This window comes from Osmia bicornis, chromosome 10, assembly GCF_907164935.1.
Source record: "Osmia bicornis bicornis chromosome 10, iOsmBic2.1, whole genome shotgun sequence".
NCBI lineage: Eukaryota > Metazoa > Arthropoda > Insecta > Hymenoptera > Megachilidae > Osmia > Osmia bicornis.
In genome coordinates, this window is record NC_060225.1 from 1,551,804 (window position 1) to 1,695,982 (window position 144,179).

A 144,179-nucleotide genomic window follows, 5' to 3' on the forward strand; every position below is an offset into this window, starting at 1 on the left:
AATAAATGTACTTCATCATATGAAGATGAAATTAATCTTGCAATTATGAAAATGACATGTAAAACGAATGGAAAAATGGTTCTTATCAAAGATCTTATCAACGTTGCAAGTATAAGTTGAGTTAGTGGTCAATACAGACAAATCAAAAAACTTAAATAAAAAATTTCATCGGGATAATTAAAACAACTATACACTATAATACATCGTTGAATTCGTAATAAATAGGCGCTTTTATTGATTGAAAAAAAAGTAAAATTTTTCAAAACGGAGGGGGAGGGGCAATTCAATTTTGCAAAAAGGATGATTTAAAAAAAAAACTTGCAAGCAATCTTATAGACCTCAAGAAACGGTATAACTTTTATTTCAACTATTTTTTGATATCTTTTGTTGTTTACGATTTATAAGCACGTATATAGAAAGGGCGGTTCGGATAAAAGGGTTGATATCTCCCTCAAAGTGAAAAACGGGCACCAACGAATTACAGTTATTTTCATAAACAGGTCTAATAAATATTTATGCAAAGTTTCATCAAAATCGGAGTGTACCAATCCCCGATGTTCCCTTGTGAGTCCCATCGAAGTTGTCGCAGTGAAGTTGGCTACAAATTCACTAACGCATTCACGCCGCGTCGGTGAGTGAATGCGTGGCCAACTTCACTGCGACAACTTCGATGGGACTCATTGTCAGTGTACATTGTTGAAATAATTGCTCTCGGATGGTAATCGCCATGGTGGAGATTTCAGATAGCATTAAATTTCCAACAATATTCCATATAACGAAAATCTCAAAATTCTGTTCAAACCAAAATTTGTAAAAGTTTCGAGCAGATGCAAGAAAATTCAGGTCATTTTGTGAGACAAATTGAGATAAGTTTCAATCGAAATTGAGAATATCTGGAGGCGGAAAAGAATGTTCAACTTGTTGATCATAGTTTAATAAAAGTATTTACTATTTGTTGGTGAAATTCTCTAGAATCGTTTATTCAGTGGCGAAAATAGTTCGCCGCGCCGGTGCGTCGTTACCGATAGCGACAGCACCTCTTAGACACGCATTGTTCTAATCGCCCCCTCCCATCGCAGGAACCGGCACTTTAAGGTCGATTTATATTATCCGTTCAGACACGGGCCACGTCCGATCAGTTAGGTTCCGACAAATATTGTTCTGTGTTATTGAATACGAGTGTTTACATATACCGTGATGGATCGGTTCAGATGCGTTCCGTTTCAGACATAAGACGACTGACATTCTCGAAAAGAATAATTTGACTGAAGCGATACGTGACTGAAACAAACGAAATGCGACCGAACGGACGCTGTCGTATGATATGCATTTGGTTCAGACAAAATCTGACGATAGAACAGACGTGGTGTGAGCAATATATTATAATAATGCAGAACGAAAAGTTAATAGAGTTAGTGAGGTATTATACTTTTTTGTATAATCAAGAAGATAAAAATTATAGTGACAGTTATAAAAAAGATGTCCATTAATTGTCTAAATAACGTCCAATATTCTCCACTAATCTTTCTTATTTTTAACATTTTATGGGTGCCAAAACGTCGCTTTCTTTTCTTATTTTCTTCCTCTTCATCTAATAGTAAGGCTATGCAGCACAAATCTTTTAAAGATAAATGCGAAAACATTTTCGAACGATGGCGATTAACGTTCGCTGCCTGTCGTTGTCGGACGTGAACTGATGATATAAATACTACATCGTTTTTGTCGAAACCTAACTGATCGGAAACGGCCCGTGTCTGAACGGATAATATAAATCGACCTTTAGACGTCATTTACCGGTGTCTCACTTCTAGTTCGGACGCTCAAAAAGTGAACACATTGTTCTGATCTGTACACGCGAATTTCACGACTAAAGTCCAGTCCGCGCTATTTCTCTATAGTATTTGTCCACGCAGTGTCCTCGCAATTATCGTTTGTGTAATATTCTTTTGAACTCGCAATTATTGTAAACTCTGTTGTATATATTTCCTATCATTCGTGTGACTCGTCAACTCTCTTGAACTCTCTTGTATATATTCCATTTATAATTTCTGTGTTAATAAAAATTGTGAACGTTACAAGGAGCGTGCTTCCTTCTCAGACTTCTCCGAACTCGCAATTTCTCTAATACTATTACATCGAAAAGTTTCTCTTTGCGTAAATGTAGCGAGGATTAAATGGGCAGGTAACCTTATTGTTTCGATATTTTGCGAAACCGCGAGATCTCGTCCAACGATTTGTATCAAAGCAACCGAAAAACGGGAACGCGTGCGCGAGGTATCTCGTCCAAAGCATATCGTGAATGAAATCACGAGGGGAGATATCTTGTCGTCCGCTGCGAAGGGGTTAAGAGTCTTATTATGTCTTATTAAGTTGCTCACAAGTACCAGGTAAATGATAGAACTTGATAATTAGTATGTTGACAAGTATTAGGTTAATAGTTAGAATATTCTAATTATCTAAGAGTATTTTTGGCTGTTTGTTTTCATTATTTTCTTTACAATAATTTCACTATTATTTGTTTACTACTGAAACGTGGTTCGTGGCGATAATTAAATAATTAGTAGTATAATTATTCGAAGCACGAGTTCACCCTTTAACAATTAACACTCTGTTAACACTGGGAAATGGTTGGATGTCGAGTCAAGAAGTGGAAACTCGTTCACTTTAGAGTCTCGGTGGTAATTGGAATTAATAAAAGTCCGATACTGCTTCTATCGTAGGAAGGTTCGGTTCATGAGAAACAATTTGCCTAAGGTCTAAACAAACTTATTGTGCATTACAAGCAGCATTTTCAAATAAATAAGACAAAATCTTCTTGTTTATGTTAATGGTGTCCCAAACGATGTCGTTGTTCATCCAATTCTCCTCATTTTCAATATTTCCTTTGAATAGTTTTTATTACTTTCCTCTGACATCGATAGATCAAACTACTGAGACGTTTTTGTTCAAATATTTTTGATTAACTGCGTTAGTCATTGTCGTCATTGATGATCGATTTCCCAAATCAATCAACCATATTCTTAATAACACTCTAATTACACATGACCAGAGTTGGGCATTATTTCAAATAATTTTATAACTCAAATTTCGACTAAAATGAAAATATTCAAGCATAAGAAATGAATTAGGTAATTATTTAGAAGTTGGCCCTCCTCACCGATTTTCGTGACCTTGAAATATGTTGTCAAGGTCATCATTCTGAATAACTTGTCCCTATACATATTACCGCCACTCGGCCTTAGTTTCCGAGATATTCGTAAAAAACTGCAGTTATACTTATGTCACCAGTACACTGTATTCCGGGAAAAATGGAGACTGAATGGTGATTGAAAGAGTGATTGAAGTGGTTTAAGGTTAGGGTTAGGGTTAGGTTTAGGTTAGGTTTAGGTTTAGAGCGTACATGGCGTGATACGAGAGCTAATATTCCTAGTTATGGAACTCCTACGTCTCATTACGTGGGATATATAGCTGAGTTTTTATTCCGACGTCAACATGATGTTAATGAGTGCATAATGGCATTTTTCAACATGATGGGCGAAATGTTTCCGATTTCTGACAAAACACAAAATGAATAATAGGTATACAATATACATATAAAAGGTGAAACAAAGAGTAATTATAACGTGAAAAAATCAAAAACAAACCCTAACCCTAACCTTAAACCACTTCAATCACTCTTTCAATCACCATTCAATCTCCATTGTTCCCAGGATACAGTGTACTCATAATCTAAGTTTAACTAAAGATTTTTGCAAATATCTCGGAAACTAAGGCCGAGCGGCGGTATCATGTATAGGGAAAAGTTGTTCAGAATGATGACCTTGAAAACATATTTTAAGGTCACGAAAATCGGTGAGGAGGGCCAACTTCTAAATAATTACTATTAATTATTTATTCGAGTAATTAAAATAACAAATAATTAAAATTTCTATTAGTTATTTGAAAATAACAGAAAATATCAAACTTTATTTCAAATAAAAGTGTCTTTAAATTGGAAATTATTTGCTATTTGAAATAATTTGTTTTTATTCGAGATGTGTATTCAAAGGTCTATAAATTTTCATTTTTGATTCAAAATGTGTATCAGAAGGTTATTTGGAATAATATCCAACTCTGCACATGACCTTTTCCACTGCAGTAGTCAACTTGCTAATATAATTTCTAATCATGGAAAATAATTAAAATTTATTTAACATTAAATTCCCAAATAGTATAATGAACTCACTCGTGGTCTAATATTAATGAGCTTGAACGTCATTGTCTAGTTGAAAACAATTTCTAAACATCCCCTATCGATTGACGAAATTAGCCCCTGTGGTTTGGGGGATAGAATACAGCCATAGTATTCTCTGCCTGTCGTAAGAGGTGGCTAAAAGGGATCGAAGTTAGCCAGAACTTTCAGAAACTGTAATAATTATGAAAATTAACGAGATAGTTACACTAATGAATGAAACAAAAGTTGACCAAGATAATAAATAAAAATATCCTTCCATTGCCTCTCGTTTCACTTGGACCGTGAACTTTTGGGGGTGTCCCACTTGGACGTCGACCGATTGGACGCATCCCGATTGGACGGTCCCGATTGGACGCGTTCCTTTTGGACGCCGTGCCGATTGGACGCCGTGCCGATTGGACGCTTTCCTTTTGGACGCCGGACCGATTGGACGCGTTCCTTTTGGACGTCGTGCCGTTTGGACGCCGTGCAGTTTGGACGTCGTGCCATTTGGATTCGTGCCATTTGGACGCCATATTTTTATAATCATTGCCTTTGGAAATCGGCAGATGGTGGTATTGTTTGTCGATTTAAGGGGTAACACCACTGTAAATTTTTCGAAAAATCGATTTTTTTTTTATTGGCTTAAAAGATGCTTTGAACCTTCTAGAATATGGGGCAAAAGCGTTTTTACCTGAAAGAAATTTGTTTCCTTGAAATTTCGAGCTCTTTCCCAAGCGCGTCGGACTGCTTCGAAACGACTACTTGGTGTCAAATTAATCCCTGTTGGGAAGGTACAACCTAATGTCCTACCCTTTGATTTCTAACTTCTCTAATAAACAATGGATGTCTTCAGAAAATAGCAACGAAAGCTTTAATGCTACCGTTTGGAATTTGGCTCCAGAATCTTATTCAAGCGGCAAAAAAGTCTTGAAAATAGCGACTGATATTGCGGTGTGCAATTTTAATGATGGCCTGACAAACATTCTCCGAATTATGAAAGCTTTGGAGATGGATATTGGTGTCCAATCATACAATTTTTGTCTGGAAGCCGATGCTAAGCGGATCAACCACGCCGAGCGCTCCTTGACCGATGCGGCAAAAGAGGCACACTCTACCTTACAATCTTCGAGGAAAGAGAATGAGGAAGAATATTTAAACATGGAAGGGCAGCTTTATGTTCCTAGGATAGCAGATTAATGATAAAAAATTTAAAACAGTCGAATTTTTCATTTCTTCATGTTCATAACACATTTCAAAACTTTAAACGCGTTTTTCTTGAAACATGATTTTTCAAAACGGCACGCAGCATAACTCGAACAATTTTCATTCTTTTCATTCGAATTTTTAATAATATCTTTAAAATAACATTTCGAAGAGAAATACGTACGGGATTTTCGATAAGTTAATTTAAACATTACTTATTAACAAATGATTGCCCACTTTTTAGAGAAAATTGAACGCTTTTTATTCAAATACTCACCAATCACACAAAAATCAATATTTTTAAAATCCCCTACGTATTTCTCTAGCTATAAGCATGTAGATTAAGTGATATTTTTTTCTTTCTCATAGATTCAAATTTGCACCAGCTACACTGCGTGCCGCAGAGCGCTGAAAATTAAACATGCCTTGCTAGAATGGCTTCAGTGCCGCCATTTTTTAATATTTCTCAATTAAAATTTTTTTTTTAATACCTTAATATATTCCTAATAACTGCCCCCAATATTATTTTTCTATTACCTTTCCTTCCATCCAAGAAAAACTGCCATAAAAACGCTTTTTTTCGAGCTGTTACAGTGGTGTTACCCCTTAAATTCCTATGCTATTTGAATGCGTATGCATGCTAAAGTATATGATTACATATATCCACAGCCGACTCTAGTACTAGCCGTGCTGAAGTAAAAATGGCAACACCGCGGGAGTCCGGTCTGAATATATCAACATCTAACCCTACTCAATCTGCCTCCCGGACTCCCAGACTCCCAGCCAATCAACGTCGTCGGACTCTCGACTACTCTCTGGACTTCACATAACCTCTTTGGTTTCGTTCCAATAATTTCGCTTGTTTCAAGGTTTTTATTCACTTATATACACGTTTATCAATTCTTAAATGTTTCAATTTGATCCAAAGATGGTTTCATTTTGCTTCATACCTAAATTTTCTTGAAACCACTGTAAATATTTCAAATATCATGCTTCACAACACCAAACTACTTCGAGAGTACACAAAATTTATATCACATTTATAACAATTTTATACTACCACATCACTTCTACTTGCCATAGTTGCAACGTTTATGTATTGTTTATACATAACTAATACAAAATAGCGTATATTACTACAGCTTTTAATTAAAAAAGACGGTAATTACAATTCCGAGCACAGGACTCTGTTTTTGAAAATAGGACTCCCGATTGTCACGTGAGCGGTGTTGCCACGTTGTTCAGCATGGCTAGTACTAGAGTCGGCTGTGATATAGCTAACGATAAGGTCAAGTGGTTATGTGTAACGTTTGACAGATATAGGTTATAGTGAATAACATGTGGAAATTGAATGCAGTTACTTTCTTACAAGATATATCTGGAAGTATGTTTAAGGTAAAAGAAATATTAAACCTTACTTTCTTCAATACATTCTTTATGCCAAATTAATGTAGTTGAGTAATATGAATCAATATATAATAATATGATTTATTCTTCTTTATTTCCAGCATTTATTCAGACATTGATGAGGAAATTACAACCACAAAATTATGGAGTAGAGAATTTGAATAGATCCATTAAACAAATTAAACATTGTGGAATGAAATACTAGGATTAATAACAGAAACGTACTCCAAAAACAGATGCAATTACTTTCTCACAGGATATATCTGGAAATATGTTTAAGGTAAAAGAAATGTTAAACCATATTTTCATCAATACATTCTTTATTTGAAATTAATGTTTTTGAGTACAGCGTATCAATATTTAATAATATGATTTCTTTTTCTATATTTTGAGTATTTATTCAGACATTCATGAGGAAATTACAAGCATGAAATTATGGAGCAGAAAAGTTGAATAGATACATTAAAGATATTTTCCAGCCTGGAATGAAATACTTGGACAAATAACAAAAACATAATCTGAAGACAGATGCAATTACTCTCTTGCAAGATATATGTGGAAATATGTTTAAAGTAAAAGAAATATTAAATCTTATTTTTTTCAGTACATTCTTTATTCTAAATTAATGTTGTTGAGTATAATGTAACAATATGATTTCTTTTTCTTTATTTTCAGCATTTATTCAAACATTGATCAGGAAAAAAAAATATTGGAGTAGAGAATTTGAATAGATCCATTAAAGAAATTAAACAGTGTGGAATGATATACTAGGACGAAAAACAATATTGTACTCTGAAAACAGATGCAATTACTTTCTCGCAGGATATATCAGGAAATTTGTTTGAGGTAAAAGAAATATTAAACCATATTTTTTTCAATACATTCTTTATTATAAATTAATGTTGTTGAGTATAATGTAACAATATATAATAATATGATTTCTTCTTCTTTATTTTCAGCGTTTGATCAGACACAGAGGGGAAAATTGCAACAGAGATATTATGTAGTAGATGTATTAAATAGATACAGTGCAGAAATTATTCGAGCAAGAGCAGTATTAAATTAGATAAGTTTGTCTTGCACCTTATAGACTTTAAAAACAATGTAATACCAGCATATTTCAAATAAATAGTTTAATAAAAATAGATAAATCCCTTAAACTTTAACTTCCTATTCTAATTTCCTTAATATAGAATTTAAGTTACAATTCAGTGTTTTCTTCTACTTTCAAATAAATAGTTTTACCAAGTAATAATTCATAAAAAAAATAATTTGAAACAGAGTTTCTATTTCACTATTCACTTGTATCTTTTTTATAGCGCTTGTATTGTGTTTAGAAGTCTTGAATTTGTCTCAAACGAGTTGAACAGTTGTATTGAAATATTCCATTCTGAATAAATGCTGAAAATAAAGAAAAACAAATCATATTACAATATATTGATACATTGTACTCAAAATCATTAATTTGGAATAAAGAATGTATTGAAAAAAATAAGATTTAATATTTCTTTTACCTTAATCATATTTCCTTATATATCCTGCGAGAAAGTAATTGCATCTGTTTTCAGAGTACGTTTTTCTCATTTGTTGTAGTATTTCATTCCGCAGTGTTTAATTTCTTTAATGTAACTTTTCAACTTTTCTACTCCGTAGTTTGTTGGTTGTAATTTCCTCATCAATGTCTGAATAAATCCTGAAAATAAAGAAAAAGAAATCATATTATTATATATTGATACATTGTCCACAAAAACATGAATTTGGAATAAAGAATGTATTAAAGAAAATAAGCTTTAAAATTAGTTTTATCTTAAACATACTTCCAGATATATCTTGTAAAAAAGTAACTGCATTCAATTTCCACATGTTTTTCACTATAACCTATACCTGTCAAAACGATTTACAGATTTCTAAAAGCAATAATATTAAAACATATGGCGTCCAAAAGACACAGCATCCAAACGGCACGGCGTCCAATAGGAACGCGCCAGAAAGCGTCCAATCGGACCAGCGTCCAAAAGGAACACGTCAGAACCCGTCCAATCGGTATGGCGTCCAAAAGGAACGCATCCAATCGGCACGGGGTCCAAAAGAAACGCGCCAGAACGCGTCCAATCGGTTCGGCGTCCAAAAGGAACGTATCCAATCGGCACGGCGTCCAACAGTGAAGTACTGGAGATTATCAAGAAAAATAAATGTAAGGCTGGACTTCGTTTTGGGGGACCACAAATTTCTCGATGGAAAGTATCAAATCTTATAGTTTTTGACCTGAAACATTCGAAAATGCAAGTTAAATGTCCAGGAAACCAATAGTTTAAGAAATACAAGTGTATAAAAATGTACGTTTTTAGTGACGTTTGACAGGTTACAATGACGCCATGTTGCTTCTACCCATCTTCTGATTGGTCCGCAGGAAGGTTCGCGCATAAATTTGAAATCTGTTCATTTATTTCAGGTATCATTTGTTAACTCTATCAATTTTTTTATTCAACTGTTATATTCTTGGTAGCATTATTCTCACAATCAGTACCGTGTTTTATTGTTGCTGTGTTTTTTGTATGTTTTATTTATTTTTTGTGTGTTTTTTCTATTATTTATTTATTTTTTATATTTTTTGTGTTTTTTTTCGTTATTTATATATAACAATGAGTACCATAAAGTATAAATTATGCAGGTATTTGAATTTTATGTTATTTTCTTTATACATTTTAATGTTCTGCATATTTTGTATGTATTATCTGGGTTTTTGTGAATTTTATTTAATATGATTTATGCAGCTTGCCCGCTTCGAAGGAATCGGCGGTTTCATGGGCCAGGGAGAAGGGACTTCTTCGTACTACAAAGAATTGTAGTACCCATCGACGGCCCATGAGGCTTTATGCAGGCGGGGAACACGGACTTGGCCGTTTCCGATGCCCTGCTGGCCGCGGTAACTGCAAGCAGTACGCGGCCACAGTCGATTCCTTCTTTCAGGATGTCCGTCTGCCGTTGCATAAGGCAATAAAGTAAATTTTCATTTGAAATCATTTGATTATTAATTTCAATTAAATTTATAATCGTTTCTTATATATATATATTTTTTTTTTAAGGCTTATGTATTGCTTCACATCTGACTTCTCCTACGAGGTTACCGCAACGGAGGTATCCGACGTAGGAGAAGATCAGGAAGTTTTATCAACGGACAGGATTGCAGCGTGGTTCCGCTATTGTCGGGAGATGATAGTGGACCACGTTTGCAAAATGCAAGCGGGCAAGCCGAAATTAGGCGGGATCGATGAAGGAGGTTCTGCAATCGTTGTACAGGTAATTTTATACTGTTTTTAATTAATTTTGTTATTATTCCTGTCTTCTACTACTGCACTTTAAATATTATTTCAGATCGATGAGGCCAAATTCGGCAAGCGGAAGTACAACCGTGGCCGTATCATCGACGGCCACTGGGTACTTGGCATGGTCGACACATCGACCAACGATTGCAGAATGGTTGTCGTTGAAAACCGGGAAGCGGCAACCTTGATCCCCCTAATCAAAGCAAATGTTGCTGCAGGCAGTGAGATCTATACGGACTCATTTAGGAGTTACATGGGTCTCGCTGCTGAAGGATTCACCCATAAGATGGTGAATCATAGCGTCGAATTTGTTGGTAATTATTTCAGTTTGGTTAGGCCACATCAGAATTTCCGGCCGCCGTAAGGCGGCCGGTCACATCGGTGTGATAATAAATAAATGTTTTGTGTATCTTTTAATTACAGCGCCTGATGGAACTCATACGCAACAAATCGAAGCTAACTGGCGACCGGCAAAGGATTGGATGCGTGGAAGAAGCTGCTTCCACGACGAAGACTTTGCCGATCGCCTGTGTGAGTATTTGTGGAGGAAATTCTGCAAATCTCACACAATTCATCTTATGGATTCCTTGATCGCAGCAATCAAGGAGCAATACGTTTTCGAATAAGGTAAGTTGAACTTAGTCACTTAAACGAACCAATCAGATGATGGGTAGAAACAATATGGCGTCATTCTAACCTCTGAAATGTCACTAAATACGTACATTTTTAAACACTTGTATTTCTTAAACTATTGGTTTCCTGGACTTTTAACTTGGATTTTCTAAAACTTCAGGTCAAAAACTACAAAAAAAAGGACCCCTTAATTTGTGGTCCCCCAAAACGAAATTTTACTTCTATGTTTTCTCCATAAGTCTTCTTTGCTTCTAAATGTTTTAATCCTTTTTCTAATCAGCGTGAACAATGGAATATTACAGTTGGAATATTAAACATTGTACATATTCTTCAATACATCCTTTATTTCAAATTAATGTTGTTAAGTACAATATATCAATATGTAATAATATGATTTCTTTTTCTATATTTTCAGTCATTGATGGGGAAATTACAACCAAGAAATGATGGTGTATCAAAGTTGAATAGATACATTGAAGGTACTTTCCAGTGTAGAATGAAATACTAGGACGAACGACAAAGACGTACTCTGCAAACAGATGCAATTACTTTCTTGCATGATATATCTGGAAATATGTTTAAGGTAAAGAAATATTAAAGCTTATTTTCTTCAACACATTCTTTATTCCAAATTAATGTTGTTGAGTACAATGTATCAATATATAATAATATGATTTTTTTTTCTTTATTTTCAGTATTTATTCAGACATTCATGAGGAAATTACAAGCATAAAATTATGGAGCAGAAAAGTTGAATAGATTCATTACAGATATTTTCCAGCATGGAATTAAATACTAGGACATATAACAAAAACATACTACGCAAGCAGATGCAATTATTTTCTTGCAAGATATATGTGGAAATATGTTTAAGGTAAAAGAAATATTAAACCATATTTTCTTCAATACATTCTTTATTTCTAATTAATGTTTTTGAGTACAATGTATCAATATAATATGATTTCTTTTTGTTTATTTTCAGGATTCATTCAGACATTGATGAGGAATTTCCAACCAAAAAATGATGGAGTAGAAAAGTTGAATAATTTCTGCACTGTATCTATTTAATACTTCTACTCCATAATATCTCTGATGCAATTTTCCCCTCTGTTTACGATTTTATGACTGGCTGTTGCCGCAATATTATGCCGCTAGTGAGTCGGGTTTTTAAATAAATGTGCTGCACTTTTGAGTAGGACACAGCTTAATAAATATAAGAACCGCTTACCGCGGAGGTCGGTTTATTACAGATTACTGTTCGCGCAACACGTACAAACTTCAAAAAATCACTGTATTCGCTCGCCAAGGTTCGTCTATAATTGTTCTAAACGCCTTTGTTGTTCCGGCTGTTTTATAGATTCCGGTTGACACACGGATTTGTTTCACGGAGCTCCCGTGCGCCAATTAGGGGGCTCCGTGACCTTTTTATTTCCATATTTGGTAATATGCTTTCGCGGCTGTCTGTGTGTGAGGGCCTGACACTCTCCGTGCCGGGCCGGAGAGCGGGGCGCGGAGGCCGGGGTCAGGCCTTTTTTCGTCTCCGCATTCGACAGTTTTTTGCGGTTTAGCGCGAGACTATTCTAGGACGGTTTTTATTTCTTCCAATTTGTTGAAACGTGTTTTCCGGCTCTGTATTTTCTTGTTGTTATAATAAACGTTAAATTTAAATATTAATGATTTTTTGTAACGCTTTCTTTCGTAAACACCCTCCGTGTCTATTCAAACGCTGAAAATAAAGAAGAAGAAATCATATTATTATATATTGCTACATTATACTCAACAACATTAATTTAGAATGAAGAATGTATTTAAAAAAATAAGATTTAATATTTGTTTTTACTTTAAACATATTTCCACATATATCTTGCAAGAAAGTAATTGCATCTGTCTTCAGATTATGTTTTTGTTATTTGTCCAAGTATTTCATTCCAGGCTGGAAAATATCTTTAATGTATCTATTCAACTTTTCTGCTCCATAATTTCATGCTTGTAATTTCCTCATGAATGTCTGAATAAATACTCAAAATATAGAAAAAGAAATCATATTATTAAATATTGATACGCTGTACTCAAAAACATTAATTTCAAATAAAGAATGTATTGATGAAAATATGGTTTAACATTTCTTTTACCTTAAACATATTTCCAGATATATCCTGTGAGAAAGTAATTGCATCTGTTTTCGGAGTACGTTTCTGTTATTAATCCTAGTATTTCATTCCACAATGTTTAATTTGTTTAATGGATCTATTCAAATTCTCTACTCCATAATTTTGTGGTTGTAATTTCCTCATCAATGTCTGAATAAATGCTGAAAATAAAGAAAAAGAAATCATATTATTATATATTGATTCATATTACTCAACAACATTAATTTGGCATAAAGAATGTATTGAAGAAAGTAAGGTTTAATATTTCTTTTACCTTAAACATACTTCCAGATATATCTTGTAAGAAAGTAACTGCATTCGATTTCCACATGTTATTCACTATAACCTATATCTGTCAAACGTTACACATAACCACTTGACCTTATCGTTAGATATATGTAATCATATACTCAGTGACTATAGATAGTAGAAGACTGGACATGCCTTGATACCGAAGGGTGGTCATTTCTGGGGCGAGGACGCCCCAGTATGAAGAGCGGTTTCCACAGTCGGTATAACAGTCGTGCCTGTTTTGGCAGTTCTTCTGTTACCATACCTCACTGGTACAACTACCTTATCGATTACGGTAAGGTGAAGAGACGCACGCACATATAGCAGTGACTATAGATAGTAGAAGACTGGACATGCCTTTGTTCTCAAAGGCTCGTGAATTTGTGCTGTGGCGGCACCTACGTTCGGTGAGCCGTCTCGTCGGAGAGTTCATTTCCGACTACACGAGCGCAACCCTATAGTAAGGAAAAGCGGGAAAATGTTTTTCCTCCCCCGCGCCAAGTGTTGGCGTGGGTCATTCTGTCCGGAAATCTCGAAGCGGTTAGTTGGAGACGCTTATATAGAACATACTTCCATATTTTTATATTTTTATAATTTTATATTAATTTAAATTTATAAACTCAGTTATTTAGTTATAAGAGTTTAGTGTTAGCATCAGTTAGATGAATGACTTATTAGAGAAAATAAAGGACTTGTTTCATATGCATTACGGACAAAGAGTATTTAATTTATTCATTCTGTGTAACGGTTGATGATATGGTAGAGGCCTAATTTATCCTCACTCGTGAAGGCCCCTACAGTGCCTCGAGAACGAGCGCCATCTGCTCTATCCTAATATAAAAATGTGAAACACTTCGCACTACAACAGTCTAATACGCGTTGACGGTAACAGAAGATTGCTTCGGTACCCAGGATTGTACTCCTTTGCTTACAGCCTTCAGCTCAGCGTTGCCATATCTCAATGTAAAAAAAATTAATGTCTACAGAGGGATTTGAACCTGGTACAAAACCGTTAGACTGCCTTAGCACTCTGATACATTGCCTCAGGACTACATACTAACACTATCCAAAATATGTACTTACTTTAATTTCCTTAATTTCTATGCTCGTTTGTTGCATTTACAAATATTAAAGATTGCATAAAACACTTATTTGATAAAGAATGAAATTTCTGTATATATATATGTATTCTTATATCTTTTCTTAAAGACGTACGGATATAATATAAAATTTACATATTAAAAAAGAAAAATTCTCCTCCCTTTTGTTTAAATACTTCACAAATTAATAATTATCAAGCTTTCATTTTTATATGCTCTCTTAGAATTTACCCTTCCTATGTGCTGGCATTGTGATTGAAATTCAAGAATTGTCCTATACTATGAAATTCAAGCGATACACGAGACTGACGCGCCAAGATCACTGGAGAGGGGTACCGGGCGACTGAAGGTTTAATGCATTAACGTATATGGAAACTTTGACGGCTTTTTTCTAGGAGAAGGGTTGATTTCCGGCACATGGTTCCTTTCAGACTTTTTATCCCTTCGATGAGCACTATACGATAAGCCAATAAAAAAGTTTGACCTTGAAATTAGGAGTCAAGGTCAATTTTGCGGTCGCTTTCTTTGACAGATCTCCACCGATCCAGAGGTGTAGAATCACCCCATATAGGTCGCGACATTTAATTTTTTTACACCCTGTACATATATACAAATTTGTCCACTGCTTGACACAGTCTGCGACCTTTCAGAATATTCGGGGTCTGGTTTCTGTTATAAAGCCTTGCCATAAAACTTTGAAAAAGAAAGGACAGTCAATGATGGGCCATGATGGGGTATGTGCGGGCAATGACGCACTCAGAATTTGTTCTTGGAGGGAGCTAAGTTGAACGAATAAAAATATTTTTAATACAAAAAACAGTGTTATTAATATGTGACATAAACAGTAACATTAATTTAATTAGGAACAGATTTTGGAAAATTTTCTGTTGTTCTCCTTTCTTTTTCTTTGGGGGATGCTAGAGCCCCTTAGCCCCCCCCCCCCCCCCCAGTGCGCCAGTGTCAGCGCGGGGTATGCAAGGATGCGAACTTTCAAACGTTTGGGGCGTTCGACTCTGTTCACCACATGGCAGAATAAGGGAATACACTAAGCGCTTAGTATGTCATTCTCTGTTAAAAATGCCTACTTCCGCTACCTGTGAAAAAGGTAAAAATGTCCACCTGTTAACAGTCTGCTAAGAGACGAGTCTCTGTTAACAGTTAAATGATATTTTTCGTTTAAGAATCATTATTTTATAAATATAACAGTAATTTTCAAATTATTTTTTATTCAGTTCTTGCATTTCTTCAGAATGTTATATATCAAATATTCTTATTTTTCATATATTTATTTAGTATCGATTATTACAATAATTGTATTATTGTATTACAATAAGAATGTAATACAATTATAAGGTAAAATATAATTGTTTTCCAAGCAGCACCGACGAGATAATTATTGTACTGTGGCAAAGCTAAATCATCTCGTTGGTGGTATAACAGTTTTTTTCGGTGGTAGAATGGGTAATATCACTATTTTACATTATCCATCATTCCTATTTACCGATCGTACCCCAGGCCCACTGGGCCCACTTGGCGGGCCGAACTTTAACACAGGGGCTGGCAGTCTTTAACAGTATCTCGTCGATGGTATATATCATTTACGTAAGTTATATCAAGAGTAAAGATATCATTTGATATCTTGATATTTATTAGAAGATATTCCCCGATAAAGGTAATAAAAATAATAAATTTCAATAGATATAACAATAATTTAATTAACAAACAATTGTAAAATTGAAAATAGTAATTAAATAAATTTGAATAGAATAATCAAACAAAATTTTGCAATATACCCACGAGAAAATGTAAAGAAATAAACAATTTAAATAGATATAACAATAATTTGATTAATAAACAATTGTAAAATTAAAAATAGTAATTAAATAATTTTCAATAGAATAATTAAACAAAATTTTGCAATATACCCACGAGAAAATGTAAAGAAATAAACAATTTAAATAGATATAACAATAATTTGATTAATAAACAATTGTAAAATTAAAAATAGTAATTAAATAAATTTCAATAGAATAATTAAACAAAATTTTGCAATATACCCTGTAACGTGGTGACACCTGTGCCCCCCGTTACAATCGCTGCGCTTCTCCCACCTCAAATCCCACTTAAAAATGACCCTTAACCCTTCTAACACCTCACACCTTTTTCCCGCCCGCCGGTGTCGGGCCGATAGAGGCGACGGAAAAGAGACAACAGGGATCACCCGCAAAAAGGAGCTACGAGGCCGGCGACAGACCTTCAACCTTTCCAGAGAGGAAAAGCAACGTGGAACTTCGGAAAAAGAGACGAAGCGGCCCAGCAGCTGATACAAATGTCCACCCGGAGTCATCTGTCGCCGAGCCCGAAGACTCCAGTCCGCCCGCCACCGCAGGAGATCAGCCGGCCCCATCGATCCCGAACACCGGCCGATCGACAATCGATAACCAACCTATTCCGTTGCCAGAAAAGGCCCCCTTCCTATTCCCCATCCCCTCCCCAAAAATCATCCCGCGACGGTCCCGTCGTCGCGGCAGCGACGACGAGCCGTCATTGAGCCTAGGCTACCTAAATAGAGAACGTACCGTGAGAATTAAGAGAGCGAATATAGAGATTCTGAGAGCATCGAGAAGCGATTTGTGAGAGTGTGAAGTATTGTGGTGAGCCCTTAACACTATTATAGATTGTAAGAGTGTGAGTTTCGGCAACGGCGATCTCCGATTGCGAACTTGTGTGTCCGCGTATCGCGCCGGTTATCCCACGTTATATTTTCGAGACCTTTTCTGTCCAACCCCCAACATTCCCGTCTAAAAGCATCCTCACGCGTAACGTAGACGAACTTCCAGAAACCTTCCTCAACCTGAGATCTTCCCTAACCCTCGACAAATCCTCCTTGCGTGCTCCCCCGCGAGATTGTAAGGACGAAAGTGCCCGTGTCCCACCCCTTGTAACAACCCCCATTAAAGCCCTTTTTCCAAATTTTGATTGCCACCGCGAGTGGCTGGCGCCCAACGTTTATACGAAAGAAGTGTGTGAAGAGAGTATAGAGTGAACCCCCGAAGGGTCACAACCCACACGAAAATGTAAATAAATAAACAATTTAAATAGATATAACAATAATTTGATTAATAAACAATTGTAAAATATAAAATAATAATTAAACAAATATTAACAAATATCCGATAGAAATAGTTAAATGTAACTAGCCGCGGAATCGGCGAAGCGGAACGTCATGCTTGATTGGGCGCGCCGGTACCCCATTATCAACAGCTCAACGAAGCGCGACCTGGAGAGGGGGCGGCTCAAGTTTAGAATATGGGACACGTCCCCTGATGACGTCACCTATATATTTTTGTAGCTTATCACACAAGGTGTTCATATATGTAGACCATAAGTGCCACAAATTTTTTTTTAAGCGTCACAATACTTTTTTGTAAAAAGTAAAATTCCAGCTCTTTCTCATCTGTCTCGCTTAAGAGGGAGGCGCCTTGTATTGTAAACAATAGAGAGGGTCCTGGGGGACACATTGGTGGTGATTTCATTTGTAGGAGGCATGGGAGTCGGGAGTTATGGGAGGTCAAAGATCAGGACATTCAAAATTTGTGAATGAAGCATTGATCTTTTTTTTCAACATAATAAGCAACCTTCCTTACAACATTTTCACAACTCCCCCCTTTCTTTTTTTTTTTTGAGAGGGGGAAATGCCTTACGCACACCGGGCATGTGATGCTAAGTCCGGTGGGACTCACAGGAGAACCCGGTATACCCACTAAAACCCAACCTCTTATCATGTCCCCATTCGAATTCTCGAATGGGATACACAATTTTTATATCTCTCCACAATTATTCACAAGGATAATTGCGTTAGGTTAGGGTATAATCTATGAGGAGGGGGTGCAGGGGGAGGGGCGAAGTCCCTCCTCCGCCCACGCGTTTAGATCTTCAACTTCCTCAAAGGTAGTATTTACTTATGAAAAATACGTTTAATCACCTCATATCTATTTTGTAAGCTTCAACACCGTTTCGACATTGTTATCACAACAGAAATTGATCAATGCTTCATTCACAAATTTTGAATGTCCTGATCTTTGACCTCCCATAACTCCCGACTCCCACGCCTCCTACAAATGAAATCACCACCAATGTGTCCCCCAGGACCCTCTCTACTGTTTACAATACGAGGCACCCCCCTCTTAAGCGGGACAGATGAGAAAGGGCTGGAATTTTACTTTTTACAAAAAAGTATTGTGACGCTTAAAAAAAAATTTGTGGCACTTATGGTCTACATATATGAACACCTTGTGTGATAAGCTACAAAAATATATAGGTGACGTCATCAGGAGGCGTGTCCCATATTCTAAACTGCAGCCCTCGGGGTTTTCTTTTTTACGAAAAGCCTGTAAAGGAAAATTGAAAGAGGTGAGGCCGGCGTGACCCCCTGTGACGCCTCTGTGCCACAGGGAGGAGAGTTCCAATGGAAAGAAATAAAGAAGAAATACAAAAAAAAGAAGAATAGAAGTGTAAGTGAAGGAGATGGGTCTTGGAAGAAAAATAAGGCAGTTGAAGATAAAGTTTTAGATGTTGATTGTGAAGCGGAGTACCTAGAAGAAGATGCGGAGGCTAGGGAGTTTTTTGAAAAGTATAACCGTAGCATCGTACCGTTGAATATTACCAACACGAAGAATAAGGAAGTTTCTAGTAAAAGCATAGAGCAGCTAGTTTCCCTAGAGGTTCTCAAAGTAGGGTCGCCAATCCCTACTAGAGAGATGGTTGAGCCCCCTGCAAAGGTTGGCATTGATGACGCGCAAGTTTGTGAGGAGAAGGGCCCGGTGGCGTCCCAGTCTTCAAAGGACGTCGCTACAAGCAATAAGGTGTTGGACGAGAATAGAATGCTGAAGAGGACGTGGAAAATCTTGAAGAAGGTAATAAAAGGGACAAGAGAGATGATGGAAGTAGGAAGGACTCTAACAGTTTAAATCTAGGTAGTAAGGACCCAGTGTTAAACAACCAACAAGGTGAAGAAGCTTGCGAAAACGTGGCTTCAACGAGTGCAGCTTCAAAGACCCCTGTGAATAGAGAAGTGGACAAAGACGTATTGAAAGTGAGGAAAAATAGGAATCGAGGTGAGAACAAAGATATTTATATTGAAGAATTGAGAAGCAGAGAATACCTCGTTACAATGGTCTTGGGAAGGGAAAATACCAGCAAATTTAGAAGGAACAATATAGTTAAAATTTATAAGATTCTAAGTGGGAAATCACGCTTCATTAGAGGCCTTAAAATGATAGGTCTCAATAAAGCGGAAATTACTTTCAGTGACATGGCGGCAGCTAATGAAATTATCAAGATGGCGGATAGGCAAGGCGTTGGTTATGATGCCTTCCTCCCGGATCGCAAAAAAACGCGCAGAGGGGTCATCACGGAATGGGAGGACTCAATCGAGGATTTAATTGATTTCGTAACGCCAGGACAGGGGGAATTTAAATTTGAGAGGATGAGGAAGAAAATAACTAAGGACGGTAAAAAAGTTTGGACTGACGGAATTGCCATAATGGTCACTGTGAAGGGCGACCGACTCCCTACTTCAATTAAAATTGGAGAAGGTCATGTAGCCCTAAATGTGGTACCATATATTGACCCTGTAAAGCAATGCTATAAATGCTTTGCATACGGTCACATTCAAGACTCGTGTAAAGCGGTAAGGAAATGCCTTGTTTGCCTGGGAAACGAACACGGGAGATGTGAAAAATCGCCTATTTGCCTAAATTGTGGAGGGAATCATACCTCGCTGTCGAAAACCTGCTGGATGCACCAGAGGGAAAGGGCAATTAGAAAAGTTATGGCCTATAAAAATGTGGCCTATGCCACTGCAAAAAGTATTGTGGCTAAACAGCTTGGTGTAAATTGGGAATTTGAAGATCTGGGAAGAGAAGGTAGTAGTAGGGACTACCCAACGCTCCCTCTGAAAAAAACGGATTTTTGGGAACTAAAAAAGGTTCCCCTGGACGATGAATTGTTCGTGTTAAGAGAGGCAAAGAACAAATCTGATGCTGCCAATATGGCAGTAAGAAGATGGGAAAATGCATTGGGAAACGCTAGGAACAGTAATCTACAGAGTCTTGGAAGAGGAAGAGGAAGAGGGAGACTTCGCGAAGAAGAAAAAAAGAGGGAGATTTCCCAACTGGGGGCGCATCCAATCAATATTACCTTAGAAAATAGGTTTGAGGGCCTTCAAGAGGAGGAAGGTGCCTCGTCTCAGGAAACCCCTACCATTGAAGAAGGGGAATACCAATTTGGAAGAGGTTACCCAATGGAGAAGGCAATAAAAAAGATCAGTTTGGTGGAGCAGCGAGCGCATAATAAGTTGATTGAGCAGCTTAAAAAACAAAGGGAGGAGAATTTTTTAGCGGATTTGATGAAACTAATAGTAGACAAAGGTTACGAACAGAAGGTAGAAAAGATGCTATGTGAAAACAAAAAGGGGAATAGCACCTCAATAGAGGACGAGGACTACGACTACTGGAATACCATAAGGCAGGCATGGGCAGCTAGTAGTAAATTGAGCCGGAGCGCTCTCCGGCGCTCCGGAGCTTGTCGGCGAGCTCAAAGCGGAGCGTGAACCGAGCCGAGCGGCGGAGAAATATCCCCACTCCGTAGTATCTTTAGGGTACGCAGTCGAAGCATGCATGTGTGACGTTCTCTGTCGAACGCCACACGTTCGTATCATCTCACCGCCGCAGCTCGATTTCTCCTACAATGCTGCCCCACCACCTCGAAAGAGCGAATCAGTAGAGTAAGCGCGCTCCCAAAACAGTGTCGCTGTCAGACGCGCTCTTTGAGCCGGTTTCGTGCCCATGCCTGCCATAAGGCATAGGCCCAATTGGTCAGTTCCAATCCCAGAAAAGACTCAGGAGGAATTTAGAAGAAGAAGAGAACGATATGAAGCCCAAAAGGCGGCGAAGGAGGCGCAACAGGAAGAACTGGAAAACATTGCTCGGAATGCCCACCAGCAATATGGATGGACGCGAGAGAATATTAGGCAGGAGGATGAATATAAGAAGGGTAGAATCGAAGAATTAATGAAGAGGATAGAAGGAAGATTTACCTCTAATAAGGAAGTCACTAATGAAAATTAGATGTATGGACAATAAGGGATATGCGAGTTTTAGGTTGAGTGTGGTGTGGTCGTTTGTATTGATGCGTTTGTGGTTTTTTCTTTTACATCACTTAATCAGGGAAAAAGTAAATAATACCTTATTTCTGTTTTATTTTCTAAGTGCAAAACCTACCGTTGGCTTATTAGGCGTTTTTATTTTTTCTATATTATTTAGTCTGTTTAAAATTTTCTTGATATTAATACAATTTGAGTTTATTTATAGTTTAAGGAAAAAACTGCGTTGGGTCCTGGAATTATTTCTTAGTCTTCCAGTGACTAGGTCAAACCACCTTATACTCATTAAAGTGGGATTGTGTATTAAAAAGCATAAGATTGTATGTATTTCGAATCTATTATCTACTTCAATTATTGTGTTTGTCCTATTTTTGATATCTGTTTGTGAGACGGTGAAGGGTTGGGCCTCAATGAGCCATTCAGTAAGATATTATTGTGTCGTTTATATAAATACAGTTCATAATTTTGCTATATTTTGTAGGATTGAATTTATTATTGCCCCTCCTACTTGGATGCATGGAGGAAAGAAAAAAGAACTTGCTTCATGAGGGTAAGGAGCATATAAATTGGCTGGTAGAAGGGCGGGGTGATATGGCTCTCCTTCTTAAAAGAAGAAATGGCAACTCCTGATATTAATGGCAGGCTCTGTCTAGGAACCTGGAATGCGAGGAGTGTTAGAGGTAAACTAAGCGAAATCAAAGAATATATTGGTAATTTTAATATCATGGGTATCACAGAAACATGGCTTAAGAAAAAAGATAGATTTGTAATTCCGGGCTTTAACGTCATTAGACTCGATTTGAATGAGAATAGACAAGGGGGGAGGTTTGGCTTTTGTAATCGAGGAAGGTATTAGGTTTTCAATTAGGGAAGATATCTCTTGGAAAGGGGAGGGTAGGGAGATCATGGGCATCTCGATTGAGATTAACCAAACTAGGTGGGATTTGATTTTGGTTTATAGAAGGCCGGGGGGTAAGTGGGATAGAATGGACTGGGTGGACTTATTTAAAAACAAACGAATAGGTGTCGAAACCATTTTTATGGGCGACTTTAACGCTAGAAATAAAATTTGGAATTGCGTAGTGGACAGCAGAGAGGGCTCCTTACTGGAGGATGTAATTAGGGACAATAATATGTTTGTAATAAATCCCTATACTAATTCAAGGGTAGGTACGGGTGGGCGCCCCGCGTCCAACTTAGACTTATTTATTGGTTCTCACATGATTATGGAAAAGGCCATGGTCTTTGAAGAAAACGAGATATTAGGATCGGATCATCAGGTAGTCGGTTTGAGTTTTGACGAAGAGCATGTTGATAGGGTTTGTGCATCTGGGTTTTTGACAAAAAAGTTTAAGGTAAATAACACGAAATGGGATTTATTCCTAATTTCATCTGAGGACGAGGGATCTAAACTGTTAGATAATTGGAACATTGAGGGATGGGAAGAGGTCGATATAGATACTAGGGTGACTGAATTCACTGAAGCATTAGAAAGATCTATTATAAAGGCTGGAGGAGCTCCCCCGGGAACTAGTCCAAACAACCTTAGAATTAGGAAGAGAAATATTGGTAGGACCCCTCCCATCAAACAAATTTGGTGGGATGAGGAATGTAATGAATTAAAAAAAACTAGAAGAACTGCAGTTAGGAATTTTGTCAAAAGACCTAATCAGGAAAACTGGACAGCACTGAGGGAGGCGGGAAAAAATATGAAGAAGTTAATAGAGGGGAAAAAGAATAAGGCTTGGGACGACTTTGCTGAGTCAATTGACTGCTTTACAAGCTCAAAAGAAGCTTGGCAGAAAATCAAGCAAATCAAGAACGGAATTAATAAAACGGGGAGTAGGACTATTAATGAGGATGAGTTAAATAAGTTGGAGGAAGAGGAGATTAAAAAAATTTTTGATTTAGCCCAATTGAAAGAAAATGTAGTTTTTAGTAACCCTGGTAGTGTGGAGTTGGAATCCTTGCCGATTCAAGCTAGCAGCTCAACAAATGGGGATTATGACTGTTTTAGGGACAGGGACTTACAAAATGTTTTGGATAACGTCCGCCCCAATTCTGCACCTGGGGTGGATGAAAGGGAAATCCACTATTGATAATCTCGTTACCTTAGTAACTGATATAAAAGGGGGTTTTAAAAATAAACAGGATACATTAGCGATATTTCTAGACATAAAATCTGCATATGACCATGTGAACTATGGGAAACTAATTAAATTTTTGAAAATGAAGTCATGCCCGGAAAAGATTAGGAGTTTCATAGAGAATTGGTTAACGGATAGATCTGCTGTATGTCTTAGGAAATTCTCAGCGGAGGTTAAAGGGAATATTAATCGAGGGCTGCCACAGGGATCAGTTTTGAGCCCCCTACTTTACAATATATATACGGCTGAAATTAGTAAAAACACTGAACAGTGGGGTGTTAGAATTATGCTGTACGCTGACGATATTGTTATCTATATCACCGGCAAGGATCATAGAGATATGAGACATAGGTTAGAAGGCGAGGTGGATACACTTAAGGAGAACCTTAGGTTGTTAAGTTTGGACCTAGCAGAGGAAAAATCGAATGCTGTCCTTTTCTCTCGGGCGAGGAGCAGTAGTAGGACCTCTTATGGTATTAGAATAGGGGAAATACTAATTGATATAGAAAACCAAACAATGTTTTTGGGGATTATATTGGATCGTACATTGAACTTTGGTAAACATATAGAGTATGTTGTAGATAAGGTAAGGAAAAGACTAGATATCCTCAGATTTATTTCAGGAATTAAAAAGGGAGTCAAACCTAGTACCATGTTGATCTTCTTTAAAGGCTTGATTAGATCGGTCATTGAGTATGGGTTGTTTATTTTCTTTTGGGATAACAGCAAAGCTATTAATAAAATAATGAGGCTGCACAATGCGGGCATTCGTATGGCTATGGGCTATAGAATCTCTACTCCTATCAATGTTATGAACGTAGAGGCAGGTATAATGGACCTGGAGTCAAGGGCGGAAGCCCTCCTTGAAAGATTTATCCTAAAACAAAGAATTAAAGGGAAGGGTCTGGTCTTTGAGTCCCTGATGAGGACATTGGTTGTTAGAGATGAGGACCTCCCCGAGGACTCAGATCCTTGGGTTAGGGCATGGCGGAATACTGAAATCTTTGCAAATAGAACGTTGAGTTGTAATATAGGGAGGGAAGAAAGAAATAGATTGTGTGATTTGATAGAGGGGGGTGGTGTATTAGTTAATTGGGAGGTAGGAAAAAAAAGGAAAAAAGAAGAATTCCCAGATGAATGTCTGGTGGGGGAAATTAAGAAGGGTTTATGGGGGGAGGAAGGTCCCCATGAAGTCATTGAAATCTACACTGATGGCTCAAAAAGAGGCCTGTCGGAAGTAACTTGTGCAGGAATAGCTATTAAATCTCTTGAGGGGTCCTGGCAGGAAGAAAACTGGTCGCTCAACAAGGCGACGTCGGTTTTCTCGGCAGAGGCTTTTGCGATCCTTCAAGCAATTAAATCAGCTAGGGTCAATTGGCCCAACTGTAGGACTATTATATTTTCTGACTCTGCTAGTGTTTTAAAAAAGATTGAGTGTTTTAGTAGAAAACAGGGTAATAATCCCTGGATCCATGAAATAGTTAAAGAACTTTATAAATTAAATGAAGAGTATCCCAATGTTACGCTAGAGGAAGCTGAAGGTAGAGCCAAGTTTAGAATTGGTTTGGCTTGGGTTCCCAGCCATGTAGGGATCGAGGGTAATGAACGTGCTGATTTATAGGCGGGGGAGGCCACAGATGGTGATGAATCGTTTGAGTTTGGCCTAGTAGAATGGGATATTTCCAAATATATTATGGAATGTGCGTGGGAGAGGAACCATGAGAGGGCTAGAAGGATAGGTGAGGCGAAAGGGGCGAAATACTTTGCCATAGCAAATAACAATTCAGGTGCGAGGAAGCCCTGGTTTGACAGTATTAAAGGTATGAATAGAGGGGATTTGGTGAGATTGAGCAGAATTAGGGCTAATCACTATAACTTGGGTGAATCATTGTTTAGAAAAAACTTAACAGAGGATAGAAGTTGCACATGTGGGGCGGAAATCGAGTCTATTGACCATGTTATATGGAGTTGTGATAGATTTTATGAAAGCAGAAAAGAGCTTAACGAATACCTAATGAGAAGAGACGTTTCAGAGTTTATGGATGTTCAAACAATTCTAATGCTAGGTAATCTAGGAATCCTAAAACGTATATCCAGGTTCCTAGATAAACTGGGAAAAGTAATTTAACTTTCCTCTTTTCCGAGGAAGGAGTGGCAATAAGGAGTCTTAAAATTCTTAGCGAGGAATTTTTTCCTTTTTTCTTGTATTGTATGGTTTAGTATGGACGTGTGAGAGGAGACTTTAAATAAATGAACTAGTTTGTTCATGAATTTTGTATTTTGTATTTTAGCGCCAATAATGTATCGAGGCTATATAGGGGAATATTTCCCCTGAAACGCCATCTTGGGCTTGCCCAGGAAAACTAAAAATGTATGTATGTAAGGTCAATTTCCCTGGAGTGTGAGTGCGGGGAGGAAAATCACCATTTTTTCTGGGGGGTTTTTTCGTCGAGTGTGCGTTTCCGGGGAAGTTATTGAATAGTGAGATTCGTAGAAAGAGGCCATAGAGAAGTCCAATGAGGGGACTCCGCCCGACGACAGTTCGTCGAAGGGCGGAGAGGTGCCTGGAGAAGAAAATTTGAGGAAGATACCAGGAGATAGCAGAATAAAAGTGCTGAAAAGGAGTAAAATTAGAAGTGTGAGCGAGAGTTGTAGAAGAAGTAAAGTTCATAATGATGAGAATGAAGGGATATTAGAAGCTGAATTTCTTGACTCGGACGTTGCCGTTAAGGAATTCTTTGAATTCCTGGCAAGGGAGAGGGAGAATGCGAGAGAATCCAATAGAGGGAAAGATGAGGATGGGAGTTCCACGGTGGCAACCGTAGGGAACGGACGTGATTAGAAGTAGGAGGCCTTTAGGGAGTTTTTGATAGTGGTTTCGTTTGGTTTTAGAAGAAATTGTGGATCATCGACAAAGTGGTTTTACTAAGGGTAGATCTACTATGGATAATCTGGTCGCATTAACCATGGATATTAAAAGGGGTTTCAGGGAGAAAAAAGACACATGTGGAGCCTTTGTAGATGTTAAATCGGCCTATGATCATGTTAATCATGCAAAATTGATAGAACTCTTGAAGAAAAGAAAGTGCCCTATAATGTTAATCAATTTCTTATCTAATTGGTTGAAGGATAGATCAGCTTTGTGTAGTAGGATATATAGAGATGCGATACATGGACGGGTTAAGAGAGGACTTCCACAGGGCTCGGTATTGAGCCCTATACTATATAATATTTATACCTCGGAAATATGTAGAGGCATGGAACGGGAGGGGGTTAAGATCCTACTTTATGCGGACGATATCGTGGTTTACATAACAGGGGACAACATAAGTAATATGAAAGAAAAAATCGAAGTGGCAGTAGATATTTTATTAGATAATCTAAAAGAACTGGGTTTGAGTTTGGAAGAGGATAAATCAAAAGTAGTTATTTTTACAAGGACAAGGGATAAAAAGAGGAAGGAAGGAGAGTTTAGGATAGGCCGGGAATGGATAAAAAGCGAGGAACAAGCTACCTTTTTGGGAATGATTTTGGATAGGGCGCTAAATTACAGAAAACATATAGAGATGGTAAAAGATAGAGTTAGAAAAAAGTTGGATATTCTTAGATTCATAGCGGGTATTAAGAAAGGGGTTAAACCAGGAACAATGTTGATATTTTTTAAAGGCTTGATAAGATCGGTAATTGAATACGGTTTGTTTGTCTATTTTTGGGATAATACAAAGTCGCTGAAAAAGATTATGAGGTTACATAATGCGGGAATCCGCATTGCTATGGGATACAGAATAACTACACCGATAAATGTCATGAATATCGAGGCTGGTATAATGGACTTGGAGTCTAGAGCCGAGGCCCTATTAGAGAGATTTGTAATGAGGCAGCGAACTAAGGGAAAAGGGGTAGTCTATGAATCCCTTATGAGATCACTGGTTGTAAGGGACGAGGTAGGGACAGAGGAATGGGATCCATGGACGAAAGCGTGGTGCAAAGCAGAAGGAATAGCTGAAAGAATCTTGAAGGAAAGGGTAGATAGGGATTTGAGCAATAGGGAACGGGATTTCTTAGAAAACGGGGGAATGTTAGTGGATTGGGAATCAGGAAAGGATAGGAAAACATCTATTTTTTCAGACTCCCGTTTATCCGAAAAAGTTAAAGAAAGATTGTGGCCGGGAATAAACAACGAAGAGGTAATTGAAATATTTACGGACGGGTCAAAAAAGGACTTTAATGAGGTTGTCGGTGCAGGAATGGTATACCGAGTTGGGGATGGGGAATGGTATGAAGAGTCTTGGTCCTTAAACAAAATTACTGCGGTGTTTTCCGCGGAGGCTTTTGCAATTTTACAGGCGGTTAAAAAAGCAAGGGCGAATTGGGGTAGGAGCAGAGTAGTAATTTTAACGGACTCTGCCAGTGTTTTAAAAAAACTAAAGGGGTATACTAGAAGGGTGGGCAATAACCCGTGGATAAGGAAAATTGTAAATGAAATGATGAACTTGGAACTTGAGTATAAAAGAACGGAACAACAACATCCTGACCTACCTTGTACAGGCAACAGGCTAGGATTTGCATGGATCCCCAGCCACGAGGGCATTAAAGGGAATGAGAGAGCCGATATGATAGCGGGTGAGGCCACATGTGGGGAAGAGACGTATGAACATGGGGTAGTGGAAAGGGATGTCATGAACTATATAATGAACAGCGCGTGGATTAGAAATTTTGACAGAGCAAAAAGAAAAGGGGAATTTAAGGGAGTAAAGTATTTTAGGATGGAAAATAATAATGTAGGATCAAAAAAACCGTGGTTCGACGGGATAAATGGCCTAGGAAGGGGAGACTTACAAGGGGAGGCCACAACCTCCGTCCCACCGATTTTGATCGCCTTCAACATATAGGTTGGGGGTCACCCAAAAGTCACTTGTGTGAACGGGTTGAGGTCACTACGCCTTAGTTTTTTTTTTAAATCGAGGTCAAAGGTCATAACGCCAGATCGGTTTTAGACCTAGGTGGATCGGTAGATTGTTCAAAAGCAAGCAAATTTTATTAACCACTTGACATACAAATAAAATGCGCGTCGACGCGTCCGTAGAATACCAATTAATTTGGCCATTTAGGAACACTCATATATAAGCTCAGAAACAGGATGTTTTATTTTGAAATTTACATGCTTTATAACATTTAATAAGGTTGATAATTAATTAATACCATAAAATAATAATTTAATAGTTTTTTAACGTGTGATACTTCTCAAAGCATTTAGGAATATGTAGTGGAATAATGTTTTACACTGCCAAGTCGTTTCACTTCTTATATTGTGTTTCATACACACATGGCATCTTTTTGCAGGATGTTGCTTTTTATTTGTCGCAGGTATGTGTTCAGGAAAATGTGCCCAATATATAACTATTTCTGATTTTTACAAAATTCAGATGCGTGCGAGCTCACTGCTATACTGATTACCGTTTTCATTGCGATTTTTTATATTGACCTACTTGCCGATGCGATTTTGTTATCGGTACTGTTGAGAGGGGGAATGTATCTTCAACAATCTAAACAAAACAGCATCGATGCACGAACGAAACATCTAATCCAATAATATACTGTCCGGTTTTAGCCAAAAACAGTTCTTGACGTCTCGGAGACGTCAGAGTCTACAATGGCACATGAAATGGATGACGTCTCAGAGACGTCATTGTATGTCAAGTGGTTAATGTATACCCAGTCCGCAAATTAATAGTTTTCAAGTAATCGATGAATTAGTGATTTCAATGTGCGACTTATATACCTAAAGGTATAACGTTTGTTTCAACCGAAGCGGTGGCGTAGTGGTTGAGGCGGTTTCATGCGGAACCTAACGTTGCGCGTTCGAGTCCCCCTTTACGTACTATTTTTTTTTATTCAAACGAATAAATTAAAATACTTTTAACAATAAAACTTCAAGAAATATAAAATAATATTTGTATTTTTGATACTTACCGCGTTTTGCAGAACCACTCTTCAATTAATGTTCGATCTCTTCCCTTCTCTCTCTCTCTCTCGCTTTATTTCACTCACTCTCACTCACTGATTGTTGTAATTCGCCTTCACAATGCATCGGGTGATAATTGTCATAAAAACACTGAAAACAGATGAACTTCCTGCACCAAGCACATTGGATAAAAGCCACCTTGGCGCATAAGCACTTCTCCCGCACAATAATATTAGGAAAACAAATTTGATTGACGTTCATGAATACACGTCTCGACGTAATCAGTTTTGATGCATACCATGCGTAGGATAGCATCGCCTGGAATATTGGTGCCGACAACTGATTATGTATTAAACTATGAATTTTTATGGAATCAGTTCGGTTGTGAAGTTCTCGCTGTGTTTCGAGGAGTGTACTGCAATTTTGAAATTTTGAAATAAAGTTCTTTACTTGACGGAAAAAATAAACGTCACACGGTTGGCACAAGGGTGTGCATTTCGGCGGTATAATTTTTACCGTGCAAGTCGGTTGGTTCTGATCGTCTGTGAACATGGAGTCATAAATGGTCATGTCAGTCTGTCCGCCCCACGAATCAAATATTAAGCAGAATTTATTGTTTTCTACATAAGGTTTCAAAACATGTTGAAGATACAATTTGTAAATGCCAGTTGTTAATTTCCCGGATTTCGAACACGTAACATACAAGTTTTTATACATATTTGTTAGCTGATTTACTTCTTCCGCCACTCTAGGACCGAATTTATTGGTGACTTCCTGTAAACATAAAAATACTTTCGGCAACAATTTGCCAGAAGCCGTTATTGAATATTGGGCCGTGTATGAATGTGTCACTTTATTAACACTACCTACCGCAACAAGCGTCTTTTTTTCTCCCTTGTAGGACAAGGTACGTCGAATATTCATTCGATATTCACAACTTGTTTGATCCGTGTTGATCACATAATTAGGGTTAAATGCGCTGATAAGCGATGTGTTCGAACATTCCATTTTGGATGTTCTTTCGCCAAAGTTACCGCCTTTATTTTGATATCAAGAGGTGTACCTGCGCAAGCTAATTTTTTTTACGGCTCATAATTGTCGTCAGACAGCATTTCCATCTCTGAAACAGATACATCTATATCGGCGTCTTTTTCTTCTTCTTCTGCTTCATCTTCATGTTTTTCTTCTTCGTGCAACAAATGTGGTACATCAGCAAACATCATTTCATGTTGCATTTCCCAAAACCGTTGCAAGATGCACTCGCCCATCCATTTCGAACGTATTTCGCCCATCCATTTCAATGCGTTGACAAAAAAATGTACAGTATCGGTCACTTCTCTTTTTGTATCTTCTGTGAAAAACTCATTAAAATCTGCACACGCACCTGTTGAGGGGTGTTTCTCATCCGTGCTCACCGTGTCAATATTCATACTTTTAACACAAATATCACTCACTGAAGCTCACTATGGTAGCTGATAGCAAAACGTGCAGTATTCTACTAATGCCAAAGTATGCATATGTGAATAGAAGAATGCAGGAAGTTCATCTGTTTTCATTGTCAGTGTTTCTATGACAATTAATACCCGATGCATTGTGAAGGTGAATTACAACAATCAGTGAGTGAGAGTGAGTGAAATAAAGCGAGAGAGAGAGAGAGAGAGAGAAGGGAAGAGATCGAACATTTTATTTTTCTTGAAGTTTTATTGTTAAAAGTATTTTAATTTATTAGTTTGAATAAAAAAAAATAGTACGTAAAGGGGGACTCGAGCGCGCAACGTTAGGTTCTGCATGAAACCGCCTCAACCACTACGCCACCGCTTCGGTTGAAACAAATGTTATACCTTTAGGTATATAAGTCGCGCGTTGAAATCAGTAATTCATCAATTACTTGAAAACTATTAATTTGCGGACTGGGTATACATTAATAACATTTGCTTGCTTTTGAACAATCTACCAATCCCTCTAGGTCTAAAACCGATCCGGCGTTATGACCTTTGACCTCGATTTAAAAAAAAACTAAGGCGTAGTGACCTCAACCCTTTCACACAAGTGACTTTTGGGTGACCCCCAACCTATATGTTGAAGGCGATCAAAATCGGTGGGACGGAGGTTGTGGCCTCCCCTTGTTAGTTAAACTAAGCAGGATTAGGTCTAATCATTTTAATCTGGGAGAATCATTATTTAGGAAGAATCTGTCCAATACAAAGGGATGTATATGCGGTGCTATATTGGAGTCTATTGAACATGTCATATGGGAATGTGACAGGTTTTGGGAAAGCAGAGAGGAACTAGATAGTTTCCTGATATCAAAAGGCTTCTCGGTGGGATCAGATGTAATAGAAATGTTAATGGAGGGTGACCTTGGAGTAATTAAACGCATTACCAGGTTCCTAAACAAACTGGGGAAAATCATTTGAATACAAAGAGAAATATAATACAATAAAACAGTTGAGTATAATGACCTATGCAACAGGTATGACAGTAATGAGAAGACTATAATGTACAGGGTAGATGTATTATGATACAGGCCGAGTATGTAATTTTATTTTTAACTTATGGTATGGAATGAAGTGTATGATGTTTTGGACATTTATATTTGGCGCTTTTTGTAATTAGGCTATATAGGGCGCGTTGCCCCCTGAAACGCCATCTTGGGCAATGCCCAAGAAAACTTAAATACAATGCAATACAAGGGACAAAGGAAGTTAAAAGTTGTTGAATTCAGGAGAAGCAGAAAACGAGGCGCTGAGGAATCGGTAGAACAAGAGTCAGAAGGTAAAAAGAAGCATAAAAGAGATGTTGAAGACCTTTTAAATATTAATGTGGAAAATGCAGGGCACGTGGCAGGTGAAGAAGGAGCCATTACCGCTGCGAAGCCCACCATTGTAGAGAAAACCGTTGTTGAGGAAGGGAAGAAAGGCGATATAAGAAGAGGAAGAAGTGAAGGAGCAAACTACGTCGAAAAAAGACAAAACAGAGGTGAGAAAAAAGAATATTATAAGGAAGAGCTTAGTAGCAGAGAATACGTAGTAGCAATGCTACTTAAAAAAAAGAACACAAGCAAAGCTAAAAAACACAACATGATCAAAATATATAAATTGTTGGGTATGAAGGCGCGTTCCCTAAAAGGTTTTAGAATGGTGAATTACAGTAGGGCCGAAATTACTTTTAGTGAGATGGCGGCTGCTAACGTCATTTTGAGGATGGCGGAAGAGGATGCATCGACATTCCATGCTTTTGTGCCGGATAGGAAGAGGATCAGAAAGGGGATGATTTTTGAATGGGACCAGGCCAAGGAGAGTATACACTGAAGAGAATTAAGAAGAAAACGATTCGAAATGAGGAGGTGGAATGGGTGGAAGGAGCAGCTATAAGGATTGAATTTAAAGGGGATCGGTTGCCCACTGAGTTACTGTTAGGGGAGGGACATATAGGGTTGAAAATACACCCTTATATTGAAAAGGTTAAGCAGTGTTATAATTGCTATGCGTTCGGGCACTTCCAGAATCAGTGTAAGATGCTGGAAAAAAGATGCCTGGTGTGTTTGAGTAAGGAGCATGGGAGATGTGACAAATCCCCGAAGTGTTTAAATTGTGGTGGGGCGCACACCAGCTTGGCCAGAACATGCTGGATGTACCAGAGGGAGAGGGCGGTGAAAAAGGTGATGGCATATAAAAATGTCGATTACGTGACCGCCAGACAAACGGTGGCTAGACAGCTGGGAGAGGTATGGAATGAAGAGGAAATGAGGAGGGACGCAGGGAGTAGAGACTTCCCATCACTACCAAAGAGTAGAGTGGATTGCTGGGAGAGGAAGGAAGTTCCGCTGGAAGCGGAGCTGGCTTCTATCAAAGAATCAAGGGAAGAAGTAGACCCGACTATAATGGAAAAAAGAAGATGGGAAACTACCCTGAACAATATGAGAATAAACATGCTGAGTGGTAGGGGAAAAGGGAGAGGAAGAGGAAGGTTGTCGGAAGCGGACAGGGTAGAGACCCGTAGACCTTCGTCATCAGGTGAATTTTCTAGAGCCTCTCCAAGAACAGCTCCGGCGGCCGAGGCAGGGTTCATATCGGTGAACAGATATGGTGGCCTCCAAGAAGAAAAAGAGGATGTCGAGGAGGTGGTAGAAGAAGAGTACACTTTTGGGAACGGGCTGCCTGTGGAGAGAGCAGTCAAGAAGAGTAGCAGAATGAAGGAACGTGCCAATAGAGAGTTGGTGGAAAAACTCAGAAAGAAGAGGGAGGACGAGTTCCTAAACGACTTATTGAACTTGATAATAGAAAAGGGGTACGAAGATGAAATGGAAGCTATGTTAATTAATAATAAAAAAAGTAAGAATACCAGATCAGAAGAGGAAGAATTTGCGTACTGGAATACCATCCAGCACAGGCCGCACTGGGAGGTGCCAATCCCTGAGAAAACAAAAGAGAAGTTTAGGAGGAAAAGGGAAAGGGCACAACAGTTAGAGGAGGCAAGGATTGCGCAACAGGAAAAACTGGAGGAGATAGCCATACAAGTGAGACAGAAGGTGGCAAGGGAGGTTGAAGAGGAGTTCCATCAGGAGGAAGAGTATAGGAGAAGCAGAATTGAAGATCCCATGCAGAGAATTGAAGGAAGAGTAAGGGGCGGAAGGGGGGATAACAACTATGTGGGATAATCTTGAAGGGAGTGACTTTGTAGGGACTGTTAGGTGCTTTAGTTATAAAAAGAAGGTCGTTTATGAGGTGTGTGTCTCTAGATCTTTAGTAATAAGCCTTTGTATTGACGCTAAGTGCATTTTTGGGAGTTATTACATGAGTATCGGTACTGTTTTTGTTTATAAGAGCTGTATTTTTGCGGTTATGTTAATTTCGGAGGTATTGCGAATGTTAATTTACAGTTACAAATTAAATTCAAGGCAGAAGTGGTGGGGACATGAGCTGAAGCGAAGGGTTTTTGAAACTGGAAGAACTGACTCAACTGGTACTGATATATTGCGAAGGTTGCGTTATGTTAGGTGTGAGAGCCACAGTAAGTGGGAAACAAAGATTTACTATAGGTATGTTAGTTTATACACAGTAATGTACCCTATTAAGGGGAAAGATATTTTTGTGTTTGTTTTGTGGGTGAAGGGTATGTGGTGTGGTGCGTTTTGTTGTAATAATATTGAATCATCAAAATATATGATACGAAATGTAATATTTTGTAGATTGTTATCTCTTCCTGGAAACCTCTCATGGGAAGGGAAGAAAGGTGCCCCGATTATAAGAAGGATGGGTGGAGGACGAGGGGCGATTTTGATGGAGTGTTTTCAAAAAATTTACAAAAATGGCGATGGGAAATAGTAAGGGTAAGTGGTGTCTAGGAATTTGGAACGCTAGAAGCATCAGGGGAAAGATAGGTGAACTGAGAGAATACATCGGGAATTTTAGTGTATTTGGGGTAACAGAAACATGGCTGAACAAAGGGGATAGATGCAATACGTAAGGAAGTTAGGAAGGGCAAGAAGGGAGGGGGTTTAGCGATGTTAGTAAAAGAGGATATCAAATATAGAGTGATTGACAATGCGGTATGGAAGGGGGATGACAGAGAGATTTTGGGGGTATCTTTTGAGGTGGAAAATAAAACATGGGAGGTGTTTCTAATATATAGAAGTCCGAGGGGTGCATGGAATAAGGAGGATTGGAACGGGTTATTTAAAAATAAAAAAGATGGGGTGGAAACTTTGTTTATGGGAGACTTTAATGCTAGAAGCAAGTTGTGGAATTGTGGGGTGGATAGTAAGGAGGGTAGGCTCTTGGAGGAAGTAGTGAGGGAGAATGACATGTTTGTTATAAATAGTTTTACTAATTCGAGAATAGGAGTAGGAGGTAGGCCTGCGTTGAATATAGACTTGTTTATAGGAACGCATCAGATTGCGGATCTGGCGCAAGTGTTTGAAGAAAATGAGACGTTGGGCTCCGACCACCTGGTGATAGGTTCGCTCTTTGGAGACCTTGAAGTGGATAGGTTAGTAGAGAACCGTGGGAGCACTAGAAAGTATAGGGAAGATAGTATTAACTGGAACATTTTTACAATACTGTCGGCTGAAGAGGGAGGTGCTTTAAAAGAGAAATGGAATAGGGAGGGATGGGAGAACTGTGATGTAGATGTTAGGTGTAATGAACTAACGGAGGCTATAGCAAGAGTAATTGAAGGAGCTGGGGGTGGTAGAGAGAATGGGCGCAGCACAGGGAGAAGTAAAAGAAGGAATGGTACGGGGCTTGGGAAAAAGAAAAAGCTCGGACAAAAGAAACAAATATGGTGGGATCAGGAGTGTTATGATCTTAAAATAGAAAGAAGAAGGGCGGTTAGGAAATTTGTTAAAAGACCGACCCAAGAAAATTGGGAGGAGTTAAGGGAGGCGTGCAAAAAGATGAAGAATACAGTGGAGTTTAAGAAAGGGAAGGCTTGGGATGATTTCGCAAGCTCGATTGACTGCAACACGAGCTCGGGGAAGGCGTGGAAGAAGATAAAACAGATTAGACTCGGAATTGAGAAAAATGGGTGTAGGCTTTTGTCGGAGGGGGAAATTGAGGCCCTAGAGAACAAGGAAATTGGAAAAATCTTCTTTCAGTAACAAGAGGGAACCAATAGAGGGGGGGAGGAGGAGATTAATAGTGTCAGGGCAGAAAAGGTACAGGTGGGGGACTTTGAGCGTAGGGAGGAGAATGAAAGGGTAAATGTAGAGGAAAATTTTTTGGATAGGGATTTGCGTAGAGTGCTGGAGGAGGTGAGGAAATCCTCGGCCCCAGGTGAGGATGGAATACAGTATAATTTTATAAAAAAATTGGACAGGGAAATGTTAGGGTGTGTGTTGGTGTTCTTCAATTATATTTAGGAGAATGGGAGGGTACCCTGTAGATGGAAAAATGTTATAATTAAATTCCTGGATAAACCTGGGAAGAAAGCTCTGAGACCAATTTCTTTAATAAATTGTTTGGGGAAGCTAATGGAGAAATTGGTCAAGGATAGGTTAAATGAGTGGGTTGAAAGGGAAGGGATTGTAGACGATAGACAGAGTGGTTTTATGAAGGGTAGATCTACAATAGATAACTTAACTACGCTGATAATCGACATTAAGGAGGCGTTTAGGAGTAGAAAGGAGGTCTTGGCAACCTTTGTAGATGTCGAAGCGGCGCACAGTGGGACAAAACGGCTTTCGGCGATCAAAAGTCGATTTTCGTGAATTCGAAAATTGAAAAACTAATTACATACATCGATAGAGAATAAACTGTAGTTTAACGTAGTGTAATCCGTTTTTTCATATTTCCTTCCGTTTTGCCGTGGTTCGCACTCAAAGTCAGTAGAAATTCGTCAAGACGAAACGCTGATAATATTACCCATAACTTCAATGTACGATTCTAATAAATTTTACTCGGAAAGATAAAATTCAAATGAATTACAAAGTTTACTAGATTAGTATAGATTCTATTCAGTGCATAAAATAAGTTAAAATGTTAACAACTTTTTAAATAATAGGATCTGATTGAAACGAAGTACATTTAACTAAAATTTCAACTTTGCGTTTGATTTGAAAAAAATGTGCACACTTGTGCAGGGCGTGATTATTACTGTAGTAAGGAGTGAACCTTCCTCTATAAGAATCAGAAAAAAACGGCTGCCCTAACCTGTCACTGCTCAAAAAAATGGCGATTGAAATAAATTACACCAATCTTGGCCGCAGCGCACGAAGATAGAAAAGCAGTACCAGATACGATTATTATCCAGTTAACTGCATTGGACGTGTATATTCGTCATCCAAAACTTTATTTCGGCCTTGCAATATGCCATAATAAATTTTCATAATTGTCGTAACTATTTTCACGAATGATTTGGTATAAATCATAATAAATATAATAACACATGTCTTGTCATTTTTTAATTATTAAATCCGTTTTTATTATAGTTATTAACAGTTTTGAGTCAAATTTTTGTTAAATAACATAAAATATGTCTAACAAGTGAAGGATATTGAACGGGTTATACTTTATACGTGAATATTTTGACACCCTGTAGTTCAATATGATTCATATTGATACAACTTATGTCCTATAATGTAGGCAAAATCTTCCCAAAATTTCATTAAAATATTTCCAATAAAACCGAAGTTACAGAATTTTGATCGCCGAAAGCCGTTTTTGTCCCACTGTGCGGCGTACGACAATGTCAACTATGGAAAGTTGCTGGAAGGGTTAGAGAAAAGGAACTGTCCATGCAGGATTCGTAGGTTTTTATCGGATTGGCTCAGGGGTAGAAAGGCCACTGTATGTAGACGGTTTTCGGACAATGTTATGGGGAACATAAATAGGGGTTTACCACAGGGATCGGTGTTGAGCCCACTCCTGTATAATTGCTATACAACGCAGTTGGGGAGCGGGATTACTGATTGCGGGGTTAAAATATTAATGTATGCGGATGATTTGGTGGTATATGTAGAGGGGGAGGATTTTGCCGAAAATAAGTTACAAATGGAGAAGGCACTGGACGTGTTGATAGAAAATTTGGGGAAAATTAACTTAAACTTAGCTGGGGGCAAATCTAATGTAGTGAACTTTGCGAAAGGGAAGGTAAATACAGGGGCGTTAGGAGAAGTGAAAATCGGTGCAGAAGGGGTAAAGGTGGAAAAGTATGTAAGGTTTCTGGGCTTATTTTTGGATCAATCCTTAAATTTTAACAAGCAAATCGAAATGGTGGTAACTAAGGTTAAAAAAAGAATCAATATTCTAAGATTTATTGCGGGTATCAAGAAAGGGGTGAAACCGGAGACAATGTTGATGTTTTTTAAGGGGTTAGTGAGATCAGTAATGGAGTATGGTTTGTTCCTGTTCTTTTGGGATAACAAAAAGGCAAGGGACAAGCTGATGAAGTTACATAATGCAGGCATTAGGATAGCTATGGGTTATAGAATTACGACGCCCATAAATCTAATGAATGTAGAAGCGGGAATCATGGATTTGGAGTCAAGGGTGGAAGCCCTGTTGGAAAGATACATATTAAAACAAAGAATAAAGGGGAAGGGTTTAGTGTATGAGGGGTTGTTAAGAACCGTGGTAATTAGAGAGGAAGAGTTAGAGGAGCAGATGGATCCTTGGGCAAGAGCCTGGCCTAACACGGAGGGGCTGACCCATAAAGCACTTGTAGGGGATATGAGACGACATCAAAGAAATAGGATAGGAGATTTTTTAGAGGACAATAAGCTAAGGGTGGAGTGGGAGGTGGGGAAAAGAAGGAAAGGGTCTCAAATGGAGGATGAGGTTTTATTAAGGGAATTGAAGCAGTCCATATGGGAGGGGGAAGATCCGGGTCAAGTAGTTGAACTTTACACGGATGGATCTAAAGGCAACTTTTATGACCCAGTGGGAGCAGGGCTTGCTGTTAAAATGGGAAATGCCGACTGGAGGGAGGAGAGTTGGGCCCTTAATAGGGCTACGTCTGTTTTTTCCGCGGAGGCCTTCGCAATCCTGCAGGCGGTAAAACGGTGCCAGGAACTAGATGAGGGGCTAAAATTCTTGATCATTTCAGACTCAGCCAGTGTACTCAAAAAAATTGAGGGTTTGGGGAGGAAGATAGGTAACAATGCGTGGACCCATAAAATAATGGATGAGATCTTAATATTAGAGGAGGGAGATGCAAGGAGAGGTAGGGGATGGGACAAAGAGAAGAGCAGCTTTCGTCTGGCTTTCGCCTGGGTCCCGAGTCACGAGGGAATCGAGGGAAATGAAAGGGCGGACGCGTTAGCGGGGGAGGCCACGAGGGGAGAAGAGGGGTTTGAGTTTGGGATAGTGGAAAGGGATATCGTTAATTACATTATGGACTGTGCATGGTTGAGGAGCCATGAAAGAGCGAGAAGGATAGGAGACTACAAAGGGATTAAGTATTTTAAATCGGAGGATAACAATTTAGGGGCTAAAAAACCTTGGTTCGACAGCATTAAGGGAATGGATAGAGGGGACCTAGTAAGACTTAGTAGAATTAGATCGAATCATGTAAATTTGGGTGAGTCACTGTTCAGAAAAAATTTGACAATGGATCAAAATTGTAGGTGTGGTAGGGGTATCGAAAGTCTGGAACATGTTATATGGGAGTGTGATTTGTATTATGAAGATCGAACTAGGTTAAACGACTATCTGTTGGATAAGGGGTACGATGAGGGGAAGGACGTGCAGGGTATGGTATTGGGGGGGGGATCTGGGGGTGTTAAAAAAGATCTCCAGATTCCTAGACAAACTGAAAAAGGTAATTTAGTAGAAAAGAGAAGAATTATGTCGAGTGGCACCTGTCTTCCTGGACCGGGAAAGGGGTTCTATTGAGGCGAATCTAGGAGTAAGTGTTGTTTTTGAGTGCTAAGTTTAAATATTATAAATAAAAAAAAAAAAAAAATTTTTTAAATTAAAAAGTAGTAATAGGATAACGTAGGGAGGGGATAAATGTTGGATTGGAGAAGGATGTGGAGTGTGAAAAGCGGGGCGTGCGAATAAATCTACCGCTAGTTTTGCTACCGTTGTATTTTTGTATTGAATATTTGAATATTTGAACTGTATTGCGTATGTAAGTTAAGTTAAGATGCGGCAATATAGGGGGCGCCTCCCCTGATACGCCATCTTGGGCATAAGCCCAAGTAAATGTTAAAAATAAATAAATAAATAAGAAGTTTCTGATAAAATCAGAACCTACACAAGAAACAGTATTTAGAGGATTTGCCGGACAATCAGTAGTAATTGATCAAATTGCTCCAATTACGGTGAAGGTCCAAAATGTAGTTGCGAATGTAAATTCATTTGTTATTCCCGACGAGTATACAGCGCACGAGGTAATACTTGGAAGAGATTTTCTTCAACAAGATCATGTCATAATGTTTAAACAGGGAAAGCATTTAACATTCAACGATGTGAGAAATTGCAAGAAACCCCAGATAATTTCAGCGATGGATATTTTTGTTATGGAAACGAGTTTTAATTTAAATTTGGGTAACATCGGAAAGAAAGGACGAAAATTATACGTTGCGTTAATTGAAGAATTCCGCGATTGCGTATCGTCGTCGATGAGGGATCTCGGAAAGACGAATACGACGGCGATAGAGATCAAATGCTTCACGGAAGAACCGATTGCGTATCATCCATACCGTCTTGCAGAACCGGAGAAGAAAACCGTTCGAGACATGATTACAGACTTGCTAGAAAACGAGATAATTAGGGAATCGGAATCACCGTATGCAAGTCTGATTACGGTAGTGAAGAAGAAAACGGGAGACGTTAGAATGTGCGTAGATTATCGTAGATTAAACGCGATAACCATAAAGGACAGGTACCCGTTACCACTTATCGATGACCAGATAGATAGGTTAGAAGGAAATCGCTATTTCACGGGCTATTATCAAGTTCCAGTCGCCGAAAATTCAATAGCAAAGACAGCGTTTATTACACCGGAGGGACACTACGAGTTTTTAAGGTTGCCCTTTGGGTTAACGAACGCGCCAGCAGTTTTCCAACGGTTGATCAACAAAGTCCTTGGCCCTTTGAAAGGACCGACGGCATTTCCTTACCTGGACGACGTGATAATTCCGTCGAAGACCATTGAAAAGGGTATCGCTAGGCTTCGGGAAGTCTTGATAGCTTTTCGAACACATGGCTTAACGCTTAAGTTGGAGAAATGTTCTTTTTTCAAGGAGACCATTGATTATCTGGGACGGGAAATAAGTGAGAAAGGAGTGAGGCCGGGTCAACGGAAGATAGACGCCGTAAAAGAAATGCCACAGCCCGGAAATGTAAAACAGATACGCCAATTTCTGGGACTGGCTAGCTATTTCCGAAAATTCATAAAGAATTTCGCAACGCTTGTGTAGCCGTTGACACGTTTAACACGAAAAGATGTACCGTGGCAATGGAAAGAGGCACAAGAAGAAGCTTTTCAACAAGTAAAGGAAAAGTTAATTACGCGACCGGTGCTACGCATTTTTGATCCGATGAGACCAACTGAACTGCATACGGACGCTAGTTCATTAGGTGTTGGAGCGATGATTCTGCAGCACCAAGAAGATGGAAATATGGCAGTAATTGCATACTTCAGTAAACAGACGACAGCGGATCAGCGATGCTACCATTCGTACGAATTGGAGACAATGGCAGTTGTTTTCGCGCTACGCCATTTCAGGGTTTACTTGCTTGGGATAGAATTTAAGGTCGTAACGGATTGCAACGCGCTAAGGACGACCTTCTCGAAAAAAGATTTATTGCCACGCATAGGTCGGTGGTGGTTAGAGGTTCAGGAATTCACTTTTGAAATTCTGTATCGGCCAGAGTCGAGAATGGCACATGTGGACACACTCAGCCGAAACCCTCAGCCGACCACCCTCGAGGTTGCGTACGTTGACATCACGGAGGCCGATTGGATTACGGCGGCACAAATTCAAGACGAACAATTGGCACGCATCCGGACGGTCCTCGCCAACAAAGACAGATCGACGGAGACAAAACATTACTTCACGGAATATGTATTGAAGAAAGATAAGTTATACCGTCGCCTGCCAGACAATAAAACGGCTTGGGTTGTCCCGAAGAACGCGAGGCTACAGGTATGCAGACTGTGTCACGATGACGCCGGACACCTGAGCGCAGAAAAGACCTTAGAACGGATTCAACGAAAGTACTGGTTCGCAGGTATGCGGCGCTTCGCTGACAAATACGTGAAGGCGTGTTTGAGCTGTGCGTATTATAAGCACACCGCGGGTAAGAAACAATGCAAGTTGAACCCGATAGAAAAAATACCGACTACGTTCCACACGTTACATATTGATCACGTGGGACCGTTTGAGACGAGCCGAAGGGACAATAAATACTTGCTGGTAATGGTGGATGCCTTTACAAAATTCACTATCGTGGAGCCAGTAAAGGATACGAAGACGCGTCACACCGAAAAGGTTTTACTGAACCTTATGTATTTATTCGGTGTGCCGACGAGAATAATTAGCGATCGTGGAACGAGCTTCACATCGCGCAGATTCGCCACATTGTGCCAGGTATACGGCATTAAGCACGTATTAAATGCAGTGGCAACGCTAAGAGCAAACGGACAATGCGAGCGATATAACAAAACGATTGTTAACGCTCTCGCAACAAGTGCAGCAGGCCAAGACCCCCAGGACTGGGACATGCAGGTCAAGAAAGTGCAGAGTGCCATAAACACTATGCACAATAAAAGTATTAACACCACACCGATGAAGGCACTGATCGGTTGTGACACAAGGGCGATAGCGGAAGGAGTAATATTGAGCGCAGTACAAGAAGAAATGGACCAGCTAGATTTGACTGCCTTAAGGAGGGATATTAGTAAGCATATCTCCAAGGAACAAAAGGCACAGAAAGAGCGGTATGACCGGACGAGGAAGGAGGCTCGCAGGTATACTGTAGACGAGTTGGTGCTGGTACAGATTACCAGTGACCCATCAACAGGAAGTAGTAGAAAGCTACTACCGAAATTCAAGGGGCCGTTCCGTATTCGAGCGGTACTGCCAAACGACCGCTACGAGGTGGAAGACCTAAGAGAAGGGGTAAAACGACTACGAAAAGTCGTTGCAGCGGACAGAATCAAACCGTGGATTACGATCCAAGGGGACGACCACGACGTGTGATGACCCGTAGAAAAGTGTTATATCCTTTTTTTGATTAAAGTATCGTTAAGTAGAGTAGAAGCCAAGTTACATAATTGAATGATGTCTCACATTTATTGGACTATGTTACAGGAAGAGAAAGGAAAGGAAAAGCCCAAGGTGTAAGGCCTCGGTTTGCACGGCCTCGAACGCGAGGGAACGAGGTGGAGAGGGGACAGTTTACCCGGCGACCAGGTAAAGTCCGACCACCACCGAATCGGAGCAACGGCTCTGACGTGAGGGTAAAGGCCCTCATTTTACAAGGATGGGGAACCAACGGGTTTTCTTCAACCCAAAAGGGAAAGGACGCAACGTGCATCACGACACGACGTGTGTCTTCAGACACAAGTACAGGTGCAACGGTACCTTCAATAAAGTTAACATCGAACCAGACGGGCACAACGTGTGTCTCAGGTAGGGTGATGTTGATTAAAGGGTGCAAAGTGCGCTCCGAGTCGATAAGGGATACGATGGTGTCCACAGTCGATCGTAAACAGTACAACGGTATTGTGTTACGTTGGCAATTAAAATTTAGCTTCAACGACAAATTAAATGTAAAGTCTGAGGACAGACCATAGTCAGTATGGCCGAATGTTAGAAAATCACAGTAAGCGAGCGGCCGAGACGGGCCATATGCGTTGTGTCAATGCGCTACCCCCTCAAGGGAAAGTTCCTTGAGGGCAGGGGTGTCATAAACAAACGGTCATCCTGGCGAAGGCAACTTCCTCAGGCAAAAAGCTAAAACATTCTTGTAGCAACTATTGCCTTGAGCAGTCGAATGAAGCAGACGAAGTCTTATTTTAAAACGCTCACTTTTATTTTAATCTGACTCTTTCAATATATATGTTTTTTTTTTTATTGACCTTTAAATAATATTAATTTATTCAATTTATGTCGATCGCTTATTTCTGCATTTTGTATATAATGCGTTAATCTTGTTTTCGCATACAACTGTATAACAGTACGCAATAAATGATTACAGTGATTGTCGAAAAAATCTTGATCATTAATGTGGTCTCTTAATTCTAAAAATATATTCTTATCTACAAAGTAAATCATCATTTCGTATGTAAACTTATTCATATTAAATTGGTCCAGTGTTTTATTCATATGTATACATATAAACGGTTAATCCATTTTCAATTTGTTTGCAAATATATACAAGCGTTTCTGATGGGTATAGTAATGCCCCCCTGTTTTTAATATTTATTAAATTACAATTAACGTTTGTATTTTGTTTAATTAATACTTCAACAATGCAAAATTTTCCTCAGTTTTCTTAATATATAACCAGCTATGTATGTGATAACTTCATTTTTATATTCTGTAAAAAATGGATATTGAATATGTAAATTGTAATCGTGATCAGTTGGTGTTGTATCAAAAACATTAAGCCAATTTTGATGGGAATTTGCACTTGTACTTGCATTTATAATAGTAACAGGATCGCGTGTAGATGGTGTATGCAATATCGAAATAGATTTTAAAGGTATACAGTTACCAGTTCCTGTGTCTTTTATTTCTACATGTACACTGAGTTGCATTGAACTTGTCGCAGTGAAGTTGCCTACAAATTCACTAACGCATTCACGCAGCGTTGGTGAGCCGATTTGTAGTCAACTTCACTGCGACAAGTTCAATGCAACTCATTGTACTATTAATTTTCTGAAAATGGATTTAAACTGTTTAACAGTGGGATTATTATTATATCCTCCATGTATGCGTATATTACTAAATAATAATTCTCGCGTACCTGCATCTAAATATTGTAGTATGTCACTCTCTTCTGTTCTTAATAGATTCCTCTTCTGTAGATCTTTTAATACATTTTTTAGAGAAACCAGCTTTTTCTGCATTTTCTTTTGCTCATAACGACTTACAGATAGCTTCCTTTTCAAAGCAGTAATTTCATTTTTGTATAATTTTCGAATTCTAGACTTAGTTGGTGAATTCATAATCCTATCAGGTGATATACTGGTGGAACGATGTATCATTCGATGATTATATGAGCATGTATCATCTTCTTTCGTCACATCCATTTCTGGTAGGTTTACATCTTCTTTCATCACATCCATTTCTTGTATCTGTACTTCATTTTTTTCAGCTTCATTATTTATATTTTCTTCAACAGAGGTTGTGTTTTGGTGATCTATCGGAACATCTAAATGTATTTCTGCTTAAAGTAAGTATGGGATGACATCTTTTTTTAATTTACGTTGTGGATGATTCAATTCATAATCTGCTTCTTTAAAATGAGCACAACAAACTGCTGCTGTTTTTGTGGGAATATATTTTTCTAATTGTATAGCTTTAAGCCATTTACTACGCCTCAAGATACATTAAGGAAATCTAAAACAATATATTAAATATATGTATATATAATATTTGCATTATGAATACATTACATTAATAATTAATTATTATAAATTTTGAATCCAGGTAACCTAAAAATTGAATTTATATAACCTATAAGAAAAACATTTTACTTACAAGTGAAATGAAATTTTCTGTTCTGAACTATTTTCCAGTTCAATCTGTTGTATATTTTTTTTACTATGACGATTTTTACACCCATGCACGACACAAAAACTCATTTTTTTAAATGAAATTTATTAAGGTCACCGACGAGATACTGTTAAAGACTGCCAGCTGCTGCCAGCCAGCCCATGCCAGCCTTATGGGAGTTCGCGGCGGCGAAAAAAGTCGACGTTTTCGTACGCCCTCTAGAATATATTGCGGCCGCAGTAAGAAACAGAACCAGAATCAGTGAGTTTACCAACGACGAGGTTCGGTGCTGAACTGTATCATGAGACACGAGATGATATTTTATCTGGTCAATGCTATTATTATTTCTTGGGTGATTCGAGTTAAGTTCGTTTTACAAACCTTTCGGAGATACTTTTTAAGACGTAAAATATTTTAAAGGAGGTAACTTAATAACCCTCTTTAGTTCATTGGAAATTATTTTTTTAATATATGACGAACTCTAGTTCTAAGTTTAGGGTATGTGTTTTTAAGGTAAATAAATATTCATTTAGAAAAAATGATGAATAGAAAAAAAAATTAGGAAAAAATTATTTTCTTCTAATTTCATTTAGAAATCATTTAGAAATAAAAATGAATAAAAAATATTACATAGGTTCTGTAGGATATAATCAATAATAATAATAATGTAATAATCATAATAATCATAATAATATAATAAGTAACAGGTGTCGAAAAGAAGAGAAATGTATTTCAATAAAATCTTTTATTTAATAATAAGTAAAAGCTGGATAAGTGCAACAAAATATTGGCTGGATAAGTGCAACATAGCTATCCTCTCCACTTGGGGGGATCCCCCTAGGCGAACCGAGACGCTCGACTAGGAAGCCGTGTAATATGATCCGAACCGTAATATCGGTGTGACTAATCCTAATTCAACGATAAAACTTTTTTATTTTTAACTTTTTCTTAATGAAATTTTTACTATCGCATTGGTGAGATTTTTCTGATTAAAATGATATCAAACACGATATAGTTTGAATTATTTTTATTTATTTATTCAGAATATGCTGCGGTAATGCCACGAATGATCGGTAATGAGCAAGAGCCGTTATTCCATGTTTGATTGTGAGTCGAGCAACACACGGTGCGATTGATAGCAAAAATTGAAAAAGTAACTAAGTCGCGGTATTTTCAGTGTTAGATTTGTATTCCACGAAAAAATAAATATCTAAAATTACCACAATAGTACATATATACAAATTTGTCCACTGCTTGACACAGTCTGCGACCTTTCAGAATATTCGGGGTCTGTTTTCTGTTATAAAGTCTTGCCATAAAACCTTGAAAAAGAAAGGACAGTCAATGATGGGCCATGATGGGGTATGTGCAGGCAATGACGCACTCAGAATTTGTTCTTGAAGGGAGCTAAGTTGAACGAATAAAAATATTTTTAATACAAAAAACAGTGTTATTAATATGTGACATAAACAGTAACACTAATTTAATTAGGAACAGATTTTGGAAAATTTTCTGTTGTTCTCCTTTCTTTTTTTGGGGGGGATGCTAGAGCCCCTTAGCCTTGAGTGCGCCAGTGTCAGCGCGGGGTATGCAAGGATGCGAACTTTCAAACGTTTGGGGCGTTCGACTCTGTTCACCACATGGCAGAATAAGGGAATACACTAAGCGCTTAGTATGTCATTCTCTGTTAAAAATGCCTACTTCCGCTACCTGTGAAAAAGGTAAAAATACCCACCTGTTAACAGTCTGCTAAGAGACGAGTCTCTGTTAACAGTTAAATGATATCTTTCGTTTAAGAATCATTATTTTATAAATATAACAGTAATTTTCGAATTATTTTTTATTCAGTTCTTGTATTTCTTCAGAATGTTGTATATCAAATATTCCTATTTTTCATATATTTATTTAGTATCGATTATTACAATAATTGTATTATTGTATTAAAATAAGAATGTAATACAATTATAAGGTAAAATATAATTGTTTTCCAAGCAGCACCGACGAGATAATTATTGTACTGTGGCAAAACTAAATCATCTCGTTGGTGGTATAACAGTTTTTTTCGGTGGTACAATGGGTAATATCACTATTCTACATTATCCATCATTCCTATTTACCGATCGTACCCCAGGCCCACTGGGCCCACTTGGCGTGCCGACTCCTCCGAATCGATGTAAGCGCCATTGGAAAGAATCGGGCAATCGTGAAAACACATAATTGAGAAATTCGACATTTGACGGTGTGACATCTAACGTCATTATGCAGAATAAGAAACGAAAGTGAGGTGGCATAGTTGCCAAATCACATCATTTGAGAGTTCTATCGCGGTGTTGCCGCATCTGTGACCATCTAGCAAAATGAATTTGCTCGAGCCGAGCGAGATTTTGATTCCTGGCGGACATAGAAAAGGATAGCGCGAGAGAAAGAGAAGGAGTGTCATGAATGAAACAACGTAGGGCCGATCGGCGGAAATATAGTCACACGCTACGACAGATTCGATGAGACTCTGTAATACACATAATGTACGCGACTATAAAACTTATAGGAATAAAAATTATATGGCATTAATAATTTCAGGAAAGGAATGAAAAATAAAGCCATGTAAATTGATCTATAATATACAATATTTATTGATTGAAATATAATCAATAAATATAAACAATGCCTCTTCTTTCTCCGCGACGTCTACATCGTCGATTACCATGACAGCCACTCCAGCCACGTGTTACTGAAATTTTTTTCATCTGAAATGAATAATGAATTTTAATATAATTGTACCTGCATATACAGGGCGTCCCAGTCTAAGTGTGACAGAATTATATTAAAATTCATTATTCATTTCTTTATTTCTTATTCCCTTCTTGAAATTATTATGTCAGGTAGTTTTCATTCCTATAAGTCTTATGGTCGCGTACTTACGTTATGTGTATTATTTCATTCATTCCACCCCTACGAGCACCACGAATCCGTCGTTCCTTGATGTTTCCGAACATAGAAAAGGATAGCGCAAGAAGGATAAACAAGTAGAGAAAGACTCGCAAGCACAACTCCAATATTATGCTACTAAATGTTGATCGATTTATATTGTGTTTAGCTTCATTTTAATGAGAAAACTCTTCTCCACATGATAGTGAAATTTTTATTAACAAAAAGTATCAAATAAAAAACTTTATTCTGTGCATTAGTATGGTCACATTGACACGGGACATTTAAATGAAGGCAATAAATCCCGGTTTCAGTCCCTCTTTCGTCTTTAGCTACTGACTCTTTCTAATCAGTGTTTACTGACTAGGCAATCAAATTTAAAAAATGATTCTCCTATTCCATAACAGTTGCGGAGTGGACCGGCAATAGTTATGTACATTTATCGAGTTTTCACTGTATATGGTGCAAGTTTTATAATTCATTTTTCTGGCATACCACTTCAAGTATTCTATCTGTCATTTAATTAATAAAAAAACATGATTATAAATATGAATAAAAAAGTTTGATGGTTGCACACATTAGTACATGTATTGTTTCATTCTCGCACCTCTTTCTCTTTCGAGCGCCCTATTCTTCTCTATGTCTGGCAGGAATCAAAATCGGCTCGAGCCTGTTGCAATTGTAACAGATGTGGCAACAGCGTGACAGAAGTCTTAATACGTTGCGGCAACTATGCCATACTTGTGGCTATATTCGCGTAGCCGTTTGTGGTGTCAAATTAGAATTTACATTTATCGACTGATTTGTGTTTTTATCGACCCTGATGATAACGTAGTCAAATGTACCATCAATGCCTCTGGCGGAGAATCAGTGAACTATTCTTATGTCTATTTGACGTCTGATGCGTGCAAATCGTAGATTCCAGTTTACGTCTTCCAGAAGTGATAAATTGTGAAAAATCGAACTTCAGTGATATTGTGCTAGTTCAAGGAAAGTTGGTCAGCTCTGTTATCAGTAAAAAAAACGATTAAATCGTCCAATATTCGCTAAAATGTAGCCGAACGCAGCATTCGGCAGCCATGTTGTTTGCTTACAACAGCGTCTGTCTCAATCGTACAGTTTCGAAAATTCCATTTTTCTCAACGTATGGTGTTTATTAGCGTTAAAGCGGACCTGACCAACCTGTAGCGAAGTCTACCCGTGTGTGGTGCACCCGCGAAAATTTCATTTCTGCAATTATCGAGACGAAAAACGAAATCTACGAAATCGAGTGTCTCTCTCACGCATGGCGTATACGTGCATGCTTTTCGTTGATTGTGTGAGTGCACGCATACAGGTCAGGGCACAGACTCCTTGTGCCATGACCTGTATGCGTGCACTTACACAATCAACGAAAAGCATGCACGTATACGCCATGCGTGAGAGAGACACTCGATTTCGTAGATTTCGTTTTTCGTCTCGATAATTGCAGAAATGAAATTTTCGCGGGTACAGCACCCACGAGTAGACTTCACCACAGGGTGGTCTGGTCCGTTTCAACGCTAATAAACACCATACGTTGAGAAAAATGGTATTTTCGACACTGTACGATTGAGACAGACGCTGTTGTAAGCAAACAACATGGCTGCCGAATGCTGCGTTCGGCTACATTTTAGCGAATATTGGACGATTTAATCGTTTTTTTACTGATAACAGAGCTGACCAACTTTCCTTGAACTATCACAATATCACTGAAATTCGATTTTTCACAATTTATCACTTCTGGAAGACGTAAAATGGAATCTACGATTTGCACGCATCAGACGTCAAATAGACATAAGAATAGTTCACTGATTCTCCGCCAGAGGCATTGATGGTACATTTGACTACGTTATCATCAGGGTCGATAAAAACACAAATCAGTCGATAAATGTAAATTCGATAAATCAGACGATAAATGTAAGGCATAGTTGCCGTAACCACCGACGAGATACTGTTAAAGACTGCCAGCCCCTGTGTTAAAGTGCGGCCCGCCAAGTGGGCCCAGTGGGCCTGGGGTACGATCGGTAAATAGGAATGATGGATAATGTAGAATAGTGATATTACCCATTGTACCACCGAAAAAAACTGTTATACCACCAACGAGATGATTTAGCTTTGCCACAGTACAATAATTATCTCGTCGGTGCTGCTTGGAAAACAATTATATTTTACCTTATAATTGTATTGCATTTTTATTATAATATAATAAAACAATTATTGTAATAATGGATATTAAATAAATATATGAAAAATAAGAATATTTCATATGTAACATTCTGAAAAAAGACAACTGAATAAAAAATAATTCGAAAATTACTGTTATATTTATAAAACCACTCTAATCGTTATTTCATAATCGATACCACATGAATATATGAAAATTAAGAATATTTGGTACGTAACATTGTGAAAAAAATAGAAGAATTGAATAAAAAATAATTCGAAAATTACTGTTATATTTATGAAATAATGATTCTTAAACCAAAAATATCATTTAACTGTTAACAGAGTTTCGTCCCTTAGCGTACTGTTAATAGGTGGGGGCATTTTTACCTTTTTCACAGGTAGTAGAAGTAGGTATTTTTAATAGAGAATGACACATTAAGCGCTTAGTGTATTTCGCGACATCGTGGAAACAAGAACGCCTTTTTGAAAACGAAGTGTAGAAGTATAGAGAAGTGGGAAGTATAGAGTGTACTGATAGTAGAGCAGTACGAATCCTTAACAAATAAGGAAATAATTTTATTGCATTAACTTTTTTTCGAGTGTGCAGTAGAAGTGTTGAGCGTAGTGACAGTGGAGTAGAAAATAATTTCATTTCATTATTTAAAATTGACAGGAAAATGACGATGAAATTAACTCATAGCTCGACTTGTATTTATAAAAATTGTGGTATGAGAAGTAGGGACAATATATTAAATGTCAAATTTTATCGTTTACCTGTCACTAAGAGAGATAAATTAATAACGTGGTTAGTAAACAGTGGTTGCGATCATCTGGCAGGGGAATCAGATGCAGAATTAAAGAAATTCCGAATGTGTAGCCAACATTTTCCGGAAACTGCAATTTGTCCAAGTGGTAGATTAAAAGCGAGTGCGGAACCAATAATACATGATGTGGAATCCAATGATGATACCCCGGATTCCGTCGGTCAGGAAATATATATTTTAAAACAAAAGTTAGGACGTCAAGATGTTGCAATTCAAGCTTTGACAAACGAAAATAAGATACTAAAGCGGACGAATAAAATAAAGAATAAGACGATTGTACGTTTACAAAATAAGCTAAAAATAATGACGGGAGGTTGTTTATCTGATAAAACTCTTCTAAATGCCATACAACGTCGAGTACAAGGCTTTTTACTTACATTTATAAGGATGCAATTATTTCATTCGCCGCGATCTTCTTATACCGAAGAAGCGCAGCAATTAGTTAAAAAAATGCATTATACTTCACCAAGTTTGTACGCAAAAATGCGTGAAGAATTTAATTTTATATTACCTAGTAGGAGTATTATTAGCAGCTGGTTTAGCAGTATAGATTTATGGCCGGGAATTTGTAATATTTTGTTTCGGAAATTGCAAACGAAAGTTGATTGCATGGATAATAGTGAACGCAACTGTGTTTTGCTGTTTGATGAAATGCGAATAAAGAAATGTTTTGATTTCCATGTACGTCGACAGAAAGTTGAAGGTTTTGAAAATTTAGGGTCGCTAGGATGTAGTAACAAAGTAGCGACTAATGTATTAGTTTTTATGGTCAGAGGTTTGTTACATAATTGGAAACAACCTGTAGCTTACCTGTATCCTCAGGTCACCAGGTCCCTTACTCTGCCATGTGGTGAACAGAGTCGACCGTCCTAAACATCCCCCCCAAAAAAAGGAAAGATTGACTGGTCAGTACGTGTTGTTCAGGTAGCCCTAAAGAGTTTTGTTATAAATGTACCAGTCATCATATACACTGTTAGAACCATTTCACTGTAGGAATAAAAACATGATTGGAAAAACCAATTGCTAGGACCCTCTAACAGTCCTAATTGCCCTAGTAGTTCTAGTTTGAATCTAACCATTGATGAAATTTTCAGGTAGGTATAATAAAATGTTTTCGTACTAATGAAATGTATTCATTTTTATATTTGAATTGAAAACTGGTGTCACAATGGGCTGGAAAAGGATGCGGTGTAACCCCCTTTCAGGTAGGTGAGTCGTGCGTCGTGCGTTCCATTATTATGGTCAATTGTCTATATCGCTGGTCTGAAAGTAATACCAGCAGACCTCGTATACGACGAAGATAGAGGAAAGCAGAATTCGCTATGCTTATCCAGCTAGACCCTTTTGGACAATGCACAGTAATACAATTTTTTTGGCACGTGCTATTTACTGAATGCCTATTTCATTAATTGGATTTTTATAAGTTATGTTGAATATTATAAGACCTTCCATACTGCACAGAATGTTTGTTGAAATATTAACAATTTGTTCCAATTTTGTTTGTTAAATGTTTTTTTAAATGTTTGTTAAATTAGTTAATAATTATATGATAATAAACTGCAATTGAAAAACTTAGCAACAGATATTTTATTTAATAAAAAATTGCGGTAGATTAAATTTTTTTACCGAAATTGTAATTTTTTTTTTCATCAGTCGATGCATTTTTATATCCTCTTTTAAAAAGTATTAGGAGTCTTAGGTCGGAAATGGATTCATTTAGAAGTTATGAACACTGTGCGATGTTTTGAAGCAGGTAATATGCGTTTTGTCAGCACGTTTCCCCTTCTTAAGTAAAGGTCCTTCAAATCGGGGTGTTATAAATAGGACGAGCAGTCCAAGTCAAGGTCAGTTCCTTAACAGTCCTTGAAATCGTTACTTCGACTTTTGCTGAACGTTTTGAAAAAGCGAATGTAAGTACAGTGATTATTATTATTTCGTTGTTATTATTTTTTCTATAATCTTTCACAGAATATTGATCCTATATTTTAATAATCCTATATTAATTTATAACTTTCATTATACAAAATTAGAAAATGGGAAACAAAACAAGTAAACAACCCACGGTGGAGGAGCCCGGCAGAGGAACCCACGGTGGAGGAGCGCCCGGCGGAGGAACCCCCGGCGGAGAAATCCCCGGCCGTGGCCGATATTAAGGTACCATTATTGTTAAATATGTACAACTGTTAGTGACAAGTGTATAGTGCATGTATGTACTATGTACTTTTCCACATATTCCTTGAAATAGATTTCGTGTGTATGTGTGTGTAAATTACGAATGTTATAAATGTATTTCATAATAAACCTTTTTATGAATTTTAGAAAAATAAAGAGCAGCAAAGAAGGAGGAAGATGCGCAGTAATAAAAAACTGAAGAAGCGGTTAAAAGCAATGCCGCCAGCCGTCTCAAGATATCCGGGGGGGTATGTATACCACCCTCCCCCCCAACACACATCGCCGCCGCAACAGTACATATCGCCCCCGCCGCCGCAACATTACCCATCACCACCGCAGCCCGAGATGTACGCACATCCAATGTTGTGTATGTCCCAGCAGCCAGTTGTATACCACGGCCAGCAGCCTATTATATTCGTACCCCCGCAAACCCCACTGTATGTCCACCCGCAACCGGCAGTGTATGTACGGCAACCGACGACGCCGTACCAATATTATTAAATAAAAAATTTTATTACAATACATTTCTTTTCTTTTCGACACCTGTTACTGATTATATTATTATTATACATACCCTAAACTTAGAACTAGAGTTCGTCATTTATTAAAAAAATAATTGCCAATGAACTAAAGAGGGTTATTAAGTTACCTCCTTTAAAATATTTTACGTCTTAAAAAGTATCTCCGAAAGGTTTGTAAAACGAACTTAACTTGAATCACCGAAGAAATAATAATAGCATCGACCAGATAAAATATCATCTCATGTCTCATGATACAGTTCAGCACCGAACCTCGTCGTTGGTAAACTCACTGATTCTGGTTCTGTTTCTTACTGCAGCCGCAATATATTCTAGAGGGCGTACGAAAACGTCGACTTTTTTCGGTCCCGCGAACTCCCGTAAGGCTGGCAGTCTTTAACAGTATCTCGTCGGTGCCGTAACGTATTAAGACTTCTGTCACGCTGTTGCCACATCTGTTACAATTGTAACAGGCTCGAGCCGATTTTGATTCCTGCCAGACATAGAAAAGAATAGTGCGCTCGAGAGAAAGAGATCCGAGAATGAAACAATACATATACTAATGTGTGCAACCATAAAACTTTTTTATTCATATTTATAATCATGTTTTTTTATCAATGAAATTGCAGATAGAATACTTGAAATGATATGCCAGAAAAATGAATTATAAAACTTGCACCATATACAGTGAAAACTTGATAAATGTAACTATTGCCGGTCCACTTCACAACTGTTATGGAATAGGAGAATCATTTTTCGAATTTAATTGTCTAGTCAATAAACACTGATTAGAAACAGTCAGTAGCTAAAGACGAAAGAGAAACTGAAACCGGGATTTATTGCCTTAATTTAAATGCCCCATGTCAATGTGACCATACTAATGCACAGAATAAAGTTTTTTATTTTGTACTTTTTATTAATAAAAATTTCACTATCATGTGGAGAAGATTTTTCTGATTAAAATGAAGCTAAACACAATATAAATCGGTCAACATTTAGTAGCATAATTTTGGGTTAAATGTTATGCTTGCAAGTCTTTCTCTCCTTGTTTACCCTTCTTGCGTTATCCTTTTCTATGTTCGGAAACATCAAAGAACGACGGATTCGTGATGCTGGTAGGGGTAGAATGAATGAAATAATACACATAACGTAAGTACGCGACCATGAAACTTATAGGAATGAAAACTACATAACATAATAATTTCAAGAAGGGAATAAGAAATAAAGAAATGTAATGATTTATAATGTTTATTTATACATATATATATTTTTACTATATGTTAACAATAATAGGCCGCCCGCCGCCGTCACCTCCTACCGACCCTCTTTCCTCTTCTACCTCCACGGCGGTCACCGTATAGCATTTTTTTGCTTACTTTTTTCATCTGAAATATAATAATGAATTTTAATATAATTCTGTCACACAAACTAGGACACCCTGTATATGCAGGTACAATTATATTAAAATTCATTATTATATTTCAGATGAAAAAAATTTCAATAATACGTGGCTGGAGTGGCTGTCATGGTAACCGACGATGTAGACGTCGCGGAGAAAGAAGAGGCATTGTTTATATTTATTGATTATATTTCAATCAATAAATATTGTATATTATAGATCAATTTACATGTTCCTATAAGTTTTATAGTCGTTTACGTTATGTGTATTACAGAGTCTCATCGAATCTGTCGTAGCGTGTGACTATATTTCCGCCGATCGGCCCTACGTTGTTTCATTCATGATACTCCTTCTCTTTCTCTCGCGCTATCCTTTTCTATGTCCGCCAGGAATCAAAATCTCGCTCGGCTCAAGCAAATTCATTTTGCTAGATGGTCACAGATGCGGCGACACCGCGTTAGAACTCTCAAATGATGTGATTTGGCAACTATGCCACCATACTTTCGTTTCTTATTCTGCATAATGACGTTAGATGTCACACCGTCAAATGTCGAATTTCTCAATTATGTATTTTCACGATTGTCCGATTCTTTCTAATGGCGCTTACATCGATTCGGAGGAGGCCTCGAAGGAGTCTGTGCCCTTAACAGTATCTCGTCGGTGGCCAAGTTTAGACTAATTTACCTACAAATTCTGTTTTACCGACGGCGACTCCACTCATTGGACGGCAACAGGTTACAAGTCAATATGGCGTCGAAATAACCCGTGAAATACGCTAAAAACGCTGACTTTTACACGCGTATAACTTCTGAACCGATGGATTCCGCGCCTTAAAACTAGGATTGGGTGAACTTTACTTTACCAGACCCAAAATTTTGGACTTTTTTTTTTGAATCTATAGTTTTTGATGTGTAGAACCCAAAACTGCAAGTTAAACTTTAGGAATCAAATGGTTAAAAAGTTATGAGCGTGTAAAGTTTGACATTTTTAGTACAGTTCCTACGTTACTGTGACGCCATATTGACTTCTTGTCCAATGAACGGTGTCGCTAGCTGCAGGCACACGCATGTGGGTGCGTTATGACTCGCTCCATAACTCCAAATATATATAATCATTCAAATATTTATTACATCATTACAAATTCTTTTACTACTAAATTACAGTGTAAACATTATATTTAGAGTTTAATATAGAAGAAATGTTTATAGTTATGTAATGATCAAATGTTTTAAGTGAAGTTAAATTATTGCATTATATATATAAATTAATAACAACAATAAAATGTTTTTTATTAAAATTAAATCATGTTGTGTACTCAGTAAAATCGTCCATATATATACGTTTGTTTGCTTTTGGTGACAAGTCATCGCTTGCTCCATCTGGATTATTATTTATTAATTCTTGTAATACACGATTTCTGAGACGTTTTATATGTCGCAAACGCTCCAACCAATTAGAGGCATATGGATTGTGACTATTTTGTTCCAAAGATGAAGAAATCATCGAAGCAAGCTGTAGTAAAAATAAATTATTAATAATTAAAATTACATAAAAAGTATAATACTTACATTTGCATGATACAAAATGTAAAAATTGTGTATAAATAAATAAATAAAATACTTACATTTGCATGAAGAGCAAGCTGTCGAGACAGAATAGCTAAATTTTGATCAGAAATAATTTTAGGTTCATTATGTCGAATGTGTTTTGCTAATTCTTCTTTTACTTGAACTGTCACTTGGTTCGTACCATGATCTAAAGGTTGAATTACAACACATGCATAATTGAACTGACCCTAGGGAATAGGAAAATAATTATTACAATTGAATTATATTATCAAATATTATGATACATACTTTTACAGTTTGTATATTATAGGCTTCTCCTGATTCGTTATAAACGACAGTAACATAGTTATTTCCTATATGCTGTTTTTTAGATGTACACTTGGGGTCGCTTACTTTGGTTGGCATCAAAGTAGCTACATGAAAGGCTACCTGATAGGGTTGACATTTATTATTAAGTAATTCGAATTATATAGAAACATCAGTAGTTCGTATTAACCTGTGTAACGTCATCTTGCCAAATATATGCAAAGTTTCCATTTTCACCATTACGATCTAAACCTCCTAAAAATACACTTTCATCAATATCCTTTAGTCGAACCAATGTTCCCAGGCGTTGTAGAAATTCTGTGTATCGAAGGGATCCATGTTGGTTAGCCAAAATTTCAATCTCATTAGAAGCTTGCCCTGGACCAACATAAAGAACTCCAATTTTATGTGTTTCATAGGGTTGTATTCTATCTAAATTTGTTACTGCTCTTTGCACAGCTGTTGTTTGTGGAACCAGTAGAGGTTTTTCTGAAGGAGAACCGAAGTGTGCTGTGTGATACAACTGCAGAAATACAAAACTGTAACATATAATATAGATATAAAATATAAATTTAATAACAAAAATAATTGATATACTTAAAATTAAATTACCTAGGATTAATACCAGTTTTTGGAGTATCTTTTATTCGTGGTGAATTTCCTCTACGTATATTGTCCCATTCTCCACGCGATTTCTTTACAGGACTCATTACAGAAATTGTATGACCTCTGTCGCGGAACGGTAACGGCAGAGGAGGTAACATTGAAGGATCAGGTTTTTCTTCTTTCTAGAAAATGTGTACACAATTTTGGAACAAATAAAGACATAAACAATATGTAATACTTACAATTACATAACACAAAACACATAAAGTGTGCTACGCAAATATCTGCACAAATATTTATGATATTAAAAAAAGTAATGTGTAAAATTGGTGTGCTCACACCACATATTTTCAATAAACTTATTTTCTTAATTCAGATGAAGTTATACTTTTCGATGTTCAAATATTAGCTTATTTGAAAACAAAGAGCACCAAGCAAAATCATTCATTTGAATAAATATGGCTGAAGAAGTTAGTCAAATAAGTGTATGGACGCCGAGTTGACCATTGACTTTTTGGAGGCCAGTTTCTCAAAAACTATTATAGGTAGCGCCATACTCTCAACTGCATTTAGTAGACCTTGGACAGTAGTACTAATGCATATTTTTAGATTTGATCTATAATGCGCCTCTTTGACGGGTTTTCGGAAATGGTCATTTGGTCATGGGTCCTTTTTGGCCATGTCGGAGGGTTGAACCGGGCCAGTCTATATGACTAAAAGTACCTCTAGTTAATGCTTACAAATGAGGGAGTTTTGAAAAAAATCCCTTCGTCGGAACATGTCGCAAAATCACAAAGTATGTTTCAGAAAGATTTTGCAACAATTGAGTTCTATTCATTGATATCTACAATTTAACGCATTTTAATCCAAGTTTTTCAATGCAAAAAACTGTTTATTTTTGAAACGAAACATGCAAAAACTTGATTATAATGTAGGGAAATGGTACACAATGTTCAGCTCATTTCAAGAACGTCGCCCTTATCACCCTCTTCCACATCATCAGCGAGCTCCTCGTCGTCCATTTGATCGACATCCAGCTCCTCGGTCACGTCAACTTCGTCCACTGTTTTTCCTTATACTACATTTTCCACATATTATATTTCAATTTTGCGACATGTTCTGACGAGGTGATTTTTTTCAAAACTCCCTCATTTGTAAGCATTAACTAGAGGTACTTTTAGTCATATAGACTGGCCCGATTCAACCCTCCGGCATGGCCAAATAGGACCCATGACCAAATGACCATTTCCGAAAACCCGTCAAAGAGGCGCATTATAGATCAAATCTAAAAATATGCATTAGTACTACTGTCCAAGGTCTACTAAATGCAGTTGAGAGTGTGGCGCTACCTATAATAGTTTTTGAGAAAATGACCTTCAAAAAATCATAGGTCAACTCGGCGCCCATACACTTGTTTGACCAACTTCTTCAGCCATTTTTATTCAAATGGACCCCAATGAAGAATTATAACCATTCCTAAGCCCTAGGCCGAGGGGCCGGTACGCTATGATTTTCCTTGGTGCTCTTTAATGATTATAATTACCAAAGTCCTTTTAAGATTAAGGAAATACATTTTAAAAATTCGATAATTAATCTTAATATCGAATCTAACTCAAATAAAATAAAAAGAATAGAAAAATAAAGTGTTTTAATAGTTTTGATATAATAAAATAAAATAATTAAAATTTTATAATTGTGAAATGTTTTATACTTACTTTTCATATCTTCCCAATTAAAAAAATCAATTTATGAAAAAAATATGCCCCTTCCAAACTTCGCCTAATTAACTATTTCTGACTTTGAAGATATTTGTAACGATATTTATGTTGCACACTTTATGTTCCCATCCTATGCACACTTTAATACCTTATCTATAAGGTGATTTCTTCCAAGAAACGATTTATTTTCTACTCCTAATGAGTTTTGACTAGAATCAAAATTAGATAACCGAGAATAAATTTGTGTTGGTGATTGTGGAGGTTTCGCAGTGGTCATTTGTGTTGTGCGTCCTTGTATTCCCAAAAAGTTTCCTTGAACCTATAAAGGTACACACAACGTTTTTACAATATATTATTCCACACTATTATAAAATTTATATTACGCACCTGTGTGGTAGGTGATGGTGGTACAGTATTGCTAATAGTGGTAGCAATAATTTGAGTTATTTGTGTTGCACCTGGATAAGAGCGTTGAGATTTTAAAGCACTTGGATGATCTGATACATTTTCAGATGATGGGGGTGTTGTACTCATGCCAAACATTTCTTCTGGTATTGCTTCGCAACTAACCCTATTACAAACAAAATTTTCTTTTGTAATGCGGAATGTATGCATATATTATGTCATACATGTATACGTGGAAAAATTGTACAGCACCGAACAGGATAAGCTTCCCTAAAGAAAATATACATATATATTGGATTATGGGATTATATTAAATGAAAATTCTGTTTATTCTTTTCACTAATATTTTATTCTGAAGCTTGGAAGGAACGTCTTCACTTTGTCACGAAGGAACAAGGAATGAATCCTTCTGATAATGCACGCTGGAAAACTAGCGCCCACTTTCAAAAAGAAAATAACGGCCCCGGGCCTTCAATGTGTTTATTGCCCCAGACCCTTAGGTCTGGTACGGCTTGAAACCCATCGACTCTGGTGACAGAGCTAGGCCTTTGTTTAATACCAGTGACTCTCAACAGAGAGAATCATTTTTGTCTAAATCAAATAATATTATTCCAACACGCCTCCTCAAAAATGAATCGGCTGTATATAAATTTAAACAAATAAAGACGATCCTTCTTCGCCTTCCCTGGGAACTACATATGGCCCAACATTTGTTGCAAAGAATCTGGGAAACCCAGGAAAACCTGATTAGACCATTCAAAATACTTGACTATATATATATATATTTAAAAGTAAGAAAAATTATAATAATAATAATAATTTATATTTATAGTTTTATTTTAAGCCCATTCCATCTCTGAGCTGTTGAAATCTTATAACTGGTAGTGATTTGGTTAACATGTCAGCCAGCTGATAACCTGTTGGAACATATTTTAATTTAATTATATTATTTTCCACTTGTTCCCTGGAAAAATGATATTTAATATCAATATGTTTTGATCTTTTGTGGTTTGTTGGATTATTTGCGATACTGATACATCCATTATTATCCTCATATATCGTGATTGGTTCGGAAATATTTATCTGAATAGTTTTAGCTAATGAGCGTAACCACAATGCCTCTCTAACTGCCTCAAAAAGAGCCATATACTCGGCTTCCGTAGATGAAACAGCTACCGATGTTTGTCTCTTAGTAGACCAGCATATTGTACATCGTTCAAATAATTTAAACAAATAGCCTGTGGTACTCTTTCTATCATTACTATCACTTCCTCCCCAATCAGAATCAACATAACCATATAGAAGATCATTTATAATCACCTCTGATATAGGTCAATTTTATATGCATGGATCCTTTAAGATATCTAAGTACCCGCTTTAAACATTGCCAAAGTTCTTTATTATTTTTAGTTAGATATCTACTCAATATATTTACAGCTGTGCTCAGATCAGGTCTGGTGCACAGCATCACGTACATTAGACATCCGATAAGATTTCGACAAGGAGCCTCATATTTCTTATCAGAATTCAATACCGTATAATTTAATGTATTTTCGTGGGGCACACTAACTGCCTTACAATCTGACATATTAAACTTTTCTAAAATTGTTTCAATATAAGCTCTTTGATCTATATATATTTCATTTCCTTTTCTTTCAATTTTAATACCTAAGAAAAGTCTTATATCTTTTAAATCCTTCATACAAAATTTACTTTTCATATAGTTTTTGAAACTATTCATAACTTCAATATTAGCAGTAGCTATTACTAAGTCGTCTACATAAAGTACGACATATATGTTTCGAGATACATCTCCATTATCTAACATGTAGATGCATCTGTCAACAGAAGAATTTTTAAAACCCTTTTCTTTTAGCGCTTGTTCAAAAACCTCAAACCAGCACCTTGCTGCTTGTTTGAGTCCATACAACGCTTTATTTAACCTACATACTTCATTATTGCTACTTTTAATTACTTCAGGAACTCTCATATAAATTTCATCTTTCAACGTACCATTTAGAAAGGCTGTCTTTAGATCCATATGATGTACTAATAAATCAAACTGATTAGCAAATGCCAGAACAAATCTAAAACTTGAAATTCTTGCAACAGGTGCAAACGTTTCATTATAAACTATTAAATATTGTTGACTGAAACCTCGTGCAACAAGACGAGCTTTATATTTTAATGGGTTTCCGTATTCATCATTTTTAATAGTAAATACCCACTTACAATCAACAATATTTTTATTATCAGACTTTGGTACTATAGTCCATGTATTACTAATCAAAAGAGAATCAATTTCATCTTTAATAGCCTGTTGCCATTTAATTTTATCATCCCTATTTTCAATCTCATGATATGATTTAGGAATTTCGCAAACTGGATTGGGCAGACAAAAGATAATCATCTGCCATTTCACTTTGTTTGATCCTCTCATTCCTCCTTAATTCAGGAGACATTTGCCTTTTTCCATTATTATTATTGTTATTATTACTATTATTATTATTTTTGAAAGATTCATTGTATCTGTTTTTGTCACAGATTTATTAAGTTCAGGACTTAATTCAGCATTTTTATTAATTTCTATCACCTTTGATGTGGTTGTATCTAATTTATCACTATTAGATTTTTGAGAGTTTACTGATTTAGGTATATCAGTTTCAGATTGTACCATAACTGGTCTTAAAACTAAAAAATTAGTTTCATCTGTTATTACGTCTCTCCACACCTTGTAACCATTTGTTTCGTATCCAACTAATATGCCCTTCCAGGATTTATCTTCAAATTTAATTCTCTGGTTTTATTATGGACATATACAGTTGATCCGAAAACTCTTAAATATTTTAATTGAGGCTTTTTATTATGCCACATTTCAAATGGTGATTTAGATTCTTTCAAAGCTTTTGTTGGGGTTAAATTAATTAAATATGTAGCTGTTAGAACAGCTTCTCCCCAGAAAACTTTTTCTAAACTAGCCCAAGCTACCATAGCCCGAGCCCTTTCTGTTATTGTCCTTACCACACGTTCGGACACACTATTTAGTTGTGGAGTGCGTGGAACTGTTAAGTGGTAGCTTATACCTTTTTCAACACAATAATGTTTCATTTCATTCGACAAATACTCCCTACCATTATCGCAATATAAATGTACTATTTTCAAATTAAAACCAGCTTCACATTTTGCGACATAGTCTCGGAAAACACTAAATATATCAGATTTACGTGCTATTAAATAAGTTACACAATAATGAGTGTACTCATCAACAAAGAGTACAAAGTAATTTTTGTCATTAATTGTAGTAGGCGTGATTGGACCACAAACATCCGTATGAATTATAAATAATGGTCGTCTTACGTGACTTTTATCTTTAGCTTTTCTAAATGGTAGTCGCGCTTGTTTTCCATTGATACAAGCTTCACATAAACTATCATTTGCATTTGCTTTTTCTATTTGCTTTATGTCTATAAACATTTCTTTATTTTTCAATTCTAAAAACTTATTTTTACCAATATGTCCTAATCGCCTATGCCATAAATCATAGTCACATTGTTCAGCACTAACTGCTTGAACAATTTGTTTCTTTAAATTTGAATTTATTCTAAATTTTATGCCAGTTAAATTATTTATGGCCTTACCTGACATTATGATATTTTCGTTTCTACTTATCTTAACCCCTTGTTCATCGAATGTCATGGTCATGCCTGCCTGCTGAATCCGTCGGACAGATAGTAGATTGTACGAAACATCTGAGCAGTAATAAATGTCCTCCAGAATTCCTTGAACACCCATGTTCGTGATGACTCCTATATTACCCTTCTTTGTCGCCTGGATGTACGCACCGTTCTTCGCTACGGCGAGTTTAACAGGCACCTGTAGTTGTTTAAAATTTTCTGCAACATCCTTCCTGTTTGTAAGATGGTCCGATGCGCCAGAATCCAGGATAAACATTATCTTCTCTTGGTGGTTCATTTCCTCTTGATGATAGTCTCCCACCATAAATGCAAAACTAGAGGTATTGTAGTTACCATCAGACGTAGACGGTTGCACAAGTTCAACCGTTTGAACCGTTCTATTTTCTGCATTTAAATTTTTCTGCTGCCGTTTATAATAATAGCAGTCCTTTTTCAAGTGATTCGTTCTACCAAAATGATGGCATTTTTTCATATATGGTCCATTGACCTTTGATAATTGTCGCTTATTTTTATAATGGTATTGTTTGCCTTGCTTCGAAATTTTTGAATTATTTTTTTGCTTTTCCCTGCTTTTGTTTTCAACACGGGGAACTACCCAAGTATTACGCTCACTTATTAATGAAACTTTGCCACCTTGTAGAGCTCGTCGCCCTGAACACGCCTATATCCCCTTTTGGGGGCAGACGGCTAATTGTTTAAAAGATATTAACAATTAAAGTTAGTTACTCCTTACATTGAGAAGCATGACAAACTAATACATACAAATGCTTAGCTCCGCGGTAAAACGCTTGACTCGCAATCTAGTTGTCTACGGTTCAAGTCCATGATTCCCAACTTTTTTTTTCTTTTTTCTTTTGAATGATAATTTGTCTCTTTTTGAATAACTATTACAACTTTATTATAATCATTGCATTTATTAATAATTAATTACATGTGCTGAAATTTTTATAGAATTTAAGTTATCTTTTCTAACCAATACGTACATTAACACCCTTACCGCATTCACAATTTACACGCGTTTTTTTTTCGTTGTTTGATATGAATTAAAAAAGAATACTTTGTACTCAATAAATATGTCGAATTAGAAAAAATTCAAAAGTAATGTAAATGAGACTTACCCATTCGTCCGTAAATGATTCAGCTGATCTCCTGACGAGATCACTGAAGTCACTCAACCGCACGGTCACTATTACTTTTAATAGAATTTCACTACGTGGTCCGAAAGGATCCAATTTTTTCAAGTAAATAAACATTTGTATTCACTGTCACGTTGTTATTGCACTGCGCATAAATGAAAAACGTAATATGTACAGTAAAACCTGGATAAATGCAACGAAAGAATGCTTGGGTAAGTGCAACATCGCTATTCCCTCCACTTGGGGGGATCCCCCTAGGCGAACCGAGCCGCTCGACGAGGAAACCGTGTAATATGATCCGACCGTAATATCGGTGTGACTAATACTAATTGAACGATAAAACTTTTATATTTTTAGCTTTTTCTTAATGAAACTTTTACTAACGCATTTGTGAGATTTTTCTGATTAAAATGACACCAAACACGATATAGTTTGAATTATATTTATAAACAATAGTAATAGAATAAACAACATAGAATTGACACCACGACTGAATATAAATGATGTCGGCTGAATACAAAAGATGTGTACGGACACAGAATCGGCATGTCGGCTGAATACAAAACATGTGTACGGACGCAGAATCGACACCTCGCTTGGATAAATGCAACATTAAATGCCCAGAATAGCCACCATGCCTGGATAAATGAAACCTTTGAAACCAGAGCCGACACCGCGACTGGTTTTGATTTCGATCTCTGTTGCTTTTCGCCAACCTTTAACATCAATTTTAGCAAGTAATTATAATTGAAACTATATCGTGTTTGGTACCATTTTAATCAGAAAAATTTCACCAATGCGATAGTAAAAGTTTCAATAAAAAAAAGTCAAAAATAAAAAAGTTTCATACTTCAATTAGTATTAGTCACACCGATACGTTTCGGCTCTTTCATTGGATCATCGGACCTCTCTCTTTCCGTCACTGTCTGTCTCTTTCTACGTTCACGCTTGGCTGGTCGTCGCGTGTAACCCGAGATTCGACACCTTGCTTGGATGAATGCAACCACTGGGTCCCAATGTTGGTTGCATTTATCCAGGTTTTACTCTATTTCGCACTATTTCGTAACGTTTTCACGACGTTACTGGTCTTCCTTTCCAACTTCAAATGAGACTGCTAGCTTGAGCGTCCTTTTACCCAACGAATCCTATTACACCGATGTGATGCCGATGCACTTGATCACGACCACGGTTTGAACGCAGAGCATACCCAACACTCTCGCGGTTCGGTCCGCGCTAAAGGCGCGTTCTGATTGACCAGTGTTTTTTTTATATGAATCTGTTCATGTTACACCGAGTCGAGCCCGAGCTTCGGCTGTATGTCGGCCGTGCCCCGGCACCGAAATGTCCTGTTTCGCCGTCGCCGCTCCGTTCCTGGTTCGGTTCGGTACATGCACGGTGTAACATGAATGTACTTGCGAACGGGTCTGTTGCGGCGTAACGATGAAAATTCGTGAAAAAAAACGGTCTCGCCCTCTTTTCGCTCCGGCACGGTGTAGCATGCATAGTATGCCCGGACGATGCCCGACGACAACGGCTCGGTTCCGGCACTGTCCGTCTCGGGCACGGTGTAGCGTGAATCATCATTTAACCAACATTTAGGCAAAGGAAGAAGTTGTTTTGAATTACCTCAGCAATCATCCCCCTACTGGTCCTACCCCAGTTCTGGGACATCTTGTATGGATGTGTGAACAGGGACTACCATTTATCTCGCAACCCCCTGCGCGCGCAAACTGATGAAAATGGCAACAGCGCTAAAATTCGAGACGTGTAAAAATCCGTACAGTGAAGTTGGTAATTGATTCGGGATACGAGTGCATTGAGTTTCATCGAACTTGTCGCGGCGTGTGAAACTAACACATATTCACGTCGAAGAGCCGATTGGCGAGGGGCACGCAAAGGAGGGATAGCAGCAAATTGACTGCCGTCGTGAATATGTGTTAGAGTCACACGCCGCGACAAGTTCGATGAAACTCAATGTACTCGTATCCTGAATCGAATCTCGGATCACAGTTCAGTCGATTACCAACTTAACTGTACGGTTTTTACATCTCTCGAATTTTAGCGCTGTTGCCATTTTCATCAGTTTGCGCGCGCATGGGTTGCGAGATAAATGGTAGTCCCTGTATATGTATACAGGGTGAGGAAAAAGTCCGGGACCGGTGAAATATCTCGAAAACAAGACATTTTAGGAAAAAATATTTGATACATAAGCTGTAGGGTTTCAATAGATGCATCAAACGGTGGTACGTATTTGACCTTGAATGTAAATATGGAGGAGCTATCAAGGTCAAGTTAACAATTTTTAATGGAAACCCACACTTTTTATTTAATATTCTTGTAGCTGACATCGAGAGCTTTTCAAAACACTACCTATGAGCTTCTTTCGGTTGAGTACTTTTCGAGATATGAGTCGATAAAGTTCAAGTACCGTCGGCATTAGCAGTAACCAAGGTGTACCGCGTGTAGGTTGCACGGTAGGGTTGACACCTCATTGTGTGTGTGCACGTGCACGTATTTGGTAACGATTATAGCAGATGTTCGAATTGCCTCCCTTCTACTGCTTGACAACCTCCACGCGGTACACCTTGGCTACTGCTAATGCCGACGGTACTTGAACTTTATCAACTCATATCTCGAAAAGTACTCAACCGAAAGAAGCTCATGGGTAGTGTTTTTAAAAGCTCTCGATGTCAGCTACAAGAATATTAAATAAAAAGTGGGGTTTCCGTTTAGAATTTTTAACTTGACCTTGATAGCTCCTCAATACTTAGGCTCAAGGCCAAATACGTAACACCGTTCGATGCATCTATTGAAACCCTACAACTTATGTATCAAATATTTTTTCCTAAAATGCTTTGTTTTCGAGATATTTCACCGGTCCCGGAATTTTTCCTCACCCTGTACATACAGAGTGTTCCAGAAAGAGTGAGAACCCCTTGAAGCAGGGCTCGGAATTAACTGTTCTTTTCGGCTAGTTTTCAAAGACTACGCCCCTTTTCTCCCACTGCTCGCCGTGCCCCGCGCGAGGGCCACAGTCCTCGAGGCACCTATGCGTGCAGTATCAACTTTCCAGGGCGCATTGGGACTACACTCGTATTAATAGGTTTCCACATCATCCATATGTTCGATTCATACGGCACGTGCCTGAGGTGCCTCGAGGACTAAGGCCCTCACGCGGGACACGGCAAGCGGCAGGAGGAAAGGCGCGTAGCCTGTAAAAACTGGCCGAAAGGAACAGTTAATTCCGAGCCTTGCCTTGGAAGGATGATTGTTGAGGTGATTCTGAACAAAATGTTAATTAAGGCTTCATTTTTGAATTATTATTAACGAAAAACACTGTCAAATTAGAACGATCCTTAAAAACCATAAATGAATCGTTGACTTCAAGACTAGGCAGATTTGTTCGAGCACTGACCCAGGATCTGCTCAGCTGCCAGTTGTTTAAAAGTGAAACACGCGCTTCGGAAGTTGATATTTCAATTTTCAATTGCTTATATCTTGAAAACGAAACTGTAGATTGTGCTGATGTGGTGTCGCCGCGCTAGTTCATGACCATCGTCCGAACATAATCAATAGCCAACACACTCGCAGTTCAGTCCGCGCTCTAATTGAACAGTAGTTTTCGTTAATAATTCAAAAATGAAGCCTTAACCAATATTTTGCCAAGAAAAAGTGGTTCAGAATCACCCTCCAAGGGATTGTCACTCTTTCGAAGACACCCTGTATATTAAATTTCAAGGTTTTAAAATTAAATTTCCAAATGTTTAACTTTTAGAATTTGAATTGGAAAATTTAAATATCAATTTCAAAATTTTTTAATTCAAATGTTATGATTTAAATATTTAGTTTTGTATGTTCTACAATTCAAATTTCAAGGTTTCAAAATTCATATTGTAAAGTTTCAGAATGTGAAAGTCTAAAATTTAAGTTTCAATCTTTCAGGAATATAAAATCCAAATTTGTATGTTTCAGAATTGAAGTTCCAAAAAATGTTAATAATAAAATAAATATTAAATAAAATTTTCCTGAGTAAAATTGTTCTGAGAAGAACCTACCATACTCGTTACTATACAAACAGTAAAGTATTACGACTACACCAGGCCTGTCTAACCTACGGTCCGCGGGCCACTCGTGGCTCCTTCCCCTACCACGCAGCTTGCGCTCGGCTCCCCCACTCTTCCAGTTGGTTTCTCGCCTCTTCTAATATTTGACGCGTACTGTTCGTTGTTGCTAAGTTGCCGTCCAATCAAATTCGTTGACCTACCTCCAGTCACACGTATTATATTTATTGGCCGAGGCTCTTACATCCACAAATCTATCGTGTGACGAACGTCGCTAAGGACAGACATTGAAACGGAATGAGATGAAGCGATAGCGAGCGACGATTCGGACGCATTGACGTAGACGTAGATTCGGGGTATACATTATTAAGAAAACAGGAGAGTTTTTACACTTTCCATAATGTAATTTCCATAAATTTTGCATAATAACAACTGTTGCCAAGAACGAGTATGATAAAAAATCCATTAATATCCCGAAAAAATCGCATGTTTATATAGTTAAATGTATCTTCCGCGAATATGGAAATTTTACGCCTATGCAATGTGACCGCTGACTTCTCAAGTTACGGGTTCCTGGAGGGGATTAGGTGGAGCGAACATACAGTCCCCTTGCCCCTCTGGCGGATCAGTTTGCTGGTGTTCGGCAACTTACCAGAAACGAACAGTACCTATATACATATACCTAGTCATAGCTGCTAGAAACCGCTGCCCCACTACTGACACTACTGCAGGCATGGGCAGCTAGTAGTAAACGGTAGAGGTGTGCAAGTACTCGATTTATTCGAGTACTCGAATTTCGAGCCGAACAATGATCGATTGTTCGAGCCGAGTCGATCGCTTTAATTTGCCGAACTACTCGAAAGCAGATGTTTAACCTAAAACATGTGTAACATCTGCTCGAATATATTCGAGTAGTTCGAATTTTTCGAGTAGCTCGCTTTTATATCAAACAGTTCGACGATTTCGAGTACTTCGGCAAATTCAAGCGATCGACTCGGCTCGAACAATCGAAGCGAGTTCAGCTCGACTTGTAAATTACGAGTACTCGCACACCTCTAGTAAACGGAGCCGGAGCGCTCTCCGGCGCTCCGGTGCTTATCGGCGAGCTCAAAGCGGAGCGTGAACCGAACCGAGCGACGGAGAAATATCCCCACTCTGTAGTATCTCGAGGTTACGCAGTCAAAGCATGCATGTGTGACGTTCTCTGTCGAACGCCACACATTCGTATCACCTCGACCGCCGCAGCTCGATTTCCCCTGCAATGCTGCCCCACCACCTCGAAAGAGCGAATCAGTAGAGTGACGTGCGCTCCCAAACAGTGTCGCTGTCAGACGCGCTCTTTGAGCCAGTTTCGTGCCCATGCCTGCACTACTGGATGATGGGGAAAGTCTGAAGCGGTAAGAGTGGGAGCAGTGGCTCTTTCGCTTCTAGCAGTTAGACAGGCCTGAACTACACTAATATAATAATTAAATATCTGTGTATCACACATTTACTTGCTGTAACATTTAATGAATTAATAGTTGTACTAATATTTATCAAACAGTATTAAAATAATAATACCTCATGTCTTTTGTATACATGCTTTTTGCGTGCTTTTTCAATTCAGCATCAAGTTTAGCGTCTACATCTGTCGATGGAAGTTCTCGCTCCTGTTGAAAGTTCAATTTATCTTTATTCAAAAATGGATTTTTCCAATTAGCACTCATTTCAGGACTAGAGTTTGATCTTCGTACTGGGTTTCGAGAACGACGTAAATCTATCAACAATGTTTATATTTGAATATGCAATTTTTAAATATCATGATATATATAATAATATGCTGTACCATCTTCGCCGTCTTCTAAACTTTCTAAGCTGTCGTGTGAGCTTTGTCTTGAAGGACTCGGTCGCACTGGTGAACCAGGTATTGCAATTGGATCCGTAGACACAGAAGATGTTATTACAGATTTCGTAAAAGTATTATAATCACTTCGTACTTGATCTTGATGGCTTTTATCTCCAGTATCCTATAAAATTTTCTAATAAATTCTTTTACATTTTCTTAATTACACATTTTAATATAGAATATGTTATTACGCTCGACTCCCCCGATTTTGTTACGCTAAAGTATTCCCCGGAAAAATAACGATATGTGACGCTACCAGAACAATAATGGCTCGAGCCGAACCTTTGAATGTTGCCAACCGTAGTGAAGGACAAAGAGCGAAAGAGAAAGAGTCGCGAGAATTAAAGAGACCGAGAAAAACATATCGATGAGACAATATTAATTCAACAATAAAACTTTTTTATTTTTGCTAAATGAAACTTTTGCCAATGTAATTGTAAAATTCTTCGGATTAAAATAAAACCAAAGACGATATAACTTACATTATATTTACTTATTTACATAAAACATAATATAAATAAGTAAATAAATAAATATAATTCAAATTATGTCTTGTCTGATCTTGTTTTAATCAGAAAAACATCACACACACCAGTAAAAGTTTAATTGTAAAAAACAATAAAAGATAAAAAAAGAAATGCATCGTTGCAGTAGTATTGTCTTGCCAATATGCCAGCTCGGATCAGGTTACACGATTCGTCCGTAGACCTTCGTAGTTTTTTTGTGGCAACAGAAGAATAATATAGTCCATGTTTACAATTTTAATCAACAATAAAACTGTGCCGTATTGTAAATGGACTTTTACCTCATCTCCAGAACATTCAGATGGAGATTCTTTCTGCTTTTGCATTAAATCCTCACTTGGTTTGTATAAAGCTACTATGTCGTGTACAGGAAAGTCTGCATACGTTTCGAATTGCATAGAATTTTGAATTCTCATCACCCAAGACATGTCACCCGTAGGTCTGCGTACATATATTTCTGCCCAACCTTGACACCAACAAGCACAAAGTACGTGCTCTTCTTGCTTTTCACTATGAAGTATTTGATCCAGTTTTGATGATTCAACTTGATCTTTATCCATTTTTTCTGCAGAATAATCTTTTTTTGGTACATTTAGATCATCTGTCATTTTTCTAGATTCCTCTGTTGGAGAATTTGTATTTGCATTAGAAGTGTTGTGACCTCCGGAAGACTGTCTGGACAATTTATCTTCTTTCGTTACCTGTACATGTATGTGTTCAATTTTATCAAATCCATAATAAAATAAATAAGACTAAGAACATGTATTCGTAATACCTCAGCACCAGATGCACGTCTTAAATTCAAGTGGGTTGTTTTTGCCTGTTCAGGCGACTGAGAATTAGGTTTACATGCAACCCAACAATTATCACAAAGCCCTCCACGCATTGCTTTATTACTGCAACCACTAGTTGTTATAGTGATAAGTTTGTTACCAAGAAGCCATGTCATCGACTGGCCTTCTTTAAGAAGAAATTTTGCAGCTGGAAGTCTAAATAAAAGAGAATTCTGATATAGTCATATTTTCTGTAAATAATAAAAGAAGAACTAATAATAAATTTACCTTTTAGGCCGAGCCGAGTAAGTTGAAAATGTATACCGAGCCATGAGATCAATACAAGTTTCGGTAAGTTCAACATGGAAAGTCATTAAAGCTTCGTCAATTGGAGGTTTCAAATCTGAAACTTTACCATCACCTATCATACGATTAGCCATTATTGGCCTTTCTCTTCGACCTCTACTACCCTATAAGTAAAAGTAAAACAGTGAATAATGCATTGAAGCAAACATTCCTTTTTAACTTGTATATACCTGTTCTGTTAAACTTGAACTACGCTTTCTATTTGAGGAGTCTTCGTTCATAAAATTAAAATCTGACTTCATTAAATGTCCTTCTTCGAAAGGAACTATTACATTAGCTTTTAAGCCCTAAATACAAAAATATTACTTTTAATTTTCATTACTGTATTTTTGAAATTTAATTATATACATACTGTAGTGATAAATTTAACAAAGTCTCTTCGAAATGGTAAACGACATTTCAAAAACCATACAGCAATTACATGATGTGCTAACGATACTGTGTAATGGTCGTACTTAAAAGGATTTGTATATGGTAGCAAAATTGCGAACACTGACATATATTGATCTCCAATGAAATTTGCGAAAACTTTTGGAAGCCTTGTAAGAGCTGCAATAAAAAGATAAATAAATACTGTTTATACTTAAATAACGCAAGAGTTTTTATACTTACTAGATAAAAATTCTAAAATTGGTATAGCTATGTGAACTGTTGCTGAAATTTTTGATAAATTTAAAAGAACTTCTGATAACAGTTTATTCATTGCATCGCGCATTTCTAAAATACAAGTTGTGAGACTAGTAACACATTGACTTGCACACTTTGCTTTTAAACCAACCTAAAATATAATAAGTTTTAAAACAGTCTTTATAGTTGAAACAATCAAAAATTAATTCTATTGTTTACCTCAAAACATTTTATTAAGCGTTGTTGTAAATTAGGTTCTAAATGTGCATGATACGAAGCTAATGATGCCAATACTGGAAAAACATGAACACGAAATTCAGAAAGAGTAAATTTTGGAGGGACATTATAAAGCGACTCTGGAAGCCTTAAACTTTTGTCACTGACCTATAAAAATATGTTATAAGTCCATAATAAACATCTCAGAAGATAACGTAACAAAATAAACATACCATTGAACAAAGCACTGCTGTAAAATCGATATCGTTTGTATGTCGTGATAATATTAATGCTCTGTTTTGCATTACTTGAGGTAATTCTTTTAATACAAGTTGCAAAATTTTCCAGTCTACAAGAACGCAACAGATTTAAACTTTAATTACTAATTTCTCTGTATGAATAATTCTTATTCTTTTCGGTATGAAAAGTAACTATAATTATTTGAAATGCTCTTCAATTGTACTTTGTCATACCGAAATGGTTATAATAATATTTAAAATAAACTCCATATAAACCTTTTTCTGATTTAATACAGGAAATAACAGCTTTACATGCGTGTACCAGCGATATATGAGTAATCTGACAAGACAAGTGCTGTAACGGAACCGGACTAGCTGGTGGAGGGCTAGTTCCACCACCTCCACTGTTCATTCGTTCAGTTGAATGTTCTAAAACTAAATATGGACTAAATTTTATTGCTAATCCATTTTCAGTGTCCAAAAATCCAAGATGATAAAGAGAGTTTGCTCTAATTTTTAAGAAACATTCAAAAATCTAAAATATAAAATTTTTTTAATAAGATACAGTGATATGAAATCTTAAAGATTATGTATTCCACACTATTTATACATTACCAAGTAACGAACTGAAGAAGCATCATGGAAAATGGATGGTTCTTTATAGTGTTGTTCTAAATGATTAACTAGAATCTTGTAAGCACGTATAGCATGACTTGATGGCAAACAATAAATTTTTGTTGTTAATATTTTTATTACACCAACTACTGCAGTCTTCACATCTTTAATGTCAACATCTTTTAAAATTGGAGTGTCAGAAGTGAAAGGTTTGTTAATCACCTTAAAAAATATTAATAAGTAATAATATGTTATATTAAAATTAATATGCATAACGTAATACAGTAATTCCTCCGAGATTGCGATTATGGTCTCATTCCCACATTGCGACTGCGTCTGGTCCCGCGCCTATGCGTGCGTTATTCCTGCGCTTATGCTTTTCTCGCTCGAGCCAGTCAAGCAGTGTAACCTGATGCCCGCCGCGGTTCTTTTGATGTGAGTTGGCACCTTAGTAATTCGTAACATTACAATATAATTTTCTAATTTCAACGATTTTTTGTCTGAAACTTTTTTAAACATACTTTTGAGACTCTTCCGATTAAAAATGAGACCAAACACGATATAATTTGGAGTATATTTGCTTTATTTTATGTACAAGGGAACATCCCCAATGCGAATTTTTTTTTTGTCCATATAGTCCAAATTATATCATATTTGGTCTCATTTTAATCAGAAAAATTGTACCAATATGTTAAAACAATTTGCATCCAGAAAATTCTAAAAATAACAAAGTTAAACTGTTGTTAATTTATCGGCTACTACGACCCCTGATGCTATCCTTCTCTTTTACGACCCTCTTTTACTACAAAGGCGAGCCGCGGCGACAAAGTCTTGCCGCCTAGTCATAGAATTTCGAGTCTCCAATACCGTCATTGCAACATTTCGATTCCGACCACAGTCGCAATCTTGGAAGAATTACTGTATGTTTAATACCTTCTCAAGTATATCTAGAAGTTCTAAACATCGTTTTGTATCACATTCAAGGCAAAGATCAACAATTAAATGTGCGACACTGTTACGTATTGTGATATCTGGATCCATATCAATATGTTGAAAATATGGCACGATTATTTTTTCAATCAATTCATCTTCATACCTGAATCTGTATAAGAATATAAAATAAAAATTCATGAAAAATAAAATTCATTCATTCATTGTCTATACCTATTAACTTCAATGACATTCGTTAAAACATCAAGAATTTTCATCCTGATGTTAGTACGTGTTTCAATTTTATAATAACGCTCTATTAAATTGGCTAATCTAGATTGCCACTGATAATGAGTAGGTCCTATAGTATATGCTCGATATTCAATTAATTTCAAAACAGAAGCTTCCTAAAGAGAAGAAATATTTAAAATAATTATAGTATTTAATTTGACATTATTGAAAAAGAAAATAAATAATTACAGGTCGTGTATCACTGCAACGTTCAACAAGCTCATAAAACCTCTGAACAGAGCCATTATAATGATTGCTATCCAGTAAATTTTCAATACTATTTATCGTTTCGTGCAAACTTACTGAAACTTGTCTGGTTGCAGGTTGATTACTAGTTTCTGAAAAACAAATATATATTCCTTGTAAGGCTCAAGAAGTGAGTCCACCGCAGTATAAAGTTAAATAATTTTAAGTGTTCATTTACCTGTATGAGTAATAACTTCTTTGATAATATCAAGGATAATATTCCATGTAGGATCCCATAATTCAGTACCATATTTATTTACTAATCTTTGTATTGATAATGTCACCTCATACATAACAACCGGATGATTACATTTTAAAGCCTTGCAAAATGAAATTTGTAATAAATAATATAAGTAATAAAAAAATCTTGATTATATCAAACTATTAATGAATTTTTACTACCTACTTGGTAAAATGAAGGTAGTACAGATGTTGGTGTACACTCTAACTTTGGGATTCTATGTGTTCCCCAGAGACCCATATTTACATAAAACACTGCGCCTCGTAGTAAACGTACATCTTGTTGAAAACTTGGATCTTGTAACATACGACACATTGTATATAGTGCAGAATGACCCATGTGTGTACCTAATAGATTACGCATTATCTGCAAGAAGTCATTTATATTTTTAATTAAATTAGACAATTAGAACACAGCTAATGTGTACAATTTATGAAATTTTATAACATACTTTCCAACTTATTTGGCAATATGTTTCAACATTGACGCTTCCACACAATGCTATAATAAATGTTTGCAATGAATCAGATTGTAAATTACTGTAACAAACAATTGCATCTAAAGCTTCTAAACATCCGGAAACAACTTCGTTGCTATTACTATAGTAGCACAAATGGCAAATATATCTAAAAATATAAAAAGTAAAGTACTTCTTTTCTTATAAATATTATGTAATGATTATAATAAACAACAGAATATTTACCGAACAAAGCCTGATATAATGTCTTCATCGATGTAAGCTGAATTGAATTTAATGACATTAACTAGAAGCGACAAAAATTCAGCACTTCTTTTCCCATCTCCTGCAGTCACAACAGACATCCAATCTAATAAAAAAGGGCCTATTCTTTCTTCCAAATGTAATATATCTTTTCCATTTTCTGTTAAACTTTGTAAAAGTTCCAATCTAAAATAAAAGTACATCACTGATTAATGACACAATAATAAATATTAGGTAATGTACTTTATAATACCTAGGTCCAATATCTTCAGGAATATTATGTTCTTTGATAACCATGAAAAATTTTATTCTCATAAGAGAAGACAACTTAGAATATTGTCCTTGAACAAGACACCGTAAAAAATTTAATGTCACATGTCTATGTTCACGAGGTACATCTTTGTCTAACAGATCTTGTACCAAATACCATAATCGTTCAGCTGCATTCTGTTGAAAGATAAAAATAAAACACATTGCTATACATAAATTTATTATTAAGTACAACATACTTACATCTTCCCACTGCTGATTAAGAATTGGATCGCAAAGATCTTTAATAGCTTTAGTACGATAATGTACAGGACTTTCATGACTTATTTCTTTTTCAAGATCATGGGTTAATATAAAATCTTCACGACTTTTATGGTTTCCTAAAGAAATGTATACGTTCTGTAAATTATTTATTAAACATACGTGATGCATAACTTTATAAACAACATACGTATTAGGTTATCATTATATTCTATATACAAAACAATAAAATGAAAGTGAAAAATTAAATTTACAAACTTACCTTTATTGATACGAAAAAATTGTTTCAATTTATCATGTAATGTTTTGTTATCTTTATCTTTCGAGCTCATTTTCGACATTTTATTTTGAAAACTTAACATAAAACACTAGAAGACAGGGAAAAACAATTATGACGAGTGATAAACATATTAAACAAATTTAAATAAAAGAGTTCAATTAAACGTACTATGTAAAGAAACTGAACAAAACGATACCAAACACTATTTTGCTGTAATCCATCACAATGAAAGTGCATAAATACATATATAATAGGTATATGAGACCATTAAAGATATTGATAGTTGTTGTTGCGCGATCTACCGGTAGTTTCCAAGATTCAAGATAGGGTTAGGTCAATAAAAGTCTGCCCTAGGGATGAAAACTATGTGAAAACGTATAAAACGTATAATACCCTATGATCAACCCAAACATCTGTGTTTATCAGATTTGCGCCATTTGCGGTTAAATTCAAGTTAAAGTGACTGGTAAGTTCGATTGTTTTAAAAATATATGTATAATTGAAAAATAAAGAAATAATCACAGGATAGCCTTAATTTATCTAAAAGGATGTATTTATGTTACAGAATACAGAATATAGTCCCCAAAAAATGAACTCCTCTACAAATAAAAATACTTGCGTAATTAATCGTTGTTCATTATTGGAAAAATGATTTTTTGAGAATATTTACTGACAGTATGTTAAATAAAATATACTTAGATTATATTTAGATATAATGAAATTTGTTAATAATAAAAGAAAATATGAAATACGCAACTGTTTTCCCTTCCTCTTGTATTGATAGAAAATTTTCATTTTTCCAACATTTATGGCGAGGCCTGTCGCCAAAACTTCATTTCATGGCTTTATTTTAATTAGAGGGTAAGATATAACTGCGGAACTCTCTGATTTTAATAGTAAATAACGTAACTACAGATCTATGGATAACTACGTCTGTTTGGTATCTATAGTACATAACGTTATGTAGAGATGCAGCCACTTGGAGTATAATTGTGGCGACCTCTGCTGATGGTCGACCGTCTCGCCGAAGCGTACACTTCCGATAAATTTACCGCGACATCTACTTCCGGGAAAAGCGTTGTTTTCCCGTTCCGAAGGGAAGTTTTTCCATTCTCGTGGGGACGTTTGAAGCGGTAGCTTTGTGTTTGAGAAATCTTGTATTCCGTTCGTGGGTGTTCTCATCAGAGAATTTAAATGCGTTGTTGAGCGTTCTAAGCTGTGTCAAGTGCATTAGGACCAGTTAAATATACATCGTAATTACAAATTTATAATAATTGACAATTAATAAAATTCTATATGAAAAACGAGTGTGAGCTTGTTTTCCATCAATTGATAAAGTAGGAATCCTAACTCCTAAGGAATCACTTATTCCTACAATTGGTGACCCCGACGTGATCGTCGTAGTGCAACCGTTATTAAGCGCGTGAAATCAAAGCAAAAAAAAAACAGTAAATGCCGCTGGAACATTCACCCACGCGAGAGGATGGACAGCAAGACAAGATGGCGGACCAAAAGGAAACGGTAAACGAGCCCGCTCCTGAGGCATCCATCAATTCAGCTACCTTATGACGGCTACCGCCGTTTTGGAGGGAGAATCCGGCTGCATGGTTCATCACAGTGGAGATGACCTTTGATCTGGCGCGAATAACCAGCGACGATACGAAGTACCGTTACGTGGTGACGAATTTGGACCACACTGTACTGCCCTTCGTCATGGATGTATTGGCCTCTCCACCGGCGCGTGGTAAATACGAGGAAATAAAGAAACGGATCATCGAAGCGTTTGATGAGTCCCACGAGACTAAATTGAGGAAGCTGCTGCGAGGAAGTGAAGTGGTGGACGAGAAACCCTCGCATTGTTTACAGAGACTTAGAAACCTGGCTGGTGGGCAAGTCGAAGAAAACGTTCTGCGTACGCTCTTTTTGGAGCAATTACCGGAGAGCATGAGAACTGTTCTCGCTATTAGCGATACGGCGGATCTGCAACGGCTAGCGCTCCTAGCTGATAAGATTGCAGAGATGTCTGTGCCGAGGGTGGCGGCCATTGAAGCATCAACCCCTGTGATTCCACCACCGTCCACCAGGATAGAGGCGCTGGAGGCTAAGGTGGAGAAGCTAGTCTCGATGGTGGAGACGCTCACTGCGCGACAGTCCCGCCAACCCTATAGGTCCCAGCCAAGATGGCGGCCACGCGGTAGCCCTGGAAGGGGGCGATCTGGAAGTCGGTCAACTTCACGCGAAGGGAACAACTACTGTTTCTACCACCGGAGGTTCGCTGAGAGGGCCCATCGATGCGTCATTCCTTGTGGATGGCCAGGTCCACCGCCTACTGGAGCTTCGGCTAACCCTGCCACGCAGGATCGCAACCCCGGATCGAGATGGCGTCGGATGGTCGCGACGAGAACTGCCGTCTCACTATTAAGGATAGGAATAGTAACTTATATTTTTTAATTGATACAGGGGCGGATATCTCCGTATTGCCGCACAGATCGATAAGAGGAGAACCCGCCATTACTGACTCTAAGATTTATGCGGCGAATGGCACTCCGATAAGTACATTCGGATCGCGGAGGTTGACTCTGAACCTTGGATTGCGTCGTCCGTACACGTGGGAGTTCATTGTCGCGAAGGTTCAACAGCCTATAATCGGTGCTGATTTTCTCAAGCGTTTCGGTCTTCTGCTTGATTTACGAAATAAGAGACTGATCGACGAATTAACTAAAATACAAACTACTGGTTTTTTACAGACGGCGACTCAAACTTCACTGACGACTGTTGACATAAACAACCCGTACAGACGACTGTTACAGGAATTTATTGCTATTACTCGGACAGTACAAAAACAGGAAGTTCCCGCCCATCAGGTACGTCACCACATAGTAACCAGGGGCTCACCGGTCGCGGAAAGGGCGCGAAGGTTGCCCCCGGAAAAATTAAAGGCAGCAAAAGCCGAAGTTGACCACCTTATTGCAGCAGGGATTTGCCAGCCTTCTAGTAGTCAGTGGGCAAGTCCATTACATATGGTCCAAAAAAAGAATGGTGGCTGGAGACTATGTGGTGACTACCGGCGTCTAAACAGCATTACAGTCCCTGACAAATATCCACTTCCTCACGTGCAGGATTTCGCACATAGACTTGACGGAACGACAGTTTTTACTACTTTAGATTTAACGTGGGCTTATCACCAGATACCAATCAATCCAGAGGATCGAGCGAAAACCGCCATCATCACGCTATTCGGGCTATACGAGTTTAATGTGATGACGTTTGGGTTAAAGAACGCAGCACAGAGTTTTCAAAGATTCATGGACGATGTACTCAGAGGTTTGAACTTCGTTTTCTGTTTTGTGGACGATATTTTGATCGCCTCTGCCAATGAGCTTGAACACAAGGAGCATTTAAGGTGTGTTTTTGAAAGGTTAAAGGCTTACGGGTTATCGATTAATTTGTCGAAGAGCGTTTTTGGGGCACATTCCGTACAGTACCTGGGGTACCTGACAGACTCCATGGGAGCCAGGCCTGTACCGGAAAAAGTTGAAGCCATTAAAAATTATAATAAGCCAAAGACAATAGCCGATTTGCGCAGATTTTTGGGTATTCTAAATTTTTATCGAAGGTTTATTAAGGATGCAGCTGCGATACAGGCTCCACTTCATAAATACTTAGAAGGAGCAAGGAAACGCGATAAGCGAATTATTCAATGGACGTCTGAGGCTGAGGAACTTATAGGACGACTTATAGGGTTGGCGGGACTGTCGCGCAGTGAGCGTCTCCACCATCGAGACTAGCTTCTCCACCTTAGCCTCCAGCGCCTCTATCCTGGTGGACGGTGGTGGAATCACAGGAGTTGAGGCTTCAATGGCCGCCACCCTCGGCACAGACATCTCTGCAATCTTATCAGCTAGGAGCGCTAGCCGTTGCAGATCCGCCGTATCGCTAATAGCGAGAACAGTTCTCATGCTCTGCGGTAATTGCTCCAAAAAGAGCGTACGCAGAACGTTTTCTCCGACTTGCCCACCAGCCAGATTTCTAAGTCTCTGTAAACAATGCGAGGGTTTCTCGTCCACCACTTCACTTCCTCGCAGCAGCTTCCTCAATTTAGTCTCGTGGGACTCATCAAATGCTTCGATGATCCGTTTCTTTATTTCCTCGTATTTACCACGCGCCGGTGGAGAGGCCAATACGTCCATGACGAAGGGCAGTACAGTGTGGTCCAAATTCGTCACCACGTAACGGTACTTCGTATCGTCGCTGGTTATTCGCGCCAGATCAAAGGTCATCTCCACTGTGATGAACCATGCAGCCGGACTCTCCTTCCAAAACGGCGGTAGCCGTCGTAAGGTAGCTGAGTTGATGGATGCCTCAGGAGCGGGCTCATTTACCGTTTCTTTTCGGTCCGCCATCTTGTCTTGCTGTCCGTCCTCTCGCGTGGGTGAATGTTCTAGCGGCATTTACTGTTTTTTTTTTGCTTTGATTTCACGCGCTTAATAGCGGTTGCACTACGACCATCACGCCGGGGTCACCAATTGTAGGAATAAGCGATTGTTAGGAGTTAGGATTCCTACTTTATCAATTGATGGAAAACAAGCTCACCACCGTTTTTCATATAGAATTTTATTAATTGTCAATTATTATAAATTTGTAACTACGATGTATATTTAACTGGTCCTAATGCACGTGACACGGCTTAGAACGCTCAACAACGCATTTCAATTCTCTGATGAGAACACCCACGCACGGAATACAAGATTTCTCAAACACAAAGCTACCGCTTCAAACGTCCCCACGAGAATGGAAAAACTTCCATCCGGAACGGGAAAACAACGCTTTTCCCGGAAGTAGATGTCGCGGTAAATTTATCGGAAGTGCACGCTTCGGCGAGACGGTCGACCATCAGCAGAGGTCGCCACATAATACGATAAAACTAAGTAGCGTATTATACTGTAGAATACCATGTATAATACATTGTATAATATCTCACGTATAATACATGCTCAACCCTGGTGTAGACCCTGTCGGCAGTGATGCCAGAACCGTGGGACGTGGGACAAATTTTTACCCGCTCCACGATGTCCCACGACGTCCCAGTGACTCCCCTACCGCCGTTGTTTCCTCTAACATAAGCGCGTTGTCCCACGTGTCCGTGTGAGCTCTACGGGTTTGGCAGAATTCGGTTGCTCTTGTCATTTCTACATTATCGGCTCGATGCTCAAGCCGCCAAAGCACGTGGCAGCAGCATCGACGAGTCGACAAAATAATATAATTTCGTCTATGGCAATATGGCTGAGTTAAGAAACCAGGAGAATCAGTTCGAATCCCGATTTTACGGTTTCAGTTCTGATTATTAATACATTAACGTTTTTTTAATACATAAAAATACATTTTTAATACATTAACATTTTGACGTACATTAACTTGGGAAGCAGTTAAAAAAAGGAGTTGAACTGCTTCCTTTATTTATATTTTTTCTAATATTTCAGTTTTATATATATACATATGTATGTACCTGATACAAAAGTGATTTCTTCAATTAGATATTACTGTTATTCTATTTATTACAATACGTAAATGCGAAGACATACGAGGAAAATTGGTTAGGATAGAATGTAAGGATATAAAGAAATTTCAATTTTTTACGGTTTGTTAGTTTTATTTTTTATTGTAACAACTACTATTATTTCATTCTGTGAATAGTCATTAAAATGAAAAACAGAAAAGTACAGTTTGATTTTTTAGTTAATTTGTACTACATATTTCATCAGGTTTCCAACAACTGTTGCAGCCGGTCCACGCTTATACGATGCTGAATATTTTACCTTTCTGTAATATATTTAGGAAACAAATAAAAATATAGTTTAGTAATTGTTATAATACAGTATCAACTGTTATCCTTATTAAAAACTTATCTTATTTTGCGTAATTATTTCGCTTCCTTGCTTTGTAATGACGAATGACTGATTTTTTTTCAATGAAACTTTTACTAGTGCATTTGTGAGATTTTTCGATTAAAACAAGATCAAACATGGTATAATTTGAATTATAATTTTTATTTACTTATTTATATCTAAATAAGTAAAAATAATGCAAATTATGTGGTGTTTGGTCTTATTTTAATCAGAAGATCCTTACAATTACATTCCTGGATTTTTAATATTTTTCGATCGGTTGTGTATTCTACATAATATCGAAAATATGTTGAGTTTGCTACAAACTACTACATACGATTCGTACAGGAGAATGGTAAAATTCTGATTACTTCAGAAAAGCAGTCCGAAAATAAATCTGTTGCCAGATTTATTAACATTTTTTTAGACAGATAAGTTAGTATGTATATTCTTTCAGCATAGCATGTGTTATGTTGCTGGATTTTCCCGATTCTCCTGAAAGTGTCGGACGCTGGCAGAACGACACAGCTCGAGCGAGTTCTTGAATGCTGGTGAACGTAGAAAAAGACAAATAGCGAAAGAGAAAGAGGTCCGAGAATTAAAGGGCAAAAAAAAAAACATCTGAGTGAGACAATATTAATTCAACAATAACTTTTTTATTTTTCATTTTTGCTAAATGAAACTTTTACCAATGTAATTGTAAGGTTCTTCTGATTAAAATAAGACCAAACACGACATAATTTGCATTATATTTACTTATTTATTTAAAACCTAATGCAAATATATAAAGTAACTATAATTCAAATTATGTCGTGTTTGATCTTGTTTTAATCGAAAAATTTCATCAATACGCTAGTGGAAGTTTCATTCAAAAGAAAATCAGTCATTATAAAGCAACGAAGTGAAAGTGCAGCATAAGTACACAAAAAAAACATAAGGTTTATAGCAAGCTTAACATTTTCTATTGTATTATGGTAATCACTATATTATAGTTTTGTTTCCTTGTTGTATTATAGGAAAGTAAAATATGCAATATCGTATAAGCGTGGACCAGGTGCAATAGTTGCAAGAAACCTGATATGTATATGTATAACAAATTAAATGAGGAATCAAATTGTATCTAATCCATCTTTCATTGCAATGACCATTCAGAGAATAAAATTATAATAGTTGTAAGGAATAAGAAATAAAACCAACAAACCGTTAAAGATTGAAATTTCTTTATATCCTTACAATTTAACCTAACCAATTTTCCTCGTATGTCTTCGGATTTACGTATTGTAATAGTTAGAATAACAGTAATATCTAATGTAGAAATTACTTAAATATTAATTAAAAAAATATCAAAGAAAGATGCAGTTCAACTCCTTTTTTTAACTGCTTCCCAAGTTAATGTATTTCATAGTATTAATGTATTAAAAAAACGTTAATGCATTAAGAATCAGAACTGAAACCGTAAAATCGGGATTCGAACTGATTCTCCTGGTTTCTTAATTCAGCCATATTGCCATGGACGAAATTATAATATTTTGTCAATTCGTCGATGCTGCTGCCACGTGCTTTAGCGGCTTGAGCATCGAGCCGATAACGTAGAAATGACGAGAGCAGCCGAACTCTGCCAAACCCGCAGAGCTCACACGGACACGTGGGACAACGCGCTTATGTTAGAGGAAACAACGGCGGTAGGGGAGTCACTGGACGTCGTGGGACGTCGTGGAGAGGGTAAAAATTTGTCCCACGTCCCACGGTTTTGGCATCGCTGGTTGGGGTCTTTGTCGCCTTCATCGGCCCGTTACCGGCGGGTGGGAAAGGGGGTTAGGTGAGGGAAGGATTATGGGTGGTTTTTAATATTGCAGCGGGAGGTAAGAGAAGCGCAGCGATTGTAACAGGGGGGCACACGTGACACCACGTTCCAATACATACATACATACTTGCAGTCAATAATTTTTAATTTTTTTTTTTGACGTACAATTAGAAACAAAATTATTAGGTATGCAAATTAATTCAGTCTTTGTTTTTTATTTAATTAATAATTTATTTTTATAAAATTATAGTAACTTCCATTATTTAAGTAATTGTCGTTGTTATTGATAATTTGGCGCTATTTATTATCAGCACTAAAAATACCATAGAAGCGCGGAAAAACATTCAAATTTAATTTGTACACTTAATATCTTAATGTAAAAAAGAACTTTATTACAATATTAGTAACCAAAATACAATCAAGTGAACTCGTATGGCTGACACTTATTTGATATTTCAAATGATAAAATGTGTATAATGTAATAATGACATTATATACATACTGTTTATGTAATTGAAGAATACAAATTTTTGTCTAGAATTATAATTTAGTTATATGTATTTGTAAGATATATTTAATAAGTTTAAAAGAATATAATAAAATTCTCTAAAATACATAATTATAAAATTATACAGGGTGTTTCGTAATATATGGGACCCACTTTAGGTGTGGACAGGAAACACAGAAGCAATGGAAAAAGTTCATGTAAACATATATCCCATTTGACCATATTTCAAAGTTATGACCAATTTTGTGTATCAATAATCTGCAACTACTTATCTTGTTGACAGTGTTATATTCCTTGCACGTATGTAACAAGACTGCCAGCAAATTTGACGTACACTTAGAATTTTTTAAAAATTTCGAAATTCATTGATACGATGACTACAAACTTGCATACAGACCGAGGACAATCTTTTCGAGTGCCTTCTATAAAGGTAAGTATTTGTGGATTGTTGAAATATAAACGTGGCTATAATTTCGAAACAAGATCAAATAGGACACGTGTTTATAGAACTTTATTATTGTTTTTGTGCTTATTATCTACTCCTGAAATGAGTCCCACATATTATAACACACCCTGTATATGATTATGTACATTTTACTTTTCTCTATGCATCTTAGTCTAGTTTTTATTATGATGTATGACTCAGTCGAGACTATTTGTACATAAATAAGTTTACAAGAAATATTATACAAAATCTGATATATGTATATTAAAAATGTCAGTGACAAGAAACTAAAACTACCACATTATGAAGAATTGTGAAACTAATACATTTTAAAGAAATTTAATAATTCTGTATATGTAATATTTGTTAATATAATCCAGTAATATGAAGTGTAATTATAAAATGTGATATTGCAACAAATAATTTATTTTAATTACCATTTAAACTGAATTTCTGTATACTAGTTATAATACATGTTCAGATGGTTCTATAATTCGCGGTTGATTATTTAATGTTTCAATTGGAAATTTTTCTTCGTTAATAACAGCTTTTAAATCTTTATAATTTAATGTTTCATATTTAAGTAACGCATCTGCTAATCTTTTAAGTTCTTTCGCATGCTTTTGTAATATTGTTTTTGCACGGTCGTATGATTCCTAAAATATAAAATCTTTTAAAATGTATAACTTAAAATATATATATTATTTACTTAATATACAGTGAAAAAATTTACTTGTAATAGACATTTGACTTCAGTGTCAGCGAGATCAATCGTCGAAGGACCTGGTTTATATCCTTCCTTTTCATTCATTGTTCGCACTCCAAAACCAACTTTCTCAGACATACCGTATAAATTTACCATTTTCTCAGCAATGGTAGTTGCTCCCTAAAAAATAATTGTTAACATTATTTTATATTTTAAATACACTTTATCGTTATGTTGTCTATAAATATAAAACTTGTATTAAACTGAAATTGACTTCCATGTGACTATATATTAACTGCAAAAAATAGAGTTCTATATATGCTAATATACAGGGTGTTTCACTCGATTTTGACATCTTAATTTCTTCGCTATTATTACTCGAACCGGAAAATGTTTCAGATTAGAGTTAGATGGTGTTGAGTGAGGCACAATGTGGTATATTAGCTCATTTACGGGTGAACGTGTTAAGGTCATATTTGTTTTTTTGGCAACGGCAACTTTGTTTTTTTAAATGGAATTATATACTTTTTAATGCAACAATCGACGCCGTTGGATATTCCTTATAAAAAAATATTAACCTATTTATGTTAAAAAATTAGCAGTTTAGGAGATATTTCAATTTAAATAGCGTTTATGTTACGCTAACGTCGGCGTTGGTGAATACAGAGCGGATGCTTAGTGCGACAGTAATGATATCCTATAAAATTATTCAAATTGAAATATCTCCTAAACTGCTAATTTTTCAACATAAATAGATTAATACTTTTTTATGAAGAATAGTATAAAATAAAACGTATATAATTTTATTTAAAAAAACAAAGTTGTCGTTCATATGACCTTTACGCATCCACCCACGAATGAACTAATAACACCACATTATGCCCCACTCGACACCATCCAATTCTTGACTGAAACATTTTCCAGTACGAGTAATAATAGCGAAGAAATCAAGATGTTAAAATCGAGTGAAACACCCTGTATGAACAAATTAAAAGAACCTTGAAATCGCTTAATGCTCCTGATGTTACTTTGTCCGGTCCAAAAATTAATTCTTCTGCAGCACGACCACCCATTGCACAATCCATCTGAGCTAATAACTGAGATTTTGTGACGTGAACTTCATCTTTGGTAGCTAAAAACGCTGTCTGAAAAAAGTATATACATTGTATTTGAAGAAAGATATTAAACATACAATAATGTTGTAAAATTTATAAATTAGTGTTATAAATTAACACTTACATGCCCTAAAGAATGTCCATGAGGCATGATGCTAATTTTATGTATTGCTGGCGCGTCTGTAGTATAAAACGCAACCAATGCGTGTCCTGCTTCATGATATGCTGTGATACGATTGGCTTCAGCATCCTTGATTTTGTATTTTCTTTCCGGACCCATGATTAATTTGTCTCTAGCATATTCTAAGTGATTCATCGTCACATATTCTGCATCATTTATAGCTGCTTTCAAAGCTGCTTGATTAACCTTTATAAATAATAAAATTAACTTAAAATATATATTTTATTCGCATAATTAAAACATATCCGACAAGATGGTACCATATTCTCTATATCAGCTCCAGTAAATCCAACGGTACATCTTGCTAAATATTCCGAGTCAACATCTTTTGTTAATATTCTTGATAGATATAAATCAAAAATTTCTTTTCGGCTCATGTAATCCGGTACATCGACAACAACTTCAACATCAAAACGTCCAGGTCGCATTAAAGCTTTGTCCAAATCGTCGCGCCTATTTGTTGCGCCTAATACTATAACTCCTTCATTTTGAAGAAATCTACAATTATAAAAAAACAATTGATATCCATTTTTTAATATAAAAATAAAAAAGTAATAGAAAAAGATATAGAGTTATTTTTAACCGACTTCGAAAAGGAGGTGGTTACTCAATTTGATCAGTATGTTTTTTTGTTTTTTGTTTTTTGTGTGTGTGTGTTCACCGATTACTCCGAAATGAATGCACCAATCGGAACGAAACCTTTTACATCTTGTAGGGTGTCTTCCGGTTGGTTCCATTGAAAAAAAATTTTTCATTTTTTCATTGTTATTGCAAAATACAGGATGTTTTTAACGTCAAGATTGGACGATTTCAATGACCTTTTAATATGTTGTCGGGGACATGATTCTGAACAACTTTTTCATTATGCATAATTAACGGAAAGTTTTAGTTTCCGAGATATTCGTGAAAAACTATTGTTACTACTACATTGAATTCTACGTATGCCTACGTGTCTCTACTGGTGTATGAGTCAGCATGCAGTCGCCGATTCTCTACTAATTCTTATATGTATATATACATACTATACATGGGTACTCTGCAAGACATGTACCGATTGCGATGAAAACTTTCACATCTAATAGGAGATATTTCCGCGATATTTCACTTGCAACAATTTATGCAATTTGTTATTGTTAATAACTATTGTGATAACTTGTATGGAACTTGTTATCGTTAAAAACTATCGTTATTGCAATTAATCAATAAGAACGGTAAACCACCTTACGGCATCCTACAAATACTGCTCGTTCCACTACATAGTGTGAAATAAAATAATTTTTAACAAAAAATACAACCGACTTCGAAATGCACTAAAAAGTATGAAATAATTTCTACTTCATTTATACAAATACCCAACAGCTATTAATAAAACCTATTTACTCGTTAAATAGTATACTAAATACATTTCAACCTTTTCGGAGGCGGCGCAAAATTAAAAATACCCGAATATACGATGCTGCCAATAATAATTTGATAGGTTGTCGACGCCTGAATCTTCCTAGTAGAAGAAAAGTTTTTAATTTTGCGCCGCCTCCGAAAAGGTTGAAATATATTTAATATACTATTTAACGAGTAAATAGGTTTTATTAATAGCTGTTGGGTATTTGTATAAATGAAGTAGAAATTATTTCATACTTTTCAGTGTATTTCGAAGTCGGATGTATTTTTTGTTAAAAATTATTTTTCTCAATAACGCTTGATTTAATTGCTTGACAATAAACAAAATTTTTAAGCAATTTCTTTTTAAATGAGACTATACATTTTTATGCTGTAAAATGATTCTCTGTAAAGTTTATAAAATAATAAATTCATGTTACTAGAATTTAAATAATTTACTGGAACGATGCAAACATATTTTTAAAAAACAGAGCGAATAAAGATTACAACAAATATAATATACAAAGTACACAAAGAAAACCAAATTACTGTATACAAGATTTAACTGTAGAGAATGAATCATCTAAAGTATTACAATTTGGGGTAGACACGGGTAATGCAGCGAGGTGACATTACCGGCAAAAATGGGCCTATTAAGGGGGTAGACACGGCACGTGACCTCTCCGATTCGGAACGTTGGTATTACAGCAGTTTTTTCGTTGGGCCTGGTGGAGCCACTTGCGTGGTCTGTTACGAATTTGAAAGGTTTAATTCTCAGCTAGCGTGCGCGCAACACGATCTAGAAAGGCAACAGCGCCTCAAGTATTTTTACAAACACATTCAAACGCTCATCTCGCCAGAGGCATCGCGACAATACGGCTGAAGAACAAAATCGAAACATTGACGCGTGTTGAGGGAGATGTACGGTGATCATGCTATCCTTCTTTGAACCTAAATGATAGAATTGTCCCGCTCCGGTAAATTCTGACTGACTGAACGCGTGGATTTTATATAGCGCACCGTAGCACGCCTCGCTGCTGAAAAATACTACATATATGCCTACTCTGAAGAACCGAAGGAACGTGCAATCTGAGAATTTTTTTAGAAAAAGTTATTAGTTTCTTTAAATAAATGTTTTTAATTCATAAAAGCATATAGCGTGCGTCACGCAATTGAGACGGTTTATATCTTGAATTTGGTAAGAGATAGGAAAAAGCTGTTCATGTAAAAGTTCAATGGTATGATAATGTTTATTTTTCTATGACTTCATTTTCTTTGTGAATGCAACGATGCACTAAAAAAATGCAGATGCACTTTTTATTTATGTAAATAGAATTGCATTTTTTTCTTTACTCGTATCAACTCCTTGAAACATTCTGCATAAAAAGTACTATTAGAACTAATAAATGGAGAGGCCTCGGGTCCTTCTCTCATCTCCCCTCGCTACTATTCCCTCTCACTATTTTGCTGATGCGCCTATATCTAACAGTACAATGTTTAAAAAACCAATATTTCGTGAAATATCTCATACTTTTCATATGTCTTACCATTCAACTTTTACATCAATAGCTTTTTCCTATCTCTTACCAAATTTAAGATATAACTCGTCCCAATTGCGTGACGCTTGTATTTCGAGAAACCTATAGTAACTTTGTTTTTACGAAACTAATAAAAAATACAAAGGAGTCAATATTCTGAGTGAATGCAAATAATTTAAATAAATAAATATCTTGTATACAACTTATATAAACGTTTGCAGAATTATTGCAAAGAGGAGGTATATTCTTCTCTTGTTATACCTCCTCTTTGAGCGAGGTTTGTTATGGGGTGCTGTGAAAAATCCAGGCGGGCGTCAGTCAAAACCTAGCAAAAAGGGACAATCTCAACATTCAGAATGAGAGAAGGACAGCATGACTATACTGCGTCTCACTCGGCGTTGTTGCCTTTTTCGCTTGCTTTCGCTTGCCTTCAGTCGAGTGACGTAACCAAGCTAACGCCTGATTCTGGCAACGATTCCAAATCGGCAGCCTTCTTAGTTAGACGCCACTTTATAACTACTAGCTGAACTGAATTTGTCACATGAATTGCTCTGTATTATCCACAAAATGGCGGAACTGGTCTGTGAGAATGCTTTTACGGGCATCCGTTATTCGTCCTTATTTCGCAACAAATGAAGACAAAATAGATCTTAATTTATAGGTAAGGGTTGTGGCTAGATCGCTCAACTCATGATTTCAATCACAGCACTCTTTTAGTGGCCTAAAAATGCTTCGATTCCGCGAATGCATTTTGTCGATTTTTTACCTCTACTTTGGACGCTTATATTACTAAATATCAATATAATCCCACTGAAACATGAGTTGAGCGGTGTGCATTGGACCTTCCTCTTTCGAATAAGCCCTCACTCAGCCCTAAATGTTCTCATACAAGGACGAATAACGGAAGCGCGTAAACCCATCTTTATGCCCATTTTTGGCGGTAATGTCAACGCGCTACTATTACCCGTGTCTACCCCCTTAAGGGGTTTACGGGAATCGGTTATTTGTGCTTATATGAGAAGACTTGGGGCTGGGTGAGGGCTCATTCGAAAGAGGAAAATTCAATGCAGGGGCTCAGGTCATCGTTTGAGTCACAAAACTCTTTTAGTGACCTAAAATGTACTTGGATTCTGCGGGTGTATTTTCTCCACTTTTCCTCTACTTTGGATACTCATATTATTAGATATCAACACAATCTCGTTGAATCCCCTAAAAAGGGGTTTACGGGAATACACTTATCGTCCTTATATGAGAAGATTTGGGGCTGAGTGAGGGCTCGTTCGAAAGAGGAAGTTCCAATGCAGCGCGGTCTGGTCATGGTTCAACGAAATTGTGTTGATATCTAATAATATGAGTGTCCAAAGTAGAGGAAAAATTCGACAAAATGCAGTTGCGAAATCGAAGTATTTTTAGGCCACTAAAAGAGTTTTGTGACTCAAACGGTGAGTTGACCACCCTGCATTGAACCTTCCTCTTTCGAATGAGCCCTTATTCAGCTCAAGATCTTCTCATATAAGGACGAATAACCGATTCCCGTAAAAGCATTCCCAAAGACGAGTTCCGCCATTATCTCGATACTACAGAGCAAGTCACGTGACAAATCTAGTTCAGCTAGTAGTTATAAGGTGGCGTTTAACTTAGACGGTCTAACAAGGAAGGTTAGGGAACCCGGAAATTCCAAAAATTATGAAACTTCGCATACAAGTATTGTAAGTCATCCGTAATACGACCCTGTTTTCCGTTGGAGCCATAATTCGGTTTTAAAGGGTGAAATTACCCCTTGAAAAAAATTCGAAACTTTCTTTTTTGTGGAATATCTTAAAAACGGTGAGAGATATGAAAAAAAAGTTTAAACAAAAGTTGCACAGTTCTGTTGTGTTTACAAAATGGCGTCAAGAAAATGTTGGGGGGGAGGGGTAACTAAAAAATTATGCACTTTTCAAAAATTTTCTTGACGCCATTTTGTAAACACAACAGAACTGTGCAACTTTTGTTTAAACTTTTTCTTCATATCTCTCACCGTTTTTAAGATATTCCACAAAAAAGAAAGTTTCGAATTTTTTTCAAGGGGTAATTTCACCCTTTAAAACCGAATTATGGCACCAACGGAAAACAGGGTCGTATTACGGATGACTTATTGTACTTGTGTGCGAAGTTTCATAATTTTTGGAATTTCCGGGTTCCCTAACCTTCCTTGTAAGTAGAAAGGCTGCCGATCTGGAATCGTAGCCAGAATCAAGCGTCAGCTTGATTACGTCACTCGAACTGTGCTGCGAAGGCAGGCGAAAAAGGCAACAACGCCCGAACGCTGAGTGAGACGCACTACAGTCATGCTGTCCTTCTCTCATTCTGAATGTTGAGATTGTTCCTTGTCGGTAAGTTTTGACTGCCGCCCGCCTAGATTTTTCACAGCGCCCTATAACAAACCTCGCCCCATTCAAACTATATCGTGTTTGGTATCATTTTAATCAGAAAAATTTCACCAATACGCTAGTAAAAGTTTCAGTAAAAAAAAGTCAAAAATAAAAAGGTTTTATAATTGAATTAGTAATAGTCACGCCGATACGTTTCGGCTTTTTCCTTTGATCATTGGTCCTCTCTCTCTCTCTCCTCCACTGTCTGTCCCTTTCTACGTTCACGCGTGGCTGGTCGTCGCGTGCAATCCGAGATTCAACACCTCGGCTGGATATATGCAACGGCTGGTTTCCAAGCTCTGTTGCATACATTCAGCTTTTACTCTATAGACGCGAGGTCCCTCCTTTTATTAGTTCTAATAGTACCATAGTACTTTTTTATGCAAAATGTTTCAAGGAGCAGACACAAGTAAAAAAAAAGCAATTCCATTTAAATAAAAAGTGGATTTGCATTTTTTGAGTGCATCGGTGCATTTATGAAGAAAATGAAATCACAGAAAAATAGACAATATCATACCATTGAACTTTTACATAAACAGCTTTTTCCTATCTCTTACCAAATTCAAGATATAACCCGTCCCAATTGCATGACGTATCCTGTATACTTTTATTAATTAAAAACATTTATTTTTAGAAGAAGTTATTAACTTTTTCTAAAAATAATTCTCAGATTGCATGTTCCTTCGGTTCTTCAGAGTAGGCATATTATAAGGCGTCGAGAAATTTCGAAAGGGCCATGGTGTCAACGGAGGAGCCGCGCCTGGTCTTCATCCGTTAACACCCCCACCCTTGTACGCTGAGGTATTATGGGACAGCGTGGGCCAGGCCCGCGCAAGGAATAGGGCAGCAGTCGTTTTCTCGATGCAAAGCGGAAAACACGGAAATAAAGACGTTCTTGAAAATATTAAATTCATACGTTTCTATATTACAAACCTTTTCCTATCGTTTCTAACAATATATTTTTCAGCAGCGAGGCGTGCTACGGTGCGCTATATAAAATCCACGCGTTCAGTCAGTCAGAATTTACCGGAGCGGGACAATTCTATCATTTAGGTTCAAAGAAGGATAGCATGATCACCGTACATCTCACTCTAAACACGCGCCAATGTTTCGCTTTCATTCTTCAGGCGTATCGTCGCGATGCCTCTGGCGAGATGAGCTTTTGAATGTGTTTGTAAAAATACTTGAGGCGCTGTTGCCTTCCTAGATCGCGTTGCGCGCACGCTAGCTGAGAATTAAACCTTTCAAGTTCGTAACAAAACACGCAAGTGGCTCCACCAGGCCCAACGAAAAAACTGATGTAATACCGACGTCCCGAATCGGAGAGGTCACGTGCCGAGTCTACCCCCTTAAGCTTGTTCTATCTCTATTTGTTTCAAAGAAAACAGTCTGTTACGCTTGATATACCTTGTACTGTGTATTGTTCATAGTACTAAATATCCAAGAAATATTATAACAAAATAAAACAAGAAAATTGTATATTTACCCATCCATTTCGGTAAGTAGCTGATTCACTGTTTGATTTGCATATGGATGAACAGATGAATTTGTTCGTTCCGCACCAACAGAATCAATTTCATCTATAAATATCACAGCAGGCGCTCTTTGTTTTGCTGCCTCTAAAAAAATTAATAAATTGCTCAATCTTTCTGATTAAAATAAATCAATTTAATTCTCACACGTACACTTACACATACACATACACTATATTTTCATCAAAAAGAATGCAAAGAGTACAATTTCATCATTCTTAGACATTTATAATAGTTATTTTTTTAATAACTTACTAAATAAATCTCTCATTCTGCGTGCACCTTGTCCTACTAAAATTTCATCAAATTCTGGACCAGCTGCTTGAAAAAAAAAATGGTACACCAGCTTCGCCAGCTACTGCTCGAGCTAACAGCGTTTTCCCCTGTTCCAGGTGGTCCTACTAATAACACACCTTTAGGTAACTTTGCACCAAGTGCAGAAAATTTTTCTGGATTTTTCAAAAATTCAACTATATCTCTCAATTCTTGTTTAGCTTCTGCAACCTGACCATACGCGAGCAAAAAAATATATGTTTACAACTTGGTATAACTTTATATGAAATATATTGAATCTATAATAATATACATACTCCTTTGACGTCGCTAAAAGTTATGTCTGTTGTTTCTGGTCTAAATCTGCCACCATCCATTGAAAATCGTAATCCACTTCCTACAGCATAAACTATAACATTAGAAATACGTAAAGAACTACGTTATTAACAATCCTAACCTATTGTTTAACACCTACTCTAATATTTTATTGCATAATAATATTGAAATTAATTGTGTTGAAGTGTTAGCAACAAGATATATATGTATACAATTTTGTTATTTGATTACTTTACAATATTACAAATAATTAATTAATTTGAGGGTCTTAGATTTTTAAGATCTTTTCTCTTTCTATTCAATAAATTATTTCTTCTACAGTAAGAACATATTTACTCAAATATAAAAAAAAATTTGTTAATAATCATTTGTTCACAATAACTAAAAATATCTTATAAACCTATGAAATTTACATACCTCCATACCAAAGTATTATTAGTAGAGTACCTATGAATAAGCCAGATATTATTTTATGCCATCCACCAGTTGTACGTTTTCGTTGAAGTCCTGCTTCATATCCTTCTATAAAAGCTGCTGCAATTTTTTTATGTTCCTCTGTGACTTTTGACTATTATCTTGACTGAACAAAGATCTAAGTGTAACAGGATCTTTATCTTTAAAATTCCATCTTGTATTCTATAAAATAAAGAATTTATTTGTAAAGCAAATAAATCTTTTGGTATAAATAAAGAATAGTCTTACTGTATCTGAAAGTTGACCAAGCCGGTTTCTAAATCTGTTTAGAAACGATGCATTTTTTTCAAATTCTATGTTTATACTACGTTTTGTTTTAAAACCACGAATTTGTATATGATAATTAAATGGATTTGCAGTGCATAAAGTGCATGATGTTTTGTGATGCTTCACAGACGTTAAATACATAGTAGGCAAAACAAGTTGTTTCGTAAATTGTGCGCAAAGGATTTTCTGTTTGTTTTGATTAAAATTTGATCCTGATACATAAGATACTTTCCATCTATTATTTTTCTCTAAATTTCTTTTCAAAGTTTTCATAGAAAGTCGATCTAATATTACTAGAACATTATTTGTGTTGATGTCAAACATCGTAATAATATCATACATGTTTAACTTGGTTGTTAACATATCCACATAACTTTTTGCAGCCTAAAACAAAATTTAACTTTAATAAGTAATTATTATAATTCTAAATAACAAATAAAAAGATATTTCTTACTTCTGATGAACTAATAGGCAAAACATCATCTGTAGCATTTTTAATCTCATTGTGTTTCTTAATTTTAGCTGAAAACGGGGTAGATTTTGAATTGACTATCGAAGTTAATTGTGTCAGATGATATAACACCTAAAAATGATAAATGGTAATTGGTTTTCTGTAATCAAAATTATATAATTTTTTTAACTAAAATAAACATATATTTATATAAAACACTATTTACTTTAAAAGATTAATTTTCAATATATATATATATATATATATATATATTTATGAGAACTGTAAAACAATAATATGAATTTCATCAGCTCACACAATTACAATGAAATAAGGTTATGTTATTAGAAAATGTATAAACATGGTTAAAGAAATCAAATATGGGTTTAACCTGTGCACTATGAATAAATATTAAAAAATTGTGAGTTATTTATTAAACCTAAAACCATTTCTGATTATAATTATACGTACAAATTAATAATACAAACCTGACTATGAGGTTGAAAAGAAAACATTGAAAACTTCTGTTTAACAGCTCTAACAAAATAGATAAAAGTAACACTAGTTATACAGAAATGAATGTAGCTAATTATAATATTTTTGTTGGATATCCAAACAGAACTAAATTACACAACAAACGTCTTTCATAAGAAATACACCCTATATACAACTCTTCATGCACATACTCGATAACGGAAACGTCTGTTGCGTATTTATATACGCGATATATAAATACTTCCGAATATTTCAAATCCATTAAACATATCTAAGTTGTTGTCGTAAAATTTGTTTGTAAAATATATATTTCCTTAATCTTTTGTATTAATTTTGTATGCACATAAAAGTTTATTTTATGTTATAACTATGTATTTACATTATTAAACTATATTTTAAACTAACGGTTTTATGACTTATGTCATCATGTATGTATATATATATATATATATAGTATATATATATGTATGACAGTTCATGTATTTTGAAATAAGACATTACATCAAATAATTCATTGTATCGATATTATTTTTATGTTGTGTATTATTTAATTTTTTAAATGATATGAATATACAGGTAGAAAGGGTCTAGCCGTATAAGCATAGTGAATCGGCCCCAGCAACAATTTCGGTTGATATTTATACCGCATAATGCTGTTTGCCTAAACAACAATTGTGTGTAATTTCAACTCCCTACCCCCTATGATAAGGGAGATATGAGGGTAAAACCCCAAAAGTTTACTATTTTTTTTCTCGGAAATTATTTAAGATATTTGAATACATTAAAGTGCAAATAGTAGGTATTCATTAACTGTATTCCATACTATTTTTCAACATTTTTATCCGATGATTAAAGGTTGAAAATGAATAAATAAATTTTTAAAAGTGATTTTTATAAACAATCTCTTGAGTGACACTCACCGAAAAAATTAAAAATAATCCTTTACTATTTAACTATTTAACTATTATCTGTAAAAGTTTCAAGAGTGTCGGTACATCATAGTTGAAAAAAAATAAAACCAATGCAACGCCCTTTCATAAGGCAAAGCCAGGCTAAACGTTAGAGGCGCTCAACCCAACCGACCTATAGGGGAATACGTTGCGCCGACCCGCCACGTTTCTCATACCAGAAACAGCTCTCAGAAAAGTATGAACTCTTCTTTCCCTAAACTGTGTTAGTTAACAGTTATTTATTTAAATAATATATTAACAATTTAAATTTTTTAATTAAATTTTCTGATCTTAACTTTTAGCGTCCGTGTTTTCACGGCGTTCCTCGTTTTAAATATGTGAGAGCCCTAAATCACAGATTTATATCATGTCTTGAACAATAGCACTATGTTAGATGCTATTAGTTGTCCTTTTAATAGTCGAAGAAGGTATCACAGGTATAACTGCAATATCATTCTATTCAACGTTGTAAAGAACATAGACTTCTATAACTATTTCTGTCTTTACCTTTTCACGTACGTATTACTTTTAATTAAATTGTAGCTGGTACCTGTGAACAGTTGTAACTAAGGTCTTCCTCGTTTTAAGTATATGGGCGCCCTGAAAAGGGTTAATTATGTTATAAATTTTAACTCACTTATTTGATAAAACTAACATTATTCCAGTTATTGATGAAAATAGCGACGAAGATTAAAACTTATTTACAAGCATGTTTTAAAAAAAAAAAACTTTTAGAGTATTCTTTTTCAAATCATCTACTTCAACCTGGCGATACATAACACAATCAGCTCTTTTTAGGGCTTAAAAACGTGAAACACGTTAGTTGCATTTATATAAGGGGGCCATTTGTGACGTACAACACAATCAGCTCTTTTTAGAGCTCCCACATACAGGGTGATCCTCTCGCTACGCTACCCAAAGGAAGTGCCGCCACAATAGAATGTGGTAGTCTACAGTGCAGTTCACCAGAGTCCATAACTGCGAAAAGACCAGTTTTCGTTCTTTCGTGCGCATCTTCGCCTTGATTGGCGATACTCTAACTCCCATACGCTTGCGCACAGCATCGCTGAGGCGCCTCCACGCTGTGCATCTACGCGAAAGTGGATCATTTGGAGTGTATAACGGATAGCACGGTTTTTTACTCACGTGTATCATTCTGTATTCTTCTTATTCAACCGTACTATTGTTTCACCCTATATATTAAACTCGCGATTTAAGCGACTAGCGGAGTGGGAGTTCGAGGCTCGCTAAGTTCCCCCACTATATTCCAACCTGCGCGTCGCAGTTATGGACTCTGGTGAACTCGACAATAGATCCTATTTCTGTCATCGTTTAAGCCTCGTATTGACTTGTGCATTTTGCTCAAACGAATGCTCTCGGCGAACGAACGTGAAATTTCTCCGGTTGTTCGCGCAAACCTTTCTACTTGGGGTACCGTAAACCTTTGTATCTGGGTTCTATGTAGAAAGGTTCTTTCTACCGTAAACCAGTCGAAGTCAGAATGTCGACAGGAACAGATGTCAGGATCGCCAGTGCAGCGTATATTATTATGAACACAATAATTAAAAGAAAAAGAAGAAGAAAAAATCAAGATAAACAATGGTGGATTGGTCAGATGTATAAAAATAGAACAACCTCTAGTGGTGAAAAACTAGTTAGAGATTTACAGATAGAAGCTAGAGGACATTTTAAAAAATTTCGTGCGGATGTCGTCGGAAGACTTTGAATTTTTAATAAATGCTATCGGCCCCAAAATACAAAAAACGACACCAGATTTAGAAAAGCTGTGACGGTGAAAGAACGCTTAGCGATAACGTTTTTTAGCAACGGGAGATTCATATACGAGTCTTCAGTATCTGTTTAAAATATCCAAACAATTAATATCAAAAATTGTTCCGGATTTCGAAAATCAGTTTATGACGGTTCATCAGGCCATATCATAAACTGAGTTTTTCCGAAGGATAAATTCGACAGCGGTCAACTAACGGTACTTGGAAATTTGTAACCGGCACAGTAAAATTGTTCGCACGAATATCCTTTGATGGACCGACAGCCGTCGGAAAGCGTTCGTTCGTGCCCAGGGCCTTCGCGAACACATAACGGGCCGTTTTCGGCGCACGAATGCTCTAGTGAGTACGAGGCTACAGCCGTCGAAAAGCGTTCGTTCGTGTTCTGGGCCTTCCTGAACACATTAACGGGCCGTACTCACTTGAGCATTTTTGCCCGAACAAACGTTTTCGGCGCACAAATGCACAGGTCAGTACGAGGCTTAACATGACCGTCGAGGCCCCTGCGGCGAGGATGGTTGTGTGCGTGGAAATGTGTTAAGAAAATATTCTGTTTTCCGTAGCGTTTAAATGGAACTCTTCTGCTCATTATATGCATTTTCACGCACACAGCCGTCTTCGTTGCAGTGGTCAAGTAAGCGATGACAGAAATGGGATGTCGACTTCTACATTCTATTGTGGCGGCACCTTCTTTGGGTAGCGTAGCGAGAGGATCACCCTGTACTTAAAACGAGGAACGCCGTGAAAACACGGATGCTAAAAGTTAAGATCAGAAAATTTAATTAAAAAATTTAAATTGTTAATATATTATTTAAATAAATAACTGTTAACTAACACAGTTTAGGTAAAGAAGAGTTCATACTTTTCTGAGAGCTGTTTCTGATGTTGCGAACCTCGCTTGTATGTATGTGTATGATATCGTGTGAATTTAGCCGCAAGCTTGCAATCACAAGCGCTGAATGAAATGTAATATGGCGACGATGCCATAAGAGTATGACTGCAGCATGTCTGCATTATGTTATATCAATGCTCATAAATTAGGAGCCAAAATTCAAAGGAATAAACAAACAATAGATAAGACATTGTAAAACTTTCAACACGGGTAATCGTGTTGGGAGAGAGTTGGAAATGCGGAGAAATAAGACTGTCACACTTGAAATTTCTAAGAAACTAATTTATTGCGGGCCGTATCTAATTCGTTACTCGTAACGAATATCATGTTGGTTCTTGAAACTGTCGAAGTCTCTTCGACATCCTGTTTATTTACAGAGGGTCGTAAATTCTCTTAAGGGTTGCCTTGGTTCGATAGCGCGAGACCATTTGTTATCTTACGTTTTCTCTGGATCCCACGCTTTCTCTTAGCACGTGTGCACAGAATCGTTCTCGAGTCTTGGCGGAGCACCACCATCTTTCGCTCGCCCAAGGGTGGACCGAAGCCAGGGAGAGGGACCGCCTCCGGACAGGGATGGGCCCCTCCACCATTGGACCAGGGTTGATCCTGAGGGAGGATTTAGGATCCAGCGAGGAGGGGATGGCAGCCAACTTCGATCGAGGATCTTCACCGCCAAGCTCAGAACGATTTAAAGCTTCAACCCGTCTTGAGTAAAATAGCTGGAAAGAATAATAAAATACAAACTATTATTTTTCCTTAAAATCAAAGTGTATTTTATTAAAACTCGCGCCGCGAGCAGAGTACTTTAGCGCTCCATGGGCACCTTACCCACGTTGTAAACATCAAAAAATCCCTAGACACCTGAAATCCACGCGCAACACCAGTCTAGGGATTTTTGGATCTTTACTACGTGGGTAAGGTGCCCGTGGAGCGCTAAAGCACTCTGCTCGCGGCGCGAGTTTTAATAAAGTACACTTTATTTTTAAAGGTAAAATAATAGTTTTTATTCCTTTATTATTCAGACTTTATCTTTTTATGAAGAATGTATGCAAACGGGTTGAAGCTTTGAATCGTTCTGAGCTTGGCGGTGAAGATCCTCGATCGATGTTGGCTGCCATCCCCTCCTCGCTGGATCCTGAATCCTCCCTCAGGATCATCCCTGGTCCAATGGTGGTGGGGCTCATCCCTGTCCGGAGGCGGTCCCTCTCCCTGACTTCGGTCCACCCTTGGGCGAGCGGAAGATGGTGGTGCTCCGCCAAGACTCGAGAACGATTCCGTGCACACGTGTTAAGAGAAAGCGTGGGATCCAGAGAAAATGTAAGATAACAAAAGGTCTCGCGCTAGCGAGCCAAGGCAACCCTTAAGAGAATTTACGACCCTCTGTAAATAAACAGGATGTCGAAGAGACTTCGACAGTTTCAAGAACCAACATGATTTTTGTTACGATTAACGAATTAGATACAGCCCGCAATAAATTAGCTCTTTAGAAATTTCAAGTGTGATAGTCTTATTTCTCCGGATTTCCAACTCTCTCCCAGCACGATCACCCGTGTTGAGAGTTTTACAATATCTTATCTATTGTTTGTACATTCCTTTGAATTTTGGCTCCTAATTTATGAGCATTGATATAACATAATGCAGACATGCTGCAGTCATACTCTTATGGCATCGTCGCCATATTACATTTCATTCAGCGCTAGTGATTACAAGCTTGCGGCTAAATTCACATGATATCACACACATACATACAAGCGAGGTTCGCAACAGTAGTATGAGAAACGTGGCGGGTCGGCGCAACGTATTCCCCTATAGGTCGGTTGGGTTGAGCGCCTCTAACGTTCAGCCTGGCTTTGCCTTATGAAAGGGCGTTGCATTGGTTTTATTTTTTTTTAACTATGATGTACCGACACTCTTGAAACTTTTACAGATAATAGTTAAATAGTAAACGATTATTCGTAATTTCTTCGGTGGGTGTCACGCAAGGGATTGTTTATAAAAATCACTTTCAAAAATTTATTTATTAATTTTCAACTCTTAATCACCGGATAAAAATTTTGAAAAAAATACGAAATACAGCTAATGAATACCTACTATTTGCACCTTAATGTGTTGAAATATCTTTAATAGTTTCTGAAAAAAAAATAGTATAGTTTTGGGGGTTTACCCTCATATCTCCCTTATCAGAGGGGGTATGGGGTTGAAATTGCACACAATTGTTGTTTAGGTAGACAGCATTATGTGGTATAAATATCAACCGAAATTGTTGCTGGGGCCGATTCACTATGCTTATACGGCTAGACCCTTTTTCTGATTAAAATGATACCAAACACGATATAGTTTGAATGGGGCGAGGTTTGTTATGGGGCGCTGTGAAAAATCCAGGCGGGCAGCAGTCAAAACTTAGCGAAAAGGGACAATCGCAACATTCAGAATAAGAGAAGGACAGCATGACTGTAGTGCGTCTCACTCAGCGTTCGGGCGTTGTTGTCTTTTTTGCTTGCCTTCGCAGCACAGTTCGAGTGACGTAATCAAGCTGACGCTTGATTCTGGCTACGATTCCAGATCGGCAGCCTGTGGCGGTGTACAGAGTACCTATTTTACCGACGCGGAAAGTGCATTTCCGATAAGGTTGCACAGGATGAAAGGAGCCACATACTTCCGGGGCGCGCAAAATTTTTCCAGAAAAGGAAAATGCTTGCTTCCCACGCGAACCGTCGAAGTGGATACATCGAGGTTTCTTTGTAATCGAAATAAGTGCGCATAGTTCCACTGTTTTCTTTGAACGAAGACAAATCCTTAATACTAGTTAAGTTCGTTCACAGCTCGAGTTAGTTTAGAACAATTAGTTTAAAGAATTAGGAGCTAGTGCACTCGGGAATAAAACAGTTAAAACTTTACCCTGTTGATTCTTTTTCCCTCGACGGATAAGACAGTTTGGTTACGCGTGAGAATGCAGTTAACGCTACAAGCCTTGTGGGGATCAGCCTGCGCACAACCCACTCAGCTAGAGTGGGGATAGAGAACTAGCGAGAAGCTAGCGCCATGTTATCTTGTACCTTCCTTCATGTCTAACCGGCCTGTGATGAGAAGGCGAGAATAAAGATCTCAGATATAGTAAAGCCAAGTTTTTTCTGTTTTATTCGCCACTCTGAAAGGCAGTGGTGGGTCCGACTCAATTCGGGTGCTTCGACACCCACATTGGTGACCCCGACGTGATTCGTCACGAGTCGGAATTACAACGCAGAATCGCAACAAAGGATCTAGCGTGCACGTGCAGGCACGCCGGCGTGTACGCTACAAGAGACAGCAGCAGCAACTTCTGGAAGGTTGGGTGGCAGCGAAAGAAAATTCCTGTGGAAAATTATCGCCACCGGTATCCTACGACGCAGTCGCAGCCTACCGAGGATCGTCCGGGGGCACATCGGACGTCATCTCCAAGGGCATCAAGCACCACGTGCGACAAGGCCTGCAAACCGAGCGTCTCAGCTCAAGGAAGACAGCCGAACACCCAGAACGATGGAGGAGCAATTACGTCTACTACAGGAGCGAATTCAGGAGCTGGAAGTGCAGAACCAGGCCGAGGCAGCCGCGCCGCCCGTAAGTGTTGCAGCGCTGTATCGTCAGCCAAAAATCGCGAATTTTTGTCGCGACAATCCGGTACTATGGTTCGTTCAGGCCGAGGTCACACTGCGAAATGCGGGAATCACCGTATCCTCGACCAAGGCAGATTGTGTTACGGAGAAATTGGACATGGAGGCTCTTCAAGCCGTCCAGGACTTGTTAACGGCGGAACCGAGACCGGAGAACATTTTCGAACAAATCAAAGCGCGTTTAATCACGACGTTTGGAAGCTCGAGCGAATCGCGTTTGCGCCAATTGATTAAGGGTCAAGTTTCAACGCTTGGAAAACCCTCGCTTATACTGACCCGTCTGCGTGCTCTGGACTCGGGTTGCTCGAACGATATTATCCGCACGGTTTTTTTGGATCAACTTCCAACGCCGTGTCGAGCGGCCTTATCGGTCTCGGACGAGAAAAATTTGAATAAATTAGCGGAAATGGCCGACAAATTCGTGGAGGCCATCGAAGCAGGCCAGCCTCAGGTATCCGCGGTCGATGCGAGCGAATCCTCGATCCTTGAGCAACTCCTTTCGGAAATTCGCAAACTATCGTCGGAAGTCGCGACCTTGAAGTCTAACGCAAATCGCGGCAGAAATAAGAATTTTAGCCGGTCCAAATCGCGGGACCGTTCCAAATCGCCGCATAAATCCCCAGCTGTTTGCTGGGTTCACCGCAGATTTGGGGAGAAAGCGCGATTTTGCAAAAAGCCGTGCTCGTGGGAGACTCAGCAGAAGCCGGGAAACTAGACAACCCCGCCCGCTTGGAGGCGGTGGGTGAGGGTCTCGAGGAGTCAAAGCGTCTCCATATTCGCGATAAGGAGTCAGGATTGACGTTCCTCGTCGATACGGGAGCAGAGATCTCCCTAATACCAGTCGGTAAGAATTTAAAAAGAAAACCCTCCGACCTCAAGCTCTTCGCGGCTAATAATTCGCTTATCGATACTTTCGGCGAAAGGCGTCTCACATTAAATATCAAACTAAGACGCCCAATTACCTGGGACTTTCGTGTTGCGGCAGTGCCTTATCCGATAATAGGAGCAGACCTGCTGAAGCACCATGGGCTAGTTGTAGACCTAGGCAGAAAACGCGTAATAGATTCTTCTACAGGCGTGTCTTCCGTTGGAGACTTACTGAACTCCGCTAGCCTAGGAATCAGCGTTCTAGATAAATCGTCTGACTACTCCAAACTGCTCTCGGAATTCCCGGAAGTGACCGGACAGGCCCCCGTCAAGCCCATGGAGTCCCACCAGGTCTTCCATTACATAATAACGAATGGCCCTCCAGTTGCTGAACGTGCGAGACGTTTAGCACCGGAGAAACTAGCCGCGGCCAAAGCCGAGTTCAAGCATCTCGTAGAATTAGGTATTTGCAGACCGTCCAGTAGCCCGTGGGCAAGTCCCATACACTTGGCGGATAAGAAAGACGGGAAATTCAGGTTTTGCGGCGACTACCGTCGTCTTAACGCGGTCACCGTGCCCGATAGGTACCCGATACCGCATCTCCACGACTTTTCTAGCAATCTGAGGGATAAAACCGTATTTTCTAAAATAGACCTCCTCAAAGCGTACCACCAAATTCCGGTGGCGCCGGAGGATATCCCTAAAACCGCGGTAATAACACCATTTGGTCTCTTTGAATACACGGTCATGCCCTTCGGCCTTCGGAACGCGAGCCAGTCGTTCCAGCGACACATCAATCGCGCGTTCATAGATCTGGACTTCGTCTTCGCGTACATCGATGACATTCTCATAGCTTCCTCTTCTCTTGAGGAGCATGAAATCCATCTGCGAACGGTTTTCAAGCGTTTAAAAGAATTCTCCTTGCGCATAAATCCAGCGAAGTGCGAATTCGGGAAGACAGAACTAATCTTCCTGGGCCATTTAGTAAACCGTGAGGGATCCAGGCCGACGTCGGAGAAGGTGGAGGCAATCACGAAATTTCCCAGGCCCCAAACGGTCGTCGAATTGCGCAGATTCCTAGGCATGGTGAATCATTACCGCCGTAGCTTACCTAATGCCGCGAAAACCCAGGCACCGCTCCACAAAAATATTCAAGGATCCAAAAAGAATGATAAGCGGGAAATACTATGGGTACCTGAAACTGAGAAAGCTTTCCAGAAGGTTAAACAAGACCTGGCTAACGCGACACTGCTGAGTCATCCTACACCCAACGCGCAAACCCGCGTCGTCACGGATGCATCCGATTTCACGCTGGGCGCAGCTCTGGAACAACACTTAGACGGCTCATGGAAGCCACTGGCTTTCTTCTCCAAAAAACTCAACTCCGCACAAATAAACTACAGCGCGTACGATCGGGAATTAACAGCGGTATACGAAGCGATAAAATTTTTCAAGCATTTTCTGGAGGGAAGAGAATTCAAGGTCGCGACAGATCATAAACCTTTAATTTATGCCTTTCGTCAGCGCGCAGATAAGGCATCCCCGCGACAGCGTCGACAGTTATCGTTCATTTCGCAATTCACCACTTGCATTGAGCATATACCAGGCTCCGAAAACGTAATGGCTGACCCGTTATCCCGGATCGAGTCCGTTCGCTTACCGTTGGAATTTGATCTCTTGGAAGTGTCGGAACTTCAGGGAACCGACCCGGAACTGCGAACGCTGAAGGAGTCCTCAGAACATTCCCTAACATTAAAAAGTATAGAATGGGGACCGAATCACCGCCGAATATATTGTGACCTGACGGGGGAGACTTTACGTCCGTTTATTCCTGCACCGCTCCGCAGGCGAGTTTTCGACATGTTCCACCAACCCGCTCATGCCAGTGCCAAAGTAACGGACCAAGTCATCAGAAAACGCTATGTTTGGCCAAATATGCATCGAGACATTAAAAACTGGTGCAAAGAATGTCTCAACTGCCAGCAATCTAAAATTTCTCGACACGTTAAAAATCATCCGGAGCAGTTTGTTCCCCCAGATGGACGATTCAAACACGTCCACATGGACTTAATCGGTCCCTTACCCAACTGCGAGGGCTATCAATACTGCCTTACGCTAATAGATAGATTTTCGCGGTGGGCCGAAGCGATACCCCTAAAAGAAACGTCAGCCCAGACAGTCGCGCGTGCGTTTTTCGATGCGTGGATCTCGCGTTTCGGAGCACCAGAGACTTTGACCACGGATCAAGGGGCCCAATTTGAATCTCAGTTATTCAGCGCGTTATTATCGCTGATCGGGTGTAACCGCGTGAGGACTACGGCTTACCATCCGGCCGCGAATGGGTTAATAGAACGCTGGCACCGGACCTTGAAAACAGCGCTGAGGTGTCACTTGGACAGAAACTGGGTAAGACAATTATCCACGGTCTTGCTAGGCTTGCGAGCACATGTGCGGCTGGATACGGGCGCGTCTCCCGCGGAATACGTTTACGGCACAACACTCAGAATTCCGGGCGAGTTTTGTCTTCCGGATGAGTATACGCCAAATCCTCAGACGTTTGTGGAGGAGTTCCGCAAGCATATGCGTAATGTGAAGCCGGTTCCAGTAGCGCATAAACACAAAAAGCGTGCATTCTTCTATAAAGAATTGCATACATGCTCTCAGGTATTTTTAAAAACAGGGATGATAAAAAAAACCATTAGAACGGCCTTACACGGGTCCACATAAAATCCTAGAAAGAATTAACGAGCAAAACTACAAGATAGATTTCAATGGCACACCACGCGTGGTCAACACAGAGCTACTGAAACCGGCGTACTTCACTCCTGAGGATCTCTCGACGGAGATCGCAGGAGAGATGTTAGCAAACCAACCGGGCCCAGAGCAACGCCCTGCGCTAAAAACTTATGCGCGGAAAAAGGCGACAATTAACACAGCAATCAACAAAACATACCAAATAAAACCGTGATACTAAATGCTCAATAATTTATAAGACCATTGCAATGTATCGCTATTAAGGTAGTTCATAAGATTTTGTTGTGATCCATTGCGTTAGTTTATAAGATTGACAAAACATTGCGATCCATTGCGTTAGTTTATAAGATTGACAAAACTTTGTGATCCATTGCGTTAGTATAAGATGTACAAAATATTGTGATTTATTGCGCTAGTTCACAAAATTAACAAAATGTTATAACTCTACCAAATAAACCCCGTTGTCACTTGGGGGGAGTGTGTGGGGATCAGCCTGCGCACAACCCACTCAGCTAGAGTGGGGATAGAGAACTAGCGAGAAGCTAGCGCCATGTTATCTTGTACCTTCCTTCATGTCTAACCGGCCTGTGATGAGAAGGCGAGAATAAAGATCTCAGATATAGTAAAGCCAAGTTTTTTCTGTTTTATTCGCCACTCTGAAAGGCAGTGGTGGGTCCGACTCAATTCGGGTGCTTCGACACCCACAGCCTTTCTACTTAGACGCCACCTTATAACTACTAGCTGAACTAAATTTGTCACGTGACTTGCTCTGTAGTATCCAGATAATGGCGGAACTCGTCTTTGGGAACGCTTTTTCGGGAATCGGTTATTCGTCCTTATATGGGAATGTCTTGAGCTGAATAAGGGCTCATTCGAAAGAGGAAGGTTCAATGCAGGGCGGTCAACTCACCGTTTGAGTCACAAAATTCTTTTAGTGGCCTAAAAATGCTTCGATTCCGCAACTGTATTTTGTCGATTTTTTCTTCTACTTTGGACACTGATATTATTAAATACGGACACAATCTGGTTAAACCATGAGTTGACCGCCCTGCATTGGCCCTTCCTCTTTCGAATGAGCCCTCACCCAGCCCTCTGTGTTCTCATATAAGGACAAATAACCGATTCCCGTAAACCCATTAATATGCCCATTTTTGCCGGTAATGTCACCTCGCTGCATTACCCGTGTCTACCCTCTTATAGGGCTCGAGAAAAAACAGTTTAGTGAGACAATATTAATTCAACAATAACTTTTTTATTTTTCATTTTTGCTAAATGAAACTTTTAACAATGTAATTGTAAGGTTCTTCTGATTAAAATAAGACCAAACACTATATAATTTGCATTATTTTTACTTATTTAGATATAAATAAGTAAATAAATAATTATAATTCAAATTATGCCATGTTTGATCTTGTTTTAATCGAAAAATCTCATAAATACACTAGTAAAAGTTTCATTGACAAAAAAAATCAATTATTCGTCATTACAAAGCAAGGAAGCGAAAATACAGAATAATTACGCAAAGTAAGATAAGTTTTTAACAAGCTTAACAGTTGATACTGTATTATAACAATTACTAAACTATATTTTTATTTGTTTCCTACATTATAGAAAGGTAAAATATTCGGCATTGTATAAGCGTGGACCAGCTGCAACAGTTGCCGGAAACCTGATGAAATATGTAGTACAAATTAACTAAAAAATCAAACTGTACCTTTCTGTCTTTCATTTTAATAATTATTCACAGAATAAAATGATAATAGTTGTAACGCATAAAAAATAAAACTACCAAAGGGTAGAGCAGGATAAGATGGTCAAAAGTGCCCTTGAGCCGAATTTGCTTCGCAATGCGCCATTCGATAGCATATCCCAAAAAACCATGGTACACCAAGTTTCAACCCTGTACCTCAACCGGGAGGGTAGTTACAGGGTAAGAAAGAAAAAGTGGTTTTTGCTATATTTTTCCTATTTAATGGCATTCAAAAAATCTGAAAAAATTTTAGAATATTCCAGCCATATTTCTTTATGTTTGTGAATTTTTTCAGATTTTTCGGTTGCAAATCCTAGGCGTGAAAAATTAAAAACGCAAAAAAAAGTCGAAAAATTGAGATTTCGAGTAGAAGCTTTCGAGAGACTAGATTTTTACTTTTACAGTAGTTAGATATTAGCATGACTGGTGTCCTCAATTTTTTTCAGATTTTTCATTCTGGTGCGTCAAACCGAAAAAAATCAAAAACCGATATTTTCGACATATTTCGTGTGATAACATGAGAAATACTTTCAACTTTTACATTTCCTTTACACACTTAGTGCATTATGTGATTTCTAACATTTTTGCACTGGATGCAGTAAAATCTGAATGGAGAAAGTGAAGTTATTGTAAGTAATTGAAAATTACACACCTTATCCTTTAAAATATTAGAAACTTTTTCAACGTCGCGGATGGGTAAATCGGTAAGGTGTCCGACTATGGAAGAGCTGGAAACTTTTTTGTCTCGAGTTCTCGCCCCATGAATGTACAATTTTATTTTTTTTCATAAACCAATTTTTTTTTAAATTATTAATTACATAAGAATACACAATAATCATTTAATAACGTATGAACATAATTTTAAAATATTTTATTATTAAGTATACATAAAAATAAGTGGTGCACTACTAATTTTCTGATTACGTATTCTTCTAATTACGGATAGCTCCCAATATTTTGTTAATTGAAAAGCCGCGTGGTTGTTGGTTTATGATGGATATTGAAAGCAATATATGTATATTTTACCTTAATTGTACATATAGCCAAAGAGTCGGTTGTGCACCACTTATTTTTATGTATACTTAATAATAAAATATTTTAAAATTATGTTCATACGTTATTAAATGATTATTGTGTATTCTTATGTAATTAATAATTTAAAAAAAAAGTTGGTTTATGAAAAAAAATAAAATTGTACATTCATGGGGCGCGAACTCGAGACAAAAAGGTTTCCAGCTGTTCCATAGTCGGACACCTTACCGATTTACCCATCGGCGACGTCATTCGTGCCGCGTCCTTCAACCGCGCAACATCAAGCGTTTCTCCAGCAAGTGAGTTGATGTGTATCCTGTGAAGGGTGGAGTGCCACGCGTTATATAAAACATCTAATTGAATCTCTTCTACTCCCCCCCCCCCCCCCCGTGGATGGTGTATTTTGCACAAATGTGCGAGTTTTTATTGGGTTTTTCTCGCTCGAAGTGTCCCATCTGTGCGTCCTAACCTCTATCGCGCCCATTGCGACAAGGGCAAAGGACAAGGACGTAAGCCCTACGGCTGTCCAAGATGGACAACCAAAACTTCAAAAGAAAAGCCGACTTGGCCGACCCGGATCTCGCGAAATGCACGAGAATGAAGAAGGCCTTCAAGGAATTTGACAAAGTTTCGAACTTCTTTAGCCTTGAAAAGTTTTTCGAGAGAAGTAGAGGGGCCCCCCAACCCAATCTTTCAGTAGCCCGGCCCTCTGGGCCAACGTTGGCCAACCTAGATGCGACGCCGTCTACCGCCAGCGCCCTCTCACGGGATCCAGATTTTGAACGGCCACGGAAGACGGTCAAGAGGCCCACGGCAAAGATGGCGGCAACCGACGACAACATCGCCACGGACAACAGATTCGAAGCTCTCTCTGACACGATGAGCGTCGCAGAGGGCGTGCCGGACGTCAGGTCCGATGCCTACCGCAAACGTCCCAGCTCCAGTAAGGCTAGACCACCCTCTATACATACGGCGAACACTGGGATCTAACAATTAATAACCACTATGGCGGCCAATAATTTGGGTAAATCTACCTAAGACTCAAACAAACAGAACCTGGCTATGTCACGGTCTTTACCGACAGCCTTGAGTCGTACAAAAGAGCTGTCAACATATTAAAAGAGAACAACTTTGAGTTTTTCTCTTATACTCCTAAAGAATTAAAACCGAAAACACTGGTTTTAAAAGGGATCAGAGGAGACTTCGGCGAAGAGGATCTCCTATTAGAACTCAAATCTTTAAACCTGCCGAATCTCGAAATTCTGAAAATCAGAAAGTTGTCATTTAACGGCAATTCTACGCATAACTTCCATTTCCTGGTCCAGATCTCTAAGGACAGTGACCAGAAAGCCTTATCCAACATGAAAACCCTCCTCTACCAAAGAGTGAGATGGGAGAAATTACGAAGAGCGGCCATTTTCCAATGTAAGAAATGCCAAAGGGTGGGGCATTCCAACGCCAATTGCCATCTCAAATTCAGATGTGTGAAATGCGCAGACTCTCACGAACCGGAACAGTGTCCCTTAACACGTTGAGTGCTACGCCGGTCCCTAGGGACCGGCAGTGGACTTTCCGTTCAGCCGGCAATCGATTTTTCGTTTAAGCGGCGTGGATTCTCGGCATCAAGTGCTCACGCGCTTGGGCGACACCGAGCCGAGCGCTGTCGGCTGAGCGGAAAGTCTAGCAAAATCGGCACCGCATTCAACGTGTTAAACCAGGAGGCCCCCAAAGAAGAGCTAAGATGCGCCAATTGCAAGGGACTGGGCCACCCGGCATCCTTTAAAGGCTGCCCCTTCCTGAAAATGACAACGGAACTGCGAAAGAAAACTAGGCAAGCTAGGGAAAATCGAAGAAACATACAAATCGAAAAGATTTCAAAGTATGTCAACCCAGAACTCTCATTCGCCAACGCGGTGAAGAAGCAGCAGATCGTTGCAGCAGATCATCAGAACTCACATGCTGGGGATCCAGCTAATACTCACCATTACATCACGGACAACATAAATAACAGCACCAATCACCCACCGCCGAACCTAGAAGATCTACTTAATAACTTCAAAGAGGCAGTGCTTGGAGCGATCGAAGCGAAATTAAACAACTTCAACAATAAAATCACTGAAAATGCAAGAAGGATTGACTATCTAATGAGCCAACTATTTGATTAACAATGGCTCTATCAGCACCTCACAATACAAACGATACAAGACCGATACCACGCGTATCCATGGATAGTTTCTTAAAAATCTGCGCCATCAACGTTAATTCAATCAGAACCAACAAACGCAGATACGACTTACAGGAATTCATAGGCATCCACAACATTGATATAGCTCTGCTATCCGAGACTAAAATAAGCAGTATTCACAAACCTTCGTTCGCCAATCACGAGATCATTTGTAGAGACAGGGCCAAGGCAGGTCGTGGAGGGGGTACGGCCATCCTAGTTAGTAATAAACTACAATTCTCTACAATCTCCCTTCCGAGCTCAGCAAAAAACCGAGTCCTAGAGTACACAGCAGTTAAAATTAAAGTAAACGCCACTTGTACCCTGCTCATATTCAGCATCTACGCGCCATATAGCGCAACTAATGTTTTCCTCGAAGAACTGAACTCACTCTTCCGAGATTTCAAGCTGGAATGCCCCGACACGTATTACATATTGGCGGGAGACTTTAACGTCAGACACACACTGTACGGAGACAACCAGACCAATTATCGAGGAAGGCAGCTACTTCATTGGGACTCGGAATTTGCAGCGTCGTTCAAGGCCAACATTTATCCAACAGCAGAACCTACGTTTCCTGCCTCAGGCTCCTATCTGGATTACGGAATCGTAGATTCCAGAATTGAGGTGTCCGATCTCTGCAACGGGAAGCTGAAAGTCCTCCTTTATGATAGCGACCATAACGCTATCCTCCTCACGGTATGCACGAGCAAGATATTCCAGGGCCTACCGGGTCCACCCACGCCGATGACGGTCGCCAGCTATAGGAGAACCAATTGGAACAAGTTCACAGAATACCTAGAGGAAAAAACCGCAAAGGAGCGCCGCATCCCCTATAACCAAAACCTCACTATTGAGGAAATTGACAATGCCATTACCGAGATGGAAGAGCTCATATTGGACGCAATAGACAAAGTCGTTCCCAAAATCAAACCCACTAGGGACTACCTCAACTTTTACGTAAACAATAGAATCAAGAAACTCCATCGTCACAAATCGAAATTGCTTTCGATCCTGTTCTCCATCCGGCAAACCCCCCCTCTCAGGGATCATGGCCTTCATCAGGCGATCAAAAACCTGATTAAACATATAAACGTACAACTCCACTCCGAATTCAGAAAAACAGTAACTGCGTACTGGGCAGCGAAACAGAGGGCCATTAATTACAGAGAACCAAACTCCTTCTTTCCGACTATCAACAGCCTATTAAGACACAAAAGGCTTCCTAAAGTAGAAAACCTAAGCGTCAATAAGAATAACCCGATCATCAACACACAGAATATCATTAACACCGAACAGCTTGCGGAAATAGACAATAATTACCTCATCGTGGATCCTAGGGATAAACTTAACGTAGTCGGAAAGCTTTTCGAAAGCATCAACTCTCCAAGGTACACCATCACCTCCGCTGTTAAAGTTGCAGCTGATGCAGAGGCGCAGAAGATAATAGACTCCATATCCGATAACAGAGCCCAGTCTCGCACTATCACAACCTTCACAGAAAATAATCCAGCCTTCAACCCGACCTATGAAAACCCACAACACGAAATTTTTTTTAGCCGGTACGAATCGACCGTGTTGTTCAGAAGAGCAAATAACAAGACCTCCAGTGGTTTGGACGGTATCCCGATGATAGTCTTAAAACACCTACCAACAAACATGATCCTGGACTACATCTCAATTTTCAATAACGCAGTCAACCAGTCATACTACCCGGTAAGATGGAAAAGAGCGAAAGTGATCCCGATCCAGAAAAAAGACAAACCACCAGCCGATCCCTCCAGTTATAGACCAATAAGCCTCACCTGCAACATTGACAAGATATTCGAGAAGCTCATTTAAAGAAGTCTGCTTGATCACATCGAGAGTAACAAAATTATTCCGGACAACCAATTCGGTTTTAAGGGCACAGACTCCTTCGAGGTCTCCTCCGAATCGATGTAAGCGCCATTGGAAAGAATCGGGCAATCGTGAAAACACATAATTGAGAAATTCGACATTTGACGGTGTGACATCTAACGTCATTATGCAGAATAAGAAACGAAAGTGAGGTGGCATAGTTGCCAAATCACATCATTTGAGAGTTCTATCGCGGTGTTGCCGCATCTGTGACCATCTAGCAAAATGAATTTGCTCGAGCCGAGCGAGATTTTGATTCCTGGCCGACATATAAAAGGAGAGCGCGAAAGAAAGAGAAGGAGTATCATGAATGAAACAACGTAGGGCCGATCGGCGGAAATATAGTCACACGCTACGCCAGATTCGATGAGTCTCTGTAATACACATAACGTACGCGACTATAAAACTTATAGGAATAAAAACTATATGGCATTAGTAATTTCAGGAAAGGAATGAAAAATAAAGACATGTAAATTGATCTATAATATACAATATTTATTGATTGAAATATAATCAATAAATATAAACAATGCCTCTTCTTTCTCCGCGACGTCTACATCGTCGATTACCATGACAGCCACTCCAGCCACGTGTTATTGAAATTTTTTTCATCTGAAATATAATAATGAATTTTAATATAATTGTACTTGCATATACAGGGTGTCCCAGTCTAAGTGTGACAGAATTATATTAAAATTCATTATTCATTTCTTTATTTCTTATTCCCTTCTTGAAATTATTATGTCAGGTAGTTTTCATTCCTATAAGTCTTATGGTCGCGTACTTACGTTATGTGTATTATTTCATTCATTCTACCCCTACCAGCATCACGAATCCGTCGTTCTTTGATGTTTCCGAACATAGAAAAGGATAGCGCAAGAAGGATAAACAAAGAGAGAAAGACTCTTTTTCAATCAAATTTGAAAAATGATTCTCCTATTCCATAACAGTTGCGGAGTGGACCGGCAATAGTTATGTACATTTATCGAGTTTTCACTGTATATGGTGGAAGTTTTATAATTCATTTTTCTGGCATACCATTTCAAGTATTCTATCTATCATTTAATTAATAAAAAAACATGATTATAAATATGAATAAAAAAGTTTGATGGTTGCACACATTAGTATGTACATGTATTGTTTCATTCTCGGACCTCTTTCTCTCTCGAGCGCCCTATTCTTTTCTATGTCTGGCAGGAATCAAAATCGGCTCGAGCCTGTTGCAATTGTAATAGATGTGGCAACAGCGTGACAGAAGTCTTAATACGTAGCGGCAACTATGCCATACTTGTGGCTATATTCGCGTAGCCGTTTGTGGTGTCAAATTAGAATTTACATTTATCGACTGATTTGTATTTTTATCGACCCCGATGATAACGTTGTCAAATGTACCATCAATGCCTCTGACGGAAATTCAGTGAACTATTCTTCCGTCTATTTGACGTCTGATGCGTGCAAATCGTAAATTTCGTTTTACGTCTTCCAGAAGTGATAAATTGTGAAAAATCGAATTTCAGTGACATTGTGCTAGTTCAAGGAAGAGTGGTCTGGTGTGCTATGGGTGAAAAAACCATTAAATCGTCCAATATTTGCTAAATTGCAGCCGAACGCAGCATTCGGCAGCCATGTTGTTTGCTTACAACAGCGTCTGTCTCAATCTTACAGTGTCGAAAATACCATTTTTCTCAACGTATGGTGTTTAATAGCGACCAGACCACCCTGTGGTGAAGTCCACTCGTGGGTGCTGTACCCGCGAAAATTTCATTTCTGCAATTATCGAGACGAAAAACGAAATCTACGAAATCGAGTGTCTCTCTCACGCATGGCGTATACGTGCATGCTTTTCGTTGATTGTGTGAGTGCACGCATACAGGTCATGGCACAAGGAGTCTGTGCCCTTAAAGCGAAACACTCAACAGTGCATGCCATCAACAAACTAGCCTCGGACCTGAACTATTACCTGTTGAATAGCAAATTAGTAGAGGTGTGACGGTCATTCCCGCCGGTGGGTGCCGACTCAGTTGGTGGGCCGGGGGACTCGAGAATGAGTGAGGCGAGTGTATGTGTAAATAATAGTTGTTTATTCTAAAGGCTTAAAAGTATATATACAGGGTAATTAACCTACGGCCCTGAGCGTCCTCTCAGTTTACGACTATTCTTAACACTACGCGACTTATCCTACGGCTTACGGCTACGGTCTTATAACTACGGTCTGGCGCGGTTCGGCGCGGTTCGTCGCGGTGCGGTGCGATTCGGCGCGGTTCGGCGCGGTCACGGTCCGGCGGTCCGGTTCGGCGCGGTCATGATCCAGCGGGCTGGTGTGACAGCTGGAATGCTAGTCAGTTGCGGAGCGGAGTTCACATCTGGGGCGAACGGTCGCGATGCGCGTCTCGTTCGTCCTGACAGTGGGTGAGACCGTGGCTCCGGCGGACACCCGGCGAGCGTATGGTCCGGCCCGGCGGTCAGGAAGCCGTCTGGGGTATCCCCGACAGTGGCTGGCGGAACAGTGATACCTTCAGTGGCGGTCGCAAACGCGTCTCGTCACTGAACACTGCTGGAGGAGTGTAAGGAATCCAAAAACGGGTTTGATCTGTCTCGCTATGGCGCATAAGTGGAATGTCGCTCGGAGAACCGATCTGGCTTTAGTCGGCTCGCGCCGCGGTATATAAATCCTCGCGAGGCCGATTGCCTCGCGGGTTCGCGATCCGCGCGGTCGCCACCTGGTGCCGGTGTCGGCACTAGGCGCGGGGCGGCGTCGGTACGGTTACGGGCCCGCAGGGGCTCGCGAGTTCGCGGCCTCTATGTATATCCTTACAGGGGCAGTCCTCATAGATATGGAAAAGGCATTTGATTCAGTTTGGCTGAATGGACTCACCTATACGCTGGTTCAACTGAATTTCCCACCACACCTAGTCGCACTAATTACCGACATGATCCACGGAAAATCGTTCGTTACGTGGGACGGCTCAAACACCTCGTCTCATACATTCATAATAACTGAAGGACTACAGCAGGGAACGGTCACCTCGCCCATCCTTTTCAGCATATTCAACGCAGAGGTTATAAACGCCTTTAACCTCAACTCTGGAAACAACACGCACTCGATCGCTTTCGTAGACGACATAATAATATACGCCGCTGACACTAACCCAGACCGCATCCAACAAATGCTGAACGACCTTATCGACCTCATCAACTCCTACTACCTCGACTGGAACCTCAGGATCAATCCAACAAAGAGCGAAGCCATTCTGTTCAGGAGAACAGTCAATCAAATACCATTCAATACAGTGAAAAAGCTCAAGAATTTCAAAATACACAGCACCGACCACGAAACGAACAGGCCTATTGATATCCCCATCAAAAACGTGGTGAAATACCTTGGCATCAACTTCGACTACTTGATCAGGATGAACGACCATCATACTTTTCAGATCAATAAGGCCAACGCTCGCATTTTCCACAACCGGTATCTAGAACCCAAAGCAAAAATAATCTGCTATCAGCTCCTAATAAGGCCGATCATTTCATACGCGGCCCCCATTTGGTGGAACACTGGACCCTCAGTCATGGAGCAATATAGGAAATTCGAGAGATCGTGCCTCAGGACTTGCTTAGGCTCCTATAGATCAGCCCACTCCGGCTATCTCAAAAGAATTAGCAACCACGACATATATAACCGTGCGAAGATTCCCAGATTCGATACCTTCACCCTCACATTAACTAGGAACTACTTCAGTACTCTCTTCGATATCAACAACAACCTGAACGAGTTGAAGATTATCAACCCGGTCAATATTGCCCGAATGATGGCAAGTGGATATATACCCCCTGAGCTTTTTACACACCTGGACAAAAGAGGATATATCCAAAATGAAGATAATATCCCTATTATATATCATATAAAGAGGCACAGAGCCAACAAATCTATAGACGTCACGGCGGATAACCTGACTCACAGTAATAGAATTTACTCAACGACTCTACCCGAGGGTGATGCTTCGAGTGTCGCCCGATTATCAAAGGCATACTGGTGGCTCCAACAGGATGCAAGACATATGGACGAGATCCGAAGAAGGTCCAGAATCAGAGCTAGAAAAACTACATGCCCCATACGGGGTTTAAGATCCTGATCGCTCTGTATATTATACGGTTCACCTTATCGTGCCTTCTACTTGTATATATGTATATAGTGTAAATAATAACCCTAGTTTTAAGTCCTGATCTCATTTTCGATAGACTGATAGTTATGGTTTTTATTTTTATTTTCCATAGCTCTATTTGGTATTGTTATTGTTTACGATTGTTTATTTGTACACGACTATTGTTCCTAGTTGCCTTGCCAAAGATTTATATCGGTTACTGTGTTAATTGGTGAGTTTTATCTCGTTATAACATGCCGATTTTTACTTATATTTTATTATATATGTTACTCGTCTTAAGGTTTTATAAGGCTGTTTATACCTATGTATTCCTCTACTCTGTAAGCATGAAAATAAACGACCTTTTCCAAACCAAACCAAAAACCCATCGGCGACGTTGAAAAAGTTTCTAATATTTTAAAAGATAAGGTGTGTAATTTTCAATTATTTACAATAACTTCACTCTCTCCATTCAGATTTTACTGCATCCAGTGCAAAAATGTTAGAAATCACATAATGCACTAATTGTGTAAAGGAAATGTAAAAATTGAAAGTATTTCTCATGTTATCGCACGAAATATGTCGAAAATATCGGTTTTTGATTTTTTTCGGTTTGACGCACCAGAATGAAAAGTCTGAAAAAAATTGAGGACACCAGTCATGCTAATATCTAACTACTGTAAAAGTAAAAATCTAGTGTCTCGAAAGCTTCTAACCGAAATCTCCATTTTTCGACTTTTTTTTGCGTTTTTGATTTTTCACGCCTAGGATTTGCAGACGAAAAATGTGGAAAAATTCACAATCATAAAGAAACATGGCTAGAATATTCCAGAATTTATTCAGATTTTTTGAATGCCATTAAACAGGGAAAATATGGCAAAAACTACTTTTTCTTTCTTACCCTGTAACTACCCTCCCGGTTGAGGTACAGGGTTGAAACTTGGTGTACCATGGTCTTTTGAGATATGCTATCGAATGGTGCATTGCGAAGCAAATTCAGCTCAAGGGCACTTTTGACCATCTTATCCTGCTATACCCTTTCTTTATATCCTTACATTCTATCCTAACCAATTTTCCTCGTATGTCTTCGCATTTACGTATTGTAATAAATAGAATAACAGTAATATCTAATTGAAGAAATCACTTTTGTATCGCACACTTTTATCATATGTAATACATACATATATTATATGGGATCCGGAAAATTCATCGCTCGCAATTCACCTCCAGCAATTCACCGCCGCGTCAATTCATCGCATCCGCAGTTCACTGTCAAGATATGTTTGATCAAATCATAAAAAGTTATTTTTTATTTAAGCATATTTTTGGAGTTCTATGAATGGCTATAGTTCCGAATGTCTCTGGTCACTGATCTACATGAAATTTCGAAATCGGGTTTCCGTATGTATAGGATGTCCCTTATAAAATTCATTTTCAAGAAATTTTGTTTAACTTCTTTAATTAAACAAATTTGATTTATATTTAAGATTCCTAGTTAGGTTAGGTTAGGGTTAGGTTAGGGTTAGGTCGGTTGTGCTGGATGCGGTCAGGGTCTTATATAAGAAGAGCAAGGCAGAGCTTAATTACGCGATTAGAAAAGCAAAAAGTGAAAACTGGTTACAACTCTTACAAGAAGTGGAGAGTGATACATGGGACAGGCCGTACAGGATGGTCATGCGATCAATAAAGAGCAAAACGTCACCTCCCGACGTCTTAGCGCCTGAAGAAATCGATGTCATAGTGGCGAAATTGTTTATTATTAACCCCGACGTGATAGAGATGGGGACGATGGAGAAAGGCTGTCCAGCTTCTGTAAATAGACGTGATGACCCAGTAGATGAATCGACGATTACCGCAGAAAATGTTGTGAGGGCGGCTGCCAGACTAGCCCCTAAGAAGGCCCCTGGCCCGGATGCGGCTTTATCCTTGGCTGCAAGAAAGATCGGGGTAGGAGCATCAAACTGGATGGCGTATATTTTCAATGCGTGCTACACGGTCGGATATTGGCCCAGAGAGTGGAAGACGGGCAGGCTCTCGTTACTTCCGAAGTCCAAATCGGCAAGTGGCGACAAAGCTTATAGACCGCTGTCAATAATTTCTTGCCTCGCAAAGATGTTTGAACAGATTATAAAAGATCGGATAATCACTGCGCTCGAGAAAGATGATCGACACTGGACGCGATGAAGGCTGTTTTGACATTATATGAGGGCGCTAAGAGAGACGGTTTCCACTGTCTCTTGGTACTTCTTGATGTCAAGAATGCCTTCAATACTATAAGATGGAATAGCGTGATTATCTGTATGGAAAGAAGAGGCTTTCCAAGGAGACTAATTAACACGATTCGGAGCTACCTGAATGACTGTTGGATCCTGTATGAAGGTAAAGAAACAGTCCTCAGATACCAGGTCTTTGGGGGGGTCCCCCAGGGGTCCGTTATCGGACCCCTATTATGGAACATTGTATATGATGACCTGTTGAGATTAAGGCTGAGGAAGAGAATTCATCTAATTGGATATGCCGATGACATCGGGATCGTGCTAATAGAACCGAGTCTAAACCGGCTGGTTAGTAAAGCCGAGCAGGCTATAGCAGAGATGACGAAATGGTACGAAAAAGAGGGTCTGACCCTGGCCCAAGGAAAGACTGAGGCCATTTTACTAGCCGGATCGAGGGTTCCGGGCACGCTTAGCCTGAACTGCGGTGGGGTCATTATTAAAACAGTCGATAAGGTCAAATACTTAGGTTTGTTGCTGGAAAGAAATCAGGCATTCAGACACCATATCTGAAATATGCTAATGTGTTGTCGCTTCTCACCCCAAACACGAGGGGTGCTGGAAACCTCTCTAGAAAGCTCTACTACAGGGTGGTCGAGTCCGTCATAACGTATGCGGCGCCAATATGGGGTGTGGGGTTAAAATTTAAGGGTAACACCAATATATTGATCAGTACCCAACGTACTGCCCTGCTTAGGATGTCTCGTGCATACTGTACGGTATCAGCGGATGCCCTATGTGTAGTGACGGGGCAGGTCCCACTACACATGATAATAAGAGAAAGGGAATCCTTGTTTATGTATAGGGAGGGTTTGCTGAATCAACCTGTAGAGGAAGGCAAAGAACGCATGAAAGAGGAAAAGAAGAGACTGAGAACCCTTACCATCCGGAAGTGGCAACAAGAATGGGATGTATCCACCAAAGGCAGATGGACCTACACCCTGATCCCCGATATAATGGAGTGAATTACTTGGGGTCCAGAAATCCTAAGTTTCCACCTCACCCAAGTATTAACGGGCCACGGGTGTTTCGGTTCCTTCTTAAAGAAATTTAAAAAACAGGACTCTGCCAGTTGCTGGTTTTGCCCTGATGAGGAAGATGACCCCGCCCACTTCCTGTTCAACTGCGAGAGATGGAGACAGGACAGAGAGATGTTGTGTAGTCAATTACAAGAAGACTTTAGAGCGGATAACTTTATGAGGTTGTTGAAGGAGGTTAAGTCTAGAGCATACATACTCGATTACATTAATAGGACACTGAGAGAAAAAGAAATATATGAAAGCGAAGTGGTAAGGCCCTATAAAAAGTACAAAAGAAAAAAGGGAAAAGGAAGGGATGAATGACCCTGCCGTTTTCTTGTGCTTCCCCGCCCTACACATGGGATGACCGACCACAGGGGTTGGCTTTATGTCTAAGATGATGACAGCAGTCGGCGTACTGTGATATTTTATTTTATTTTATTGTTGTTTTAAGTTTTCTTGTTGTATTTATAGTAGTGACCTGGTGCTATATACCATTTTATTTTATTTTTATTTATTGCTATTTTAATTGTTGTACAGATCTCCACCCTTACGGCGGAGAATTTTATCTTTTAATTTGACACTTGCCTAATAGGTAAAAATTTTTTTTTAGTGTTATTTATGTCAATAACAGCGCCTAGGCGGTCTCCTAGAAATAGATAAGGTGTTAGGGAACATTCCCGGATAAATCGCGGTTTTCCGACCGATGAATAAGGGCGATACAATTCCTGAAGGGGACGTGATAGCACATTGTTAAGGACAAGAGCGAGAATGAACGTGCAGAAGGCATAGTATAATTTCCTTATTGGCTAAAGATAATGTGGGGGAGTATACCCTATAAAAAAGGCGGTCCTTTGACAACCATAGAGAAGATAGAATCCTCGGCGTAGATGGCCAGTGGAGGGCATAGCGCAAGTACGGGATCTAATTCGCCGGCAATCAAAATTTGGATGAATATGATAACCTGATTAATAGTTGGCGTTTTAAAGGCCATAACAGTTATGACTATTAGCCAGACTTGTCGCACTACCCCCCGAAGAAATGCATATAGCGGTACCGGGGGTTGGTTCACGCGATACTGGCCGGTCTGCGAACTCGAGGCGGGGGCTTTTTAGTGGGTACACCACGATTAGAAGTCCCACACTACCGGAAGTCCATCTGTCCGGTGTGCGTAATAGCATTTTTCCCCTCCTCGTTAAAAAAAAAAAGTTAGGGTTAGGTTAGGTAATCTACCTATTAAATTACATATTTCCATACATGTATTTTTTCATTTCCATACTATGTATTTCTTCATAGTTCATAGAATTCCAAGAATATGGTAATCATAATTTAAGGCAAAAACTTAAATAAAAAATGACTTTTTATGATTTGACCAAACACATCTCACTGCTTATAGACGGTAAGATATGCTAGCGATCATTTTTAGGCTATAAATTGCTTATACAATAAAATAACGCGGCGGTAAACTGCCAGCGATTAATTGCTGGCGGTGAATTGCGGATGCGATAAATTGCTGACGTTGAATTGCTGACGGTGAATTGCGGACCGTGAATTGCGGGCGGTGAATTTTCCTAGAGTCATATTATGTATAAAACTTAAATATTAAAAAAAATATCAATAAAGGAAGCAGTTCAACTCCTTTTTTTAACAGCTTCCCAGTTAACAAGAGTATGACTGTAGCATGTCTGCATTATGTTATATCAATGCTCATAAATTAGGAGCCAAAATTCAAAGGAATAAACAAACAATAGATAAGACATTGTAAAACTTTCAACACGGGTAATCGTGTTGGGAGAGAGTTGGAAATCCGGAGAAATAAGACTGTCACACTTGAAATTTCTAAGAAACTAATTTATTGCGGGCCGTATCTAATTCAGCGTCGAGGCCGAACTCCGAATTCCGCGTCGGTAAAACAGTCAACGTTTCATCGAAAATTAGGCTGAACAGAAACTGATTTCAGCGCTACCTCAGTTATTGCATCCAACTAACGGCATGCTATTCTACGTCACTCTTCGCATACACCTAAATGACACACGGATGCTATGATAGCTATATGTATTATGTACGATGAATCAGACCAATTTTTGCGTGTCGCCGAAGAAACCACAGTTTCTCGAGCGAGTTCCGCTCGCCTTTGATGTGGTGACAGCCGAGAATCGAAGCAGCGTCCAGGGAGAAAATCAAGTTTAAATACCCGTGTACGTGTGAGACAATACTAACTCAATCAAAATTTAAGATTAAAACCTTCTTATTTTTGAATTTTTTTAAATGAAAATGTTACTAACGTATTTGTGAGATTTTTCTGATTAAAACAAGATCAAACATGACATAATTTGAATTATAATTATTTATTTACTTATTTATACCTAAATAAGTAAAAATAATGCAAATTATATGGTGTTTGGTCTTATTTTAATCAGACGAACCTTACAATTACATTAGTAAAAGTTTCATTTAGCAAAAATGAAAAATAAAAAAGTTATTGTTGAATTAATATTGTATCACTCAAATGTTTTTTCTCAGGCCCTTTAATTCTCGGACCTCTTTCTCTTTCGCTATTTGTCCTTTTCTACGTTCGCCAGCATTGAAGAACTCGCTCCAGCCGTGTTCTTCCAACATCACATTTTCGTTACCTATTCATCTAATATTTGGGCGTAACGCAAAATCAGGAAAGTCCAGCATAATATCACATTCTATGCTGAAAAAACATACTAACTTATCTGTCTAAAAAAATTTTAATAACTCTGGCAATAGATTTATTTTCAGGGTGCTTTTCATAAGTAATCAGTATTTCACCAAATTGTTCAGAATATCAATTTTTATAACATATTAAAAAATCATTAAAATCGGGAAAGACGTATTTGTTCTTCAGTTTCACTAAAAAAAGAATAATAATAGCAACAAAAAATAATGACAGTACAGAGGTGCCCACTTAAGGGGGTAGACACGGGTAATAGTAGCGCGTTGACATTACCGGCAAAAATGGGCATAAACATGGGTTTACGCGCTTCCGTTATTCGTCCTTGTATGAGAACATTTAGGGCTCGGTGAGGGCTTATTCGAAAGAGGAAGGTCCAATGCACACCGGTCAACTCATGTTTCAGTGGGATTATGTTGATGTTTAGTAATATAAGCGTCTAAAGTGGAGGTAAAAAATCGACAAAATGCATTCGCGGAATCGAAGCATTTTTAGGCCACTAAAAGAGTGCTGTGATTGAAATCATGAGTTGACCGGCCTAGCCACAACCCTTACCTGTAATTTAAGATCTATTTTGTCTTCATTTGTTGCGAAATAAGGACGAATAACGGATGCCCGTAAAAACATTCTCACAGACCAGTTCCGCCATTTTGTGGATAATACAGAGCAATTCATGTGACAAATTCAGTTCAGCTAATAGTTATAAGGTGGCGTCTAACTAAGAAGGCTGCCGATTTGGAATCGTAGCCAAAATCAGGCGTTAGCTTGGTTACGTCACTCGACTGAAGGCAAGCGAAAGCAAGCGAAAAAGGCAACAACGCCGAGTGAGACGCACTATAGTCATGCTGTCCTTCTCTCATTCTGACGATGAATGTTGAGATTGTCCCTTTTCGCTAGGTTTTGACTGACGCCCGCCTGGATTTTTCACAGCACCCCATAACAAACCTCGCTCAAAGAGGAGGTATAACAAAAGAAGAATATACCTCCTCTTTGCAATAATTCTGCAAACGTTTATATAAGTTGTATACGAGATATTTATTTATTTAAATTATTTGTATTCACTCAGAATATTGACTCCTTTGTATTTTTTATTAGTTTCGGAAAAACAAAGTTACTATAGGTTTCTCGAAATACAAGCGACACGCAATTGGGACGAGTTATATCTTAAATTTGGTAAGAGATAGGAAAAAGCTATTGATGTAAAAGTTGAATGGTATGAAAAGTATGAGATATCTCACGAAATATTAGTTTTTTAAACATTGTACTGTTAGATATAGGCGCGTCAGCAAAATAGTGAGAGGGAATAGTAGCGAGGGGAGATGAGAGAAGGAGCCGAGGCCTCTCCATTTATTAGTTCTAATAGTACTTTTTTATGCAGAATGTTTCAAGGAGTTGATACGAGTAAAGAAAAAAATGCAATTCTATTTACATCAATAAAAAGCGCATCTGCATTTTTTTAGTGCATCGTTACATTCGCGAAGAAAATGAAGTCAGAAAAATAAACATTATCATACCATTGAACTTTTACATGAACAGCTTTTTCCTATCTCTTACCAAATTCAAGATATAAACCGTCCCAATTGCGTGACGCTGTATGCTTTTATGAATTAAAAAACATTTATTTAACGAAGCTAATAACTTTTTCTAAAAAAATTCTCAGATTGCACGTTCCTTCGGTTCTTCAGAGTAGGCATATATGTATTTATTTTTCAGGAGCGAGGCGTGCTACGATGCGCTATATAAAATCCATGCGTTCAGTCAGTCAGAATTTACCGGAGCGGGACAATTCTATCATTTAGGTTCAAAGAAGGATAGCATGATCGCCGTACATCTCACTCTAAACACGCGTCAATGTTTCGATTTTGTTCTTCAGCCGTATTGTCGCGATGCCTCTGGCGAGATGAGCGTTTGAATGTGTTTGTAAAAATACTTGAGGCGCTGTTGCCTTCTTAGATCGTGTTGCGCGCAAGCTAGCTGAGAATTAAACCTATCAAATTTGTAACAGACCACGCAAGTGGCTCCACCAGGCCCAACGAAAAAACTGCTGTAATACCGACGTCTCGAATCGGAGAGATCACGTGCCGTGTCTACCCCCTTAAGCGTCCACAATCGGGACCGAATACGGACGCTTAAATGGGGAGGTGACTTCTGCGAATTCAACTGAAGAAAGGAGAAGAGATGAGTGCGAGTAGGATACCTATATTCTATACATGCGAATCCATGATTGTAAAGCCGCGATTCCACGTGCGTGAAAACTTCGACGTGTTTGGAACTTCTGTTTCCAAGAACTGGTGGGGATAGCGACGGACTCTTATGTGGGCAAAAATGCGGACGTCTAACTGGGCACCTCTGTACGTCTTGTGACACATGGGTTGAAAATCGCTATCCTAGTCGATAGAACGATGCGTGAAAAAAAATTTACGCGTCGGAGTTCATCGCCTATACAAGGCTCGAACGTCCCATTCTCCACGATACATTGTATCGTCGTCGACGGTTCGGTCGACGCACACATATTCACATATACGAGTTGCGAATAAGCGCGCGGTCGAGCGCAGAAATCGAACGAACTCCGCCCTACCGAAAAAACGAGGAACTAAATTTGTGGTCTGTTTTACCTTCTTGACGTCTTTCGCGAGTGAAAAATCAACGAAATCGTAGTTTTCGGTTTTTGTCTAAACGAAAGGTTATACACCATCCCCTGAGTGCTCGTTTTGCTCTATCCGACCCAAAGAATGGCGCTCTGGTCTCTATTTGGACATTCATTTGGCAAAAATGTTTATATTACAAATAAATTAATGCAGGTGAGTCCGATCCGCCATTTTCTTGACTGTGGGCAGACACAAATTTCAATATTTTATAACTTTTTGACGATTTGGATAAAATAAGGACCAGAGCGCCATTCTGTAGGGCCTCCTGGACACGTCCCTAAAATTTTTTTGCATTCTGTTTGGAAATGACGACGAAAACCGAAAACTCGCGTCTAGGGATTTTTCTAGGGACTGTCGGTAAAGTTTTCGACGCTCGCATCGCCTTAAGGACGCCTGACGACTCACTCTCTTTTGTGCGTTGCTTGAAATAGCTGGTCGTTTTCTTGTACAACGAATATAAGAATCATAATAAAACAAAGTTAGCCAAATTCCAGTCTGATTTATTTCCTCCCATCGTTGAAGACCTCTACCGACCACTACAATTATGTGGCAGCCCTGCCCACGCCTGCCAACATCCACGAGCAGCGTTCTTGGGCGGAGGTCGTTCGGGCGACAGCCGCGAGAGACGCAAAGAGCAGCCGACGCCACACGCGAAAATAAAGCGAGTCAGCCATCTCCTACACGGCAACGGGGACTTCCCTCCAAAAAGCGTGGCGTCCAGAAATTCTCCCTCTTCTGTACCGAGGCATCGCCCCAAATGTGGGCTCCTGTAAACGGGCTACGAATAAAGACGTTTCATTTGATTAGTAATTCGTGTGGTGTTTTCCTTTAAACCATAGTGTGTAGATCCGCTACATAATGGTGACCCCGACGTGATCTCCACGCGACGCGTGTTTCATTCGAGGTGTTTCCGCGGGTGCGCGATTCGAGACTTTTTAGCGTCCACGCGGGGGAACTCGGTTCTGACCCCTGTGAACATTTGTGAGTGTCCGGGTTAGCCGATTGCGAGGTCGTGACGATTCCGCCGAGGGTCGAGCTCGCGGAACAATGTCGTTGCCACGCTCCCCGCCGGCAACGCGCCGTTACGACCAAGATACCAGCAGGACCGCCGGTGAACCACCTGCTGGACCGGTAGCCGATCCCGCGCCGGAACAGGCCCACGACGCGACGGGCCGATTTTGGAGTTTCCCGCGACCGTGCAGGCGGCTGGCGTCGTGTGCTTGCCGCCTTTCTGGAAGGACAGCCGCGACCTTTTGGTTCGCGCAAGCCGAGGCGACGTTCGAGATTTCGCGAAGTCACGTCTGACCGGACTCGTTTCGCCCACGTCCTGACTGCCTTGTACCATGCGGCATACGGATTCGTCGCAGACGTCGTCCGACGTCCTCCCGCGACCGGGATGTACGACGCGGTCAAGGCCAGACTGCTGCAGGCTTACGAGGAAAGCCCCGAGTCTAAGCTTCGCCGCGCGCTGCGAAGCAATGAGTTTACCGGAGAGAAGCCCTCGCACCTACTCCAGCAACTCCGGAACCTCGCGGGGGAACAGATTTCGGACGGAGCCCTCCGCACGCTTTTCCTGGAGCAACTCCCGAAAGACTCTCGGGACATTCTGACGGCCATGGAGACGACGGACACCGACCGGTTCGCCCAGGTGGCGGACCGTTTATACGAGGCGCGCCACGCTGGTATCGTGGCGGCTTCCGCCGCGCCATCGCAATCGCCGTTAGCGCCGCCCCCGATCTACGGGGGTTCGGACAACTATGCCGAGACGCGAGTCGCGAGTGTGGAGACAGGTGGACGACAGCGCCAGTGCGAGTGCAGTGTCTCACGTATTTCGCGACAACTAGAACACTTGACGGTGTTAGTTGAGAAGACCTTGCGGCTCTCAGCACAACGGGACTAGAAGCCGATCTAGGAGTCGTTCGCGAAGCCGGTCGGGCTCGCTCCAGAGAAGCGCCAACCTTTGTTATTATCATACGCGTTTCGGTGAACAGGCACGGCAGTGTCAGCAGCCGTGCACGTTCAGGGCTGGCGGCGCGAACGCCTGTGGACGCAGCCACCCGCGCGAATCCTTTAAACTAGAGGGTGCGTCAGGGGGTTTCGCGGTACTCCCTGACAGCGTTTTCCATCACCGCCACTGTGTGACGGATCGGAGGACTGGTTTGCGGTTCTTGGTAGACACGGGTGCTGACATGTCGCTCCTTCCGCGCGGCCAACGCGCGAGGCCGATTTCAACCGATCACCCTTACGCGAAGTTGAAGTTGCACGCCGCGAACGGGTCGGTGATAGACACTTATGGTGCGCGCCGACTGGCGTTAGACCTAGGCCTTCGACGCGAGTTTACGTGGACGTTCTTGGTGGCGAACGTAAAGACGCCGATTCTAGGTGCGGACTTTCTAAAACATTTCCAACTCCTCGTGGACGTGGCGCGCCTGCGCCTCCACGATCCATTAACCACGTTACAAGTGCCCGCGACCGTGAGTGCGAATCCGCAGGCGACGGTCACTACCGTGAGCCGCGAACACCCGTACTACACGTTGCTTTCAGAGTTCAACGAGGTGACGAAGCCCGCGCAACCGCAGGCTCCGCAACATTCCGTGCGGCACGTGATCCAGACTCGAGGACCTCCCGTCGCCGAGCGCACGCGTCGGCTCGCGGGTGACAGACTGACCGCCGCACGAGCGGAGTTCAAAAACTTGCTCGACCAGGGATTGTGCGTGCCGTCCAACAGTGCTTGGGCCAGTCCGTTGCACTTGGTGCCGAAGAGCTCTGGCGAGTGGCGGGCGTGCGGAGACCATAGACGTTTAAACGCGATAACCGTTCCGGACAGGTACCCGGTGCCACGGCTCGGGGATTTCGTCCATCAGCTCCACGGAGCCACGATTTTTACCACTCTGGACCTTTTCAGAGCATATTACCAAGTTCCTATAGCCCCTGAAGATAAGGCAAAGACTGCGATAATCACCCCGTTCGGTTTGTTCGAGTTTCAGGTGATGACCTTCGGACTCTGCAACGCGCACAGACTTTTCAGCGCCTGATGGACTCCATTTTTCGGGACTGCGAGTTCTGTTGTGTCTACATCGACGACCTCCTGATCGCCTCATCGTCGCCCGAGGAGCATGAGCGGCATCTCCGCATCGTGCTGGATCGACTCCGCCAGCACGGGTTGTCAATCAACGTCCACAAGTGCGTATTCGCACAGCCCCAGGTCACATACCTGGGTTACACGGTCGACGCGGGTGGAATTCAACCACCAGCCGACCGCGTGAGGGCAATCGTGGACTACCCAAAGCCTCGCACCGTCGCGGATCGCCGGCGTTTCCTTGGCATGTGGAATTTCTACCGCCTCCACATGCCCGGCGCGGCGGAGGCTCATGCACCCTTGGTTGAGTACGTTGCGGGCGCCAAGAAGAACGACCGGACACCCATCCCATGGACGGACGCGTCGAAGGAGGCCTTCAACAGATGCAAAGATTTGTTGAGCAAGGCGGCGAAGCTCGCATTTCCGGCACCGCAGGCGGAGTTCACGCTGCGGTGCGACGCATCAAGTTCCGCCATCGGCGCAGCACTGGACCAGACAACGGCGGGCACGCGACAGCCCCTGGGTTTCTTCACACGGAAGCTCAGCAAGACAGAGAGAAACTATAGCACCTACGACAGGGAGCTGTTAGCGATCCACCAGGGGATTCGTTTCTTCCGACACCTCTTAGAGGGGCGTAATTTCACGGTCCTTACAGACCACAAGCCATTGACGTTCGCTTTGTTACAGTTGTCGGATAAGGCTAGTCCACGCCAGCAACGACAGCTGCAATACATCAGCCAATTCACAACAACAATCGTCCACGTTCCTGGCAAGGACAACGTCGTGCCGGACGCGTTGTCCAGAGTCGACGCGGTGCAGCTTCCGATGATAGTCTCCACCCGGGAGATTGCAGATCATCAGGCAAACGATTCGGAGCTGCAGCACCTTCTTCACGACGACACGACGTCTCTGCAGCTCCGCAGAATCCGCGTAGACAACTCTAACGCGGTAATCTATTGTGACGTTTCGGGCGAGGAAATTCGACCGTACATCCCGGACCCGCTGCGCTGTAGGATTTTCCTCGGGGTGCACAACCTCGCACACCCGAGCGGACGAGCCACCAAAGCATGGATCACAAAGAGATTTGTGTGGCCCCGAATGAACGCAGACATCCTGAGTTGGGCACGCGAGTGTCTGGCGTGCCAACGCAGCAAGATACACAGGCACAATCGGAACGCGCCTCAACGCATGGCCATCCCTTCTGAGCGGTTTCATCACATCCACGTGGACATCGTCGTCATGCCGCCAGATCAGGGGTACAGGTATTGCCTAACTATCATCGACAGGTACACCCGCTGGCCGGAGGCCATTCCGCTGAGGGACATGACGGCAGATACCGTCGTCCAGGCCTTGTTCGCCGGCTGGATTAGCCGATTCGGCGCACCAGCCACCATCACCAGCGACCGAGGAGCACAATTCGAGTCGCAAATTTTCGACGCAGCCCTGCGCGCATTCGGGTGCAACCGCACCCGAACAACGGCCTACCACCCAGCATCCAATGGAATGATCGAGCGGTGGCACCGCTCTTTAAAAACGGCCCTGATGTGCCACACATCAGCAGACTGGGTGGCCAACCTACCTGCCGTCCTTTTGGGGTTGCGGACCAGCCTAAAAGAAGACCTCGGCGCAAGCGCCGCCGAAATGCTCTACGGAACCACACTCCATTTACCCGGGAATATTTCATCGAGGAGGACCCGGGACCGGAACCTCAGGCATTCCTCCAGCACCTACGGACCCAGATCCGAAAGGTCCGTTCAGCTCCGGCAGCCCATCACAACAAGGCACGATCCTTACAACACCGGTCTCTGCCAGAATGCACGCACGTCTGCATTAGGACGGGGGAGACGCAAAGGCCGTTGGATCGCCCCTACAGGGGTCCCTACGAGGTCGTGGAGGGAAACACCGACAGGCAGTGATGCCAGAACCGTGGGACGTGGGACAAATTTTTACCCTCTCCACGACGTCCCACGACGTCCCAGTGACTCTCCTACCGCCGTTGTTTCATCTAACACAAGCGCGTTGTCCCACGTGTCCGTGTGAGCTCTGCGGGTTTGGCAGAGTTCAGCTGCTCTCGTCATTTGTACGTTATCGGCTCGATGCTCAAGCCGCTAAAGCACGTGGCAGCAGCATCGACGAATCGACAAAATAATATAATTTCGTACATGGCAATACATATGGCTGAATTAAGAAACCAGGAGAATCAGTTCGAATCCCGATTTTACGGTTTCAGTTCTGATTCTTAATCCATTAACGTTTTTTTTAATACATTAATACTATGAAATACATTAACTTGGGAAGCAGTTAAAAAAAGGAGTTGAACTGCATCTTTCTTTGATATTTTTTTCAATTAATATTTAAGTAATTTCTTCAATTAGATATTACTGTTATTCTAACTATTACAATACGTAAATCCGAAGACATACGAGGAAAATTGGTTAGGTTAAATTGTAAGGATATAAAGAAATTTCAATCTTTAACGGTTTGTTACTTTTATTTCTTATTCCTTACAACTATTATAATTTTATTCTCTGAATGGTTATTACAATGAAAGATGGATTAGATACAATTTGATTCCTCATTTAATTTGTTATACATATACATATCAGGTTTCTTGCAACTATTGCACCTGGTCCACGCTTATACGATATTGCATATTTTACTTTCCTATAATACAACAAGGAAACAAAACTATAATATAGTGATTACCATAATACAATAGAAAATGTTAAGCTTGCTATAAACCTTATGTTTTTTTTTGTGTACTTATGCTGCACTTTCGCTTCGTTGCTTTATAATGACTGATTTTTCTTTTGAATGAAACTTCCACTAGCGTATTGATGAAATTTTTCGATTAAAACAAGATCAAACACGACATAATTTGAATTATAGTTACTTTATATATTTGCATTAGGTTTTAAATAAATAAGTAAATATAATGCAAATTATGTCGTGTTTGGTCTTATTTTAATCAAAAGAACCTTACAATTACATTGATAAAAGTTTCATTTAGCAAAAATGAAAAATAAAACAGTTATTGTTGAATTAATATTGTCTCACTCAGATGTTTTTTTTTTGGCCCTTTAATTCTCGGACCTCTTTCTCTTTCGCTATTTGTCTTTTTCTACGTTCGCCAGCATTCAAGAACTCACTCGAGCCAGCGTCAGACACTTTCAGGAGAATCGGGAAAATCCAGCAGAATAACACATTCTATACTGAAAAAATATACTAATTTATCTGTCTAAAAAAATTTTAATAAATCTGGCAACAGATTTATTTTCGGACTGCTTTTCTGAAGTAATCAGAATTTTACTATTCTCCAGTACGGATCGTGTGTAGCAGTTTGTAGCAAATTCAACATATTTTCGATATTATGTAGAATACACAACCGATCGAAAAATATTAAAAATCCAGGATATTGTGTGCCGTTTTTATATGTTAAGGGCGATTGAAATGAAATAAATGACCAACAATGAATAGTATAATAAAGGTGATCTCTGTTCATCTATTTCCTTTCTACGATATACAGTCAGCCCCAAAAGTATTCGTCCATTTACCGTATTCGATGTATGTATGTATATGGAAGAAATGGAAGGCAAATAAATGTACAATTTTTCATTTAAAGGTATAGAAGTAAACCTTTATTTACGTTAAACAAGATACCATTCGTGAAAGTTGATAAATATACGGAAAGAAAAAATTAAGGAATATGTTGCGGTATGTCAGAAAATGGGACCGCATAAGTATTCGTCCACGAACTATTATGTTAAATAAAATACTTGAATTCGTTTAAAACAAGCGAAAAACAGCATTCTTACAAGGAAAGGCCACGAAGTGTCCCCCTCCGATTTTGATGAAACTCCAGGGTGGATGTATGAAATTGATAATTTTAATATGCAACAAGGAATTTGAATAACTTAAAGAATATAGTCGTGACAAAAATGATACCCTTCGAAGAAATGCTTCAAATATAAAGGCTTTCGGCACCAATTACCTGTGCTTGAAGCATTTCTTCGAAGGGTATCATTTTTGTCACGACAATGTTCTTTAAGTTATTCAAATTCCTTGTTGCATATTAAAATTATCAATTTCATACATCCACCCTGGAGTATGTATAGCTTTAATTATTTTATATCATGCGATACAAATTTAACAAAATTAACCATTGTATGTTATAAAAATAGTTGTTTTCCACTTATGCGGATAAATAACATCAATGTATAACGTCAGATACGATGGAAGTATCACGCGCTGACTCAGCGGGTGTACGCGCGAGTCATAAATAATAAAAATCTGCGGTACTGTAGGCGGGAATTTCATAAACATATATATCAATGGATTTGGAATAAAATGCTCTACATTTTTTGTCATTACATAAATTTAAATAAGTTGTAAAATAATGTTATAAACATTTTTTTTGTTATAAACAAATGGTATTTTCGACAATCTGTTAACGCCATATTATTGTATATAAAAAACCATTAAATCCGCCCATTAGAAGTTTTCACGTATCTTCTTTGGTTTTCGAGATAGCAGTTTCAGGTCGAAATTTTGAGGGGTGGTTTTACCCCTTAAAGTCGCGTCTCAGCCGATATAAAAAAATAGGTGTCCCTTATTTTTACCTGCTTAACAAATGTACGAAGTTTCATCAAAATCGGAGGGGGACACTTCGCGGCCTTTCCTTGTTAGTAGCGATTATGTTTTGTCAACTAGCAACAATTCCGCACAGTCCGTCTTCAATAAGCACGCAATTAATATCCACCATGAATCGCAAAAAATGTGAAACATCTCTATCCGAACGTGAAATTATTGTTAAGTTATTTAAAGAGGGTAAATCCGGACGCAAAATGGAGACCATAATAGACGTGTGTGAAGTGAGCCCCGCACTTTTCGAATTTTGTATTTTTTGAAATTGTGCTGCATTGTGCTACGTTTGTGCCGCATTGTGCCGTAAACCGGAACTTTGTAAGTCAAAGCGTACTCAAGAAAATTAAAAAAAACAAAATTTTTGATAGCCCCGCAATTTTCGAATTTTGAGTTTTTTTTTGTGCCGTATTATGCTATGTTTGTGCTGAATTGTGCCGCAAAGGAGAGATCGATATCATCAATAACAATTAAGAAAATAAATAAAAACAAAATTATACTAGTCCCGCACTTTTGCCGAAACACTTTTTTGTTTTTAAATAATTTGTGATAATTTGTACTACGTTGTGCCGTCGATAGAAACTCGATATCTCGATTCATTTTGAAGATAAAAAATTTTGAATTTTTAGGAATATAAAATTTAATATTCGTATAACTTACGAACGGCGACAGATAATTGAATTCTGCAAGTTGTGCTGAATTGTGCTACTTACAATCTGCGAGATACATGTGTTGAAAGTTGATATTAGCTTAAGTGTCAATATAAGTTAACAAAAAAGGGTGGGGTAATTAAAAACTTGAGATTTTCGAATTTTCTTTGATTGTGCCGGATTGTGCTAGACTAGCACAACAACTTTTTTTAATGACAAAATTTCGTCATATCGCCAGATTTCGCAGCACTGGCAAAGTTAGGAATCAGACGTTAGGAATTTGCATGCGTTTAAAAGCTGGATACGTGCAAGGTGGCTATCCCCTCTACATGGGGGGATCCCCCTTGGCAACCGAGACGCTCGACGTGGGAGCCGTGTAATATGATCCGAACCGTAATATCGGTATGACTAATACTAATTCAATGATAAAATTTGTTTATTTTTCACCTTTTCTTAATGAAACTATTTCTAATGCATTCGTGAGATTTTTCTGATTAAAATAACACCAAACACGATATAGGTTGAATTATATTCATTTATTTATTTATTTATTCAGAATATGCTGCGGAACTATTAACTGCAAATTAGGTGCTTTATGATGTGAGGAAAAGCCCGTGATTTCCATGAAACCGGACAGTTTCTTCCTATTGAAAATTAAAGTAATTTACAAGCTGACAATAATAATAGAATAATAATAGAATAAATAAACAATATTAATAGAATAAACAACATAGAATCGACTCCTCAGCTGAATACAAACGATGTATACGGACGCAAAATCGACACTTCGGCTGGATATTTTATACAATGTTTGGGTCCCAATCTCTCTTGCATATATCCAGCTTTTATTGTATAAAGGCAGGTGCTGGCGGCTGGCGCGCGAGGGTGACAGAACAAGCGCATGCACTCGAAACAGCCATAGTTTTAGTAATAGTGGAGGGAATGACTTGCCTAGCGCAAACGGCGAATTTCGACACACTCTAGCTGTTGTTTCATTGATTTGTGATTATATCGGATAAGTCACGCGTAAGACGCGCTTAGATCTACTTCAAGAGCAAAAGGTATTTCTTTCATGAAATAAAATAAAATACTTTTTTGAATTTATTTCCCATCTTGCAATTTAATTCGTACAGAATTGTTCTTATAGGTCTGAGCATGGAGGTAGTGGACATGCTACAAAAAATATTACTTTGCTCTAAATATAGATGCGTTTTAGATGAAAATGGTTAGTCCAAAATCCACTGTGTATAAAGAATTAAGTTCTTTATTAGACGGAAAGATTTACACCATTTTATTACAAAAAAGATATGGATTATATGAGAAAGTTTTAAGTTATCATAAAATAATTTTTAACAAAAAAAAACATCCGACTTCGAAATGCACTAAAAAGTGTAAAATAATTTCTATTTCATTTATACCAATATTCCATAGCTATTAATAATATCTACTTAATCGTTAAATAGGATACCAAATACAATTCAAAGTTTTCGGAGGCGGCGCAAAATTAAAAACTTTTTCTCTACTAGGAAGATCCTAACTCGGGCGTCGGCAACCTATGATAATTGACCCATTTGATAATTTCAAGTAAACAATATTCAACGGGAATCAACATACCCATTGCGATTCCCCTTTACAGCTTGCTTCTTACTTTGCGTCCACATCATTTTTGTTTTGCGACAAATAATAGGAATTTCATTGTATCGTGAAACTTTACAATATCATCACCGGTTATCAGTTATCGTACGTCATATATTTCTGCCCACCATTTATATGATCGTAAAGTATAAGAAGCAAGCTGTAAAGGGGAATAACACACGTTATTAAAAATCTCTCTAGACCTAATGAGTTGCGCGAGTTAAGTATGGTCTCTCGAGAACTGCAGCATAGTGCATGTACATCAGGAGTGCTGTCAACTTCTGATATAATCGTTACAATTACAAATGTATTCAGCCAGACCTATAACGTTCCGCTTTTTCTCTTACGACTTATTAATTACCAAGTTTGCCATACCGCAATCAAATCGTTATTGGCAGCATCGTTTGTTCGGGTATTTTTAATTTTGCGCCGCCTCCGAAAACTTTGAAATGTATTTGGTATCCTATTTAACGATTAAGTAGATATTATTAATAGCTATGGAATATTGGTATAAATGAAATAGAAATTATTTTACACTTTTTAGTGCATTTCGAAGTCGGATGTTTTTTTGTTAAAAATTATTTTATTTCACACTTTTTAGTGGAACCAGTAGTATTTGTAGGATAGTGTAAGGTGATTTTAGATTTCTGTTGCTTAGCTAATAACCATAAACCGAAAAAAAATTGACCGAATTTAAGTTGTTAATAAACAACAAATTTCATAAATTTTTGCAAGTGGGATCATCGCGGATATACCTCCTACTAAATGTGAAAGGTTTCATCGCTATCGGTACATTCCCTGCAGCATAAACGCCGGAAGATATAAATGAAGTATTACGTATTTTGCGATAAAAGTCGTTAGGAATGAAAAAATACAAAAATTTTTTTGCAGGACCAATTGGAAGATATCCTCTACAAGATGCAATATTTTCGATCCGACTGGTCTATCCGTCTCGCGGTAATCGGTGAAAAATGTAAATCAAGCATTACGTTCTTGCAAAAAAATCGTTAGCAATGAAAAAATGCAAAATGCCTTTCTGACGGGACCAAGTGGGAGATATACTCTACAAGATGCAAGGAGTTTCGTTCCGATTGGTCCATCCGTCTCGGCGTAATCGGTGAACATACATAAAAAAAAAATATACACATCGAATTGAGTATCCTCCTCCTTTTCGAAGTCGGATAATAATTTAGATAAACCTTCTATGTACTGCTGAACTTCATATAAGTATTGATGATGACAAATCATCATTTAATTTGTCACCTACGGAGAAAGATATAGAATTTAATCTCATTATACCTTTGAAAACATGGCACGATATTGATTGCGAGTCAGTAATTTATAAATCTAACAACAAGGTACAGAGAAATTATAATACATTACGACGCCGTAGATGGACAAATATAATTTTCGAACTTATATATGAAACCGCAAAGTTACCATGTGCATTTATGTTCAAACGATGCAAAATATCTAAAATATGCACTTATGCAACTATTTTTGCAACATAGATAACATAGATGTGCAAATGGAATGCTGTGTAAGAAATTTTAATGCAGGCGTTACACATACAAAGAAACGTCCCTTGAGTGGACAAAAAAGAGTAGAGATATCGCAATCTCTAATGGGTACATTGTCGGCGACAACATGGCGAAGACAAGAAGCTACAAAAATAATGACTTTGTATGATTCGGAACTCCCACATCTATACAAACCTTCTACTTTGAGAAAGGCGAAACAAGAAAGACAAGATCTTAACTTGCAAGTCAAAGGATCGTGTGCGTATACTAATCTGCAAAATATGAAATATACAAATGTTGGCGAAATTCCCCAAATTGTAGCAGAACACGAAGTTGGTAACGAAAGTATTTCGTCGGTGCGTCGTTACCGATAGCGGCAGCACCTCTCGGGCCCACATTGTCCACGCGGAACCAGCACGATCGACGCCATGATCGGTTCTTCTTCTTCTTGTTTGTACGCTTATCGTGAACGCACGTGCTTCCGACCACGCGAGTGTTACAACAAGTACGCCATTTTGACCACGCGATTCTGTTTCTCTCAGCCCACGCGCGTGTTATATGTATTACGCAATTCTTTATATGTAAATACTGTAAATAAACGTTATTGTTAATCAGTTAAGGGGGTAGACACGGCACGTGACGTCACCGATTCGGGACGTCGGTATTACAGTAGTTTTTTCGTTGGGCCTGGTGGAGCCACTTGCGTGTTTTGTTACGAACTTGAAAGGTTTAATTCTCAGCTAACGTGCGCGCAACACGATCTAGGAAGGCAACAGCGCCTCAAGTATTTTTACAAACACATTCAAACGCTCATCTCGCCAGAGGCATCGCGACGATACGCCTGAAGAACGAAAGCGAAACATTGGCGCGCGTTTAGAGTAATCATGCTATCCTTCTTTTAACCCAAATGATAGAATTGTCTCGCTCCGATAAATTCTGACTGACTAAACGCGTGGGTTTTACATAGTGCACCGTAGCACTCCTCGCTGCTGAAAAATATATACCTACTCTGAGGAACCGAAGGAACGTGCAATCTGAGAATTATTTTTAGAATAAGTTATTAACTTTTTTAAATAAATGTTTCTTAATTAATAAAAGTATACAGGATACGTCATGCAATTGGGACGGGTTATATCTTGAATTTGGTAAGAGATAGGAAAAAACTGTTTATGTAAAAGTTCAATGGTATGATAATGTCTATTTTTCTGTGATTTCATTTTCTTCGTGAATGCAACGATACACTCAAAAAATGCAAATCCACTTTTTATTTAAATGGAATTGCATTTTTTTTTTACTTGTGTCAGCTCTGAAACATTCTGCATAAAAAAGTACTATGGTAGTATTAGAACTAATAAATGGAGGAATCTCCCCCGTCTATACAGTAAAAGTTGAATATGTGCAACAAAGATTGGGACCCATACGTTGCATATATCAGCCGAGGTGTCGAATCTCGGATTATTTGCGATGGCCAGCCAAGCGTAAACGTAGAAAGGGACAGACAGTGGAGGAGAGAGAGAGAGAGGACCAATGATCAAAGGAAAAAGCCGAAACGTATCGGCGTGACTATTACTAATTCAATTATAAAACCTTTTTATTTTTGACATTTTTTTACTCAAACTTTTATTAGCGCATTGGTGAAGTTTTTCTGATTAAGATGATACCAAACACGATATAGTTTGAATGGGGCGAGGTTTGTTATGGGGCGCTGTGAAAAATCCAGGCGGGCGGCAGTCAAAACTTAGCGAAAAGGGACAATCTCAACATTCAGAATGAGAGAAGGACAGCATGACTGTAGTGCGTCTCACTCAGCGTTCGGGCGTTGTTGCCTTTTTCGCTTGCCTTCGCAGCACAGTTCGACTAACGTAATCAAGCTGACGCTTAATTCTGGCTACGATTCCAGATCGGCAGCCTTTCTACTTAGACGCCACCTTATAACTACTAGCTGAACTAAATTTGTCATGTAACTTGCTCTGTAGTATCCAGATAATGGCGGAACTCGTCTTTGGGAATGCTTTTACGGGAATCGGTTATTCGTCCTTATATGAGAAGATCTTGAGCTGAATAAGGGCTCATTCGAAAGAGGAAGGTTCAATGAAGGGGGCTCAACAAATCGTTTTAGTCACAAAACTGTTATAGTTACTTAAAATGTACTTGGATTCAGCGGGCGTATTTTCTCGATTTTTCCTCTACTTTGGACACTCATATTATTAGATATCAACACAATGTCGTTAAACCGTCGGTTGAACTCCCTGCATTGGACCTTCCTCTTTCGAATGAGCCCTCACCCAGCCCTATGTGTTCTCTTATAAGGACAAATAACCGATTCCCGTAAACCCATTAATAGGCCCATTTTTGACGGTAATGTCACCTCGCTGCATTACCCGTGTCTACCCCCTTAAGGTGCGTGTTTCATTCTCCGCCCTCGCAGACCACGCATTTCGCTTACATTTTGGTCCTTCGAGCCGGATCAGACACGCCCTTCGCGTAACGGTTCGTGACGACGCAGTGTAGTGCACGCGATTCCGTTGAACGCTTTTCCAGTTTTCTTTAGTGTTAAGTGATCTCGTGGACTCTTTAGAGTTAGTAACGCTTTGAGACAGTGACTCTTTAGTTTTTTTGTGACATTTTTTAGTGTGGTGACATTTTTTAGTTTGTTGGCATTTCTTTTTGTTTGTGAACACGCAGTGCAACGCTTAGTTCAGTGCTCAGAGACACGCTAAAGGATTAAACGTGTAACGGGGTAACTGGGTGCGCTCGGGTAGGTAGCGCCGAGCGCTGCAGTACCGCGTTCGGGTCTCGTCCCGAGACAGCGGCTGCGTGAGGGATAGGATTGGTCGGTAAATAATTAGCGGTGCGTTAGGTAAAAGTCCTGTTTTATTAGACGTCGTCGCCGGCGGTGATGGTCCGTTTGTCGGTACAAGTCGGCGTTCTACAACGGCAATGGCAACCGAACGTGTTAGTCTATTCTAATATGGCTTACGTGCTACTAGGGAGGATGTTATAATACAGGGGACGCGCTTATAAATACCTAATACTACGCGGTCTTAGAGTTATGGAGGCGCGCGCGGGCGCTAAACGACTCGATTCGGTGACGCGACGCGGCGCGGTCTCGATGGGACAGCGGTCCCGTTCGATTCGATTTGACGCGGTTCGTTTGTCCGGTACGATCGTGGGTCTCGTCCCAGTCGATCGCGAATGCTCTTTTGTCGCTTGGCTGTCTAGCTTTAGCTTCCAGAGAATTCTGTCTTTATCGCCGCTGGCTGCCCTTTATATCTCCGCTCGCGGCCTGTTGGCTTGCGCGAGCGGCTCGGTGTCCGGCGCCGCGTAGCGGCAGCGGCGGGCGGCGCGCGGGCTCGTCGCGTGTTTGCGCCGGCGCCGCGTGACGTAGGTGACTCTCGTCACAAACGATGCCGAAATCGCGCGACCCGTCACCCGCGTCGCAGGACGGTTCCGTCCGCTCAAACAAAGCGGATGAGGAAGCGCCTGCCGCGCCACCATTACTGGAGGTGCCGGAAGAGACCACACAGCCCACGCAGGTCACACGAACACGCTCTCTCGCTCGGCTTTCGTCAGAGCTTCAAGTCCGCGCTAAGATCCAGGTGGAACGCCTGGACACGATGTTATCGATCGTAGAGGATCTCCAGGCCTCCCCTGCAAAGGAACCTCTGGAGATTCTCACATCTGAGGTCGAAATAACAAAGACCACGCTTATGGAGATGCACCTGATGTTTCACCAGGAGCATCAGGCGCTGAGCCGATTCTGGCCCGTCTCCCAGCTGGACCACGGCTACTATAAGTCCAAGGTGGCCTCGCAGGAAGAAAAGGTAGTGCTGATCGCGCGTAAACTGATTGCTCAGCTGGAGCACCGTCTGAGCCCGCCGCCGACCGCGCAGCCCGCGACGCCCACGCAACCGCCCACGACTCGCCGCTCACGTCTGCCGGAGATCGCTCTCCCCAAGTTTGAGGGGGAGTACAGTCGGTGGCATCAATTCAAGGCCACCTTCGCCTCAGTGATAACCGCACGCGACGACCTCACTGACCTCGACCGGTTCCACTACCTCAAGGGAGCCGTGTCAAGTAACGCCGCTCAGCTGATCGAACATCTGCCCACGACAGAAGAGGCCTTCACCCAAGCGTGGAAACTTCTCGACGGGCGCTACGAGAATAAGCGTCTCAATATTCAGACGCAGATGGACAGAATTTACAACCTGAAACCGATGAAGGTCAGGAAGGCGGCCTCGCTAACCAAGATGGCGAATATTATGGGTGAGACGCTTGAAGCCCTGAAGAGCTTCGGGCTTTATGACGAGCATAATTGTTTCTTGATCCACGCGCTCGTCCGCCTCTTGGACCCGGATACGAGAGAATTCTGGGAGTCAACGCTGTCCACGCAGACGGAGTTTCCGACGATGGATCAGCTGTCGAAGTTCCTAGTGGCCCGCGCACGCATGCTCGAGCAGCTCGAGCCCCACCCTGACGCCAGGCC

General features: G+C 38.9%; 7 protein-coding genes and 2 long non-coding RNA genes across 11 annotated transcripts in view; 6 read left to right on the forward strand and 3 right to left on the reverse strand.

Annotated features, from left to right (window-relative positions):
* The first annotated feature begins 9,468 nt into the window (after positions 1–9,468).
* Positions 9,469–10,516, forward strand: LOC123988234. The gene is made up of 4 exons (XM_046287472.1): positions 9,469–9,497; positions 9,601–9,828; positions 9,913–10,126; positions 10,202–10,516. The coding sequence occupies exons 1-4, from the start codon at positions 9,469–9,471 to the stop codon at positions 10,514–10,516; spliced, it is 786 nt and encodes a 261-aa protein (XP_046143428.1).
* Positions 10,517–10,650: 134 nt separating this feature from the next.
* LOC123988192 lies at positions 10,651–12,536 on the forward strand. Its single transcript, XR_006829738.1, has 4 exons — positions 10,651–11,104; positions 11,201–11,368; positions 11,481–11,659; positions 11,768–12,536. It is a non-coding gene; the product is annotated as an uncharacterized LOC123988192 (long non-coding RNA).
* Positions 12,537–32,738: 20,202 nt separating this feature from the next.
* LOC123988191 lies at positions 32,739–34,281 on the forward strand. Its single transcript, XM_046287330.1, has one exon. The coding sequence runs from the start codon at positions 32,884–32,886 to the stop codon at positions 34,261–34,263; it is 1,380 nt and encodes a 459-aa protein (XP_046143286.1). The 5' UTR covers positions 32,739–32,883; the 3' UTR covers positions 34,264–34,281.
* Positions 34,282–44,086: 9,805 nt separating this feature from the next.
* On the reverse strand, positions 44,087–45,597 carry LOC123988190. The gene is made up of 3 exons (XM_046287323.1): positions 45,488–45,597; positions 45,026–45,421; positions 44,087–44,596 (listed from the first exon to the last, which is right to left on the reverse strand). Exons 2-3 carry the CDS (start codon positions 45,345–45,347, stop codon positions 44,523–44,525), a joined length of 396 nt encoding a protein of 131 aa, XP_046143279.1. The 5' UTR covers positions 45,348–45,421; positions 45,488–45,597; the 3' UTR covers positions 44,087–44,522.
* Positions 45,598–56,908: 11,311 nt separating this feature from the next.
* On the reverse strand, positions 56,909–78,723 carry LOC114881406 (tuberin). Of its 2 annotated transcripts, XM_029198190.2 has the most exons (31): positions 78,540–78,723; positions 77,951–78,132; positions 77,765–77,870; positions 77,485–77,621; positions 77,225–77,418; positions 76,954–77,157; positions 76,702–76,876; positions 76,416–76,616; positions 76,188–76,329; positions 75,953–76,101; positions 75,707–75,879; positions 75,476–75,644; positions 74,543–74,764; positions 74,204–74,462; positions 73,922–74,037; positions 73,692–73,856; positions 73,458–73,623; positions 73,198–73,394; positions 73,016–73,132; positions 72,768–72,949; positions 72,482–72,695; positions 71,988–72,407; positions 71,123–71,303; positions 70,858–71,053; positions 60,388–60,571; positions 60,149–60,319; positions 58,289–58,464; positions 57,867–58,215; positions 57,659–57,799; positions 57,427–57,597; positions 56,909–57,314 (listed from the first exon to the last, which is right to left on the reverse strand). In XM_029198190.2, exons 2-31 carry the CDS (start codon positions 78,017–78,019, stop codon positions 57,105–57,107), a joined length of 5,556 nt encoding a protein of 1,851 aa, XP_029054023.2. In that variant the 5' UTR covers positions 78,020–78,132; positions 78,540–78,723; the 3' UTR covers positions 56,909–57,104. The 2 variants fall into 2 exon arrangements, with proteins under 2 accessions (XP_029054023.2, XP_029054024.2); XM_029198191.2 differs by lacking the exon at positions 77,951–78,132.
* Positions 70,387–74,312, forward strand: LOC114881408. 2 transcript variants are annotated; one of them, XR_003790271.2, is made up of 4 exons: positions 70,387–70,694; positions 72,323–72,415; positions 72,775–72,830; positions 74,224–74,312. It is a non-coding gene; the product is annotated as an uncharacterized LOC114881408 (long non-coding RNA). The 2 variants fall into 2 exon arrangements; XR_003790272.2 differs by lacking the exon at positions 74,224–74,312 and adding an exon at positions 73,727–73,813.
* Positions 78,724–79,405: 682 nt separating the features above from the next.
* Positions 79,406–81,440, forward strand: LOC123988235 (uncharacterized protein K02A2.6-like). The gene is made up of 3 exons (XM_046287473.1): positions 79,406–79,976; positions 80,243–81,376; positions 81,427–81,440. The coding sequence occupies exons 1-3, from the start codon at positions 79,406–79,408 to the stop codon at positions 81,438–81,440; spliced, it is 1,719 nt and encodes a 572-aa protein (XP_046143429.1).
* Positions 81,441–85,842: 4,402 nt separating this feature from the next.
* Positions 85,843–97,888, reverse strand: LOC114881691 (ATP-dependent zinc metalloprotease YME1L). The gene is given in 15 exon segments (XM_029198531.2): positions 85,843–87,080; positions 87,158–87,310; positions 88,129–88,275; positions 88,370–88,612; positions 88,687–88,924; positions 95,242–95,374; positions 95,543–95,618; positions 95,620–95,670; positions 95,672–95,791; positions 95,878–95,969; positions 96,314–96,455; positions 96,458–96,532; positions 96,599–97,021; positions 97,092–97,220; positions 97,577–97,888. Coding segments are annotated over 15 exon segments (2,241 nt in total). The 5' UTR covers positions 97,604–97,888; the 3' UTR covers positions 85,843–86,888.
* Positions 97,889–143,100: 45,212 nt separating this feature from the next.
* The window catches only part of LOC123988236, a 1,332-nt gene continuing 253 nt past the window's right edge, over positions 143,101–144,179 (forward strand). Inside the window, exon 1 of the mRNA XM_046287474.1 lies at positions 143,101–144,179. This exon is cut by the window's right edge and continues 253 nt beyond it. Coding sequence (XP_046143430.1) covers positions 143,101–144,179 — 1,079 coding nt within the window.

Excerpts from the sequence above, each read along its gene's own strand:
- LOC123988234 (XM_046287472.1), top strand. The coding sequence starts at position 9,469 with ATGAGTACCATAAAGTATAAATTATGCAG. Across the intron at positions 9,498-9,600 it reads ATAAAGTATAAATTATGCAG|CTTGCCCGCTTCGAAGGAAT; the intron begins GTATTTGAATTT and ends TGATTTATGCAG. Across the intron at positions 9,829-9,912 it reads CCGTTGCATAAGGCAATAAA|GCTTATGTATTGCTTCACAT; the intron begins GTAAATTTTCAT and ends TTTTTTTTTAAG.
- LOC123988191 (XM_046287330.1), top strand. The coding sequence starts at position 32,884 with ATGGGACCAGGCCAAGGAGAGTATACACTGAAGAGAATTAAGAAGAAA.
- LOC123988190 (XM_046287323.1), bottom strand. The coding sequence starts at position 45,347 with ATGGATGTGATGAAAGAAGATGTAAACCTACCAGAAATGGATGTGACG. Across the intron at positions 44,597-45,025 it reads ACTACAATATTTAGATGCAG|AATATAAAAATGAAGTTATC; the intron begins GTACGCGAGAAT and ends CATTTTTTACAG.
- LOC114881406 (XM_029198190.2), bottom strand. The coding sequence starts at position 78,019 with ATGCACTTTCATTGTGATGGATTACAGCAAAATAGTGTTTGGTATCGT. Across the intron at positions 77,419-77,484 it reads TTAATCAGCAGTGGGAAGAT|AATGCAGCTGAACGATTATG; the intron begins GTAAGTATGTTG and ends ATCTTTCAACAG. Across the intron at positions 76,102-76,187 it reads AGAAGTTATTACTCATACAG|AAACTAGTAATCAACCTGCA; the intron begins GTAAATGAACAC and ends TTTGTTTTTCAG.
- LOC123988235 (XM_046287473.1), top strand. The coding sequence starts at position 79,406 with ATGACCTTTGATCTGGCGCGAATAACCAGCGACGATACGAAGTACCGT. Across the intron at positions 79,977-80,242 it reads GCCAAGATGGCGGCCACGCG|GGGCGGATATCTCCGTATTG; the intron begins GTAGCCCTGGAA and ends TAATTGATACAG.